At 48.3% G+C, this 144,179-nt stretch overlaps 1 protein-coding gene across 1 annotated transcript; it reads left to right on the top strand.

Annotated features, from left to right (window-relative positions):
• Positions 1-474: 474 nt before the first annotated feature.
• Positions 475-89,378, top strand: OTOG (otogelin). Its single transcript, XM_038568125.1, is given in 56 exon segments — positions 475-620; positions 789-849; positions 4,387-4,462; positions 5,340-5,432; positions 5,606-5,760; positions 7,985-8,103; positions 9,609-9,814; positions 10,667-10,797; positions 11,004-11,110; positions 11,525-11,634; positions 12,025-12,153; positions 13,005-13,113; positions 13,397-13,443; positions 13,891-14,036; positions 20,130-20,262; positions 21,410-21,587; positions 23,969-24,093; positions 25,002-25,214; positions 26,583-26,775; positions 28,309-28,383; positions 28,633-28,676; positions 30,147-30,300; positions 39,659-39,766; positions 40,141-40,279; positions 41,884-42,018; positions 42,296-42,442; positions 42,779-42,898; positions 44,709-44,825; positions 45,505-45,661; positions 48,696-48,722; positions 51,187-51,354; positions 53,960-54,238; positions 56,116-56,233; positions 56,949-57,024; positions 57,026-57,029; positions 57,520-59,330; positions 60,123-60,291; positions 60,601-60,746; positions 61,330-61,419; positions 71,466-71,649; positions 74,513-74,733; positions 74,944-75,082; positions 76,897-77,091; positions 77,299-77,514; positions 78,100-78,204; positions 78,333-78,440; positions 78,861-78,962; positions 80,449-80,547; positions 81,715-81,755; positions 82,716-82,791; positions 82,898-83,076; positions 83,765-83,869; positions 84,058-84,177; positions 85,337-85,382; positions 87,745-87,824; positions 87,909-89,378. Coding segments are annotated over 56 exon segments (8,778 nt in total). The 3' UTR covers positions 88,110-89,378.
• Positions 89,379-144,179: the final 54,801 nt, after the last annotated feature.

A 144,179-nucleotide genomic window follows, 5' to 3' on the forward strand; every position in this document is an offset into this window, starting at 1 on the left:
GGACTCGGCCGGCCGGCCGTGCGCTCCCGCTTCGCAGCTTCCGCGCGCCCCATGGGGTCCCCGGGCCTGGGCGCGCCCTCGCCGGCGCTCTGCCTGCTGCTGGCCTGCGTCTGGCTGCCCCGGGGTGAGCCGGCGGCCGGTCCCTGCGGGTGCCATCTCTCGGTGCCAGGGCAGTGGGCTGGAGGGGGCCGCGGGGTAGGGGGAACGGTGACGGGAGGTTCTAGACAGGGAGGAAAAGGAGGTTTGCGGGGAGGGCAGGGGAGAGGGGAGAGGGAGAGGGGCGCCAAGGAAAAAGAGGCCAGAGACAGCCGGGAGAAGGGAGTCCCAAGCTAGGCAGGATGGAAGGCACCCAGGGTGGCGAGCTGGAGGGAACAGGGGCACAGAGTAGGGGGAGAGTGGGAGACCCTTGTTGGAGAGGTCACCAGAGAGGGAAACGGATTGAAATCTGTAGGGAGAGAGAATGAGGGGGTGAAGATGCATCCTAGAAGATCCAGGACAGGAGGTGGGAGACCCAAGAAAGGGAGGCCTGGCTTGACTGGAAAGCAATCCCCCTTCCCAGGCTTAGCACCCACACCCCAGGGCAACGCAGAGCTGCAGCCTGACCCAGCCCAGGATCCCAGGTGAGTAGGTGCAAGCTTGTGGCTGCCCCACCCATGACTCCCATCTTTATTTCTGGTGTGGATGATCCCAGCGTTTTAGCACAGAGGGTGGGCTGTCCTTGGGGGTGGTGGGGAAGGCATGGCTCATTCTTATTCCCTCACTCACCTTAGGCTTGTTTCTCATCCTAGCCACAGACAGCAGGAGGTGTCCCTTGCCATAAAGGATGCTACAACAGTGATGGGAAGCCAGGTAAGAGGAGGCCTGGGGAAGGGGGGCTTCACTGGGCAGGGGCTTATTTCTGTCTGGGACCGGGGCTGACAGGGAGCTCTATAGGTTGCAGGAAGGTTGTCTCTGCAGTTATTTGGAAGGGGGACAGTGTCCCTAGTATATGTCTGAAGTATGCAAATTCATGATACACTTCTATTCCCACTTACCTAATCTCTTGGGACCCTGCCTGTAGTTGGTTCAGTTTGTTTTTGTTTTATTTCATTTGGGGAGGAGGGCACTAAGATGCAATCTGGACATAGCTGAACTCTCCCCCACCCTGGGGTGAAAGCACAAAGGTGAGGGTTTAGGCGAGTGGAGTTCCCTCTTACTGGCCTGATCTGGGAAGGTATGAAACCGGTAAGATGCCCCACTCCATACCTTGAGCAGTGCTCCAGCTAGTGTGCCTTGAGAGGGAAAGACAAGAACTGGGCCACTCGGTGGGGTTTGTGAGGACGAGCTCACATTGTGTGGATGGGAAGGAGAACCGCAAACTATTAATCTCTTGAGTCTGTACCGTTGCCCTCCCACCCTCCTGGCATTCTCCCTTCTTTCAGGAGAGGTAATAGTTTATTTTCTCACTTTGCCAAATTTCTTTGGTCTCTGGGTCAAGTGACTCATGTACTCTTTCCAATCCTGTCCTGTACTTGTCTATTCTACAAACATAGACGTGTTATAAATCTGGCCTGCCCACAGCTAGATCCATAGAGCATCTAGAACCTCAACTCATGCACCCTGGCCCTAGAGATCAGCCCTTGTGCCAGTGGGTTGGGGACTATCACCTGTAATAGAAAACAATGTGCTCCCAAATACCTGCCCTTTGGAAATAGGTATGAAGACCCCAAGGCAGGAAGAGGACATGCTTATTCTGTAAGGGGTGGATTATCCAGGCTATTTATTTTTTGTTTGCCCACTTAGCCAGGCCACAAGTTTTAGAATCACACTCAGATGTAGTTTGAATTGAAAGATAATATTGTTATTCTTTTTTTAATTAATTAATTTGAGAGATAAGGTGAGGGAGGGGCAGAGGGAGAGGGAGAGAGAGAAGCAGACAGCCCAAAGTGGGGCTCGATCTCACAACCCTGAGATCATGATCTGAGCCAAAATCAAGAGTCAGATGCTTAACTGACTGAGCCACCTAGGCACCCTCTTATTCTTTTTCTATGTGATGAAATCAAGGTAGGTGGGTGACCTGCTGGGGTCCCCAGGAAGCAAGTGAAACGAGGACTCCTGGTGGAGCCAGCTTGCTGCCCCACAACATAAATGCCCCCCAGGACTCCAGGAATCCCTGAGTTTTAGTGGAGAAAATAATCCTTACCCAAGCACCTCATTCCCCTAGCAGGCTTCCTTCCTCGCTGGATTTTAGAGTAGGCCTCTCTCCCTTTACCTTCGGGAAGCATCTGGACCAGACAACCCCAGTGGGTTTCTCACATTACTCCTCAGAGCAAATAAGGGGTTGGAGTGGCCTTCCTTTAAAGCCACTGGAGTGGGTGTGGGGAAATGAGGTCATTAGCTAGAAAGTGAACCTGGGGATCCTTCGAGGGCTTCTGCCTTGAATAACCTCAGTGGTGAGGGTCGGGGGTCCCAGACCAGCAGCCAATTGACCTTCATTTCAGAGCTGCCACATTCCTATAAAGCACAGCCGTTGTCCAGAGAATCCATGGTATAGGCCAGGGTGGGAGGGTAAAAGCAATGTTATTTACCTCAATTTAACTGAAAGTTAGCATTCCCTTTAATTATGACTATAGGCTACAGACCACAATACAGCAGTAGCAGTGTCTGTGACTGTCACCAGTAGAAATCACAGACACAGTGATAGCACCTTACACTTGTCATTTCCAGATCTCATTTATACTCACTGCTACAAAACTCTGGCAGTGATAAGACTTGCTGCTAGATCTTGCTATTTAATGTAGTCGAAATATTACGAAGCCACACATTTTTATAAAATAAAACATTTTCATGACTATATTGCAATATAATCCATGTCTTTGTCATCCTGTGTTTTATGTGTTTACCAACATTATTCTTAGAATGGGTCAATAGGCTTCACTAGATTGTCAGAGAGGTTCTTGGCATCAAAATGTCTAAGAACTTTTGATCTATACTGAAGACAAATCATTTGAGCAGGATTTAAAGATTTCTCCAGAAAACGGCCTTGGCTCTGCAACCCTATCTTGCCCTCATTAACACTGATCTCAGAAGCCACATCTGAGGTGGGGGTGAGGAGTGGAGAGACACAAAGACACAAAAAGGTTTCATTAAGAGCTCTTTGGGGCCTACGGGATGTGAGGTGATCAGTTTTTCCCATGGTCTCTGAGGCCCCGTGAGATCGATTACCACCAGGGTGGGAAGCCCGACTCCTGGGCTCAGGCTGGGTGTGCAGGGTAAGGAGAGCCGGGGAGGACTCAGGAACCAGGGGCCAAAGGGGCACAAGAACACTGAAACCTGGCCCAGGAGGGGCCGATGACTTCCCATGGGTCAGTAGGACAGTGCAAAGGGGGGCAGTGACTGCCCAGGGTTGAGTGGAGAGACTGGCAAAGACCCCTGGAGGTTGGGCTCCAGGGACCAAGGGTTCTGGGTATTCTCCATGTTCCAAGTCCTTTGCCTGAGGCTGGGGATTCAGCCCGAGGCTGTGGAGATGACAGAGAGGAAGGAGGACACGTGAGACTGAGAAGCACAGTGTGTCGGTGCCTTGTTGGCCCTGTGAACATGCACACGGGCTCCCTGAGGGCAGAGACTTTGTCCCCTTCACACGGGGAAGCTGTACACAGGAGGGGGCTGAGGCGCTTAGAGGGGAGGAGCTTACTGGGACCCCAGTCCCAGTGGTATGAGCCACCTCAGACTAGGGTCCCGAGAGCTCAGGCATCCAAGTCAGCTAGCTCCGTGCTGACTGACCACCCCTGATGTTCAGAACAGTTCCAGTTTCAGATGGTTTCTATCCAGAGAGTCCACATGGTGGGATTTCTGGTCTGGAAGATAGGATTTCTCGCCTCGCTTTGCCTGTGTCCTCCTCAGATTTATGGTATCAGGGAGAGTCCTGGCGTGGAGCCGAGTTCTGAGGACTGTGGGTGGTGACCCGTGAGGAAGGTTGGGGTAGGCGATGGCATGAGATGTTCCCCAGCCTTGGGGCGAGGGGCTGCCTTTGTTTCTTAGGTCTGCCTCGTGTGGTTTCCGAGGTATTTGTTCTCCCGACAAGGGGGTTTTGTGTTGGGTTTTGTGAGGGCATGAAAGTGTACTAGAGAGGGAAGGAGGCAGGGAGGCTGGGGGATATGGGAGCACAGAGGGGAGGGAATGTGTTCAGGCCACCGAGATGCCACTCTGGAGGGTTAAAAACCAGCCTTCACTCCTCTAGGGCAGGTCTGAAATGCTCCTGGACCTCTCAGAGGTGGGCCTGGGGAGGGAGAGTGGCTGGAGGACGGAGGTGTGGGGGGCCTCCTTCCTCTGGGCGATGGACAGGGAGGGCCACGACCTTTAGGAAGTCCTTCCCTGACCATGTTCTCTTCCTTCTGTCTTTAAAAGGAGGCTGAAGTCCTGGACTCCTTGGCCATGTCTTCCTGGGAAAGGCGGCTCCATCGGGCCAAATGTGCACCATCTTGTAAGTGGCCCCCCTCCCTGTGGCCCATGGCAGGCCAGGCTTCCCTCAGGGCCTCCTGTGATCTCTCTGCCCTGCAAAGGGTCTCTTCCCACCTTCCCCAGTCCCAGCCTCCAACTCTGCTTTCCTGTCTCCTGCCTGGCTGAGGAGGGCTTCCTCTCCAGTGTCCTGTTCTTATGACCATGGCCCCATGGCTTTTCCCTCTCACACTTTCTGATGCCAGTGTGATTGGGCTTCCTTGCTTAGTGGTTGTTTCCCCCTCTTCTTCACCCTGTGTCCGCGGCCTCTCCCCTTACCCTGTGCTGTGTCCGTGGCCCCTTCTCTTGTGCCATGGCTCCTTCCCTCACCATACTCTGCTTCACTTTGTCTTCTCATGCTCTGTGGCCTGTCTCCCGTATTCCAAACATGAGGCATCTCCCCCTTCCCTGGGTCGTGCTTAAGCCTCTTCCCCTGAGCTTAGGGAACAGTGAGGAAGAGAGGTACCTGAAGATCTCTGAGCAGTCTCCCCACTCACCCTACGTGCTCCATATTCAGTCTGCCTGCCTTGTGTGGCAGCCACGAACTTTCAGTGCAAGGAGCTGAAGGCCCAGGTGGGGTTGGCCTGGGGGGCACTCGAGGCATACTGAGGACAGGTACTCTGAGCCCCCACGCTGCCTGCCTGTCAGGGAGGGAGCCAGGCAGCTGGGTCTGAGGCACCCTACCAATGCCCCCACTAGGGCTAGCTCCTGAGAAATGTTGGGGCTACCTGTGGGTGGGGATCTGAGTTCCATGTAGCTCTGGAAGGGCTGAGTCTGGTGCCCTGGCATGAGGGAGGTGCTGTATCAATGGGTCCTGCCCATCTTGGTTCAGTGGGGAGGTACCTTCTGTGTCTCCCCTGCAGACTTGTTCTCCTGCTTCAACGGGGGCGAATGTGTGTACCCAGCCTTCTGTGACTGCAGACGCTTCAATGCCACCGGGCCACGCTGCCAGATGGGTGAGTCTGAGCTCTATTCCACCCCGGGGGTGGGCTGTGGGTACAGGGAAAGCTTGTGAGCCTAAGGCCTGGGAGACCCAGGCTGGGGAGGGGGCACAGGTCAGGGGCCCTGCTAGGAGCTGGCTTGGTGCCCACTGCAGCTGCATGGACAGGCTCTCTTTCCTCTGGCACAGTGTATAACGCCGGCCCTGAGCGGGACAGCATCTGCCGGGCTTGGGGACAGCACCATGTGGAGACGTTTGACGGTCTCTACTACTACCTCTCTGGGAAGGGCAGCTACACCCTGGTGGGACAGCATGAGCCTGAGGGCCAGACTTTCTCAGTCCAGGTGAGGCCTTTCCTGCCCTGCCTCTCTAGGAAGGTTCCACTAGGCTCTGGAGGTCGTCCTGGCCAGGGCTTTGCTGGTCACAGTTAGACAGTCTACACCTGGGAGGAGCTGGGGGCTCCATGGTTCCCTCTCACCCACTCACTCCTGGTTGCCCCTGGCCAGTTACCGATTTAGTCACTCATCATTAAGTATTAGGTACATACTTGTTCTCTCCCTGGCACAAGGCTTGGCGGTGGCCTTGTGGACAGTAACACAGATGTAGTCTCTGTCCTTGTGGAGCTTACAGACTAATGGGGGAAACAGACATCAAATCGAATGAATCAAGTGCAACTGAACGCACTTCAGAGGAGAAATACCAAATGTTAGAAAAGCATGCGATGGAAACCTAACCTTGCTTATTGGTAAGAAGGATGATCAGGGAAGACTTCCGTGAGGAAGTGACATTTAAGTTGAGATCTGAAGAATGAATTGGAGTTAGCCAAGTGGAGGGTCACAGGTCTGAGGGCTGGACATGAGAACATTCCAGGTAAAGGGAATTTGGGTGCTGAGGACCTGAGATAACAAAGAGCACTGTGCCTCTGAGGAAATGATAGAGGTCCTGGACGACTCCGTTCAGGGTTACCTCTTCTAAGAAGCCCTCCTGGATGCGCAGACCTCCTAAGTTGGCTCAGGGGCTCCTCTCTGTGTAACCAAAGTTCTGCATTGGTGCATTGTCAGTGCATTTCTCTTACAAAGGTCTGTTTCCAGGTTGGTCTTCTCTACCATATAGAAGCTTTCCAGGCAGGGACCGTGTCTTTTCATTCGGTGTTCCCAGGACCCAGATTAGCGCTCAGAAAACGTTTGTCCTGTATACGAACACATGTGTGAGACTGTCAGGTGGATCTGATTTCCATGCTTACCCCATGTGTGGTGCGGGGTGTCTGCTTCAGGCACTGGTCGGTACACCTCCGTCCGGAGAAAAGTCAGCCTGGGAGCCGGCTCTGCTGAGGAGCACCTTGGTTAGGGCAGAGTTAGGGCCAGAGGCTTGGGAGTTTGGGGAGATCCTCGTGGTCATTGTCACTCCTCTGCCAGCAGGCATGCCCCTCTGTCTCCGGCACAGCTCTGCCGCGGGGCCGCCCTAGGGGCCATGCCTGGATGGCATGCCCTCTCTGCCTCGGCGCATCACACATCAGAGTTTTTTTATGACTGTCATTTTGTGACAGATACAATTACTTAGACTAACGGGGTGCAACGCATTCATGGAGTCTGAAATAAACTTAATGAGTTAGAACTAGCAACCCTGCCAAAAGAACGAAAGAAGGGGGGAGGAAGGGAGGGAAGGTGCGAGGGAGGGAGGAAGAAAGAAAAGAGAAAAAACCCCAAAGAGAATAGAATATATAATGTGGATGCATCACACATTAATAGGGGTAAATACTATTTTGTAAAATTTTTGTTTTGTTTATATATGTATATATTTATATTTCTTACTGTGGGTCATGATCCAAAGCTTGACAAGTTTAGAGTGTGGGGTGGCTTTCACAAGCCCCACTTTCAGCTGGAGTGACCCCAGCCTGCTTAGACACATTGAATGGTAATCTAGTGGAAGGGTTTCTACACCAGGAAGAGAAACATTTCAGGCTTTTCCCTAAGCCTCAGTTCTCCTCCCTCTCTTGGGTCTTAGGGCTTTGAGGTATGGGTTCCATCTGAGGAGGGGGCAGAGGAGATGTGCATGTGACAGGCGGCACAGGAGTGACACAGGTCACATGTGCTTGTGTGTGCAAGGAAGGCCTAGACCGCACCTGTCCGGGTCATGGTTAGTGTGTGCACTGTGAATATATGAGGGGTGTGTGTGTGTGTGTGTGTGTGTGTGTGTGTGTTCTGTGTGTCAGACGGTGTGAGTGAAGATCTTGGCTTTTAATTTGATAAGATAACCTGGGTTGCAAAAAAAAAAAAAAAATACAAAAATAGGGAGACAGCACCATGTACTGGAAAGAGCCCTGAAATTTAGCCTGAGTCCTGGGTTGGAATCCTGGCTGTGTGCGTGTGTTGACCTTCATCACTTCACCTCTCTGAGTATCACCTGCCTCCTCCGGGAAATGCAGATAATCAGAGCTCTGTCCTCCTGCGGGGTTGTGGGGACTGGGAGACATCACAGAGGAAGGGTGCTTGGCACACAGAAGGTAGGTGATGAGCATTAAGCGGAAGCTCCATGGGGTGTCACTGGCCTCTAAACCCCCTCCATCAGGTGCACAACGACCCGCAGTGCGGCTCCTCCCCCTACACCTGCTCCAGGTCCGTCAGCCTCTTCTTTGCGGGTGAGCAGGAGATCCGTCTGGCCAAGGAGGTCACCCTCGGAGGCGTGAGGTAACTATGACACCAGCTCTGAGCTCTCCTGCCCCCTGACACTGGTGGTGAGGGATGGTGAGCATCTTCCTTCTATAGCCTAAAGAAAACTGTTTTCTGGGGGCAAACCGAAGAGTTTCCACCATCAGGGCAGGAACATACTGGCTGGCCAGCGGGGTTTCCCAGCAGCTGGGTGTGTGGAACGATGAGTCCCTCGAGATTTTCTGAGACTCTGAGGGCCCTGTGCATTTCCAGGCAGTGGGTATTCATGCCAACAGCAGAATTTTTGAGATAGAGTATAGCACGGAAAGCATGCTTAAGTTTTTTTCTTTCACAATTTCGAGGGAACCTTCTTGAGTGGATCATACACAGTTCAAGCCTCCTCAGAGGAGACCTTGAACTCATTGTCACCTTTTCTGATTGCAAAGGGTCATTTCAATGTCACTTACCTTGTTGGGACATCTGGCAGCAGAGGAATGAGGACTCTGCCCCCACACCACATGGCCCAGACTGTGGTTCTTCTGAAGTCTTTCTTGTGTCTTGTCTTCACTGTCCTTTCCCTCCCTTGCTGTCTGCTGTCCCTTCATGCTGCTGCTGGGTTGCGGGAAGGAGTCTTCCTGCAAGGACCCTTCTCTTGGTCTCATTTCCTGCTTCCAATCTGGAAACTGGGTAACCACACTTTCTGGGGCTCAGGGTAACATTGAAAGCCCAAGGGCTTTTCCTGTGAAGAAAAGACTGGTATATGGATCTTCGGGTTCCAGTTTTGGCTGGTTAGACCCTGTTTTTGTTTTTCTTTCCTGACTTTGAAGTGGATTAAAAGTTGCCAGATTCCATACTGGCTAGGAAAGCCTATCCCAGTAAAACTGGGAATGTGGTCGGGATTGCTATGGGCCTGCATCCTTTCTTCCTCTCCTGGTTTTCTTTATCCCTCAGCTTTTTTCCTCTTCCTACCCCTTTCTTGCTTGCCACCAAAAAAACCAAATCACATAAATGTCTGTTTATACCATTTCTCCCATCCAGGAGAAATGAGCTGACAGCTTCAGATACTCTAAGATTTATCCTGCCGGGGAAATTGCGATTTTATTTTTCTTTTAATTTTTTAAAAAAGATTTATTTATGAGAGACACACAGAGAGGCAGAAACACAGGCAGAGGGAGAAGCAGGCTTCTTGCAGGGAGCCTGATACAGGACTTGATCCCAGGACCCTGGGATTATGATCTGAGCCAAAGGCAGATGCTCTATTCAACGGAGCCACCCAGGTGCCCCAGAAATTGCAATTTTAAAAGCAAGTTTTAAACTCTGAAGACAAAAGAATCCCTCTCTAATGGTGGACTTCAGATACCCAGAAAGTCAGGGGGAGGGAAAGCGGGGGCCTTAGATCCCATGCTACCGGTGGCATGTGGATGAGGCAGGTGCTGGGTACATGATGGGTCCTGCAGGTAGGGGACGCGGCAGGTCCTTTGGTGAAGGGATTGGATGAGTGTAGGTGGTGTAAACGGCCTGAAGCTCTGGGCTGCACCCTGCAGGGTCCAACTGCCCCATGTGATGGGGAACGTGCGTCTGCAGCGGCTTGCTGGCTACGTCCTTGTGCGGCATCAGTCAGCCTTCACACTGGCCTGGGATGGCGCTTCTGCTGTCTACATCAAGATGAGCCCGGAGTTCCTGGGCTGGACTCATGGGCTGTGTGGGAACAACAATGCCGACCCCCAGGATGATTTGGTGACCAGCTATGGTGAGGTGTAGGGCAAGTGGCCTCTGTGGGGTGTGGGTGGAGGTGGGGGATGGGTCAGGCTGGGTGGGTGGGAGAGACCTTGGGTGGAACCCTGGGATCATGGTACTAAAGACCCTTTGGGATGCCTGGGGCCCCTTCCTACAAAGTGTGTGGCCTCAGGCATGTTCTTAACCCCTCAACCTCAGTTTTCTTGTCTGTAAAATGGTCCTAATGAGAACTCCTACTACGGTTGTGTGAGGATCTAAAGGGCACTTTGCTGGGTGGGATTGATCCTGCAAGATGAGTATGTGTCAGGGGTAGGGAGCAGAAAGCCAGAGAGAGCCAGGAAGAGAAAAGGCTCCATGGGACCTGAAGATACCTAAGGAGGAGTGGTAAAGTAAGAGTGAAGGTAGCAGGGCCAAATCATGGCGACTCTGGCTGGAAGGAGGGAAGTGACACCTTTGAGCACCCACAACATACTGAACACTTAACATACAGTCTTTGCAGTAATCTCATGGGGGGGGAAGTTATTTGCCCTATTTCACATATGAGAGAACTGAGGCTCAGAGAAATGCAGGAGCTTGTCCATGCTCACATTCTAGTTGTCTCTGGATTGCATGGTGTTGCCTCCCCCAGTTTGGAGCAGTAGGGAGCTACTACAGGTTCTCGAGCATTCTTGCCTATTATCACCAGCTTTTTCAGGAGAGTGGCTCCGTTGGGAAATGCAGACTGAATGCGAGCTGGGAGGCTGGATTCTTCGACTCCTTGCCCACCTTTGGCATCTCTCAGGCTCCACCTGCCCTCCCTTACTTAGAGCCTTCCACGGCCCCCTCCCCGCCATCCACCTGTGGTCATGCTAGTTCTCCCCTCCAGGGAAGCTGACGGACGATGTGGCTGAGTTTGTGCACAGCTGGCAGGAGCAGGCCCCCAACCAGCCTCCGAGGCCTACAACTTCCTCCCTGCCTCGCCCACCGTGTCTGCAGCAGAGCGCGGGAACCATGCAGGTCTGGGCCTCAGGCAGAGTGCCTCCCCCCACCCCTCCTAGTGTCTGTCCACCTCCTAGAAAAAGTCTGTGCACCACCTCTTTTCTCCCCATCTTTCTCCTTCTCTCTCTTGAGCTCAAATTGGGGTTCTGCGTGGGGGCTGGTGAAGTCAGAGGGCTGTGAGTGGCTTTGCAGCCCCCAGCTCTGTCTTGTGGCCCTTTGCCCAGGGCGTGTACGACCGGTGCGAGGCACTGCTGAGGCCCCCCTTTGATGCCTGCCACGCCTACGTCAGCCCTCTGCCCTTCACAGCCAGCTGCACCAGTGATCTCTGCCAGTGAGTAGCCAGCCAGGCGTGGAGCTGCCGCTGGGCTGTGGGGAGACCTGTCCCGGTGCTGCGGGGGTGGCGGGGAGGGGGCTCAGCACGTGGGCCACGGGGGCTGCTAATCCCAGGCCCTGACAGATATGCTTCCCAAAGCTCGGAAATTCTTATCTTCATAGGTGGACAGGGCTTCCCTATTCTCTGAAGCCCAGATATAGGGACTGACACCCTCAGGGTCACACTAGTCAATGGCAATGGTGGGACTAGAACCCAGGTGTCCTGCCTCCATCTGTATACAGATACCTTCCCGGTTTCTCTTTCCTAGCTGTGTGACAAGGAGGGGTGCCCTGCACCCTGGAAGTGTCTAGAGGGTACGGGAGGGCAGGTGGCGGAGTGGGCTCTGGCGTGACGCTTGGTTTCCCTGCACAGGTCAGTGGGCGACGAAGCCACCTGGTGCCGGGCGCTGGCGGAGTACGCCCGAGCGTGCGCCCAGGCGGGGCGGCCCCTGCAGGACTGGAGGACCCAGCTCCGGCAGTGCGGTGGGTGCATCTGCTGGTGGGCAGGGACGGGTTCAGACAAGCTCTGGCTTGGGGTGTGGGTGGCACCCTCGGGCTCAGCTCAATGTCCTGTCCTGCTTAGGCCCATAGTTGTCGGCGCTGTAAGGCCTGAGGCCCCATCCTCGTGTGACCGAGGAGCCAACGGGCTCAGAGTGGAGGGACTGGCCTGCGGCCACAGAGCAGGCTAAGCGTGGTTCTCCGAGCCTCCCAGGCTCTCGCCTACTTTCTGGTCACCCAGGGTTCCCGCTGGGACTAGGGGAACAGGAAGATCACAGCCCTCACTCCCCCGACCCCAAGGCCTGGAAAAGGGGTTGGGTCTGTCCTGGCAGAGCTGGGGCCTGACTCCCCCCTTCCCCGTGCCCCCCCTCCCAGCTGTGCACTGCAAGGAGGCGGCCTTTACCTACAATGAGTGCATCGCCTGCTGCCCCGCCTCCTGCCAGTCCCGGGCATCCTGTGTGGACAGCGAGATCGCCTGTGTGGACGGCTGCTACTGCCCCGACGGTATGCCAGGGGCAGAGCGGGTGCCTGGCCGTGTCCTCCTGGGCTGGCACGGAGGAGCATGATCAGGGGCCCCAAGGGTGCCTATCTGCGCAATGAGGGGAGAAGGAACACACAACTCGGGAGGGAATAAATGAATGGCTGGCTTCAGGGAGGTGGGGGTGGGGGTGGCACTGCGGCTCTTGAGAAGTTCATCAGGGTGTTTCATGTTATTGGGACTGAGCTTTTTAAGGTGTGTAGACAAGGACGAGTCATTCATTCATTCATTCTTCATTCATTTCTTCATTGATCATGTATGAATTTGCTTAAACACTCATCCACGTTTTTTAGGGGGATATAAATTTGCAGCATATCTGTAGTGTGCAGGCCATGGCTAGGCAGGGATTGAGATAAAAATATATAGAGATACAGTCATGGACTCTAGGGGTCACAATCTGGTTGCAGTGACGTTTATTTATGGCTCCCGTCTAAGGCATAAAGCAGTGAGGACCCACTCAGGGGTTCAGACAAGAAGAGACATAGGAATTCAGTGAGGGGAGAGATTGTCAGGGAAGGCTTCCCGGAAGAGGTGTACCTAAGCTGGTTCTAGATGCAGTGACAGGCTTCTGAGAGGTGGAGAAGACAAGTTGGTCAGTATGCAGGTTGCTTGGGGTGGGCAGTTCTCAGAGCAAATGTCTGGAGGTGAGATTATTTGTCCAGAGATCTGGCCTGAGCCAAGGATTTATGCAGGAGAAGGCTTGAAAGTGGGCTCAGTGGTAAAAGCTTGGATGAGGGATCTTATGGCCCCGGGGAGCCATAAACGGTCTGTGAATAGGAGTGGAGGTGAGTTAAGTGGGCCTTTGCTGTCACCCTAGGGCTGATCTTTGAGGACGGGGACTGCGTGGCACCAGCTGAGTGTCCCTGTGAGTTCCATGGGACCCTGTACCCGACTGGCTCTGTGGTGAAAGAAGACTGCAACGCCTGGTCTGTGTCCACAGCTGGGGGGTGGGGCAGTGGTGATTTCCAGGGTTTTCCAACAGGGCTGCCCATCTGGGGTCTGGGAGCCCTGGTGACATGGGGGCACTCAGCATCTTTAAATCTCAGGAGATCTCATTAGATCTAACCCTTGGAGGTGGAGGTCTCTACCACCCACTTTAGAGATGGGAAGACTGAGGGCTGGGGGCAGCAGCTCTGTGGACCCTGCAGTCCTCCAGCATCTCCCCTAGGCCTGGAGAAGTGAGCCCTGCCTCCTCGGTCTCTGTTTCAGCACATGCACTGCAGGCAAGTGGGTGTGCAGCACATCTGTTTGCCCAGGTATGTCTGACTCTACTCCCTTCCTCCAGTCTCACAGCTTTGGGGGCAGGTAAGTTCTGGGGGCCAGGCCTGCAGTTCCCAGCTTGACCCTCTTTGATTCCTCAGAGCCACTTTGCCTGGTTAAGGGATTGTTCCAGCCTCTGTCAGGGAGGCCTTTTGTGGGGGCAGATCTAAGGACCTTCCTGAGCTTGGGGGCCTTGCACGGAGACTGGCCTCCTGGCAGGGGGAGATGCCGAGGGCAGGGCTGTATCTCCCTTCAGACAGGCTGGTGAGGGCAGGGCTGCTTCTCCCCAGCGACCAGTGTCGAAAGGGGGGGCCAGGGCTCCAAACACCGCCCGAACTCCTGAGGACAGGGTGCTGTCCCTTCCTCATGCTCGGGGCCCGCAGGGCAGAGGCAGTCCCCGTGGGGCAGCTCCCATATGTCAGCCACCTTTCTCTGCCCCTCAGCCGAGTGTTCAGTGACTGGTGACATCCATTTCACGACCTTTGACGGCCGGCGGTACACCTTCCCTGCCACGTGTCAGTACATCCTGGCCAAGAGCCGCTCCTCGGGCACCTTCACAGTGACGCTACAGAATGCCCCTTGTGGCCTGGTAAGGGCTGGGCACCCTCAGGCCCACTCCAGCCAGCCGCTTCTGCTCTCTGCCTCCTCGGGAGGCTGAGGGACTTCGGGCAGGGTCCCAGGGCTTCCACGGCCCACTCATCCTGATGTCTATTCTTTCTGGGCCGAGCCAGGGGATAGGAGACTAGGTTCTGTCTCTAGAAGATCTGCTAGCTGAGAGGCACTTCCCCTTTTCTGGGCCTGAGTGTTTTTTTTTTTTTTTTTTAATCTCTAAAATGGGTCTAATTCAATTTAATCTTATCTGCTTCCTTGGATTGTACGTTCAACATCCCTATGTTTATTTGCTCACTCATTTATTCATTCAGCAAATACTGAACATCTGTTTGTGCCGGAAGCTATGTTGGGATCTCGGAGACTGGGATGGATTAGATCTGGCTCTGCCCTCCTGGGCCTTGCAGTTTGGTAGGTGAGGCAGAGAAGTACCCCCATAATCCACTATGTTATAGGAGTTGTGACAACGTGGACATTACAGGGTAGGTCCCTGTGGAGGAGCTTTTCCTTGTTGTTATTCAAGAGGTCAGGTGGGAGGAGGGGTGATCTGGAAAGACTTCCTAGAGGAGGGGACCCCTGAGCTGTGTCAGCTGCTTAGGAACGTAACTGAGAAAATCGCCAACTCACATATCTGAGGTAGTTGTGAGTTTGTCTGTCTCTCCGTGACTGCATTTTCCCTGAGTTGACCATACAGAGCTGACCCCATAAGCCTTGGTCTGGGCTACACTCAGCTCCTTCCTGCTCAGTAGAGCAGGGGTTCACACCCCTAGTCTGGGCAGCCACCCCCAACCCCCCTTCCCTGCCTGCCTTGTCCTCCCCCGCTGATGTCAGGTGTGAGCAGACATCACTTAGAGGTCCCCTCCCTGGCCCTGGGGACCCAGGCTGGGCTGTGGACAAGGGAGACGGCTGTGCTTTCTTCCTTTTGAGGCCTGAGTGATCCCCTCCTCTTTCTCTACCAGAGAATGGCCTGGATTTGCCCTTGGCTGCTCTCTGAATCAGAACACTTGTCCTCAAAAGCCTGGGGGCTCCCATGACATCCTGAGGGAGGCAAAAGAAAAGGCAAGCAGACAGACACCACCCAGTGTAACTCCTTCCCATTTACAAAGTTCTAGAGTCTTAGAATACCTGGGGCCATGAGACCCTGGAGGTCCCTTACCAACCCTTTCTCTACCACATTCTAGATGGTGGCCAGCCAGCCTTGGCCTGAGGTAACCTGCTTCACTGCTCAACAGTGCCTCTTGATAGTACTTTCCTTTTACCATGAGCCAGGTCTCCTCCTTGTGACTTCATCCATGCTGATGAACAGTAAGCTAGTCTTCTGCTGGCTCTGTGCAGGGCACAGTGAGGATTACACAAATGAGTCAGACCCTGATCCTAGCCACCAGGAGCTCGCAGCCTGATGAGGGAGTCACTCATGTCCTCAGGACAGGTGCTTCATGGTGAGATACAAGAGCAGTGCTATCAGAGGGGAGTTCTGTGGAGGAAGAAATATTCCTACAGGTCAGAAGAAAGGATCAGGGAGAGCCTCATGGCAGAGGTGGCATTTGGGCTGAATGACCTAAAGTGGGCCTAAAAAGATAAATAGAAATAGGATATATATGTTTGAGGATGGGGAGAAAAGGCAATCCAGGAGGATTAGATCATATGAAAGAAAGCAATGAGGTTGGAATGTTCTAGAAAACATTAAGGCCGATGCAGAAGGACTTGGCAACTGGCTGGTAAAGTGGGCAGGGTGTGTGGGAGAGAAGAAGGAAGAGTCAAAGATGAAGCCATGACTTCAGTCCTGGGTGAACACAAGGGGGTAGGGTGAAGATGTTAATAAAAAGGATGATGATGATAAAGTATTTGCACAGTACTTTTTACTTTGACTAATCACTTTTGCATGGGACCTCTAGTTTAAGGCTCAAAATACCCCATGTAGTAATCATTATTATTCTCTCCACTTAAAATATGATAAGACAAGCCTATAGAGGCTTGGGGTGTTCCTGATAACCCCCAGCCAGCGGGAGGGGGAGCTGAGCCAGACCCAAGGCTGGAAGTCCGGAAAGCTTGTCACAGCCTCTTTATACACCTACCCCAATATCTGGGCAGTGTTTACAGCCTTTGAAATATTTTTCAAGTAGACCTTTCTCATAGTAGTTTTAGATTTTATAGAAAAAATGCAAAGATAGTACATAGAGTTCCCATAAATCCCACACCTAATTTGTACTATCATTAACATTATACATTAGTATGGTACATTTGTTACACATAATGAACCAATGTTGGTACATTAACTAAAATCTGCACTTTACTCATATTTCCTTATTTTTTTTTTTTAGCCTAATATCTTTTTTCTCCATTCCAACATACCACATTGCATTTAGTCATCATGTCTCCTAGGCTCTTCTGGCTGTTGCAGTTTCTTTCTTCTTTTCTTTAGTGTGTATGTGGTTTTTTGTTGGTTTTGGTTTTTTGAGAGAGGGAGAAGAGAGAATCGTAAGCAGGCTCCATGCCCAGTGTGGAGCCTCACTCGGGGCTTGATCTCACCACCCAGAGATCATGACCTGAGCTGAAATCAAGAGTCAGATACTTAACCAGCTGAGCCACCCAGGAACCCCCTTGTTACAGTTTCTAAGACTTTATGATGATCTTGAAAGTTCTGAGGAGTGCTGGTCAGATATTTTGTAGAATGCCCCTCTACTGGAATTTGTGTGATGTTTTTCTCATGGTTAGAGTGGTTTTATGAATTTTGGGAGGAAGATAAGAGGTAAATTGCTATTTTCATCACATCTTATCAAGGGTACATATACCAACATGGTTTATCACTGTTGAGGTTGACCTTGGTCATCGGGCTGAGGTAGTGTTTGTCACATTCTCCATGTAGAGTTAGCCTTCTTTTCTCCCCTTGCCATACTGTTCTCTTTGGAAGGAAGTCTCTACGCTCTGCCCATACTTGGCGAATGGAAAGTTATGCTCCCTCTGCTTGAAGGCAGAGATTCTACATACATTATTTGGAATTTTTCTGCACAGGAGACTTGTCTTCTTTCCCCCTCACATATTTTCTTTCAGTCATTTATGTATGTCAGCATGGATCCAGGGATATTTATTTTATATTTTGGGTAAGAATCCAATACTTTTTTATTTTGTTACTCAAGACTTTTTCTAACTTGACCATTGGGCAGTCTTACAGTTGGCTCTGGAGTCTCTTTGACATAGCCCCATCAGTGTGTGTGTGTGTCTGAGTGTGTGTGTGTCAATGTGTATACCGCCTTACTTTATGGTCCTACAAGATGCACCAGGCTCTTGCTGTATATTTCCTGTTGCATTCCTAGAGTCAGCCATTTCAGAAAAAATACTATCAGATGCTCTGGGCTCTTTTTATTGGAGAACGGTATTAGACAGCAAGATCTGGGGTACTAGGTGTGCACCATTGCTACTGGGGTATCACTTCTTTTAGACCCTCTTAGCCTACAGATAAAGGAAATAATATGTATAACTTATGAATATCCTCGTATAACCAATGTATATATACGTATCTATAGATAATCTATCAATAGCTCTGTATATCTTTATGCGCTAAAGTTCATATTGATGTGCCAACTCTAATCTATTACCATGTGGGTCATTGTAGCCTCCCCCCTTGCTTATCTATAAATGCCCACGCTGACTGTGAGAAATCTGGCTTCCACATCCATCATCCATTTATCTAATTGTTCAATTCCAGTATACATGTATAGAAGTATCGGAATTATTAACCCATATCCATGGGAAAGAACTTTATCAACTAGAGTGCAGTACTTATACACAGTTCCATTTGCCTTTAGTCTTACAAACTCCACTTATTTCCAAAGTTACTTAAGTCAACACCTTTCCCTGCACCCCTCTTTCAGTGAGGTTGTTTGATATATTTGTAATACAGTTAGATTCTTTTGTCATAGTCTACATTCCATTCTGGGATCCTTTGAACTCCTACCTGATTTAAAAAAAATGTACACATTAGGGTTCACTCTTTATGCTGTAATGTTCTCTGGGCTTTGACAAATACAACCTCCAAAGTATTCCAGGCACGTTTTCTTACCTGTATCAAACGAGGCAAGACCAACTATTGTGGTATTTCTCTATTCCTGAAGGAGAGAACTGAGGTGTGGATAAGTTCAATGAGGTCTTTAAGGTCTCAGCTTTCAGTGACATCAAGGCCTGAGCCTAAGACTTTGACTAAAGCATTGCAGTCTTTCTTCCTGCACCAATGACAGGTCCAGAGGGGGACAGGGGATGAGTGGGTCTGGCAAACAAGGTAATGTTTCAGATACAATGGTTTTGAGCTGTTTCAGGGATTTTTATGTCTCCTTGGGAATGAGCTTAGAAGAAAGGTCATAGCTTGTTGCACAAAGCCTTTCTGAAAAGTTTCAAGCTCTAATCCTTGCCTCATTCTGCTGTTTGATTATATCACTTTCAGATTATACTTTCTCTGGCTGTCTTTGGACTGAGGATAAAGTCCAAAAATTTTACAAAGCTCTGCCTAAGCTGGCCCCTGCCTATCTTTTTTTTTTTTTTTTCTTTAAGATTTGGTTTATTCAGGGATCCCTGGGTGGCGCAGCGGTTTAGCGCCTGCCTTTGGCCCAGGGCGCGATCCTGGAGACCCGGGATCGAATCCCACGTCGGGCTCCCGGTGCATGGAGCCTGCTTCTCCCTCTGCCTGTGTCTCTGCCTCTCTCTCTCTCTGTGACTATCATAAATAAATAAAAAATTAAAAAAAAAAAAAAAAAAGAAACCAAGTTCTTTAAAAAAAAAAAAAAAAAGATTTGGTTTATTCATTCATGAGAGACACACAGAGAGAGGCAGAGACACAGGCAGAGGGAGAAGCAGGCTCCTTGCAGGGAGCCTAATGTGGGACTTGATCCCAGCCTGAGCCAAAGGCAGGCGCTCCACCACTGAGCCACCCAGGTGCCCCTACCCTGCCTACCTCTTGAACGTTATCTTAAACCACTTTGCTCAGTGGCCTCTGGCCCTCTGATCTTCTTTTATGTGCTTGGATGCATTAAATGCCTTCCTGTGTCAGGGAATTTTGTACAAGCTGTTCTTTATACCTGGATGTCCCCCTCCTTGCCTTCTCTCTTCTCCCAGCTACCTTCTATGGACCCTTCAGATCTCAGCTCAACGGTCACATTTTCCTGGGTGTTAGCCTTCTGATCTGCATAATAGGGTTATTAGTAAGACTTACTAAATATGATTGCTATGAGAATTAAGTGAGTAAATAAGTGTAAAAAGATTAGAACAGTACCTGAACGTAGTAACTTCATATTAAAAGTAACTGTTATCATAATAAATCTAACATTATTAAAAGTTTTGTTATGATTTTTACATTACCATTATCTTTCCTGAGAATGGCCTTTCCTACCTCTGCAGACTAAGTCTTGTTCCTTCACTACATGGTTTCCTAGTCACCCCACCCTACACCTTTTTGCAGCACTCATCCCAATAATAATTTAAAAGCTGATTTTGTGATTGTTTAAATGTCTGTGTCCCACACATATATGTACTCCCCATGAGTATATCACTCCATCACTGTATGGTTGTGTTGATGTCTTCTCATGGGAGGAAGTATGAATGGGCCTGATGCATACTACCCATTTTAGAGATGAGAACCTGAGGCCCAGATAGTATTTGTTCATTTCTTGCCTGCCTATGAGTGGAGCTCAGTACTCTGCAGGAAAGTGCTATATAAATACCTATACAGGGATGAAATTGAAGTCTTATATTGTACTTGAGTGGGGAGGCCAGTGTTTTTGAGGCTAGACTCTGGGCCATCCAGGGGGTCTAGCTCTGCTCTGTGTCATGAATAGCCTAAGAGTTGGCTCTCTCTTTATTTGCATTATCCCAGCTCTGCCACTAACCTTCTCCAATCTGAGCTTCTGCCTTCCCATTCCCAGACGAGGGCATTTGGTTAGAGGACTCCTAATGTCCTTTGGGGGCTCTGTCTCAGCCTGCTCCTGGCCTCAAGCTGCACTAGAATCCCTGCTCCTGGGGACTCTGTGGGGACCAGTAGGACAGACAGACTAACTGTGCCCCATCTGACTTTCTCTTTCTCCAGAACCAAGATGGAGTCTGTGTCCAGTCAGTGTCAGTGATCCTGCATCAGGACCCTCGGAGGCAGGTGACCCTGACCCAAGCGGGGGATGTCCTTCTGTTTGACCAGTACAAGGTCACCCCACCCTACACAGATGGTACGGCTTTGATGGACGAGAGCTAGCTGGGAGTTGGCTGCCCAGGCCTCTTCTTCTAAGCACTGCCCCTGGCCAAAGGCACTGCCACATGGGCAAGAGCTCACGTTCTCTAATACTGGGTGGATCAGGCCAGAGGGGTACCTTGGTCCCAGGAATGTGGACTCGGGACTCGTCAGATGGTCTTTGTCCCATCCCAACATGACAATAGGCTTTACAGCAGTATGATGGCTTCTCCTAACATAAGGATATGAATGGGGCTGTTTTCCATCCCTATTTTATTATTTTTAAAGATTTTGTTTGAGAGAAGAGAGAGTATGGGGGGGGGGAGGGAGAGGGGGAGGGAGAGGGAGAGGCAGACTCCCCGCTGAGCAGGGGGCCCTACACAGGGCTAGATCCCAGGACCCCGAGATCATTACCTGAGCTGAAGGTGAACCGCTTAACTGAGCCACCCAGGCCCTGCTATTTGTTTCTTATTTACTTACTATCCTGTCTGAATCCACAAGGGATCTGTGGTAGCTTGTAGGAAGCACATCTAACAAAAATGACAAAACTGTTAAGAAATAAAATAGCACCAGAGAAAATTATAAAGCCCCCCCCCCCAAAAAAAGAAAAGAAAAAAAGAATAAGGGTTCAAGAACAAGAAGAGTGGGGATGCAGGGGGAGGGGGGGTGTAAAGAGACCAAATAAATGCAAGCCACAAAAGGTGAAAAATTCACTACAATTAAAAAATTGAAAAAAAAAATTGGAAATAGCTACAATTGAATCTAAAACCACATCGTGAGCTTCCTGGTGGCCATTGTGGAAAACGAAACAAAACAAAAAAAGGGTAGTTAACAGAATTCTCCTTTGCTACAGAAGGAAGTTATTATCAGTTTCTTATGGAGGAAAAACTTTTAATTGGCATTTCATACTTAAAAAAAAAAAAGAGAGAGAGAAAAATTCTCAGCCGGGGTTGCCCTGGCAACAGGATTTCCTCAAGGCGCCCCAAGCCAACCGCTCCCTTGGGAGGGCTTCGGCGGGTGTGGACCAGGCTGGCGGGGCACGGGGTCAGGGGTCAGAGGTCGGCGAGGCTCTGCGGGCAGCGTGGGGGGGGGGGGGCGGACGTGGGCACAACTTCCCACCTCCCTACCGCGGTTCTGTTGCCCAGACGCCTTTGAGATCCGGAGGCTGTCGTCCACGTCCCTGCGGGTGAGGACCAACGTGGGCGTGCGGGTGCTCTACGACCGCCAAGGGCTGCGGCTCTACCTGCAGGTGGACCAGCGATGGGCGGACGACACCGTGGGCCTCTGCGGCACCTTCAACGGCAACACGCAGGACGACTTCCTGTACGTGCCCCTGCCCCGGAAGCAGAAGGCGGGGGGTGGGCCCCTGAAGGCCCAGCGAGGCGCTCCCCCTTGAGCGGCCTCCGTGACGGGGCCACGCATGCGCCGTTGATCACTTATGCCTCGGCCTTTACACTGAAGCGTGTTTCTCCGAGGCGGTGCCTCAGGGTCTCCCCGGTGCGGAGGACTCGCCCGAGGAGCCCGTGGAGATGCCGACTCCTCGCCTCTACGTCTCCGGGGTCTCCTGGTTTGGGGCCCGAGGATCCTGGTTTTAATGAGTGAGCGCTGCGATCCTAGTGCGAGAGATCTACGGCTCGTGCCGTGAGAAGGGCGGTGCTACAGTGAGGTCCTGAAGTTGGTAGGCCTCGGGCTGGATTGGATTTGGTTCACGCGTTTCCTTGTTTTAATTGACTGGGAACACACCTTTTTTTTTTTTTTTTTTTTTTAAGATTTTATTTATTTATTCATGAGAGACACAGGCAGAGGGAGAAGCAGGCTCCACGCAGGGAGCCCGACGCGGGCCTCGATCCCGGGTCTCCAAGGTCACGCCCTGGGCCACGGCGGCGCTAAACCGCTGGGCCACCCGGGCTGCCCTGGGAACACCTTTAGATGAGCTGAGCGTAGGCCTCCAGTGAGCCATTGATGCCCAAACTCCTGCTTTCTATACTCCCCCCCCCAAAAAAAAAAAGTTGGGGTGGTAGGTGGTTTCACTCATTGATTCAGTCTCAGATCGGTTGAATTAAACCCATTTCAGGAAACAGTGGTTGCAGGTGTATTCTCACAGCTAGGCTTATGGTTCAAGTAATCAGGTATTAAATAAAAGACATTTCTATGGAAATGAAAGAACACCGATGATTATGAATTGGATTAAATGTTAAGCCCGTGCCTGAGTTCTAAGGGCAGCCAGTTGGGAAGATTTCTGGATGTCAGACTTTAAGCATCTTCACAGAGAGTGAGGGCAGCTTGAGGGAATCTGACAGATGTTCCCGGTTTGTAGTTCAGATGTTTCCGGGGATCTTGTGAGTAGCCCAGAGAGCAACAGGCACACACAGATCGTCTATGAATTTGTTATTACGGTGATTTCTTTACCTCAGGTTATTGATATTTAGGGCGCCTGGGTGGCTCAGTCAGTTAAGCGTCCGCCTTCAGCTCCGGGCGTGATCTCAGGGTCCTGGGATCCAGCTCCGCATCGGGCTCCCTGCTCAGTGGGCCGGTCTAACCCATAGATCTTTCCTGCCTGGTGCATGAGGGTTGCACCATGTGAGCCTCCCCACCTTCAGGGGAAGGCTGTTTCCCGAGGCCTGACCAAGAATCGAGAGAAAGCCTGTCTGGGTGTGGATACGGTTTAGGGACTTGGGAGGGGACGAGAGTCAGACTTTCCAGAAAGGGGAATCAAGGGTTGACCTTGAAGGTTAGAGGTTCTGGCTGCTTTTTCAAGTTACATGCATTAGGTGATGCAGAAGTAAAAAGGAGAGGCTTTCTTCAGCCAGAGAGGACATTCTTCAGATTCTTTCGGAAAAACAAGAATAAGAAGAAACGAAGAGCTTTTAAATGCATGCACATTAAAAAAAAAAAAAAGTAGCATTCTACTCTGTCTTGCTTGGCGGGGTGGACGTGAGGGCAACTGGCCAGCCTGGTGGAGACAGCCCCTTGCTTAGTGGGTGGGCGACTTGCAGCTCTCCCCAATGGGAGCTCTGGGCAGAGAAGTTGCTGTGCTCGCACTGCTCAGGAGCGCAAGGGTAGCGTGCTGAGCGCGGCAGCACCTGTCCCAGCCCTGCGCCTTAGGGTCTCTGCGGCCTGCCGTCTTGGAGACTGGTGATGTCCAGGAGGCATGCTTTCCCCCTTTCCTTCCTTTATTACCACTCGCATGACTATTTCCTGGCTAGAGGGGAAGGTTAGGCAAAGGAACTTGCAGGAGCTGCTCATGGAGAAGGAAAGAGGAAGGTTTAATCCGGGGAAGTTTGGTTCACGGCGTCCCTGTTTCTGTCCGACATGAAGAGCTGGGAGTAGGTGGTGAACATAGGGTAGGAGGTGGCCCCCAGCCACGTTTGAGCCCCTTTGGAGCCTGTTAGATAGCCTGTTAAATGTGACGTGTGTGCGCATGTGTATACATCCATAATCGTCTGTGTTTGTATGTGACGGTGTAGACTCCCTTGGCTGTCTGCATGTCTGGCATATATTTGTGCTCTGCATATGTCTGTGTGTGTGGTGAGGGTGCGTGTGAGTGGTGTTTGTAGGTCTGTGTGGCATGCGTGTCTCTGAGTGTGTGGGCTCATGCTTGGTCTGTGTGTGTATATGTGAGTAGACACTTATTTGGGCGTATGCTCTACGTCCACCTGAGTACACATGGCACGTGTGTGAGTGTGGCTATGCCGTGACTGCAGGTCCCCGGTGGGTGTGCCCGAGAGCACCCCACAGCTCTTTGGCAACTCCTGGAAAACACTGTCTGCCTGCTCCCCACTGGTCTCCGGCTCCCCGCTGGACCCCTGTGATGTGCACTTGCAAGCAGGTGAGTAGGGAGTGGGGGGGACTGGAGAGGAGTGAGATGGGAACTCTGGGCCTGAGGAGGCTGGGCAGGGGGGGCAGAAGTGATAAGGGCAGGTGGGGGAGCTGCAGAGAGGGGACTTTTGTTCCCTCCCAGTAAGGGCTGGGCACACTGGGAGCTTCAGGCCCTACCGCTGCTGCATAGACGCGGATGGGTGCTGGCTCTCCCATCTCAGGGTGAAAGCCTAAGCCCTCACGGTGGCCCCACTAGGCCCTGCACTCTGCCTGTCCCCCGGGCCCCCCACTCTGCTGCAGCCACCCGCCTCTTGCTGTTCCTCCTCCACAGCCAGGTCTGCTCTCTGCTCCAGGCCTTTAGACTTGCCCTTCCCTCCACCTGGAATGCTCTTCCCTCACTAAACACCGGCCATACTCCCTCACCTCTTCAACTTGTAGTTCACACTTCCTGTCGCCACAGACATGCCTTCCTGACCTTGTTTAAAATTGCAGTTGCCCTGCCCACGCCTCCTTCAATGCCCATCTGCCTTCCCACCTTTCTCTCCCTCTGAGGCCTTCCCCTTCCCCTTCGCCCTGTAAGTTGTGCAGTCTCTGGACCACAGCGTAAGCAGGAGTTTTGTTCACTCCTCCCAGCATGTGGATTCATATCCCGTGCAAGGTGGACCATGTTGCATGAATGTGCTACACACACACATACACACACTCGCCCTCGGCCTCGCCCTCGCCCTCCTTTAGTCATTTACCCCCATGCCCATGGCCTACTATACACACACACACCCTCCCATCCACCTTCTCATGCCAACCACCCTGACTGTGAGGTGGGGCGCGGAGAGGTAGGAGAGGCCCCAGGAAGAGGCTGGGGCCCGGGGCACCAGGCAGACCAGCTCCCTGCTCCCCACCCCTGCTCTTCCCATCCAGCCTCCTTTGCAGTGCAGTCCTGCAGCGTGCTCACCGGGGAGCTGTTTGCGCCCTGCTCCGCGTACCTGAGCCCCGTGCCCTACTTTGAGCAGTGCCGCCAGGATGCCTGCCGCTGCGGGCAGCCCTGCCTGTGTGCCACACTGGCCCACTATGCTCACCTGTGCCGGCGCCATGGGCTCCCCGTTGACTTCCGTGCCCACGTGCCTGCCTGTGGTGAGTGCCCCACACAGGTGCCCCCACAGGAGGGCGGCCCGAGGAGCCTGAGCTCCAGACCCATGTGTTCACCTGCCCCTCTGCCACCTGCCACCCCCCACCCCACCCCTCTTCCATGCTGTCCATCCCCTTGGCCACCCAGGCCTGCCACTCAGGACATGTGACACTGGCCGCTTCTCTGTTACCCTCACCTCCAGCCCATCTCCCAAGTCCTGCCAGGCCTGTCAATTGGAGATTGAAATCCACCCACTTGTCACCACCTCCACTGCCACCACCCGGGGCTGGGGCTTCCCAGTAGGCCTTCCTGCAGCCCGAGCAAGCCTTCTCGAGATCACTGGCTCCCATTGCCCTCAGTGCACATATGCCTCAATGGGCATGAGCTGGCCCTTGCTCACCCTCCCACACCTGGGCCACAGTCCTCCCCATGTCTCAGTTGTCTCTGTGCCCCCAGCCCTAGCACAAGCCCCACTCACAGTGAGCTCTTAGCACATGTTTGTTGAAGAAATGAAAAGAGTCTGTCTTGGGAGCCAAGAGATCTGAGGTCTGTGCCAGCCCTGCAGGTAACTGCTGTGTGCCCCTGGCAAGGCCCTGCCACTCTCTGAACCAGAGTTTCTCCAGAGGCGACTAGACAGGACCAGTGGTTTGTAACCCTGGCTGCACATTGGACTCACCATAGGAGCTTTTAAAGAAAAATGCACATATCTGTGCTACGTTCAGTATCGATGAAAAGAACATATCTGGCAATGGGGGTCGGCATCAACATTTTTAAATGGAGACTGATGTGTAGACTGGGTGAGAACAACAGCTTGACAGTCTGGCTCTGGCAGGTACAGGAGACCCTGAGGGAGTGGGATGCTGGCCAGATGAGGAGAGTAGCCTTGAATCTTTGGACAGAGGGCCCTAAGAGGCTGCTAAATGGGCCACATTGATCTTCACAGCCCACGTGTGTTATAGTTGTGGAAGTGAGAGGGACAGAAGTGTGTGGAATACCCACCTGTGCCTGTGCCTGTGCCTGTGTCTATGTGTAGGTGATGGATGGGTGTAGGACTGTCAGTGAGTGGTGACCTCTGCCCTCCCCAAGTATCACTACCTAAGAGGAACACCCTGCGGAGAAAAAGAAATACCAATGGCAGGGTCCAGGCTGAGCTCTAGAAGGGGACCCAGCCCTGCCACTGTGCCATTGTAGTGGGAGGAAGTGGGACTCTGCAGTCAGACCTGGGTTCAAATCCCATGTCTGACCTTGATCCGCTCTGTGACCTTGAACAAAGTTCTTCTCTGGTTCTCAGTTCTCATCAGGATGATGACCCCACCCCCACACAATTGTGGGGAGGAGGGAGACAAAGCACACGGTTTCATTTCCCACTACAGCACTGTCCTGTGAGGCCACCAAGGAGTATAGCCCCTGTGTGGCCCTGTGTGGACAAACCTGCCAGGACCTGGCCGGCCCTGTGACCTGTGGGGCTGGTGGCAGCAGTGACCTCAGTGGGGATGAGTGTGTAGAAGGCTGTACCTGCCCGCCGGACACCTATCTGGATACCCAGGCTGACCTCTGTGTTCCTAGGTGAGTGGGCTAGCTTGACCTCTGTCAGGGAGTGGGAGGGGGGAAGCTGAGGAGGGCATCTGAGGCTGGGGAGGCTGACTGCATTTCTCATGTCCCTGCTTCATCTCATAGTCATAGGGCAGAGCTTGTTGGGTGGCTGGGTGGGTGGGTTTTCTCCCTTGGACCCCTCCCTCCAGGCCTTTTTCCTCAGCCCCAGCTCTTTAGACCACTCCAGCCTGGCTGCCCCATGAGACAGAATAACAAGCCCACAGAAACAGCCTCTCTCCCTTCATCTCCTCTTTCCTTTCACAAATATTTATTGACCACCTCGTATGTTCTAGACAATTCTAGACCCTGGAAATTCAGCAGCAGACAAAACAGAATCCTGCCCTCATGGAGCTCACATTCTTGTGCCAGGACAGATTAATAAAAAAACAGACACTTAAAGGGTCTGGTGGTAACAAGCTACAAACAGGTGGGAGGGGTTACTGTTGTGTCGCATGGGGTGAGTACAGGAGGAAGGCCTTTCTGCTGAGGTGACGTGAGCAAAGATGGGGTGAAGTGAGGGAAGAGTGCTCTAGGCCAAGGGAACAACTAGCTCTGAGGCTGGTTGAGGCGTGTCCTTAGTGTGATTGGAGGCAGGGGTGGGAGGTGGTGACCTCACAGGATCCCAGGGCTGACTGGCAAAGCCCTTGGTCCCCTCTTGGCCTGCTTCTCCTCTAGAATGGTGTCACATTCCACTGAGAGGTGGGGGCTGGAGAGGGGCTCCTGTAGGGGGTATATCGTAATCACTCAGAGACCTTTCCAAACTATAGGATCCTCTTTTGAGATCCCCACCCCTGGCGGTTGAGTATTGCCAACAAAAGGGCCTCTGAGGTTTATATGGGGGGAGGGGTTGGAGAGGGAGAAGGTGGCTGAGAAGCACAGGGGTTGGATGAGTTCAGACATCCCTTCCAGCCTTCAGTTAGTTTGCTCCAAGGCCTGTCCTTTGCCAGGACTGGCAGGGGCCATGGAAGATGTGTGAGGAGGATACTGTCTTTGGCCTCAGCTGACCTACAAAGAGGAGCCAAAAGAGAGCATAAGGGACCCTGTGAGGAATAGATGAGATGACATATTTGGAGGGCCTAGCCTGGTGTTCAGAATGTTTAACAATCGGTATGGTGTGGGCACTGAGCGATCAGAACAAATGCTGGGTGTGAATGAGCAGGAGGAGAATACCCTTCCTGCATCTGTCCCTCTCACCAGCCCGGGCTCAGGAAGCGTGGCCCTGTTCTTGTCACCTCTCTTTTCCCTGGCCCCAGGGAGGTTGGCTTCGGGTGGACAGAGACCAGAGAGGCTATCTTTGTTCTGGCTCGCTGGATGGCCCTGACCTCGGTTCCTGGTGCCAGTCTGGCTTCCCCACTCCCTGGAGATGTGTCACCTGTCACAGCAGATGCCATTTCTCATCTCTGTGCCCTTATACCCCTGGCTGCTGAGGGCTGGGGTCCCCATCCTCGGCAGTCCCTAACCTGGCTCCTGAGTCGGCTCACTTTTCTCTGGTCCTGGGTTTTACAGGAACCAGTGCTCCTGCCACTTTCAAGGAATGGACTATCCCCCTGGAGACAGCGACATCCCATCTCTGGGCCACTGGTGAGCTCCCTAGATAGCAGCGTCAGTGTCCTCTCTTTAAATGGAAGTTGCTGACTGAAGAAAATACAGCCGAGCAGATCTTTCCACAAAGCAGTGCTCACCCTCCGCCTCTGTGCAGTGGGCCAGGGACAGAGAGGGGATACATGTCTGAGCCCTGCAGGGGCCCGAGCACAGCAGCTTACAGTCTGTGGCTCTGCAGTGACTGAGTCAGCTAATCCCAGTGCGCCCCCACTCCCCCTCTCTCTGCAGCCACTGTAAAGATGGAGTCATGAGCTGCGATAGCAGAGCCCCAGGTAAGGTGGAAGGGGACGGGTTCTCCTGGGGGCTCCTCCACAGTAGTGGGGTTATGGAGAGGAGAGTGGGGAGCTTGAAGATAGACCAGGACGGAGAGAGCCCAGCCACGTCTTGCCTCACACTGAGCCTCCTGTATTCCTTGCCGCCTTGGGAGAGGCTCCAGTTTGGAGGGCGGCATCCAGAAATCCTGGCCCAACCTCAGCCCCACGCTAGCGGCTGTCCCTCCTGCTTCTCAAGAAGGAGAGGCTGAGACTCTGTCTTCATCAGGGGCAGCCAGCGGGGCTGTTTGGACAGTCCCTCGACCTCCCACGGGGCCTGGGTTTCCCGATCTGAGCTGTCACTCATCTGCTAAGGCTGACTCTGTGCCCAGCCATGTGGTAGACTTGGGGGCACAGAGCTGGGGAGGACAGCCTGGGCCTTTGAGACCGTCCCAGACAATAGAGGTGGGGGTAAGGGTAGCATGGTGGTGGGGCAGCCTGTGAAGGAGGTGGAGATGGTAGAGAGGGCACTGGAGCAGGAGGGCAGGGAGCAGTGAGGATGGGGATTGGCACAGAGGGGTCAGAGAATACTCATATGGCAGGTGGCAAAGAACAGGGCTTCCAGAGTCTGGCAGCCCTGGGTTCAAATCTTGCCTAGTGCTTGCAGGCTGTTCAGCCCTGGGTAACTCACTTCACCTCTCTGAGCCTTCGCTTCCTCTTTTGCATATATGGCCTGGAATTCTGTGTTTTCTTTTTGTTGCTTTTGGCTTCAGACTGCTTCCTCTTTGGGACTTTTACCTCATCTCCTGTGCCTATTCGTTTCTCTCTGCGCCATCCCAAGCTGGGCTTGAAACTCACCTCCTTTTTATTGATTTCCCTAAAAAAGATCACTTACACGAGGTGTAAGCATGCACAGCTGACTTGATTGAAGGCTCAGAGAGAGGGGGGGGTTTATATCACAGAAACATAGGTAATGGGAAATTGACTTTCCTGTTGTTAAAAGTCCTCTGGCCATGCTGCATCACAATCCTCTTTCTGGCTCATCTCCTGGTCTCTTTGGAGGTACTTCTCTCGCCTTATTATGGCTTTGAAAGCAGAAGTCCCTTCTTTCCATTGTATGGGAAATGGGGGATGCTAATACCTCACAGAGTTGTTGCAGGATCCAGTATGATAACGCATGTGAAGTGCCTGGAGCAGTATCTGGTGGAGAGGACGTGATACCCTTGGTACTGGTAGTGTGGTGCTTGTCCTGTGTGTCAGCACACAGCCCTCCCTCCCTCTATGATGTGCATCTGGGAACCCAAGGAATGCCTCTGAAAGCATCATCGCCCCATCTCTCCCTGCACCGTCCAGCTGTTGGGTCGCTAGGTCTCCCTGGCCACCCCTGCCACCCAGGAGCTCCCCTCCCCTCACCTGACACTAGGGCCTGGTGTCTCAAACATCCTGCTGAGCATCCAGGCTCCTCCCAGCAGCCACCGTCTTCTCTTCCAGCCATCAGCTGCCCGGCGGGCCAGGTCTTCGTGAACTGCAGTGACCTGCACGCCGACCCCAGCCTGAGCAGAGAGAGGACATGTGAGCAGCAGCTGCTGAACCTGAGCGTGCCAGCTCATGGCCCCTGTCTCTCGGGCTGTGCCTGTCCCCAGGGGTGAGTATCCATATTGCCTGGTCCCCCTCTCCAGGAGGCTGGCAGAGCCAGGGGCCACGAGACAGAGGGAGGGGCAAGGAATTCCTCACTTGGCCACGCAGGAGGGATGGCTGTGTGATCATGTAAGGGCCAGCACAGAATCTGAGAAAGAACAGTGGTGTGGGGACCCAGCCTGGAAGTGGATCCTTCTTGGCTCTGCTTCTTGCTGTGGTGTGACCTTGGATGATGAAAAGGCCTAGCCTGTCTGAGGCTCTGTTTTTCATCTGTACAGTGGGAATGATAATAACGCCTACCACTTCAGCATGTTGTCATGAGGAGTACAGGCATTGCTGAAGTGGAAGCACTGAATGGGGTGTGTGGCACGCTCCAGAGGAGTGGGTTGAAGCCCATGAGAGAAAAGCCATGTTTCACCCCTCTGCCCCTTTCTCTACGAAGGCCTGACCAGAGCCCTCAGGTGGAGGGCTGGTGCCCCTGTAATACTCCAAAAAGAAAGGCCCCACCCAGTGGAAATAGTCTCCCACCCAGGTGTCTGAGACACCACACAAGCTGAGTTTTGTGGGCGTGCCTCGTGGGCTGCAGGGCTGGCATCCTTCTTCACCAGTGCTTGTTCCTGATTCTGGTCTCACTTCAGGTGTGGGCCAAGAAGTTCGCTGCCTGATTCAATGACTTGGCAGCCCAGGGTTGTCCTTCAGCTGGGGCAGAGCTTGGTGGTCAGCTGGGAGTTCTGGCCAGGCCTGGCAGTCAAGGGAAGTGAGGGGGTGGGGGGATCAAGCTGGTAAGACGAGGGAATAGTCAGTTCCGGCTTTACTATTTATAAGACAACTTGCTTTTATCACCTCCTTCAATCTCAGAGCCTCTTTGGGAGGAAGGAAGGAAGGATCATTACTCTCCTTTTGCAGATGAAGAAACTGAGGCGAAGGGCAGGGTGGAGAGAAGTGGTTGGTCCAGGAGCCGTGACTCAAACCCAACTTTGCTTACTCCGGATCCTGCCCTTTGGCCAGAGCATGCCAGCTCTGTGAGGCCGGGGGTCTGGTCCCCCATACAGAGGTCATATTGTGGGCTAGGAGCCACCCCTTCCCAGGCAAAGGCATCCACAAGAGACCCCTGTGAGGTCTCAAAAGCCTCCTTTTGAGGATCCTTGCCACAGGATCCTTGCCACCACTTAAGTGGCAGGGTGTGGACGATACTTGCTGCCACATAGGCCCCAGAGGAGCTTATGAGGAATGTCTGTCATTGAAGGCCCCTTGCGTCACTCTCCTTGTGTGTACAAGCCTGCCTCTCTGAGGACAGGGAGAGCCATTGCCTCTGGGGTCAGGAACTGAGGGTTGCTCACTGCCACCTGTGATGACAAGGCCACAGAGGCCAGGTGGAACTGAGAGCTGGGCCAGTGACCCATCCTGTGACTTCCCTGAACATGTTTTCATCTGTACAATGAGGGCTGCTGACTCCCTCCCAGAGGGGCTCGGGAATGAAGGATTCAGTGAGAGTGCTCTCATGACAGTGCTTTGTGGTCTCAAACTATACTCCTCAAACATTAATGTGCATGCGCATGCACCATCAGGGATTTGAGCCTGATTCAGGAAGGCCTGGGCAGGGGGGACCTGTAACTCTGCATTTCTAGCAAGCTCCCAGGAGATCCCAATACTGCTGGTCTGGCCACTACAATTTGAATAGCAGGGTTCTAGAACATTATCCACCATTAAGAATTAGCTTAACTCAGATAAAAAAGCCAGAGTGGTATTCCCTTTTCAATCCCCAGGTTAACAAAGGGATGGATAGAATGTGAAGATTTCTAATGGGCTGGGTAACCTGTGACAAGTTACACGGCCACCTGGGCATCCGTTTTCTTGTCCGTAAGCTGCGACTGGTTGTTTGTTGGCTGAGTCTGAGCAGGGCAGCACCGGAATCCTCTTCCTCTGTTCTTGGCCTTTTAAAGTTCAGTTCAGGTCCTGAAGCTGTATTGAGAACATGGACAGTCCAGAGTCCTGGGGGGAGGGGGGAGGTCCCCCCAGCTCAGTCACCTGAATATTTGTCACTGACTAGGTGACATCAGACAAGTCACTTTTCCTGAGCCTAGGTGTCCTCGTCTGTGAATTGAGGATAGTAATCCCACCTTGCAGGGCTCTTGCGAAATTTGAATGAGGCAGTGGCTGCAAGGAGCCAGGCACTGTGTAGTAAGTGCTCCCTAAGACTTGTGTTCTTCCCTTTCTTAATACCGAACACTATCCAATACTGAATTTCTTAATACTGAATACTTAATACTTAACACTGAACCCTTAATACTGAATGCCATATTAATACTGAATTCCCTTTCTTAATCTTAATACTGAATATTTAATACTGAACTGGGGTATTTGCCACAGTGGCTCGCATGCTGTGTCAAATGCCCTATGAGGAGCTTACACACATTCTGTAGGGGTTTGTCAAAGGGAAACTATTAGAGCCTCAACTTGTAAAGAAAGGACAAGGATTTCCTGCCATTCTGGAATATCCCCTTGGGAGCTGGGGTAGGGCTTCCAAAGATGCCTAAGTATTATCCTAACCATCCCTGCCTGGGACCCTCTGGGACCCTGGGCCCCATATCCCTCTCCATTTATAAGAATCTCTGGGTGCCATGTATTGTTCCAAAGGACCCCGAGCCACTACAGAGCCACTAGGGCTGTTTGTGCCACTTCAGATTTCTTTGCATCTGGCTGCCAAGCCAAGGGTCCTGGGGCCACTAAGCAGTATATAGTACAGTGGTTGTAAGCACAGACTCTGGAGTTAGGCTTGCATCTTGATTCCACCACTTACTAGGTGAGTTAGTTAACTTCCTTGAGTCTTAGTTTCCTCATTTGTAAAGTAACACAGAGTAAGTGCTCTATGTGAGCAGACAAGCATTGTTTTCCTCATTTGGATGTCATACATTTGCAGATGTCTTCTGAGGATCCCTTAATAGGTAAGGAGAAGGTGCTCCGCAGGATGAGAGCACCTTGAGGACAGAGGACAGAGCTTCTCTCTGTTTTGGACACACAGCAGTACTCAAGAACAGGCAGGTCTGCATCGGGCCAGGGAAGGAGCAAGGAATGAATGGTGGGCAGCAGGAAAGATCCCTCGGGAGGTGGCAAGAGGCAAGGCCTGGGCTGAAGGTGGAAGGCATGAGCCAGCCTACTGTTGGTGTCTGATGTAATTATGGGTAGAGGAGGGACAAGCAACCAATATTTATTGTGTATCAGGCGCTAGGCAGTGTGCCCAGGTCTGTAATGAAATTCTCATAATGACCTTGGGAGGAAGGCATCATTACCCCTGTTTTACGCACAAAAAAACAGGCTTAGGAAGGTTAAGTGGCTTCAGGGAAAACAATGGATTAAACACATGCTTTTTTTTCCCCTCTGCTTCCTCCCACAATGAAATACTGGTAATGGAGGGGAAAAACACACACACACACACCAAACCTATAAGTCCCCAGGGACAAAGAGAACGGGCATGGGAAAGAGAGTAGCATAAGATGGGTCAATAGTTTTTGAGAAACAAACAAGAGTGGATGTGTGGAAACTGACCTTGCAGAGCAGCAGTTGACAGCTGATGCTTGCAGAGGAGGAGGCCGAGGAGAAACAGCCTAGGTTGTGTTGACAGCTTCAGGGTCAGGAGGCCCCAGGCATCTCTGAAGGTGGGGTAGTGGGGGGAGACAGGAGGATATCCCATGCAGGGCCATGTCAACCCCCCCAGGCCTCCTCCCTCATGTCACACAACTGCCCTAACCCCATGCCACAGGAGAAAGGTGGTAAAAGTTTCTGCTGGAACCAGATCAGAGACTTTGATCTCAGGAGCCCCAGGAGGGATGAGATGCAGAGTAAAAACAGGGAGATTAAATGAAAGTCTAGTGGACCCCAGTCCGCTTCTCCAGCTTGGTTTCCACAATAATGGCATTGAAGCTTCTGCCTCCCAGGCTGGAGATGAAGAGGGTTCTTCTCTTGAAAATGGGCTGGGCCAAGAGAAAAAAAATTCACGGAAACTGACATTTTAGGGGTTCTTCCAACCAGATGGTGGCTCCCCTTAATTATGCAGCTTCTAGTCAACTTTTGGTGCCTCACTGCTATTTTTCTCTTAATTCTTTTAAAGTGAGGCATAATTTATAAACAGTAAGATGTGTAGATTCTAATCATATAGTTTGCTAAGTTATGACAAATTTAAATATTCACGTATAGTACCAGTGGTAGGTACTCATTGTCATATTTCATTATTGTTTTAATTTATAATTTTAACTGGTAATTTTACCTAATGACAGTGGGTACTTTTTCATGTGGGTTTTTTTTTTTTTTTGGCCATTTGTTTTAATTTTTTTTAAGATTTTATTTATTCATGAGAGACACGGTGTGCAGAAACATAGGCAGAGGGAGGAGAAGCAGGCTCCATGCAGGAAGCCTGATGTGGGACTCGATCCCAGGACTCCGGGATCATGCCCTAAGCCGAAGGCAGACGCTCAACTACTGAGCCACTCAGGCGTCCCTTTTTTGGCCATTTGTATATCTTCCTTTGTGAAGTGTCCATTCAAGTCTTTTGCCCATATCTTATTTGGCTGACTATTTTCTTTAAATTGAGTTGTAGTTCTTTCCTTATCAAATATATACATTGTAAATATTTTCTCCCTGTCTGTGGTTTGCCTATTTATTTACTTAATATATTTTAATATATCTAAAAACTTCTGATAAGCAGTTTTACATTTTGATTATGTCTAATCTATCATTTTCCCCTTTATGATCAGTGCTCTCCCTCTCCTTAGTAATTGCACCTCCAAGGCCATAAAGACATTCTCTGATGTCTTCCTCTGGTAGCTTTATAATTTTAGCTTTTACATTTGGCTCTATAATCTATCTGAAATGATTCTATATTATAAAATGGAGTCAAATTTCATTTCATTTTTTTCCTGATGGATCTCCTGTGGTTCTAGCCCCATTTTAATAAAAGGCTTTTTCTCTCCCTATTGAATTACTTTGGTCTCTTTGTTAAAAAAAATAAATTGACTGTATAAATGTGGATCTATTTCAGGACTCTATTCTGGACCATTAATCTCTTTGTTTGTCTGTAGTCCAGTATCATACTGTCTTGATTTCTGAAGCTTTATAGTAAGTCTTGAAATCAGAAAGTGATAGGGATCCAACTTTGTTCTTTTTCAGGATTTTTTGGGCACTTCTAGGTCTTTGCTTTTCCATGTGAACTTAGGGAATTTCTACAGAAGAGCCTCTGGGATTTTTATTGGTTTTGTGTTGAATCTAGAAGTCAGTTGGCAAGAGTTGACATCACACTAGTGAGTCCTCCAATGCACAAATATGGCATTATTCCATTTGTTGGGTCTTCTTTAATTTCTCTCATCAGTGTTTCATACATTTCATAGAAAGACTTTGCACATGTCATTGAACTTATTAATAGGTATTTTATTTCTTTGCTGTCCATTCCATCTAGGTTGTCAAATTTATTGGCTTTACATCATCAAAGTATTCCTTTACTTTGCTTTTGATATCTGTAGGATCTGCAGTGATGTTCTCTCTTTTCTCCTGATATTGGTAATTTGAACTTTTTCTTACTAGCCAGTCTAAGCAGGGGGTTGTCAATTTTATTGATGTTTTCGAAGACCCTACTCTGGTTTCATTGATTTTTTTCCCTACTGTTTTCTGTTTCACTGATTTCTGCTCTATTTTCTTCTTACTACTTACTTTAGATTTAATTAGATTTTATATTCCTAGTTCAGATCTTTTATTGTAACCCTTTGTTATTTTTAATGTAAGTATTTAAAGCTATAAATTTTTTCTGTAAGCACACTTTGGCTCACTACAAATTTTGATACAATGTGTTTTCATTATCTTTGTTGTAATCTTTTCTAATTTCCTTTATGATTTCTGCTTTGACCTATGAGTTATTTAGAAATGTTACTAAATTTTGAAATATTTGGAGTTTTTCCTATACTTGTTTGTTCGTGATTTACTTATTTTAAAGATTTGTTTATTTTAGAGAGAAGGCACAAGCAGGAGGGGCAGAAGGAGGGGGAGAGAGAATCTCAAGCAGACTCTGTGTGCAAAGCCCAACATGGAGCTTGATCCCATGATCCTGAGATCATGACCTGAGCTGAAACCAAGAGCTGGATGCTTAACCAACTGCACCATCCAGGCACCCCATTCCTGATTTCTAATTTAATTTCACCATGATCCTAGAATATAGGATTTCAGACCTTTGAAATGTATTGAGTTTTTATTGTCCAGAGTATAGTTGTCTGGGTAAACCTCCCATGAATGCTTAAAAATAATGTGCATTTTGCTGCTACTGTATAGTGTCAAGAGCACTCTATGAAAAGTGCACACACGGGTTGTGTCTTCCCACAGTGTCAGCTTTATTCAGTCATAAAGCAAGGTGAACACGATCATAAAGGAGGTTCGGGATTCCAAACTCAATGACATTTCACCATGTGATTAACTTGGCTTCTTACGTGTAACACAAAGCAAAGCACAAGACAAGCCACACAACAAATGAGATAGAATGGGGGGTAGGACATTAACAAACCAAACGTGAAGTCAGTCTGTGAGCGCACGGTCGAGATGCGGCCTTGGTCCAGTCCAGGTTAGCTCCCAGCACTTATTGCTTATCATGTTCAAGCAGCGGGTGAAGGATCTCTGTTCTGTTCAGCGACCTATCATACAGAACCTTCGGCAGCATCTGCCTTTTTGGAAGTGGTCAGGCATAAGGGAGTCCGTATCTGAGGAGTTTGACAGTTTGTGGCAAAAATCCTCCCTTTTAAAAGGGATTTAATCAGTCTTGGGCCTTCATAGATGGACGTCCTCTGTTTCTGCTGGCTGTCAGTTCTGAGGGTGACATCGGCTGGTGCTGGCCTCAGTCTGCCAGGCCCTTAGCTGCTCTTGTCACTGTTGGACACGGGCCACTGCTTGACATGAGTGACTCCATCTTGTTCTCTACAGAAGAGTTTTTAAATAGTTAAGTCAAGAGCATTGTCAGAGTGGGTCAGATCTGGATCTTTGAAAAGTTTTCATTCTTTCTATCATTAATGGAATGTTGAGATCTTGAACTATGATCGTGGATTTGTTTCTTATTCCTTTTAGTTTCTGTGAGTTTTTGCTTCTGTTTTTAAGCTCTGTTACTTTGTGCATGCCCATTTGGGATTGTTATATTCTCTTGATAAATGGACTCTTGTTGTCATGAACTCTCTCTCCTATTTCTGTTAATGCTACTTGGCTTGAAGTTTACTTTGTCTCATGTTATTAAAGCCACTCCATCTTTCTTAGAACAGCTGTTTGCATGGTATTTTTTCCTATAATTTTACTTTTAACTTACCTGTGCCTTTATATTTCAGTTGTGTCTTCTGTTAACAGGATGCAGTTGGGTCTTGCTTTTTTTAGCCAATGTTACAGTTTATCCCTTTTATTTATTTTATTTTTTTAAAGATTTTATTTATTTATTTTGAGAGAGAGAGAGAGAGAGAAACAGGGATAGCGACTGAGATAGCATAGTGGGGAGGAGAGGGAGAAGCAGGCTCCCTCTCAACAGGGCTTGATCCCAGGACTCTGGGATCATGACCTGAGCTGAAGGCAGTCACTCAACTGACTGAGCCACCCTGGCGCCCCTAGTTTCTTCCTTTTCATTGAAGAGTTTATACATTTGGATTTAATGTAATTAGATGGGGTTTAATACTATCATCTTGTTATTTGTTTGTCCTATTGGTTTTTTTTTTTTTTTTTGGTCTTTTCTGCCTTTTGGGGGCCTAAGTATTTTTTAATATTCTATTTTATTTACTTTATTTACTTTTTATTTTTTTTTATTTTTAAAGATTTCTATTTATTTACCCATGAGAGACACACACACACAGAGAGGCAGAGATAGGCAGAGGGAGAAGCAGGCTCCCTGCAGGGAGCCCGACGGAGGACTTGATCCCAGGTCTCCAGGATCATGCCCTGGGCTGAAGGTGGCACTAAACCACTGAGCCACCCAGGCTGCCCCTTTATTTCATTTTTAGTGATATATCTTGGCATTTTTATTTTTGTGGTTTTTCTAGGGATTACAATATGTATCTTCCATTTATCAGTCTACTATGAATTATTATTTTACCACTTTCTGAAGAATACTTGTACCAGCATACTTTCACTTACTTATTCCTTGTCCTTTGTGATATTATTGTTGTACATTTTAATTCTACATATTTTTTTATTTTTTTTAAAGATTTTATTTATTTATTCATGACAGACACACAGAGAGAGGAAGAGACATAGGCAGAGGAAGAAGCAGACTCACCTCAGGGATCCTGATGCGGGACTTGATCCCTGAACCCCAGGATCACACCCTGAGCTGAAAGCCGAGCTTAACCACTGAGCCGTCCATGCATCCCTAATTCTACATATTTTATAAACCTCACAATTCATTGATGTTAACCTTGCTCTAAGTGTTCAAGTTATCTCTTAAAGAAATTAAGCAACAATTTCTAGAATTATTTATCAACATATTTTCTATTTTTAGAGCTCTTCATTCCTTCATGTGAATCTGAGTTTGTCTTCCTGAAAAACTTCCTTTAACGTTTCTTTTTTTTTTAAGATTTATTTATTTATGATAGACAGAGAGAGAGAGAGAGAGAGGCAGAGACACAGGAGGAGGGAGAAGCAGGCTCCATGCCGGGAGCCTGATGTGGGACTCGATCCCGGGACTCCAGGATCGCACCCTGGACCAAAGGCAGGCACTAAACTGCTGAGCCACCCAGGGATCCCCATTTTTTTTTTTAATAGGGAGAGTGCATGTGAGCAGGGTCAGGGAAGGGAAGGGGGAGAAGGGGAGAGAGAATCTTAAGCAGGCTCTGTGTCCAGTGTGGAGCCCAACAAGGGGCTTGATCTCAGGACCTGGAGATCATGACCTTAGCTGAAATCAAGAGTCGGACACCTAACCAACTGAATCACCCAGGCGCCCCTAACATTTCTTTTTAATGCAGGTCTACTGGTTGCTCCATAAGCAACTCGGGTAGGGGGGCAAATGCCCATGTTCATCATCTGTTCATTAATATATAGCTAGTGGCTAAGGGACAACTGGCATCCAGCCTGGCTGTGGGAGATGGGGCTGGTATAGCTGAGCCTTGCTTCCTGATAAATGGCAGAGGTTCCAAGGTAGGCCAAGTCTGTCTTCGAATTTTCCAGTTACTAAGTTACCTCTGAGCCCTACTCTGAGGGCTACTCTGAGCCCTACTCTGAGGATGGTAGGTGGGTACATGGTCAGTTTCTTCTGGGTAAATGCTGAGAGCTGTCCTACAGTATCCCTGTGGATGCAGGTCCTCCATAGATGGCAGGTATGGGAAGGGTGCTTTCCTAATCACCTGCTTGCTGTGTCCCTACAGCTTACTCAGACATGGGGATGCATGTTTCCTGCCAGAAGATTGCCCATGTACTTGGAAAGGGAAGGAATATTTCCCTGGGGACCAGGTCATGTCTCCCTGCCATACCTGGTAAGTACCTGGAGGTACCATTCAGGCTCTACTTTTTGCTGGGGATGAGGATGGATATGAGAAGCATGAACGTGAGCACAGACTAGCATTCCCCTTTCCAGCATGTTCGTGCCCGTATTATGTGTTTGTGTGTCACACAGGGATGTGTGTATATATACAAGTGTATGCATAGGTAGATATTTGGGGGATGCCTTATAAATGTTTACACGAATGTGATTTTGTGACCTCCAGGCTACTGTTGGAGGTTGATGGTGTTTGTGACCCCCTAGCCCAAAGGGCACATAGTGGGTGCTCTATAGGCCATGGCTCTGCTGGGGATATTCAGAGTATGTGGGAGTGTGCCCTGTGAGCTGGTCTGGGCACCTGTGTTTCAGTGTGTGCCAGCAGGGCTCGTTCCAGTGCTCTCTCCACCCCTGTGCTTCCACCTGTACGGCCTATGGTGACCGGCATTACCGCACATTTGATGGGCTCCCATTTGACTTCGTGGGGACATGCAAAGTGCACCTGGTCAAGGTGAGTGCCTGGATGTGTCTGCCCAGCTGGCTGTATGGGGACCCAGGGCGGCTGAAGCTGAGGACCTGTCAGGCATGATGATGTTCCAGACTCTAGTCTGATGCATAATTGGGTGGGTGGAAGGATCTAAGCTATCTAGAGCCTGAAAGAAGTGCTGAGGAGCAGGCTCCACTAGACAGAGCTCGCAGTCACATAATATCCCACTGCCTGTCCACTCACCAGTATAGCCTTGTCCCACGGAGTCCCAATGGTTCTCCTGTCTGTAATAAGAACTAATGTTTTTTTGAGCTTTTATTGTGTGCCTGGTGGTCTGCTGAGCCAATTTCATGGATTATTTCACTTAATTCTCACAGCAACCTTATGAAGTAGAGTTTATTGACCTCACATTATAGATGCAACAACTTAAGGCTTAGAGAAGTTAGGTGTCTTGCCCAAGGTCACACCACCAGGCAGTGGCAGAACTGCTGTCAGGGTTTGAACCAAGAAATCGGACGGGAAATTTGGTGTGCTAAAGCTGTCAGCTCCTGTGAAGGAAAAGGGATGGTGATGTGGGGTGGGAGGCATAGTATAGGCAGGATCCTCTCCAGGAGGAGAAAAAGGATACCAAGAGGGCAGGTGGGAGAGTGTCAGAGACACGCCCAGGGGACCTGGATTTTGCTACAGGCCTATCTCATTATATAATAGTAAGAGTAATAATAATGATGAACCTTTTATGGAATGAGTCCCATCTATGGGGCAGGCATCGTATGGGGGTCTTTCACATAATTTCTGTAACCCGAAGACACAGATAATTGACCCTATTTTAACTATTAAATTTCAAAGGTAATGTGTGATCTTCACTGACATTTAAAACAACGTAGAAACATATATTAAAAATAAATATTTCCCTTCACAGCTCTTCTGTTCCCATTCACTGCTCACAACAGTTAGGTGTGAATCCTGCAAGGTCATCTTCCATGATACAGATACACGCACGCACACACATGCACTTTGTTTATATGGTTAGGATTCTATAATTTGTTTTATTCGCTTAATACTATATACCTTAGTCTTTATACAATCAGTACATGCTGCTTTCTTCTTTCTGTAAAATTCTGCAGAGAGGACATTCTCTAGTTTGTTTTATTATCCACCCCCCCTTTGCCAGACGCTTCGGTTGTTGCTGAAATTTAAATGCTCAGTGAATACTTTTGTGAATGTATCTCTAGATTCTTTGAAGTGAAATTGCTATAAAAAGTTGTATACACATAAAATGTTATCCAGTGCTTGCGATTTGCCCTCTAGAAAGGCTTACACTACCATCACCATGTATCTAAGACAGTGCCCCCTGTCAGCACAAGTCATCCCTATTATACATCCATCTATTCATCCATTCATCCATCCTCCATCCAGTATTTTTTGGAGAGTGACTACATGCACTAGGTACTAGGCCCCCAACAATGAAATTGAGCTTCAGAGAGCTGAAGTTGCCCAAAGTCACACAGCTAATAGGAAGTATAAGTGGATTGAAAAGCACCTCAGAGTTCATGTCCCACTACCTCTGTGCCTGGCAGCAGTCTCTTTTCTCCCCCTGGCTTTACTGAACTAACTTATTTTCTCCTCAGAGCACTTCGGATTTCAGTTTCTCTGTGATTGTAGAGAATGTAGACTGCTACAGCTCTGGCATCATCTGTAGGAAGTTTATTTCCATCAACGTTGGAAACTCACTGCTTATCTTTGATGACGACTCAGGAAGTCCTGTAAGGCCTGGTTCTGGTTCAGGCTGTACAGAGAGTTTGTATGTTAACAGGGGCTGGAGGGGGAGGGGGAAGAGGGCTGAGGACCCAGTTCCTTGGAGAAGGGCCAGATTCCTTGGAGCTATTGAGTCAGCAGCCCAGATTGAACTCCTTGGTCAGAGTCAGGAGCATAGAAGTCAGTGTCAGGATGTGAGGGGGGTGTGAGTTCCTGGGGCTGGGCAGCTGACCCTGGTGTTGGAGGACACTCAGGCCTCAGGAATGCCCATCGCTGTCCCTCTAGAGTCCTGAGAGCTTCCTGGATGAGAAGCAGGAGGTCCACACGTGGCAAGCAGGGTTTTTCACGCTGGTTCATTTCCCAAGGGAGCACATCACCCTCTTGTGGGACCAGAGAACCACAGTGCACATCCAGGCTGGGCCACAGTGGCAGGTACTTGCCTGAGCAGTGACCCTGCCAGGGCCCTGTACTCCTGCCTGGGGCTGATCCAGGCCACTGGGCATCCTCGCACGAGCTGTACCCTCACCAAGGAGCCTGGAGTACCATGCCTCCTGTCCTGTCTGCCCCCATCCCACTCTGTGCCTTTCTCCTCTGACTCCTCTCCTATCCTCTTTATACTGTGACTCCAGAAATTGCTTCTGAGTCAATGACAGACTCCTGGGGTCATGGCAACTCCTCTGCCAGTGGTTGGTCATTCTGGGTGTCCCTGGGTTTTGGGAGATGGCTGAGGCCCCCAAGTTGTGACTGCGATGTCCTCTCTTCCTCCAGGGCCAGCTGGCGGGACTCTGTGGGAACTTTGACTTAAAAACCATCAATGAGATGAGGACTCCGGAGAATTTAGAGCTAACTAACCCCCAGGAGTTTGGCGGCAGCTGGGCTGCAGTTGAGGTAAAGCCTCCCTCGGCTGGCTTGCTCCCTCACTCAAGTGGGCCCTGGCCAGCACTGGGGGTACCTGGCCCCAGGTCAGAGGTACTGGTGTGAGACTGTTCCTGCCATTGTTCTCTCAGCCTCTGACCTGGCGTCCTCAGCCTTAGACTTTGTCCTGTGGCCTGAGGACATACCACCCCTCTCACAAATCAGGCTGCACATGTGCCCTGGGTCAAGCCCTCGTGGGAGAGTGGGGGCTGAAGAGGACATGAAGTTTTTGTCCTAGGAGAAATGACCACCTACCTACTAGGGAAGATAAGGCTTGTTGAAACATGACCATCTGGACCATCTCTGTGCCCCCAGTGCCTGCACTAGGTCTGGTCCAGAGGAGAGTCCAAGAGAGACCCATGTGGGCTGAGGCAATCAGAGAAGACTTCCTGAAGGAGGTGGGAGTAGACTGGTGTTTAAAGGATAGGCCGTGTTTGGAAAGATGAATGTGTCAAAGAGAAGGCCTCTGAGAAGGAGGACAGCTTCAGCAGAGGCAGAAATGAGGAGGGTGTCACTGCTTATCTTTGATGCTGGGTTTTGGGAGATGGCTGAGGCCCCCAAGTTGTGAGCTATGGCAGGTGAGACAGCACTGAATGAATTGAGAGCCGGAGACTGAGGTTCTTGTCTTGGGTCATCCAGTGACTTGCTGGGCGACCTTGAGTAAGCTCCTTCTCTCTGTGGTCCTCTGTGAAGAAGCTGTGCCAGGAGAGGGACAGTGAATGGATTTAATCTCTAGTAACAACTCTGATCTGTCAGAAGAGGCAGCCTGGGAAGCTGTGCTGAGAAATGTCTAAGACTTGTGTCAGGCTCAGCTAGAAGGAGAACTGTGATTGATTAGTTATGTCTGCTATGGGGGCAGCATCAGGGAGTAGTGATGTGAGGGTTACATATTTGCCTTTCCTGGGCTGAGTCATCTTGGGTCCCTCATTCTCTGTTGAGGAGTAGACCAATGATGAGCTTATGTAGACTGGGCGCATGGGACAGTCATGGCTTGAAGCCCCGTGTAATCCTCAGATAGACAGGGCTGCTCTTGCAGCCTCAGAAGAGTGTGCTCTCGCCTACCCCCATTTTAGAGAAGCAGAGAGGATGACTAACCTTTACTGCTCTCCTCGTCTGCTTCCTTTCTGCTGTTCCTCTCTCTATAATCCCGTTGGCATATCCTGGGGGGCTCTGGCGAGCATGCAGGACTGATAAAGGAGGCTCAGCAGACATTGGGGCAGTCTGTATTAGCTATTAGTCATGGATTCTCTGCTTGGGGTATCGCAGGCTCAACCAAGGTGTCAGCCAGGGCTGGGCTCTCATCTGGAGCTTCAACTGGGGAGGTATCTCCTTCCCCACCTACTTGGGTGTTTGTCAGCAGCATTCAGTTCCTTGCAACCATAGAACTGAGAACGTCAGTGTTTTTTGCTAACTGTTGGCCGGAGAGGACCCTCAGCTCCTAGAGACCACTCTCCATTCCTACCATGTGAGACCCCCCCCTGCATGGCTGCTTGCTTCCTCAACAGCCAGCAGGGGAGAGACTCCAGGGAGATGGATCTGCCATCCATGTAGCATAAAAATGCAATCACATACACATAGCTGTATCTATGGGATCACCTTTGCCTTCTTTTGTGAGTTTGAAGCAAGTTGTAGGCCCTTCCCACATGCTAGGGGCAGGGATTATACAGGGATTTGAACCTCAGGAGTTGGGGGAAGTAGGGGCCACTCCAAGAGTCTGTCCACCCCACCAGGCAACAGGCATTGTGGGCGTAAAGAGATCAACAGCCCTGCCTTTGCCTCTCAGTGCCCAGACACCCTTGACCCCTGGGACACGTGTGTCCTGAATCCTCTCCGGGAACCATTTGCCAGAAAAGAGTGCAGCATCCTGCTCAGTGAGGTGTTTGAGACCTGCCACCCTGTGGTGAGTGGACCCCAGCCTCCGCCCTCCTGAGCCCCTCCCCACCTTCCTGGGATCCTTCTGTTCTTAGACCGCAACTGCTCCCCTGCCCGTGCCTGGGAGAGGCACCTCAGGTCTAGAAAGCAGATCCACCTCTGCCAATCCCCTGCCTCCAGCCTGCTCAGATGAGCCCATCCTGTTTCCCCAGATGACCCAGGACAGTCAGCCAGACAAACAGCTTCCATGCCTTTTCTAAACCGACCTCAGTCTGGCTTTTCCTCCTGATGAGGAAGTTCTCCTCAACTGTGGCATCGGCCTGCTGCTGGTTCTGCCCTCAGTGGAGACAGAGGGGGGCTGGCGCTTAGCTCTGCATGGCACCCCCAGGGCCTCGAGGGCTCTGTCGGCCTGGCCCTGGCGGGGAGTTCCTGCCCCCCCCTCCACCTCCTTCTGTTTCTCACCCACACCCTTTGCCTCTGGATCCAGTAGCATAGGGGAGGAAGGGGAGAGCTTGGTTCTCAGAGGTCAGGTCTGCCTGGACCATGGAGTTGATTCCGTCTGAGCCGGCCACCTCTCACCCCACCCTGGCAGCTCACTCACTCTGGCCTGTGGTCCTTTCATGTTTATGCTGCTCCCTGATGCTAGGGGGCGTCAGCTGAGAAGCCGAAGGGCTAACCTTCAGGAGCCTTCCTCTGATCTCCCCCAGGTTGATGTCACTTGGTTTTACTCAAACTGCTTGACGGACACGTGTGGCTGCAGCCGGGGCGGTGACTGTGAGTGTTTCTGTGCCAGCGTGTCTGCCTATGCCCACCAGTGCTGCCAGCATGGGGTGGCTGTGGACTGGCGGACCCCACGCCTCTGCCGTGAGTATCCAGACCAGTTGTGCAAGGTGGGGAGTGGGAGCCCCTCTGTGGGCAGGCCTGTGGGCTGCCCTCGCTCTGACCAGCATTTATCGAGTACTTAGTATGTGCCAGGCCCCAACCGGTTTGCCCAAATCTTTCATTGAATTCTTAAAATAATACCCTGTGAAACAGGAGTTTATTTCTGTTTTATGATTGGGAAACAGGTTAGACAGAGAGGGAGATAAGTACCACGCTCGAGGCCACACAGCTTAGTGGTGGAGTCAAGGCTCAACGTCAGATGGCCTGGCTGCAAACCTGTGCTCTTAGCCACTTTACCAGAGGAGTCAAGAGCCCAGACCTTTCAGACCCACAGCTGCCATTTAAAAGCTGCGTGGCCTCCAACAAGTCACCCAGCCTTCGGGGCTGTTTTCTCATCTGAAAAGTAGGAATAGACCTGCCCCACCAGGTATATTGTGAGGATCAAAAGGGATAGTGAATTAAAAGCCCTGTGTCAGCTAAGACACACAGGCCCCATCAGAGGCAGCACAAGACATCGGTTTATTTTTTTTTTAATTTTTTTTTAATTTTAATTTTTTAAAATTTTATTTATGATAGTCACACACAGAGAGAGAGAGAGAGAGGCAGAGACATAGGCAGAGGGAGAAGCAGGCTCCATGCACCAGGAGCCCTGATGTGGGATTCGATCCCGGGTCTCCAGGATCGCGCCCTGGGCCAAAGGCAGGCGCCAAACCGCTGTGCCACCCAGGGATCCCAAGACATCAGTTTATATGGAGCAGTGGTGGTCTGCATATGCTTTGGGTTGCAAGCCCCATCCAGTAAAAATATTTCTTTATTTTTTTTTTTTTTTTGTTTTTTTTTTTTTCAAGCATGCATGCATACACATACATAGATACATATACATACATATATATATACACATACACACATATTAGTATTAGTGTAACTGTATCATAAAGGAAATACAAAATTAAATATTAAAAATGAAATAAAATATATAGAAAGTTATATTACTAATTAACTTATTGTTTATTATTTGTTCCGGCACACCGATGATCTCCCTGGTGCAAGCATGCCTCGCCTTGGGGGGCAGTGGTTATGACACAGGCTCTGGGACCAGACTATCTGGGTTCAGGCCCTAGCCCCAACCCAGCAGGGTGACCTGGGGCATGTTCTTCACACTCTTATACTTCAGGGTTAGGAGAACTGTACCTACCTTGCAGGGTGCTGTGAGATTTCAATGAGTGAGCACATGTAAAGCACTTGGCACAGTGCTCTATGCTCTTGCTTGAGGTTGCTGTCGTTTCTTGTGGGGACACAGGTGCTGGCATGTCCTGAGCCCTGAGAGCCCCAGGCAGGCTGACCCTAGGAAGAAGATAGAGCAGTATCTGCCTCTGGCCTCCCTTTCCTCCACCCTGTTTCCTCTAAGACCCTTCCAGTCCAGATGCTCTATGGTCATGCTCTGTGGCCCTCCCTCTGTTTCTCAGATAAGATTCCTTCATGAAGGAGAAGGGAGCGCAGATTTACCGAGGATCTGCCGCATATCAGGCCCTGTGCTTTCTGTGTATTAGCTCATTAATATTCAGGACTAGGAACACCTCACCTAGGACACAAGATTTAAGGGAGCACCAAAAACTCAATAGTGGAGATAGATCACATTTTAAGGTAACATTTTTTAAAAGTCAAACTTAATGCAAAAATATCTTTGGCTTTGATGAACAGAATATCAAAGTTTTAGGTAATGACAGGATCAATGGTATTGATTTTCCCTTTTGCTTCAGGATCCAGTGTGGCTCGGCGCTATCATCGATCCTGTCCTTATTTTAAATTTTTGATATTTTGTTCACCATAGATATTTTGCATTAATTTAAAAAATTAAAACAGTGTATTAAAATATTATATATCTTAATTGTTGGGATTTTTGATGCCTCCTTACATTTTGCACACAAGGTGGATTCTTATTTACTCTAGCCCAGGACTCACAAAACTGTGGGGTAGATGCAACCGGTGGTCCCATATTATAGAAAAGGGCACTGAATTTCAGAGAGGTTGGTAACTTGCCCCAGTATACACAGTTGAAGAGTGAAAGAGATGGAGTTTGAACTCAGGTCTGTGAGTTCAGGGCTACCTCCCACTGACCCTGGTGGTACACACTTGATACCAGAGACTCCAAGATCTAAATTTAGAATTCATTTGAGTCAGCAAATGAAGAGAAGTGATCACTTTCCCATAGCCACATGGTGGGTCAATCTCAGTGCTTGTGTTCTTTCTAGAGGTCAGCGCCAAATGCAAAGAGATAGTGTTGATCATGGTATTTGGGTATGGGGTGGAGTTGGTGGCTGTGTTTAGACCATGCCTATGAGTGAGGGAGGATCCTCCTCAGCCTTTATCTGTGGTCTGCCCACTGGCTCCTGGTGGTCTTGCTTCTGGCTCTAGGTGCCCCTGCCAAGTACCTAGTTTGCCCCAGTTTGAAAGAATCCATGGCTGAGGCGCCTGGGCATCAGGCTGCGGTGCTGGGCCAGACCACTAGAGGGTGCACTGAGCACACACTTGGAGGAGCTTGTCACCTCCTGCTGGAGAATACACCCAGAGGCCTGAAAGAGCCTTGGGTCCTGGAGCTCCTGGTTCCCTTACACCCAAGGTTCTTGAAATACCAGCTTCTACCTTGTGCTTGCATTCTCCAGGACCTGCTATAACATTTGTGATTGGAGTTTCTGCTCCTTGACTCTAACCTTGCCCTTTGGAGCCACACAAAATGCACCATCCTGTCCAACATCCATTCACTCATTCACCCATTCACTTTCATTCACTCGATACATGCTGAGTGCCTACTCCAGGCCAGGCTTTGAGCTTTGTGCTGGGGGCACAGAGAGGAGCTACAGTATCTCCTACACCTTAAGATATCCGAATCAAATGACCATGCCTAAATCTTGGAGTTTGGGAGGCAGGCCAGTTCTGGGACAGCTGGGATGCTAGGGGCCTTGGCTCTGCCCATCTGTCCCAGGCTTCTCAAGAAGTCTTGTTCTCTCTCTTTCAGCATATGACTGTGACTTCTTTAACAAAGGTAAGCCCATCCTCCCCAAGTGGAAGCCTGGGGGGCTGAGATACTGCTAGCCCTGCCTTGATGCCATAACAGCATCGACCATCCTAAGACGCTGCTGGCCCTGGAAGAGCTGTGACATGGTGCAAGGAGGGATCCCACCATGCAGAGAGGACCCACACAGTGCAGAGGCCAGGGATGCCCCAGAACTCTGTCTTTAGAAGCTCCTGCAGCACCTCTGTAGAATCTAGGCCAGGCCAGCTTCTTGGGAGTTGTTTTTACCCAGGGCAGCTTCACCAGGAAGTAAAAACCCCATTTGCACCTAAAAACTCTAGCTCATTAGGCTCATGGAATATTGTCTTAAATCTCCTGAACTTTTGAGTGGCAAAGGCAAATGCAAGCTGCTCTTTCTTCGGATGGCTGGGGCAAAACCTATAGCTTGGCTCAGCCTGTCAGATTCATCTTCAAATTTAGCCAAAGTCACAGGGTACCAGGATATGCTCCAACTTCTGCATTAGCTAGGGTGAAAGCACAGGTCACGACTAAAGACCTGAGGGAGGCTAATGTCCAGCGTTAGAGCTCATTATTCATTTTAATCACTAGGGTCATAGGCAATAGGGTGGGAAGTCAGATCTTGGCAGAATTAGATGCTCATCAGGTCCTTGGTACCATTCACCTTTGACTTCTGAGCCCTGCTCCCCATCCCCTTCCAGGTACCATGCCAGGAGCAGGCCTTTGTGCGTTTAGGCCCAAGGCTTTGTTCTTAGTTACCTGCATTATCAGATTTGGGGTTGAGGATTGTCCCACCAGCAGAGAGTATAGCAGGTGAAATATAGTGGGGGACAGACTAGAGGCCTGGATGCCAGTTAGGGGGTCTGCAAGATGAGAGCTGGACCAGGGTGAAGCATGATAATTTGGTGACTACAGACCCTCCAAAATGTTAGCCCCTAGGGACTACTGATGGCCAAGGGCTTCCTCCTGGCTATGAGGAAGCTTTCCTTATAGGAATGAATCTGTAACAGGAGAAGCGCAGTTGCTGGGACAGGCAAGGTCTCTCTGACATCAGGCAAGACATTTCAGCAAGACAGCTCTGAGCAGAGTTTTCTCCCTTCTGTGGCATTTTGGGTGGCAGTAACTGGCAAAGGACAAGCTGTTTCTAGCATCCTCCACCTACTCATCCACCTACCCATCCATTCCTTGCTCTGTCTTCTACCAACATTTTCTCTGGTCCGGGCCCTTGCTGGGTGCTGGGGAATCAGTGGTCAAGAGGCCTGTCACAGGGGTGTGCTGGAGCTGGCTCACCCTGGCTCTCTAGCCATCGTGTGGTCCTAACTCCACATCCATTTGGTAGTTTGAAACTGGCCACTGCCATGCACATTCATACCATGGGAATCCACCAGCGCTTCAAACTGGGGTTTTGTTTGTTTGTTTGAGAGTTTGTTATGCATTTACCTAGCATAGCGTTGCCTGTTTCCCATCTGGTTAGGGGGACAGATGTCGGTCCACCATCGAGATCCTCATCATAAGAGCTGTGATCAGTGCGTGCCATGCTCCAAGGGCTGGTGGAGTGCAGAGGAGGAGGGATGACGTTTGTGTGTGGCGGGAGAGGGTGCAGGGAGAAGCTTCGCCAAGGAGGTGACATTTGAGCTGGGCCCCAAAGGTTGAGTAGGCGTTTGCCAGGCACAAAACAGGGAGGACTAGTCTGAGTGGGCGGACAGCATGAGGAGAGGCATGAGGTGGAACACAGCATGGCTCTTTCAAGGAAGAGCCAGAGAAGTTCAAGGGTGTGGGGAGGTAGGTGGGGTTCGGGGCATCCAGGGTCCCTGGATTCAAGTTGGGCTCTTGGGTTCCATTGTGAGGGACAATGGGGAGCCATGGATGAGTCCCAGCAGCGAGTGTGGCTAGAAAGGTGACTCAGGCACCTGTGGGCAGGAAACACTGGAGGCCGGAGGCACACCAGGGGCAGGGAGGTTGGCTATAAGGCACCCATGACTCTCTGTAACCTATACCAACAACTAGGAACCCAAGAGACACAAAAATGATACATTTGAGAGAAGTAAGTAAACACTAACGTTGAGCCAGAGACTTCCAGCTTCCATCCCTCAGGGCTTGGGTGGACAGAGACTAGGTCCGATGTTGAGTCTCAGAGGACTCACTACCCCAAATAGAGTAGTGGCTGTGGGACAGGCCCAAGGAGAGACATTCGCTGAGGTGAAGGTGGGGGTGGAACAGATATCTCCCATGGGTGGCCCCGTGCCCAGGTTTCCTGTGAAATTGTTCAGATGCTGTGCAGAGAGTCAGTCCCTTCCCATCAGGGCCTGACAGCCTGGAGTACATGTCCCTTCTTGTGGAATCAAGCTCCCTGGGGCCTGGGGTGAGCAAGGTGGCTGAGAGTAGCTCTCTAGCCTCTGTTCCCCACCGCTGGCAGGATGGGAGGTGGGCAGAGATGCATGGGGGCAGGCCTCACGATTGGGCCCCTTCTCTCCAGCACTAGGTAAGGGTCCCTACCAACTGGCCAGTGTGGCAGCTGGCAGTGCCCTGGTAGCCAGCAAGGCAGCAGGTGGTGCCATAGTCCTAGTGAGCACAGAGGACGTGGCTCCAGGGGACGTTGTGAACTTCCTGCTGACAGCTGCCCTATACAAGGCCAAGGCTCACGGTAAGGCCTACCTGCAGCACCACCCCAGCCCTTGGGGGAGGGAGGCAGTTGCCAGAGGAGGGGAGGATGCTGAGGCCCTAAGCAATCTGCAGTAGCTGGAGAAAAGTGGAGCTCCAAAAGATGCCCCTCTCCCCGCTGAGACAGGCTTCTGGGTCAGCCTGTCAGTCTCTTCAAAGAGACACCTTCCATTTTCTCCCTGGAAAAAGCAGGGAGGCCAAGGTCTGGATGTACTTTTGTACCTTGCTTTATACCATTGCTGTGTTCTGGGCAAGCCTGGTGGCAACAACTGCTCCTTCCTCTCCCTCTCCTCCTCTGCTCCTTCCTGCCCCCTCTTCCCTCTCCCCCTCCTCTTCTCTCCCTCCCTCCACCTTCATCCATCTCTTCCTGCTTCTCCTCCTCCTCTTCTTCCTCCTCCCCTCCACTCCATTTTTGAGACTGGAGAGACTAAGTGCCCTAGGGGAGCTGGCTGAGGTGCTGACTCCAACGGGGCTTCCTTCTGTGACTGAAGGAGCAGGTCGGGTTATGATCCTGGGTTCTGGGCTGGCATGTCACACAAAACTGGGACACGCCTGGAACCAGCCACAGCCTCCTGGGTCTCAGACAGTCTGCAGACCAGACTGGCTTCACTGTAGTGTCCTCCCTTTAGAGTTCAGTAGTGCTTAAGGGGCAGCGGGGCCCTTGCCTGGTGCAGACGGACGCCTGGATGTAAGTTTTGCTAGGCCCTGGGCCAGCCAAGGCGTCAGTTCAACCAGTGCTAGGGAGTCTTTTCTGTGGCTATTTGTGTGTGTCCCAGTGTGCCACTGTGTGCCACTGTGATCGGTGTTTCTACCCCCACATCCCACTGGCCCCATCTGGTCAGTGTCTCCCTAACTGCAGGGATGCGGCCCAGCCCAGCATCAACTGGAACCATGACCCAAGACTTCTCAGAGAGTTCATCCTAGCCTAAGAAATTAAGTTCTCAGATTCTCCGGGTCTGCAGTTTACCTAGTTATGAGGACCTCTCCCCACCCCTGCATCCCTCCCCTGCTGCCCCCTCCCCTCCCTCCCTTTCATGGAGCCTTATTCCCAGGCCAGGCACAGAGCTAAGCACTGAGGCATCAGGCATGGAAGAGACACATCCCCATCCACTGGAAGTCCACGGTCCCATCCAGGAGACAGAAGTGATATATATGATCATGATACAATTGGGCCTGCTCCTGGATCCCATCCTTGGGGCAGACTGTGCAGAGGTTAAGGTTCTGGACTCTAGCCTGCCTGGTCTCCCCATCCTGCCTCCCGCTTCCACCGGTAGTGCAACTCTGGGCCTTACTTTCCTCCTCTGTAACATGGGAATAGCAAGATCATCCCCTGCTAACCTATTAAAGATTTTACTTGTTTATGATGTTTATCTTCCTCCCCCTTGAATGTAAGCTCCATCAGAGCAGGGATTTGGGTCCTTTTGTTTCCCATTGTGCCTGCAACAGCGCTTGGCACATCATGGGGGCTCAGAAAACGTGAGCTGCTGAATGAATGAATTGGCCACTTCCTAGGGCTCTCTTGGAATTTAATAAACCAGCAGGTAGAGGGCTTGCTTAGCATCGTGTCTGGCACATAGTAAGTCCTTGATAAATAACATTTACTGTTATTACTGTCAATAACGAATCCTTCTTCTGGTTGCCTCCTGTCTCCTCATAGCTGCTCAGGGAGGTGTGACAGGGCCACATGGGCTGGGAGGGAAGACACACCAAGCCCCGTGCTAGGCCTTCACCTGCGCCATATTGGTTTGCCCCTCACGACAACTCAGGCACATTAAGTCACTTGCACACAACATGGCCAGTCGTGGCGGGCAGGACTCTTGGACACCTGCTTGTGGATTTGGAGGCTCACAAAATCTGCAGGGTCCCCATGCAGGAAGTTATCCACCTGGCAACGAGCCCCACTTTCTAGAACTGGGCCTTTGTGGACACAGGAGAGAGGACAGTGGAGACCAGTTGTAGGGCTCAGGGCAAGCCCCTTCCCCTCTTGGGGTCACTGTCTTCCCATCTGTGGGGCTGGACTCAACATCCTTTCAGTCTGCTGGCTCTGACCCTCTGGGATTCTGTGTGGAGCAGGACCAAGCTGGGGTCCCTGAAACCTGTCCATTCAGCAAACCTGTCTGCCCAGTGTGTCCGATAGAACATGACTCCTCCAAGGCGGCCGTTTCTGTCATTCTGTTCACTGCTGTATCCCTAGCATCTTGAATTCCTCCTGGCACACAGAGGGTCCTCAAAATGCTTACAGGGGGGAAGAAAAGAGGGATGGATGGAGGGAGGGAGAGTGGGAGGGAGGGAGGGAGGGATGGAGAAAGGAAGGAAAGAGGGAGGAGGGAAGGGAGGTGGGAGGGAGACACCTCCCCGAGGTTTGGCAGCTGGCAGCTTCTCTAACCTTCCACTTCTCTCAGGGAGAGGTGGTGTGTGCAGAGGGGCAGCCAGCAGGCAGAAGGAGGTGGGCAGGCACGGAGGAGCAGGGCTCAGCTAACCCACGGGGCGTGTTGCTGCCCTGAGTCATGGAGTGCAGATGCATGCCAGGCTCTGCCCCTCACCTGGACCCCTCTCGGCGCTCCCCTCATCCACCTGGCTCTTTACAGACCCGGATGTGGTGTCCCTGGAGGCAGCAGACAGACCCAACTTCTTCCTCCATGTCACAGCCAATGGGTCTCTGGAGCTGGCTAAGTGGCAGGGCAGCGTTGCCTTCCACCACCATGCCTCCTTCTCACTGCACCGGGGGACATGGCAGGCAGGCCTAGTGGCCCTGGAGTCACTGGCCGAGCCTGGGTCCTTCCTTTGCGTGTCGGGCCCCACGCTGGTCCTGCGGCTGTATGAGCACACGGAGGCCTTCCGCCGGGGCACGTTCTTCCGCCTTCTGGGTAGGTGTCCACCCTGCCATCACCCTCAGCCCCTCCTCAGACAGCCCTTCCTGCCCTCTCCCATCACATCCTTCCAGTTGCCCTCAAGAAGCAGAATTCCCACTGTCCTGGTACAGGGAGGCCACCTTTGGGTACTGCCCTGACCTCCATGGCGGTGGCCTAGGGTGCAGTGGGGCCTGGGGCCCAGCCAGCTGCCCGGGTCCTGCCTCCACCCACGGGCCAATTACATGGTCTAAAAATAGGACAGGCTTTGTGGGAGCAAGGTAAGAAGTGCTCCTGGCCCCAGCTTGCATAGCCCACTGGCTCAGGTTTCTTGCTGATGGGGACACATGCCTGCCCTGTGAGCTCAAAGACCGCTCCCTGGGGCACCAGGCTGAGGAGGCAGCGGTCTCCCTCTGCCCTCCATCCTGAGCAGCAATGGAGCAACTGCACGCCCCTTCCAGCTAAGGCCGGGGCGGGGGGGGGGCGGCGGTTCCTGGACTTTGCCATCCCACTGCCAGGTGGGTCTGCCCCCAAGACCTTGCTCTCTGCTTATACCCTGCAGGAAGGGATCACAATTTCTCCAGCACTCCAGGGAGGCCCCTGTGCCTCGTGCATGGGCACACGTATGTCTGTGCCTGTGGGGGCGCTTTGTGCTGCATGAATGGATCCATTTACATGTGTGCATAAATATATCTCCAACCAGCCCCTTCATTTATCACCTCCCCCACAAACCAGGCCTGGGCCAGCTCATTCTTACATTCAGTGGTCATCTATAGAGTCCGCCAATGAACGGATTCATCACTGGCTATAATGGCAAGACTTGTGTCCCTTTCTGGAAGACACTGAGGCAGAGTCGAATGAAGCCTTGGGTTCAAATCCTCACCCTAGTCCTTGGCACTCGGAGGAGCGCTGCCCACCGTCCAGCTCTGTACAGTGGGGCTGTTTGCCTCACGGGATTATTGTGAGGACGGATTGCATCTCACAGGCTTGGCTTGTAGTAGGTCCTCTCCAAATGTAAATTCTCAGCTCTTGTCTCAAGTTATCCTAGAAAAGCAGGTTTCTTCACAGTCATCAGCAAGTGTGGGGATAGAGGCGTCAGGTGGGGCTGCTCCCTCTGGCCTGTTGCGGAGCCCACGTACGTTCCCTGCTCAGGCCGTGGTTTCCGAGACTGGCCACTTGTGCTAAGATGGTCTGGGGTCTTGTCTGCCTCCACATCCCCCATTGTCTGCTTTCTCTGAGGATTCCTCATCTGTCAGGGCACTGGCCACAGGACCTTTTTTGAGGAAATCTCTCCTGGGACAGTTTAAGTTTCCCCACATCGTCTGTGCCTCAGTTTCCTTATCCATAAGGACAGGGATAATGATAGTCCTGCATCATAGGATTATTGTGAGCATTAAGAAGGAAATACTTGCGAAGATGTTGAAAGTTGTGTTCGGTGCTGTTTAGGAGTTGGCTGTTGTGTTTGTTATTATTATTACTAGCCACCAAGGGTGTAGGACCAGCCTGGCCTACCAATGTCCCAGAGGAGCAGGGTGACAGGGCAACCTTATGGAGAGGATCAGGGGTCCCCACCTTCTCTTTGGCAGCTGACTGCTCTGTAGCCACCCACCCTGGGGTTCTTGGCCCTACTCCGAGTCTCCATAGCCCCATCCCAAGGGTCCCCCAGGCACCAACCCCAACTCACAGGGGTACAGTTTTCCCTTAGGTTGGCTTTTATTTTATATTATATGTTATCATTTTACTTGATTTTTCTTTACTTTTCCTGCATGTGTCCATTTGTCTCTTCTGTGGAGCAGGGCGGGGATGGGCTGAGCTAGGATGACCTCTGTGTCCTGTCACCTGACCCTGAGCTGGTACCCAGTCTCACTCAGTCTCGGGACGGGTCACCTTTCCAGATGCCAAGCCCTCAGGGGCTGCCTACCCCATCTGTGAGTGGCGCTACGATGCTTGCACCAGCCCCTGCTTCCAAACCTGCCGGGACCCACAGGCAGCTAGCTGCCGGGACGTGCCAAGGTGAGGGGGCATGGAGTCGCGGTGTGTACATTAGTGGATTTGAGCACACACATGTGTAAGTGGGTGTGTGGTTTGCAGGCATAGGCATGAGCATGTACTGAGGTGTGTGTGTGTGCTCACACCTACTTGTGAACACATGTTTTGTGGGTGTGTGTGTGTATGCAGATGTGTGTACCAGAATGAACCTGACTTATGTGGATGGGCACATATGAATATTGATTTGTGTATGATGATGTGCATATAGTTGGGCCCTGTGTGTATTTGTGTGGGCATACCAGTGTCCATGGGCTGCACACAGCTGGGCATATGTGCACGTGTGTGAGCTGCATGTGTCAGGGTGTTGATGCAGCTGCTGTGTGTGCAGGAAGGTATACACTGATGTTTTGAGCATCTGGATGTATATGTACCTGTGTGAATGTTTTTGAGTCTTGCAGGTGTGACAGCGTACCTAAATGCTGACACATAGGAGCATGTGTGTGTGCATGCACAAGTATGTGCATAACCAGACCTCGTTCATGTTTCCCTCTTGGTCTGAGGAGCAGGAGTGTGCAAAAGCATGTAACATGCACGTTTGGGTATATGTGCTCCTGTATAAGCATCTCTGGAGGTTCATGTGACATGTGTCATAAGGAGGGATGAAGCTGTGCTCAATCCAAGTGAAAGATGATCACCCCCATATTTCAGACTACTAACTGGCCCCCTGCTCTGTCCTCAGGGTAGAAGGCTGTGTGCCTGCATGTCCCACCCCCAAGGTCCTGGACGAAGTCACACAGAGATGTGTCTACTTGGAAGGACTGTGAGTGGCCAAGACTTCTCATCCCTCCCTCAGATTCCTCTAAATCTCCAAGGTCTCCTTCACCAATCATTCCCCAGGTCCCTGGAGAAACAGGGCCAACAGAGGAGCTTCTGGAGGAGACCTTTAGAGCAGGCAGGGACCTCATCCAGTTCGTTCTTCCTATTAAACAGAATAACGTGAGGCCCAGATTGGGGGAAGGGACTGGCTTGGGGCCAGGTGGCAGGAACCCAGTACAGGCAAAGGTAGACCTGAGGTCCGTTGGCTCTGAGCTCAGGCTTTGAGGGCAGGGTCCAGACCTGCTGAGCCATCCAGTACCACAGGACAGAGGCCCCGGGGTGGGTCAGGCAGCCTGGCTGGCCATTGGAAGCTGCCTTCCCCAGGCTCACCTCGGGTGCTCGCTCAGGAGCCTCTACTTCACAGCCCTGCCTGGTGAAGACCCCCTGGGGCGGGCAGCAGACACCCACTGTTTGAGCTCCTCTCTCTGCCCCAGGCGTGGAGCCCGTGGATTTGGTTCGCACAGAGGAGTCTCTTGGCAACGAGACTCTGCCTCCCAGTCAAGAGCTGCCCACTCTCAGTGGCAAGGAGCTGCAGTTTCCGCAGGAAGCTCCTGGGGCACCCTCCCACAGGCCACGGCTCACTCCAGCTGCCCCGCTCACCACAGCCCTGAACCCACCCGTGGCAGCTACTGAGGGGCCAGGGCTGACTCCAGGCCCTACCCAGGCCACGCTGTGGCAGCCGCTGGGGGTCACTGCATCCAACCTCCCTGCCCACCCCACAGAGCCCCCAGCCAGTAAGAGAGTGACTGCCAGCCACCTGGCCACCCCCTTTACCCCAGAGTCCTCATCCCTGGCCCTTCCGCAGCAGACACTCACACCTAGCATGGGGTCAGGTGCTGTGAAGACGACTAGGGTGACCGTGACCTTTGCAGGGATCCCCAACATCACAGTATCCTCCCGGTCAGCCCCTGCACCTCGCTTCCCACTCATGACCAAAGCTGTGACAGTACCAGGCCCTGGCTCCTTGCCTATGAAGACCACCCCCCTCCAGCCCTTCCCAAGCCTGGAGTTGCCTGCAAGTTCCTCCTCCAGGCCTGTGGCTTCCCCTGCAGTGACCTCCAGGCTTCCCACTTCCTTGGGATCCCACAAGGCTTTGCTGACAACTGCAGTCACAAAGGCCAAGAGCAGGACAGGGATGCCCCAGCCCATACAGGCCCAGAGCGTTTCCAGTCCCAGCGGCCCCCTAGCCGAGGGTAGAACAACAGCAGAACAGGTTCCTGTCAGCGCTCTGGCTACCAAGAGACGGGAGCTGGGAGGCAGCTCACCCACACCCACAGAGAGGCAGCCTGGGCCCCCCCAGCCCACGGGCATACCAGCATCCTCACTTCCAAGACCCGTCCCCACTGCCCCACTCCACCCCACCCACCAAACCACCAGAGCCACCAGGCCCCCAGCTCTGCCCCCAGGGACCACAGCTGCCACCAGCCAGTCCACAGTTGCACATGGGCTGGGGGTCACACCCTTTGTGTCCCTGGACTCAACTCGGCCACCACAACTCCTCTCTGGCCTGCCTCTCGATACCAGCCTGCCCTTGGCCAAGGTGGGCACCTCGGCCCCAGTGGCCACACGTGGGTCCAAGGGTTCCATCATCACCCTTCCACTCCATCAGCAGGCCGCATCTCCCACTGTGGCCACGACTGCACCTACTCAGACACTCAGCTCAGCTCTGCCTCTCATCCCTGCTGTCGTGGCCCAGGTAGACCTACCCAGTCACGTACCCCCTCAGGCAGCGGGCACGGCACCAGGCCTGCTTCCGGGAGCCACACTGCCAGCCTCTGGAGTCATGGCCATGGCCGGGGGGGCAGCCTCCACACTATCTGCTGCCCCACAGAAGAGCACCACGGAGAAGATGGCCATCCTGTCCAAGCAAGTGTCCCTGCCCTCCTGGATATATGGCCCTGCCCAGGGTACGCCCACAGAACTCACACCTGCTGTGGCCCACACTCTTGCTACCTTGGCACCTGAGGCTGGTGGCCCCTGGGCTGTCACAGTGCCACTGGCACCCACATCCTACCCCTTGAGTCGTGTCTCAGCCAGGACCGCCTCCCGAGAGAGCTCACTTGTTCTGCTCCCTCAGCTGGCCGAGGCCCATGGGACCTCGGCTGGGCCTCAGCTCCCAGCAGAGCTGGGGGCAGAGGCCACCACCAAGCAGTCTGGACGCTCAGCCCCAGCCCAGAGCATCGCAGCGAGTTCGGCTGTGACCGTGACAGCCATCACTGAGGACGATACATCTGCTACCTGTGTCGTGAGTGACTTGTCAGCCCACCTCTGTGTGGTCCCTCCATGCCCCTCTCTCCCCAGCCACATGGCTGGGTCACCATCCTGGAGTCACATTCCTCATGGTCTGTGGCAGCTTCTCCTTCACCAGCCGCCAGGCTGCAGGATGGGGGTTCAGTCACCCCCCTCACCTTTGCCCTACACTCTGGAGCCTGACAAATTCTCCAGGCTGCTCTGGGCCCCTGATGTCATAGCAACCTCATCGTTCCCCTAGGGCTGATTGGATGACTTAGTATGACAACACGAGTGTGCTGGTGTGTGTATGTTTGTGTCCGTAGAGCCATGTGGGCCTATGTGTGCATAGTTTACGTGTGTGAGACTCAGGGTGAGCAGTCATATATCTTTGTGTGTGTGATAGATTGTGTCATAAGACTGTATGTGCTTTTGTAAGAAAGATAAAGAGGTTGTGTGTGCACACGTGCACGCATGGGTATGCTCAGGTTTCTCTGCGTCTGAGCTAGTGCGTCTGTACCCCTGTGTATCTGGAGCTCTCCACAAGGGCTGGGCAGATACGCAGAAGTCTCTGGGAGTCAGGCCCCTGACCCCAATCTCATGCTCAGCCCTTCCCCAGGTTCCAGTGGCATGTTGGGTGGGTGGAGGGTGAGGACCCCACTCCCTGGTTGTCTTGCTGCTGGGTCCCCCTGCCCTGCTCTGACCGACAGTGGAAAGGATCTTATGCCCTTAGGTTTGAGACAGGGAGTAGTGAGTGGCTGCTGCCCTGGGCTGGGTACTCATGCTGTCCCTCCACCCTGTGTCCTAGCCAATCGCTGAACAGGACTGCGTCCGTCACATCTGCCTGGAGGGCCAGCTGATCCGAGTGAATCAGTCCCAGCACTGTCCCCAGGGTGCCACACCCCCTCGCTGTGGGGTCCTGGGCCTCGCAGTGAGGGTGGGCGGCGATCGCTGCTGCCCCCTCTGGGAATGTGCCTGTGAGTCCTGGGGTCTACTAGGTCCTCCCCAAGCATGACCTCAGCCCCTTACCTGTCTGCTGCTTGGCGTCAGGGTGACTCTGACCTGAATGTATTCTCTAATGGGATCTCTTGTCTCAGTGTGACCCCTGACCTGGCAGGTCCCCTACTCTTGCAACCTCATCTCTATGATGCCTGCTCTGAGTGACTCTCCAGCCCCCAGGACCTCCGAATCACCCAGGAAAAGGCCAAGGTGCCTACCCTCTGTTCCTGGGTAGCCCTGGCCCCAGAAGCATCTGTTTAGTCTTCTCTTCCCTGTCCCTCCCCCAGGCCGATGCTCAATCTTCCCTGATCTAAGCTTCGTGACCTTCGATGGGAGCCACGTAGCCCTGTTCAAGGAGGCTATCTACATCCTCACCCAGAGCCCCAGCGAAATGGTCACCGTCCATGTCCTTGACTGCAAAAGCGCCAACCTGGTGACTGCCCCTTGCTCCCTTTCCTGCTGGGGCCTCAGGATTTGACTAGGTTTGGAGGGAGATTGAGTAGTGAATTGGGTTTTGAGGGGTGCCAGCGGCGAGGACAGAGGCAGAAGCCCCTAGTAGCTCCTTCTGTCAGGGGTTTCCTGGAATGGATATGGGGAGAAACGGTGAGTGGAGCGCACTGCCTCCTGGCCCTCCCTGGGCCCTGCACCATTCTCAGCTTGTCCCAGCTGCGTAGGCCCAGGTGGGAGGCTCCAAGTGCAGAGGAGCTGGGATACCCCTCAGGGGTATGGCCTGTGGCCAAGGATGCTGGCTGCAGAGAATCACCTCCTAGGATATCCTCATGAGCCAGGTGGAAGGAGGCAGGGTTTTTTGGTTTGTTTTTGCTCCTGGGCTTACAGGCAGTCAGGTAGAACCAGAAATGTTCCATGGGATTCTGTGCAGCATCTGCACGGCTCTGACGAGTGCCTCTGGTGTGTTGAGAGGGGGTGGCAGGGAAAGTGTGCTCACAGTGGCTCCCCAGGAGGAGGAGGCAACAGGACTGGGCTCTGAGCTGATGAGGTTTGGGCTCTCTCTGTAGGGGCACCTGAACTGGCCCCCGTTCTGTCTGGTGATGCTGAATGTGACTCACCTGACCCATCAGGTCACCATTGACCGTTTCAGCCGGAAGGTGAGTGCCTCAAAAGCCAGTTCTTCCTAGGGCTGCAATCAGGCAAGGAGCAAGGCATCCAGGGTTGGAGAGGTCTTGAGGCTAATTCATGACTGGGGGCAAGGGTGGGGAGGGACCCTTTTAAAGAAGAATAGTGCAAAAGTGGATATATTTGTAAGTGATTTTAATTAAACCATTTGTGGCCACTCTAATGTCAGAGGAGGACAGGTACCAGGAGGAATATTGTGAATGAGGAGAAGTTAGAATGGCAAGGGACAGTGACCTCAAATGATTGTGGTTAAAATATCTACTTCTGCAGTCTTTATAAAAATATATGCCCATTGACACATTTCTAGAGCCCCTTCCAAGAAGGGGGCTGTATAAGTGAGGAGCCCTGATTTTAAGCTTCAGGAGTTTTACATTAAGCCCACCTCTGCCAATGAGGCTGGTGTCCAACTGCACCCCACCCTGTGTGGTACCCTCCTGGGGGTCTGCTTTGCTCCTCCCAGCAGGTGAGTAACAGGGGCTGATTCATCTCCTCCTCTGGTCCGAAAGTCCTGACTCTCCCCACCCATTCCTGAGCCAACACCTGCAGCCCCTCCTGTTGGCATGTGCCCTTGAATGCCAAACATAGGGCCACCACACCCCATGGAACTCTCGGGAACAGGGGCTTTGGGGAGTGGGTTTTCCATGAGATAGAAGCTTATACAAAGAACTCCCTGGGTTTCATCCATTAGGTTTTTTAATTTTTCCATTAAAAATATTTAAGGTATAACTTACCTACAGTAAAATTCACCGTTGTTAGTGTACAATTCTACAAGTTTTAACAAACACCCACAGTCCTGTAACCACCACCACAGTCGTGATAGAGAACAGCTCCATCACCCTTAATTGTTGCCCTGTGCCATTTTGTTGTCAACTCCTCTCCCACCTCTGACAACCACTGTTCCTGTCCGTATAGTTTTGCCTCTTCCAGAATGTCATACACATGGAATCAGAGTATTTAGTAAGATTCATTCACATTGTGTGTATCAGGAGTTCATTGATTTTTCTTCCTGAGGAGTATTCCGTTGTAATGATGTACACTGTTTATTTATCTCCATTCATCAATTGAAAGACATTTGGGTTGTTTCCAGTTTGGGGTGATAACAAATAAAGCTGCAATAAGCATTTACATAAAGGTTTTTTTTTTTATTGAAGTATAGTTAACATACAATGTTACATTAGTTGCCTGTGTACAGCAGTGATTCAACATTTCCGTACATTACTCAGTGCTCATCACTATAATTGCAGACACCACTTATCACCATATGTTATTGCAATCTTATTGATTGTTTTCCTGCTGCACTTTTCATTTTCATGACATATATTTTATAACTTGGAGTTTGAACCCCTTAATTCCCTTTTTTTTTAAAATTTTTATTTATTTTATGATAGTCACACAGAGAAAGAGAGAGAGAGCAGAGACACAGGCAGAGGGAGAAGCAGGCTCCATGCATCAGGAGCCCGATGTGGGATTCGATCCCAGGTCTCCAGGATCGCGCCCTAGGTCAAAGGCAGGTGTCAAACCGCTGCGCCACCCAGGGATCCCCCCTTAATTCCCTTTATCTATTTCATCATTTCCCCATCCCTTCCTCCCCTCTGGCAACCACCAGTTTGTTCTCTGTAGTTAAGTCTGGTTTTTGGTCGGTTGGTTGGCTCTTTTCTTCTTTCCTTCTTTCCTTCCTTCCTCCATTCCTTCCTTCATTCGTTTTGTTTTTTTTTTTAGATTCCACATGTAAGTGAAATCATGGGCCACTTGCCTTTCTCTGTTTGACTTATTTCACAAAGCACAATACCTTCTAGGGCCCATCCATGTTGCCACAAATGGCAAAAGCTCATTCTTTTTTATGGTCAAGTAATATTTGTGTGTGTGTGTGTGTGTGTGTGTGTGTGTACAAAAGATGTATCTCTTTTTTATCCATTCATCTATGGATGGACACTTGGGTTGTTTCCATATCTTGGCTATTATAACCAATGCTGCTATAAACATAGGGGTGCCTATATCCCTTTGAATTAGTGTTTTTGTTTTCTTTGGGTGAATACCCACTAGTGGAATTACTAGATCATATAGTATTTCTATTTTTAATTTCTAAAGAAACTTCTATACTGTGTCCCACAGTGGCTGCACCAATTTATATTCCCAAGCAGTTCACAACAGTTTTTTTTTTTCCACATCTTCACGAATACTTATTATTTCTTGCTTTTTTTTATTCTAGCCATTCTGACTGGTGTCAGGTTCTCTCTTGTGGTTTTCACTTGCATTTTCCTGATGACTAGTGATTTTGAGTACCTTTTCATGTGTCTGTTGGCCACCTGTATGTCTCCTTGGGAAAAACATTCAGATCCTCTGCCCATTTTTTAGTTTTTTTTGTTTGTTTGTTTGTTTGTTTGTTTTTTGGTGTTGAGTTTTAAGTCATTCTAACAGATATGTAATAAGATCTTACCGTGGTTTTAATTTGCACCTCCCTAATTGCTGATAATATTGAACATATTTTCCTGGGTTTGTTTTCCATGGTATACCCTCTTTGATGACATGTCTGTTCAAATCTTTTGCACATTTTAAAGATTATAATGTGTTTTATTGAGTTTGAGAATTTTTTGTATGTTTTGGATACAGGTCCTTATCAGATATAAGTATTATCTCCCTTGCCTGGGTAGCTCATCGGTTTAGCGCCACCTTCGGCCCAGGGTGTGATCCTGGAGTCCCGGGATCAAGTCTACATCAGGCTCCCTGCATGGAGCCTGCTTCTCCTTCTGCCTGTGTCTCTGCCCCCCCCCCCCCTCTCTGTCTCTCATGAATAAATAAAATCTTTTAAAAAAATTATTATCTCCCAGTCTGTGACATGTTTTTTCAATCACCTACAAGTGTCTTTCAAAGGGCAGAAGTTTTTAATTTTGGTAGAGTCCAAATATCAGTTCTTTCTTTTTTCTTTTCTTTTTTTTTTTTTAAGATTTTATTTATTTATTCATGATAGTCACACAGAGAGAGAGAGAGAGGCAGAGACACAGGCAGAGGGAGAAGCAGGCTCCATGCAGGGAGCCCGATGTGGGATTCGATCCCGGGTCTCCAGGATCACGCCCTGGGCCAAAGGCAGGCGCCAAACCTCTGTGCCACCCAGGGATCCCAGTTCTTTCTTTTTTGGATCATGATTTTGGTATTCTATCTAATAGACCTTTGCCTGATGCAAGGTCTCAAAGATTTTCTCTTACATTTTCTTCTAGCAGTTTAATAGTTTCAGGTATTACTTTTAAGTGTATATTGTACTTTAAGTTAATTTTTATAAATAGTATGATATATGGGTCAAGATTCTTTTTTCTTTTGCATATGGATGTTCTGGCATCATTTGTTAAAAAAGACTATCCTGCCTCAATTGACTCGTCTTTGCACTTTTGTCAAAAATCAGCTGACCATTAATGCTTGGGTTTACTTCTGGACTTTTAATATCTGTCTTTTCACCAGTGCCATAGGATCTTGATAACTGTTACTTTTTTTTTTTTTTTTTTTTTATTTATTTATGATAGTCACACAGAGAGAGAGAGAGAGAGGCAGAGACATATAGGCAGAGGGAGAAGCAGGCTCCATGCACCGGGAGCCCGACGTGGGATTCGATCCCAGGTCTCCAGGATCGCGCCCTGGGCCAAAGGCAGGCGCTAAACCGCTGCGCCACCCAGGGATCCCGATAACTGTTACTTTTTATTAAAATTTCATTAAAATCAGGTTGTATGAGTCTTCTAACTTCCTTTTCAAAATTATGTTGGCAATTTTAATTCTTTTATATTTCCATATAAATTTAAAATAAGCTTATTGATTTCTATAGAAAACCTTGCTGGGATTTTGATTGGAATTACATTAAATATATAATTATTTAGGGGGAGAATTACAACGTGAACATTAGTGAGCTTTCTAAGCCATGAACACAATATATCTTTTTATTTAAATCTTCTTTGATTTTTTTTCATTGGTGTTTTGTAGTTTTCATTGTAAGATCTTACACGTTTTGTTAGATTTATCTCTAAAAATTTCATATTTCTGATCCTATTGTAAATGATTCTTTTCTTTTTATTTCATTTTCTGATCTCATATTGCTAATATATACAAATACAATTTTTTTTGCATTTTTTAAAAAAAATGCCATTAGGTTTTTCATTCAGCTGATTGTGTGTACACATGAGTTTTGCATATTGACCTCTTATCTTACAACTTGCTAAACTCACTTATTAGTTCTTGTAAATTCTTCCAGTTTTTCTGCATAGTTGTTTATATCTTTCCTAAATAGAGACAGCTTTGCTTCTTCCTTTCCAATGAGTATTCATTTTATTTATTGTTCTTACCTACTGCACTGGTTAGGGCCTCTAATATGATGTTGAGGGAGTGAGCGCCAATATCCTTGTCTTGTATCTGATCTTAGGGAGAGGGCATCCAGTCTTTCACTATAAAGCAGGAAGTTTTTATAGATATCCTTTATCAGGTGATGAAAGTTTCTTCTATTTGTAATTTGCTGAGAGTTTTTATTACTATGAAAGATGTTAATTTTGTCAGAACTTTTTTCTGCATCTACTAGAATAATCATATTGTTCTTTTTCTTTAGACTTTTCACCCAAAATTACAGTTTTGGGTTTACTTAAAAAGGGAAAGATTTTCAAATTTTTAAAAAATAAATAGCTTATGAAGAATAGTAGTTCTATTTAGAGATCATTTTTTAAAGATTTATTTATTTGAGAGAGAGGTGGAGAAAGGACAGAGAGAAAGAGAGAGAAACCTTCAAGTAGACTCCCTGCTGAGCCCGGAGCCCTATGCCGGGCTCAATAAGAGGCTCAATTCCAGGACCCTGAGATCACAACCTGAGCTAAAATCAAGAGCTGGATGCTTAACCAATTGAGCCACCCCGGTGACCCATTAAACTCATCATATACTCTTGCTATCCTTTTAATGTCTGTAGGATCTGTATCCATGTACTCTATCTCATTCCTAATATTAGTAATTTGTGTCTTTTCTTTTTCCTGACCAGTCTGCCTAGAGGTTTGTCAAATGTTTTTTTCCTTAAAGAATGTTTTTATTGTTTTTTTCTGTTTTCTATTTTATCAATTTTTCCCCTTATCTTTGTTATTTTATTGCTTCTGATTCCTTTGGGTTGAATTTACTCTCCTTCTTCTAGTTTATTAAGGTGATAGCTTAGTTCACTGATTTGAGACCTTTCTGCTTTATCTAATATAAGCATCTAGTGCTATTATTTTATCTTTAGACACTGATTTAGCAGCATCTTAAAAACTTGATACACTGTGTTTTCAGTTTCATTAAGTTTAAAATAGTTTAAAATTTTCCTTTGGATTTTTATTTGACCCATGAGTTATTTACAAGTGTTTTTCTTTAGTCTCCAAATATTTTGTGATTTTTCCAGCTGTCTTTCTGTTACTGATTTCTAACTTAATTTCACTGTGTTCAGAGAACATATTTTATCTAACATTGATCCTTTTATATTTAGTGAGACTTCTTTTATGTGTCAGAATATACTCTATCTTATACATGTGTATTCTCATGTTGAGTGGAGTGTTCTGTGAATGTCAGGTCAAGTTCACTGAGAGTGTTGTTCATGCCTTCTAAATCCATATTCATTTCCTACTTGTTCTATCAATCATTGAGAGAGAAGTTTTTGGAATTTCTGAGTATAATTGCTGATTTGTCCATTTTTCCTTGGAGTTTTATCGTTTTTTTTTTTTTCAGATTTTTGAAATTGTTATTTGATGTATAACATTTAGGATTGTTATGCCCTCTTGTTGAATTAACTCCTTTATCAGTGTGAAATGGCGTTTTTATCCTGGTAAAAGTCTTTGTTCTGAATTCTGCTTTGTCTGATTCATCTATAATAGTGATTCCAGTTTTATTTTGATTAGTGACAGCATGTATACCCAATGAATATATCTAAGAGAAATCTTCTTCCATCCCTTTTCTTTTAACCTATTTGTGTCTTTTTACTTAAAGCAGGGTTTTGTAGGGAAGGAATAGTTGGCTCTTCCTTTTCTCTTATCCAATCTGCCAATCTCTGCCTTTTAATTGGGAGATGTTTGGACCATTTACACTTAATTTGGTCATCAATATGATTAGATTTGTATATAACATAATGTTGGCATTTGTTTTCTATTTGTCCCATCTGCTTTTCATTCTGCTCCCTTTCCTCTTTTTCTGCCTTATTCTGGGTTATTTTTAATGATTGCATTTTATCTTCTCTGTTGGATTATTATCTGTACATTTTACTCTACATTTGTTATAAACTCCACAATACATCATTATGGTTTTTCCTTAAGCAGTCAATTATCTTCTAACATGGTTTTTAAAATAAGAAAAGTTTATATTATCCACATCTTTATCATTCCTGGTGTCCTTTATTTCTTTGTGTAGATCTGGATTTCCATCTGGATATCACTTTCTTCTGTCTGAAGGACTTCCATTAACATTCTTATAGTGCAAATCTGCTGGTATCTGCAAAAGTTTTTTTTAAGATTTTATTTATGTATTTATTTGAGAGAGAGAAAGAGTGAGAGAGAGAGGAGCAGGGTGGGGGAGCGGGAGAGGAAAAGAATTTCAAGCAGACTCTGCACTGAGTGCCAAGCCTCATGTGGTGGCTTGATCCCACAACCCTGAGATCATGACCTGAACCAAAAATGAAAGTTGGATACTTAGTGGACTGACCAACGCAGGTGCCCCTGAAAAAGTTTTTATGTCACCTTCATTTTTAAAGATATTTTAACTGAGTTTAGAATTATATGTTAATTTTTCTTTCATCACTTTAAAGATTTTGCTCCACTATCTTTTCTTTTTAAATTGAGATAAATTGACCTAACATAAAATTAATCATTAATCTCCCTAGCCCTGACAACTACAGATATGCATTCTGTCTATAGATTTGCTTATTTCTAGATATCTCATATAAATGGAGTCTGCAATATGTGAATTTTATGTCTGGCTTCTTTCATTTAGCATGTTTCTGAGGTTCATCCATGTTATAGCATCTACCAGGTTTTTTTTCATTTTTTTTTATGGCTGAATAATATTCCATTGTGTGTGTGTGTGTGTGTGTGTGTGTGTGTGTGTGTATATACACACACAACAGTTGTTTATCTGTGCATTTATTGCTGGCCATTTGGGCCATTTCCACCTGTTGACTATTGTGTATAGTGCTGCTATAAATTTCTACTGTCTTTCACTTTGTTTATTTCCACAACGATATCATCTATCATTCTGATCTTTGTTTCCCTACTTTTTTTTTTTTTTTTTTTTTTTACTGTTTTTACAATTTTCCTTCTATCATTGTTTTTAAGCAGTTTGGTTAAGACATGCTTGGTAATTCATTTCTCTTTCAGAGACTCTAATTACACATATATTAGGCCAGTTAAAGTTGTCCCACAGATCACTTATGCTTTATTCATCTTTTTTTGGTCTTTTTTTTCTTTCTGTGTTCCATTTTAGATAGCCTCTATTGCCCTATTTTTAAGTTCATTCATATTTTCATCTATGGTGTGTAATCATCATCTATTAATCCCATTCAGTATAGTTTTCATCTCAGATATTAATTGTACTTTTTCATCTCTAGAAGTTTGATTTGGGTCTGTTGGTATCTTCCACATCTTGCCCTAAAAATTTTGTTTTCCATTACTGTTTGAAAATATTGAATATAGTTTCAATGATTGCTTTTTATACCCCTGACTATTAATTTTATCATATTTTTTATTTCTGGGTCAATTCTAACTGATTTTTCCCACTTCATTATGGGCTGTACTTTCCTGCTGCTTTGGGTTACTGACAATTTTTTTTGGATTGCAGACATTGGGTTTTGCCTTGTTGGATACTGAATATCCTTTTCTTTTTCAGTTTTGTACTAGTTATACTACTTGGAAGCAATTCAATCCATCTGAGGCTTGCTTTGTTGAGTGGAGCCCATGTAGTTTTATCCTAAGTGATTTTATTCTATATTTTTTCTTCTAAGTAGTGATTCCTCACTACTGAAGCAGTAGCCTTCTCATACCCTACCCTATGCCCTATGTATTTGCACTATAACTGGTGGTGTTTCTAACTATTCCCAGCCAGGCATAAGTCCTAGGAATTTGTCTGTTCTTTATTTATTTATTTATTTATTTATTTATTTATTTATTTATTTATTTATTTTTTAAGATTTTATTTATTCATGAGAGAGAGAATCGGAGACACAGGCAGAGGGAGAAGCAGGCTCCCTGCAGGGAGCCCGATGTGGGACTCGATCCCAGGTCTCCAGGATCATGCCCTGGGCCAAAGGCAGGTGCTCAACTGCTGAGCCCCCCCAGGGATCTCCCCTGTCTGTTCCTTTTAGGTGATTGTTTTCCTGGACTCAAGTAGCTTTCCCACCTGCATACACTGGTCAGTATTCATACACAGGGTCAGGATAGGATGAGAGAGGGATTGTCTACAGAACTTCTGAGCATGTGCATTCTCTCTCTCTCTCTCTCTCTCCCTCCCTCTTTTTTTTTCTCTCCCCAGCTCTCTTCCCTTCAGCATCTTGCTCTGCAAACTCCAGCTATCATGCCCTCCATGAACTCCCAACTCTTGTTCATAAACTCAGAGAGCCCACCGGGCTCTGCCTGGGTTCCTTCTTCCTTTCTACACCATGGCCTAGAGACTTCCTCTAAGCAATAACTGGGTAATCATAAGGCTCTCCTCATTTGTTTCCCCTTTCTCAGGGATCATTCTCTTATGCTGCCAACTGTTCAATGTCTGAAAACTATTGTTTCATGTAACTTGTCAGGTTTTAAAAAATATTTTATTTATTTTTTCATGAGAGGCAGAGAGAGAGAGAGAGAGAGAGAGGCAGAGACACAGGCAGAGGGAGAAGCAGGCTCCATGCAGGGAGTCCGACGTGGGACTCGATCCTGGGACTCTAGGATCACGCCCTGGGCCAAAGGCAGGCACTAAACTGCTGGGCCACCGGGGCTGCCCAATTTGTTAGGTTTTTTGATTGTTTAAGGCAAGAGGGAATATCCAGTCCTTATTACTCCATCTTGGTCAGAAGCTAAAGCCCTACTCTTTAGTTTTGAATATTTGTCCTTTGTCATTATTTGAACATAGGGTTCTGTGAACACAGATGAAGAACCCTGGGCTTCAGAGGAGTGTTCATTCCCAGAGCTAAGAGATGATTCCAGGTTCATGAAGCCCCAGCCCCTCTCTGCACAGCTAGGAAGGCTCAGGCTGAAAGACCAGGGATTTCCCAAGGTCAAAGTTTTCCAACACAGAGGTTCCTGTCCTGGATAATTTACAAAGCAATTAATAAAACAGTGATTCTTGTAGGAGAGGGAGGTATGAAGTCATTATAAATATTTTAAGATTCTAGTCTTTTCATCTCCTACTTCTACAAAGTAAAACTAATAATCCATAGTGCATATAAATTTAACCTTGTCAATATGTAGCAGAGGTTGTAGCTTTGAATTTAAAGAGTTTGAGAGAGTTAGGGTGTATTGCATATTTAACAAACATTGATTGAGACCCCAATTTATGTCAGGCCCTAAGGCAGGTGCTGGGGATTCAAAGGTGGATCAGTAAGAGTCTCTGCCCTTAAGAAATTCAGAGTCCATCTGGTGCCTCAATGAGGGGACAAACAGATTCCACCCTAATGGTCAGCAGAGAGATGAGGAGGTCCCAGAGAAGGGGTGCCCATGCCAGAGGCTGGAGGATATAGGAAAAATCTCCCAGAAGAAATGATCTGGGCAGAATCAGGAAAGAAGAGAGTGATTAGGAGGTCTCAAAGTGTGTGTTTGCTTGGGCACAGGGATATAGCCTGCCTCTCACTGTTGTATTTTATGTTTCATCATTTTGTGCTCATAAACATGGTTTCAGAATTCTTTGATGCCACCTTGAACAGTGTCTCAGTCATATGTATCTGAAACAGAGCCTGTCACATAGCTTGATACTGTTTGTTGGATAAATGGATGGATGGATGAATGGACGGACAGACAGATGGACAGACAAGCTGTGCTCACATTGAATACCCTCCCCCCACAAGGTGACTGTGGACTCACAGCCTGTCTGGCCTCCTGTGAGCAGACATGGATTCAGAATTGAGGACACAGGCCACATGTACGTGATCCGGACACCATCACACACCCAGATCCAGTGGCTCCACAGCTCAGGACTCATGATCCTGGAGGCCAGCAAAACCAGCGAGGCCCAGGGCCGTGGCCTGTGCGGTGAGGTGGGACCCAGCTGGGGGAGAGGGGATGCTTTTTGGGCCCACGTCGGCCCCCAGACACAGGCTCCCCTGTGTGAAGCCAGGGAAAGGTGGAACAGAGGGCCAGGCCAGAGGTGGCACCAGCAGAGCTGCCAGGGCAGAGAGACTTAATGTTGTATGTTCTGGGGCTGAAGCTGCCAGCAGGGAGATGGCGCAGGACTCTGGCCTCCGCCAGTTGTCACTTTAACTGGGATTGTCTGTCAGCTTCCCTGATAGTTTCCTAATACCAGATAATCCTTCCTGTCTGCATATGCCTGGGCACTTCACAAAACACTTCCACACTCTGATCTCACTTATTGCAGGTCATCCACACAACAACCCTAAGAGATGACCATTGAACTACAGAAGAAAGTGGGCTCAGAGAGGTTAAGTGGCTTGCCTAAGCTCACACAGCAGAACTGCCACAACACATAGAACTAGAGCTCTTCAGACCACAGCATGACTGCAGAGCATGCCCTAAGGGACTGAATGTCTTTGGATAAGGAAAGGGTACAAGGGGAGTCTGAGTGTGGACTGCTGCTCCCCCACAGAGCAACCATGACAGACGGACATCATGATGATGATGGAAGACATAGGAACACACACACTCACACCCTCACATGCCCTTCCTCCATAAACCTGCACCATTTTGGTCATTGACACTCATACTCCTGTATGCAGAATGCCCTCTACACGTGAACTGACACGTGTAAGTCTGCTCCCTGCTCATTCTTTCATTTACTTACCATCACAGGACAGATAGTCGGCAAAACAGGCAAAAATCTGTTTTATGAAACTATTTGTACTGACTTACTGTTAGAAAAATCTCTCTTTATACACACACACACATGCATGCACACACACACCCAGCACTGCCACTACTCTACCATCTTCTTCTCACCATTTCTTCCTTCTACTGTTTATGCCTGGCAAGGAATGCTGTGCTCAGCAGTAATATTCTTCCGAGGATACCTTGTGACACCCTTCGGTGACTCAAGGCCAAGACCAAAAACGCAACCACTGGGACCATCAATAAAATCTGAAGGTTTTGTAGTAGATCATGCTTTATATTCATGAAACTGGTGGCTAGAGGTGTCAGAGCAGAAGTCAGCTAATTTATCTCTATTTTATCTAAACTAGCACTTAGAGTCCCTGGCACCCTACTGGGCAACTAGGGGGACTACTGAGAGAGTAAAAAAATGAGTCTAAAGAAAAATGAACCTTTGCACTCAGAGCAAGGACAACCCTGCAAACCAAAACCCGTCCTCCAGAACTGGGAAGGTCATGGAGGGGGGCATCTGAGGGGCTGTGGAAGGAAGGACTTCTGACAAAGCGTTTTAGGCAGAGGGAGCAGCATAAGAAGGTCAAGGGCAGGGAAGTGTGTATTTGGAGCCTAGAGCATGAGAGATGAAGCTGGAAGTTAAAGTCATTTTAGAAGCTGTGACAGAGAAACTTCAGCCCCACCCCATTTCAGTGCCTTGCAACACGACGGAGGTTTATTTCTGGCACCCGTAAATTCCCATGTGGAGACTCCTTCCATCTCATGGCTCTGCCATCCTCAACACAAGCTTCCAACTCCACTGCAGGAAAAAGAATCAAGAAGCGTTTATGGACCGGGCCTGGTAGTGATGGCCCTTGCCTTCACTCCCCCAGCCCTAGGAGAGCCTGGAAAAACAGGCTAGCCAACTGCCTGGGAAGAAGAGGAAACAGGTGTTACATTTAGCTAGCAATCTCTGCTAAAGCAGATTTTTGGAGAGTAACTTTTAATTTTCACATAATGTCAAAATAGTATAAAGAACTCCCATGTACTTTTTTTTAAATTTTTATTTATTTATGATAGTCACACAGAGAGAGAGAGAGAGAGGCAGAGTCACAAGGCAGAGGGAGAAGCAGGCTCCATGCACCGGGAGCCCGACGTGGGATTCGATCCCGGGTCTCCAGGATCGCGCCCTGGGCCAAAGGCAGGCACCAAACCACTGCGCCACCCAGGGGTCCCCCCATGTACTTTTTTACTCAGATTTACCAAGTGTTCATATTTTGCCCCATTTGCTTTTCCTACCTCGGTATGTATAAAACACACACGTAGGTAGACATACATACACATGATTTATATACATGCACTTTTCTGTTGTGTATGTATACATATATACACATGTGATTTATATATATGCACTTTTCTGTTATGCATTTTATATATATGTATATATATGCATTTTAAAAAAGATTTTTATTTATTCACAAGAGAGAGAGAGGCAGAGACACAGGCAGAGGGAGAAGCAGGCTCCATGCAGGGAACCTGATGTGGGACTCGATCCTGGGTCTCCAGGATCATTCCCTGGGCCAAAGGCAGGCTATAAACCGCTGAGCCACCCAGGGATCCCCTATATGCATTTTTTTAAAGATTTTATTTATTTATTCATGAGAGACACACAGAGAGAGGCAGAGACATAGGCAGAGGGAGAAGCAGGCTCCCAACAGGGAGCCCGGTGCAAAACTCGACTCCAGGACCCCGGGATCACGACCTGAGCCAAAGGCAGACACTCAACCACTGAGCCACCCAGGGGTCCCTATATGTGCATTTTTCTGAGCAATTTTAAAGTATGTTTGAGACCTTGTATCCCTCTATCCCTAAATACGTTGCTGTGTGTCTCTGAAGAATGATGACGTCTTCGTACACAGCGGGGTTTCTTAGCTTCTCTGGGCTTAATTTCTCTCAACTATAAAACGAGGATAATGTAATACCAGCCTCAAAGAACTGTTGTAAGAAATATGCAAAATAACACCTGGGGACCTGGGTATGGTGGCGATCATTATGGCTATTGGGATCATCTGCCCCTTTCCAGGTATCTGTGATGGGGATGCAGCCAATGACCTCACCCTGAAGGATGGTTCTGTGGTGGGTGAGGCCCAGGACCCTGCTCCCTTTCTGGACAGCTGGCAGGTGCCCAGCTCCCTGACCTCAGTGGGCCAGACCCGCTTCCGCCCGGACAGCTGTGCCACAGCTGACTGCTCGCCCTGCCTCCGCATGGTATCCAACCGCACCTTCAGCGCCTGCCACCGCTTTGTATGTACAACTGGGTCCAGCATGGGGGAGCCTCCTAGGCTGGGAACAGCAGCACCAACCTGCAGAGGGCAGCTCCCCAGAGGTGTTGAACTTGGGACCAGATTAGAAGTCTTCAGAAGCTCATTGTTGCCCCTGGGCAGGGCTGGGAGAAACTGGGCCCTGGGATGTGGGGAATCAGGGTAAGGGGTACTGTCTGATACACATGCCCAGGTGCCCCCAGAGTCGTTCTGTGAGCTGTGGATCCGGGACACCAAGTACGTGCAGCAGCCCTGCGTGGCTCTGACGGTGTACGTGGCCATGTGCCACAAGTTCCACGTGTGCATCGAGTGGCGGCGCTCTGACTACTGCCGTGAGTCAGGGGCCTGAGGGGGAGTGGGGAGGATGGGGGTGTCCTCCATTGCTTCTGTTGCTCTCACCCCGTTAACCATTCATTTGTTCGTTGATACAAATAATTTGAGAAATATTTTATAAACAAATCCATAAGCCAATGAATAAATTAAATTTATTTTTATTATCATTTATATTAATATGTCAAATGAATATTATCTGTTTATTATCTAATTTATCTGAATCCCCTTGCCTCATCTGTAAGATGAGGACAGTAATACTAGCTCCCTCTAGGGTCGTTTTGAAGGTGATATGAGGTAATGTGTGCAGAGTGCCTCACGTAGGCCCCCCACATGGTTCCCATCCAGGAAGTGTTAGTTCCTTTCTCTTAATTCTTGGTCCTCTTTCTCTTCTTTCAGCACCTCCCTGAGAATAGAGGTGAAATCCACCCTTTCCCCACCCCCTTAGGTTTGCAAAGGGTGGACTAGAGTAGTTTGATTTATAAATGTGGACATATCCAGATAGGCTGGAAGCAGCTCACAGGAAGACTATGCCCAGAATATGACAGTTGAAAGACGAAAAAACAGTCATTAGAGTAGTGTTCTTCAAACTATGGGTATGAAATCAACTTTGGGGATTAACACCACATTTAAAATATGCAATAGAGGGATCCCTGGGTGGCGCAGCGGTTTAGCGCCTGCCTTTGGCCCAGGGTGCGATCCTGGAGACCCGGGATCGAATCCCATGTCGGGCTCCCGGTGCATGGAGCCTGCTTCTCCCTCTGCCTGTGTCTCTGCCTCTCTCCTTCTCTCTCTGTGTGACTATCATAAATAAATAAAAAAATTTAAAAAAAAATGCAATAGAATAGGGAATGCTAGTGTGTACTGTACTTGTACTGCAGAATGATTAAATATTGTTTTGTGAAAAATTTGTTTCGATAGGTCAGTAATTCTCAAAAAGAAAAGGTAAAAAATATATACATATCTGTAATTCCCAATCCCCATTATCCTTTATTTTTTTTATAAATTTTTATTTATTTATGATAGTCACACACACACACACACACACACAGAGAGGCAGAGATACAGGCAGAGGGAGAAGCAGACTCCATGCACCGGGAGCCCGACGTGGGATTTGATCCCGGGTCTCCAGGATCGCACCCTGGGCCAAAGGCAGGCGCCACACTGCTGCGCCACCCAGAGATCCCCCCATTATCCTTTAAAATCACCAGGGAACTTCAAAAAGTATTAATGCTGGGCCTCACAATAAGAGATTCCAGTCCAGTTGCTCTGGGGTGGGATCCTGGGCAAGGGTATTTCAAAGCTTCCAAATGATTCTTCTGTAAGGACCACGGGTTGAGGTTTGAGGACCACTGTTCTACATGCATGTGTGTATTGGACCACAATGTAAAATGTACTTTTTACAGTCAAGAAAATTTGAAAATGCTGATCTAGAGCAAGGGTTTGGCAAATATTTCCTGTAAAGGGCCAGATAGTAAATAACGGAGGCTTCTCAGGCTATATGGTCTCTGTTACTCAACTCTGCCCTTGGAGTGCAAAAGCAGCCAGATACAATAGGTGTGGCTATTGGTGTGACTGTTTCAATAAAACTTTATTTGCAAAAAAGCAAAAACAAAAAACCCCACTTTATTTGCAAAAATAGGTAGGAAGCTAGATTTGGCCACAGGTTGTACTTTGCTGACTCCTGATCTAGGTAAGGGAGGCAGTGACGCCAAACGGCTTTGCCCTCTCTGTGGAGGCACTGATGATGCTCTGAGACCCCTCCTCACTCTGCTTGGGATCTGAGCCAGGTCTGGTGCCTGCTGTGCCCTTGCAGCCTTCCTGTGCTCCAGCGACTCCATATACCAGGCCTGTGTGGCAGCCTGTGAGCCCCCTGAGACGTGCCAGGATGGGCTGCTGGGCCCACTGGACCCAGAGCAGTGCCAGGTGCTGGGCGAGGGCTGCGTCTGCTCTGAGGGCACCATCTTGCACCGGCGCCACTCAGCGCTCTGCATCCCTGAGGAGAAGTGTGGTGGGTTCCTCCCCTACCAGGGTGGGGCCCTCCAAAGCTGACCTCACCCTCGGGTCTCCTCATCCCACCTGCTACCCATGGACCCATCTGCATCCCTCCAGGTCTGCTTTGGGGATGGGCAGTGTCCCAGGGAGGGTCAAGTCTGGGACAGTCTGGGTGTCCCCACTTGCCTCAGTCCCTTGTGCCCTGCCGTGTCCCCCGCCGCAGCCTGCACAGACAGCGCGGGGGTGCCTCGGGCTCTGGGGGAGACCTGGAACAGCTCCCTGAGCGGATGCTGTCAGCACCTGTGCCAGGCTCCTAACACCATCGTCCCAGTGGACTTGGACTGCCCGGGGCCCCGCCCTCCTCAGACCTGCCCACGTTTCGGGGAGGTGGCCCTACTCCTGCCCACTGAGGATCCCTGCTGCCTGGGGACCGTTTGTGGTAAGTCCCATGCTTCACTTCCCTCCACCTCAGCTATAAGATGGCTAAGAGGCTCCACGTCTGCCTACTGACCCTGTCGGATAGGACAAGGCTGGGGAAAATGAAAGTGTCTTGGGGAGGCATGTTGTAAAGAGTGGAGAACCCCTCCTAGGGGGGCTGGAGCCACCCTCATGAATCAGTGTGGGGGATGGCTTCAAGGCACAGGCTGAGGACTCTTCCTCCACCACTTTGCAGGCTCATAACCTCAGCAGGTCCTTTACTATCTTTTGTGCCTTAGTTGATACTACTATAGCACCAGGCTGATCATAGTCTCCACTCTCTGGGTTGTTGTAAGAATCTAGAAGTTAATACTGATCCAGGGCAGCAGCTGGCACATGGCCCATCTCGATGAATATTAAGTATTAATGCTCTTCTGTTGAGCCCTGGACCTTCTGTGTGACCCTCAGAGGACCCTTCCAGGAACATGGGTCCTGGGGGCGCTGGAGGGAGAAATGAGGACAAGCGCTTCTAGGTGCTGGGCAGTACTGGAGGTGAGGGAGGGGAGTCCCAGCCTCCAAGTGACAGGCCCCGTGGCCCCTGGGCCAGTGTGTAACCAGACTCTGTGTGAGGGCCTCGCCCCTACCTGCCGCCCAGGCCACCGACTCCTCACCCACTTCCAGGAGGACTCGTGCTGCCCCAGCTACAGCTGTGGTGAGAGGTCCCGAGGCGGGGAACACAGGGGTGGGGGAGCCCTGGGGACTGGGGCAGAGCCAGGGTGGAGGCCCAGGCATGGCCAGACAGGGTCTGCCCCCAGCACTGAGACTCTGTCTTTTCTCTAGAGTGTGACCCAGACCTGTGTGAGGCAGAGCTGGTCCCCAGCTGCCGCCAGGACCAGATCCTGATCGCGGGCCGCCTGGGGGATTCGTGCTGTACCTCCTACTTCTGCGGTGAGGGGACGCACCATCGGATGTCGGTGTGCACGGCTGGATCCCAGCCATCTCCTTCCTCGCCCTTGCCTTGGGTGTCTGGGAGGACAGGGTAGGGGTCTCCAGGGGGACTGGGCACAGGATAAGGGTGAGATTCCTCAGAACAAAGTGAAGGAGGAAAAGGAAAGCAACCCAGGCTTCACCCCTTTCACAACTAAGCAGGAGGAAATTGGTGTTTGTTTGGTGTAAGACTTCAGGTAGACAAGAGGGATCTAGATACTGCTTTAGGACAAGCTCCACGAAGCCACAGAAGACTATTTGAGTCCAGCTCCTGTCACAGCTGGGTTTTAGGTCACCCCCCAGCCCAGCAACCTGCTCTGTACCAAGACCCTGTGAGGGGGGCTGCCTGTGACAGCTGTGGCCCCTCTCACCCCACCTCAGCCTGTGGCGACTGTCCAGACCCGATCCCCGAGTGTCAGGAAGGAGAGGCGCTCACCGTGGACAGGAACACCACGGAGCTCTGCTGCCCTCTGTACCAGTGCGGTGAGTACAGAAGCTGGACATGAAGCAGGGAATGAGGACTGTGAGTCAGTGCTAGGAGGGCTGGGATGGCCTCAACCCACGCCTACCTCTGGCCCTGCAGAGCACCCCTGGAGGGGACAGGGAACCTCTTCCTGAAGCCCCAAGCCATCCATGTCACAGCCTGCACCCCCACACCATCCAGCTCCCACCGCCTGGCCCAGCCTCCTCCGGTGAGGCCTCCTTCGTCACGGCTTAGGCTGCACCATGCTTCAGAGCTCACTACCTGGGGGTTCCCTGTTGCTCCCTGTTGAGCTCCCATAGATCCTGAGGGAAGACATTGTGAAAGGGACCTGGTGGCACATAGATGTCCCTGGCGTCCCTTCCACTTAGGTGCCCTTGTCCCACCCAGGATTTTCCTGGTTTGTCCAACCCAGCACCACACATACACATTTTGCCTCTTAAATATCTTTTAGCCTAGCATAGGTGCCTTTTTCTACATGACACAAAATTACAGGGTTTGGGCTGTGGTCCCGCGGAAAGCCCCACTTTCTGGATTGATCCATTGCTTCCTCTTAGAACTGCTTACCTTGCTCCCCCATTCCCGGTGCTTCCTGTAAAGCAGAATTCAGATCCCAAGAGTTGGTGGATTCGAGGTACAAGTGTGCGGCTCAACAGACACAAGCCTCACAGTACCTCACATCATGCTAACGCTCGCCCTGGATGAGGGCGGTGACTGATCCCTCCATCTTACATTTACGTTTTTCCTCCATCAACCAGAAAATAACCCATTACTTTGACACCTTACAAAGGTCCTTCTCCCCCTCCACCTCATCATTTTTTGAAACATCCATCGATAATCCTTAACCCATGCCAATATGTATATATATTTTTAGTGAATCAGATAAGTCTTACAGTTTTCAGAACCTCACCTTCTGCGCTGTCCCTTCGTGCGTACCCTCCCCACCACAAAGTTGTGCCCGGGGGTCCCTCGCTCCTTGCCTTGTTCTCTCAATAAATGAGAATGGCTGAGGAACACCAAACTAAGAGGGACGGCCTGAAGACTAGGAAAAAGGGAAGCATGTGGCCTCAGGTTCAGGATGGGCTATGATTGGAGGGTTGCCACCTGGTGGGAAGAGCAGTGTTCTCTAGAGGGAAACCTTCCCGGCAATGGAGCTTGTGCCCGTCACAGGCTCCCATCTGACCACGACTCTCCGGGTGACACAGAATCCGGGGGAGGAAAGGCCCAGCTGAGTGACTTTAAGGTTCTGACATTGTCATATAGCTAATGCCTCCTCAGAGTGGAACTGAGGCCTCCAGAAGTAGTTCTACGGGGAGGCTCCAGGGACCCAGACTTCTTCCCTGGACCCCAGCCCTGGAGAGGGTGTCTAAGGACATCATGGGGACTCCAGGGGGAGCCGGGAGGAACCCCCCCTCTTTAGCCAGTGTTGCGTTTCTGGGGATTTCTGCTCCAAGGTGCCTGCAACTGTCTTGCCTCCCTCCCTGACAGTGTGTGAGAGTTTCCGCTGTCCCCAAGTGCAGTGTGGCACGGGCACTGCCCTGGTGGAGGTCTGGAGCCCAGACCGCTGCTGCCCCTACAAGTCCTGTGGTAAGTCCCTGGATGGGGGGTGCCCCTGCCCAAAGGCAGAAGATCCAGGGCCCCTGTGCAGAGGGGGCAGGGGAGGAATGGGGCCCACACGGTCAACCTGCTCAGATTCATTCCAGCCCTCCAGAATCATCAGGTCAAAGCCACCCAAATTGCCTTCCTCCCCTGGCACCTGATCTCTGGGAGCTTAGCATTCTTACACTTTTTTCTCCCCAGGATGAAAGAAGGAAAAAAATCAAGTTCCTTGTTCCCAAAAGGTTTTTCCATCGAAAACAAACAAAAAAAGGTCTTTATTGCAGCTGTCTGTTAGTAAACATGATCTTTGTTAAAATTTACCCTGCACCCCTTTGGGAGCCTCAGTGATCAATAATGAACGCCAGTGAGCTTTGTATGAAAATGTTATTTAAAAAGAGTTGAGAAACTCTTTTGCATTTACTTCACTTGTCTTTTTCCTGCCCTACAATGTCAACTTCAGGAGGGCAGACATTTTTTAGTCTGTTTTATTCACTGCTTTGTCCCCAGAGCACAGAAAAACCTCAGCCTAGAGTAGGCGCTTAAAACTATTTGCTGCATGAGTGAGTGTGACCCAGGAGGGTGTCTCCCAGCCTCTCTGACCTTGCGCTCTCCTCGCCCTGAGCTAGAGGGGTGTTCCAGGCTGCTAGTGCTACCACAGCAGCTGGCTCCCCTGCAGCTTTGAACAGGGCCCACCCCTGGCAGGAGGCTTGGAGCAGCAAAGCCAAACCCACGGGAATATATATTTGGGAAAGAGAGATGCTCAGAAGGTCCACCCTTGCCATGTTCACTCCTGGAGAGGCCCCACATCTGCTCCAGAAAGGGCTCTCAGGAGGGCGGGGCAGGATGAAGGCCGGATGGCAAAGGGGCCCCTGTGGTTGGCCTCTCTGCCTGTTTAGCCTCACTGCCTCTGCAGTGGAGCTTAGAACTAGGACCCACCACTGCCCCCGCCCACCTGCCCTACCAGGGGAGCTGCAGCCCACAGGCCGGGCTAGGCTGGGAGGGGAGGCTGAGATTTGGACTTCTTACCCCCACGGGAGGCTCCACCCTGACTGGGCCAGAGGAGGGGCTGCTTAGGAGTGAGCCTCGTGGGGGCCCAGGGAGGCTTCCACCTGGACATCTCTGGTGACATGGGTCCCGGCCACTCCTGTTTTTCAGAATGTGACTGTGACACAATCCCGGTGCCCCGGTGCCACCTGGTATGGAGACCCTGCTTCTTCCCAATCTCTGTGATCTGCCTACCCCTTTCTTTTCCACTCTATCCCATCCCCTGGAGAGCCTGTTCCTTTCACGTAGTGCAAAGAGCCTTGGTTTGCAAGTCCGCGTCCTTGTCCTAAGCTCTGCTTTCTGAGTACAGTGTCCTCATATATAAAGTGGGTGTGCTTATGCTTCAGCATTGTGGTGAGCAAGTACAAGCATGGTGGCGGTGGGGATGATGGTGGCGGTGGGGACGGGGAAGTTGCTGATGGTGGTGATGCTACAATGGCAGCTGATGTTTCCTGAGAGCTAACTGTCAGGAACGTTCCTAGGCCTTTTACGTATATTGTCAAATTAATTCTCATGACAGCCCAATGAGATTCCATGATGATCTCAGCTATACAAACAAGGAACCTAAGGTTAAGGTCATGAAGCTAGTAAATCAGAGTCAGGATTAGAACCCAGGAAATCGGACCCCAGAGACCATGCCTTTTGCCACCGGGCTGCACAGTCCCTGAAGGAAGGGAAAACACTTCAAGAAATATGAAGTTATGTTTAAAGTTTTCTTCACCATTTTCTGGATTATATATATTCTCCTCACCCCCTACCCCCGAGCACACATTTCCTCTCCTTTTCTCCCCCTCCCATCCCTCCTCTTCTCCCTTCAACTGGTGAAGGAGGAAGGGAAATGATATGAGCCACGCAGGGTTCTTGGCTGGCAGCCACACAACGGTCCCTCGTTGAGGTGGGAGAGGATGCTGGGGTGGGGTCCTTGGTGGGGAAGCCACGCTGGGAATTTCTCCCTCGGCTGGGGAGCCCCAAGAGCCCCCAGGCCTGCCAGTCCCCTCCCCACCCACCCCAGGGAGGCAACTGACGAGGACAAGGGCCTGGGTGGCAGGCTGCTCCCACGGGCGGGCTGGGCTTCCCCACCCCGGGGTGCTGACCGCCCTTGCCCCGCTCAGTGGGAGAAGTCCCAGCTGGACGAGGAGTTCCTGCACAGCGTGGAGAACGTGTGTGGCTGCGCCAGATACGAGTGTGGTGAGTGGGGAAGGGAAGCCGAGGGGTAGAGCCGGTGAGGGCCAGCCGGCGGGACGGCTGCAGGCCGGGCCCTGGGTGACTGTTGCCATCCCGCCCGGCCATCCAGTGAGGGCCCCCGTGTGCCTGAGCCGCGAGCTGGGGGTCATGCTGCCGGGCCAGACGGTGGTGGAGCTCTCTGCAGACGGCGTGTGCCACACCTCCCGCTGCACTGACGTGCTGGACCCCCTGACCAGCTTCTACCAAATCAACACCACCTCCGTGCTGTGTGACATCCGCTGTGAGGCGGTAGGTCGGGGCAGGGGCGGGGGGCCGGCCTGGGGCCCGGGTGACCGGGTGACCCCCGGTGCTCCAGAAATCAGGGCCTCAAGCCTTCTAGATGAGTCTGGAGTGAAGAGTAGGCGCAGGGGTGGGGGCCTCTCAGAGAGGCCTACGGCAAGTGCTGAGCCAGGCGGCGGCAGGGGAGGGGGGGGGGACAGCAGCGGCACTCTCCGGGTGGCTTCAGTGTGTGTGTTTGGGTTGCTACCCCTGGTGAGCACTGCTGCAGGCCCCGCATCTAGGGTAGCGACCGGCTTCTAGTAAAAGCCAACCGGGGTGGGATTAGAATAATTCCCATTCGTCAAATGAGAAAACTGAGGTTTAGGGAGGTCCAGTCATTTGTCCAAATCCCCCAGGGACTGGGACTCACCTTGAGGCCCATCTGGAACCAGAACGAGCACCGTTAATCAGCAGCAATGCTGTCTCTGAAGGGGGTGGCAGTGCTCCTTGGCCACTGGGGCTGAGTCTAGGGATTGCTGTGAAGGAGGCTTGAAGTAGACGTCAGGGTGACCTTCCTGCCTGAGACGAGGGGCTGGGAGCTCCCTTTCCCAGGGGGCCTTCCAGGGCTTTGGGCTCAGCGACCTCAGACAGCAGGAGAGCCAGGAGGGTGGAGGTGGGCACCTGGCTGAGGCCCATCTCATCCTGCCCTGCCCTGCAGAACCAGGAGTACGAGCACCCACGGGACCTGGCAGCCTGCTGCGGCTCCTGCAGGAATGTGTCCTGCCTCTTCACTTTCCCCAACGGCACCACCTCCCTGTTCCTGGTAGGCAGCCCCCTATCTACCCACCTGGGAAGGTGTGCCAGGAGGCCACCAGGGCTCAGGGCGAGACACGGACAGGGTCCCAGGCCCTGCCAGGTCCTGGGCTGCACCTTGTGTTTGGAGTTGGGCCCTATCAGTCCCCTCAGGCCCTCTGGCCGCAAGTCCCCCTTGCCCACCTCTGTGCCCTCCAGCCTGGGGCATCTTGGATCGCAGACTGTGCCCGCCATCACTGCAGCAGCACTCCCCTGGGCGCCGTGCTGGTCCGCTCACCCATCAGCTGCCCCCCGCTCAACGAGACCGAGTGTGCCAAGGTCAGTGCCAGCCTGCTGCCCCCACGGCATGGCCTGGAGCCAGGGATATGGGCCGTCTTACTAGTGGGGGGAGTGTGGGGGGCGGGAGGGGGGTCCTGTGTACAGAGGTGAGGGAGGAGGGGTTCCCTGGCGTCTGCACCTGCCCTGCCACCCCAGCTCCTCATCTCGCCATGCATTCCTGCTCTGACCACATCACACCCTGTAGCCTCACACATCATGCGGCTGCACACAGATGCATACAAACATACATCCTCACGTGTTCTAAGCACACTCACATGCACACCAACACAGGCAGTCGATCACTCACACACACCACACATTGCATGGAAACGTGAACACCTCAGCCTGCCAGAGCATGTACCACACACCGTCACACATCAGGGCACACACACCGCACAGATGCTCGGTTCAGTCCTGGGATGGTCTAATGGCATTGCCACTAACCCATCCAGCACCAGCAGGGGCAGCTGTCACTGTGGGCAGACCTCAAGGAAAAGGATTTCTGGAAGGTTGGCTTGTTGAATTATGGAAGTTCCTTGGACATTCAAAGATTTCTGATCTTACCTAGAAAACAAATAGATACGCTCCCAGTCATACACACAATACACACATGTATATGCTCATAAAATCACACACAAATACACACACACACACACGCTTATTCACAAAGAACTATCATTGTTTTATCCATTTCATAAAGGAGGAGGAGGGCTATGAGGGATAATTGCCCCCATTTTCAAGGTGGGACAGAGCCCAGACCACTGACCCAAATGGGCCAGCTCCTACATCCCTTCCCTCCCTGACCCTCCATGCAGGAAGCACTAGTGAGGGTGCAGGGTGGGGCATGAGGGAAGCTGCCAGGGAAAGATGGGGGGCCCTGCACCACCTTAACCCAGCCTCCAGTCTTACTGGGGCCACGGGCAGCCTCAGTGCCAGGGTCCTTACCAGTCAGGTTAGCCCCTGTGGCTCTCCTGTGGCCAGCCTTGGGGCCCCTTCTCCCTCTGGCCAGGGCCTGATGGACAGCAGCGCCTGGCGCTCCTCTCCCGGGGCGTCACGGGAGGAAAGGGGTCCCTCCTTGCACTCTTTCTGCCTCTTGCTCAGATCTTGGCTCCTGGCCTGGGATGTGCTCTCCCACTCACCTCCCCTCCTCTCCCTCTAGGTGGGGGGCTCAGTGGTCCCTTCCTTGGAAGGATGCTGCAGGACATGTGAGTGAGCGTGGTGGAGGCCGAGGGGTGAAGAGGGACACTCTTCTATGCTCGGGGGACAGGGTATCACGTCAGGGCTCAAGAGGGCCAGATTCCTGGCCTGGAACCTCCAGTGGTGGTCCTTTGGGGATTATTGGATGAAGGGATCACACCCCCGCCCCTCCACGGGGCTCATGGCACCGGCAGAGATGCAGGTGGGCAGAGACCATGCTCATGTCCCTATTCCAACAAAAGGCATCTGCTTCTTGATGGAGACGGGACTTTGGGCTGTGGAGTCCAGGAGGCCAGTGATTCACCAGCTGCTCTGCCTCCTTCGGCCTCTGCCAAGACCCGCAGCCCCCCAGGCCCCCAGGTGAATCCTCCCTATGGTCAGGAGCCCTGTCTTGCAGGTGCCTCCTGGGTGGGATTCACACCCACCGGATCCCTCAGTCTGAGCGAATGAGCTGTGCGTCTGTCCTCACACCTGCCCTCCGGAGCCTGCAGCCCCAAACACAGAGGCATGCACGTTCCCGTCAGCTTTAGGACCGTTGCCTACATGCCTCCCCTCCCCCTCGGGTCCTCAGACTGCCCTTCAGAGAAATGTAGCATTTGGGATCCTTTTGCGTCCACCTCACATACCACAAGGAAGCTGGGCTCAGTGCCTCACTGGCTGATCTCTGACCCACAACCCATGTTCTCTGAATATTCCACGTGCTCCCATGTGACCTGCGACCCGTGTCCCTCTCCCCAGGTTCCCCGGGGACCCTGTTTCCTGTGGTCCCCGTTAGCCCCGCCTCTCCTCCACGGGTTAGTGTCCACTGCCACCCAGGTACTCCTCTCGGAAGCCCACAGGACTGGAGGCGTGCAGCCGCAATGCTGTTCCCGACAGTGTCCCTTCTGCTACGGGGGTGGGGGAGGGGAGGGCGGCCCCGCTGCCTGCCTCTGGCGAAGGCCCTTTGGGCCAGCAGTGCATGCTGGATAGCGAGCCTCATCCCCTGGGCTTGCGTGGGATTGCTTCGGCGGTGCCCGCTCTCCTGGAGCCCACCAGTGCCCAGCGCTGCCACCGCTTTGCTCTCACTGGTCGCTCAGCTGGTCTCGGTCCAGGACCCCAAGGGCCATGGCCCGGACAGCCCTTGGTCCTCTTGCCTCCTAGAAGCAGAGGGGGAGGACAAAGGGAACGTACCTTGGCCAGGAGTCCTCTAGCCGGTGCAGTGGGAAACCCACTGTGGTGAGGCCCAGAGGCCCGAAGGAAGGATCCCACCCCACTTCCGGGGTGACGGAGGGAGTCTGTGCATCAGGCAAATGTTTGTTGAGCATCGGTACACCAGGCCCTGTTTGAGGCACTGTAGACACAGCCTAAATAAGGCTGACATTTTAGTGGGAGAGACAGAATAATACGTGAAACATATGACAAGACAGATGCATCTGGGTTTATGGGGATTGAAACTTGTACAATTTGGGGAGTCCTCATTAAGGAAAAGAATACAAACGTACAAATCCTGTGCCAGGGTGTGAAACAGAATATTTAATTAGAATGGGAAAAGACCCCACAACAAGTTGTGGGAGGGGCTGTTCAGAAGGAGGCACAAAGGTTCCCCAGCGTAATTACAGGTACCCGACACGATGGAGATGATGGTAGATGCTGGCGGTGCCCTGGATAGAAATGAGGCGAGGGAGCCCTCAGGGAGGCAGCTTGGGTGGAGGGAGGGAGCTGTAGTTTCAGGAGAGGTGTGGGAAAGGCCTGGGGAGGACACCTGTGAGCCTGTGAGGCCTGGGGTGGCTCTGAGATTGCTTGTCCATCTGTGGGAAGCACGCCCGGCCCAGGAAGCTGCGTGCCGTTGTGCTGTTTTCCATCCCAGTGTGAGGACCCGAGAGCCTGTCAGATGGATAGGGACCCCCGGCGAGCCTGCTGTGTGCCAGCATGTGCTAGAGACGGGGTTGCCGTGCACTCAGGAGATTGCAGATTCCTTATCCTAGACGCCCTCTCAGAGTCAGAATGCAGAAGCCCAGAGAAGGGTGGGGATATGGCCAGGGGCAGGGGCAGGGGTTAGGGACGGGCCCTGGGGCTGGGGCTGGGGCAGGGAGGCAGCCTGCCTGGCATCCAAATCCTCCTCTTCCATGGCCCAGAGCCCCCCCACCCCCGAGGCCATCCAGACCTCATAGCCTGTCTCCCCCACCCCCACCACCCCTGCGTCTTTCCAGGGCACTGAGTTAAAAGGCTTTCTCCCTGCTACGAGGGGCTCTAATGCATGGACGCTAACACTGGCAGGAGGCCCTCGAGCATGACACTAACCGCCCAGATCCACCGGCCTGTCCTGCTGCCCCCTCCCTGCCCCTGCAAGCGCTGGTCGGCCACGGCTGCCTCACCCACCTGTCCCCCCAGGTAAAGAGGACGGGCGTTCCTGCAAGAAGGTGACCATCCGGATGACCATCCGGAAGAATGAATGCAGGAGCAACACCCCTGTGAGTGGCGCCCTCGAGGCGGTGGGAGAGGGGCTTTGCCAGGGTGGGCATCACGGTCTGCCTCCCCGGCCTGCCTGTCTCCAGGTGAACCTAGTGTCCTGCGATGGGAGATGCCCGTCCGCCAGCATCTACAACTATAACATCAACACCTACGCCCGCTTCTGCAAGTGCTGCCGGGAGGTGGGCCTGCAGCGGCGCTCTGTGCAGCTCTTCTGTGCCACCAACGCCACCTGGGTGCCCTACATAGTGCAGGAGCCCACCGACTGTGCCTGCCAGTGGTCCTGAGACCCGGGGGCCGGGGCTGGCTGGAGCTCCTGAGCCACCCCACCTTCTGCTCCCAGCTGGCCCAGGGTGCCGGGGCAGGGGCCCCGGGGGACAGTACAGGTGTGGGGAGCTGTACGGGCAAAACGTGCGATGACAGGCAGAGGCACAGCAGGTGACTAGAAAGGGCCCACCTGGGCTGGGGGCTCAGGGAACTCCACTCTGTACTTGGCCAAGGTCTGGAATGGGCCCCAGGGCAGGGGCAGGAGCCCCCGCACATCTGTGATTCTGGCTGCAGGTGGAAGGGGTGAGTGCTTTCCTGAGAAGCCAGGACCAGAGCTAGACCGAAGGCCACGTGCATGGCTGGGATGTGGCGGCCCGTTCTTTTTTGGCCCTTTCTACCTTGGGAGAAGCATCAGACACAGTAAAAGGAGGGGGCACGTTCATAGCAACACACAGGCCTTGCATGTAGCTGCTCAGGAGGACTTTCCAGAAGCAAAGAGGGTGGGTTCTCACGTCCAGATCTTCTCACCAGTGTCTGTGAGGTCAGGCCCAGAGACTGGGGAGTGGGTTCAGCGACCTTCAAGTCCCCTGTAGGCCCAAGAGGGATGCCCTGGTATTCTGTTGTTGACATTGGGGTTCAGGAAAGGATTTAGAACAAGCCTATGCCTGCTCCATGCACGTCCCCCACACCTGTCTTCCCAGTGGGTGAGGTGGCTCTCCTGAGGTGGTGGCAGGAGCCTCCAAGGGCCCTTGCTTATTTAATTGTACCTTCAGCCCAGAGGGCAATGCCTGGCTTTGCCATGTGCCTCTTCTCCAAGGACATAGCAGAGTTGATCTCTGGAGGGGCCAGAGAGTGAGGTTTGTGACTCAGCCAATTCCCAGGTCTCTGTTCCGTAGGACTGTTTAGCCAGAGAGCATCTGTCAGTGGGAAATGCAGGCCCTACACACGTACAACTGGTCTCCCAGCATTTGTCAGAGCCTTGTCTCTGAACTGGAGTATCCTGCTTAAAGCCAGGGCTAGGGTCCCCTTCACACCCCCACTCTGCAAGTCACCTCCCTGGGTCACTTTGTGGGGCTGGGCCCAAAGGGCACAGACATGAGCTCATTCAGGCCCCAGCACTACCCTGACAGGTCTGGGACTGTGTGGCTGCCCTAGTGGGGAGCCTAGGGTTGGGGTTAGAGGCCTGTGCCAGGATGGTCCCAGCTGTTCCCGCAGCCTCTGTTCTTGTGTCTGTACTCTGGTTCTATATGGAATAAACCACAGAAAGACATCAGGCCTCTGAGCATCTCTGAGGATGTCAGGTCTGCTTTGAATCTGAAAGGATTTCAGCTGTGAAGACAAGACCCTATTTTATGGCTATAGAGGTCACTCCAACTTCTCCTGCCCACCCCCCTCAGTGGCTGCCCCGACAGGCTCCTGAGGGAAGGGTGGAGGGACAGGATGAGATCTTGGGGAGCTGGGGATCTAGGACCCCGACCCCGGTGGGGGCCTCAGTTTGGAAAGGCGGCCTCAGGCTTTCAGATGACTGTTCTTCAACTACTTGTCCCTAATGACCCAGCTTTGCTGACGTGGCCCTCCTGGGCTGCAGCTGGCAGCAGCTCCCCATTGTCCGCCCCACCCCCACCACATACTCCCAGGGGGCCTCGCTTCTGGTGATCACACCCATCGCTAGAACCACAGCCCTCCTCACCTGCACTTCCATCTAGGCACCCCCTCCTGCCTGTTCCTCCTGGAGGCCAACCTCCCACCCCAACCCTCTGGCCAAACATCCCAATCCTGTTCCCCCAGCTGTGTCCTGGGAAACTTTAAGACTCAGATACTTCAGTGAAAGATTAATAAGAAACAAATCGTCAGCCAGCACCATACCCCTGTGCAATGGAGAAGACAGGAGATGGTGAGGAATTTAAACCTTGATCAGTGCTGCCCAGTTGCCTTCAAAAAGCCAGTAGCCCCAGTGTTGATATCAGCGTTCATTAAAACAATTTGGAGATGGCGATTTACCTCAAAATACATATACCCTTTGACGAAGGTCTCTTATTTCTAGGCTGCTGTGGTAGGCTCCAGGACGGTCTCCCAAATATGTCCCCATATTCATGCCAGGAACCTCTGTGTGACTTGACCTAGTAAAAGGGATTCTGCAAATGGGATTAAGACTCTTGAGGTGGAGAGGTGGTCCTGGATTACCCAGGGGGGCCCAATGTCATCCCAAGTCCTCTGAAGAGCGGGGCAGGAGAGTCAGAGTCAGAGGAGATGAGGTGACCGATGCTGAGGTTGAAATGATGTCCTTTGTGGTTGGAGGCAGGGGCCACTGGCCAAAGGATGTGGGCGACCTCTAGACGCTGAGAGAGGCAAGGAAGGGATTCTCCCCTGGAGCCTCCAGAGAGAACACAGGAGTGCCCACACCTTTATTTTAACCCAGCAAAACTGATTTAAGACTTCTGAGGTCTGGGACCCTAAGAGAATAAATCTGTGTCATCTAAGCCATTGAGCTTGTGGTAATTTGTCACCGCAGCTATAGAAAACGAATACGGCATCTAAAGAAGTAATTCATCCAAGGAGGCAGGTACCCGACTGTGTATCATAGCATCGTCTTAGGTTGTTTTTTTTTTTTTTTTTTTTAACCTAGTAACCACTTTCCATGCCTATCAATAGGGAATGATTAGATCACCCGGTAGAGCCACGCTATTGAAGATTATGGAGCTGTTTCCTCTACTGACCCATCTCCTTCATGCACCTATGCAGGGACACACCCACACCCCCACACCCCCAGTCTCATTCCCTTGAAGGGGTTTCAGGACTGAGGAGGGCCCTCCCTGGCTGGCTGGGCCAGCTGGTTCAATGGCAACATTGGTCTCAGAGCATCCTGTCTGGTTCTGAGGGTCCCAAAGACTGTCACTGTGTACGGGATGATGAAATGATGACTCCAGAATTGACTCAAGGCTCAAGGGTCTTGGCATCTCCTCATCGCCACTCTCTTTGTATCACTTAAAGCTTGAAGGAACCCCCGAGGCCACACACCAGACAGGTGAGGAAACAGAAACCCAGGATGGAGGCCTCAGATTGCTGGTAGCTGCACTGGGCGGCTGCCCAGCCTGCGGCCCCCTGTGACGTCTTTGCAAACACGAGGGGTTTTGAGCTCCAGAACCATCCCATTTGCCGTGCTTGGGCTCAAGTTCCCGCCCCGATTTTCTGGGCTTAATCTTCTTCCTGTGGAAATCAATAAGGACATTGTGATGGAATGATTCACGTTCAAGGTCAGGCCAGAGCAAATTGGAGGCGACATGCTGATTTTACCGCCCTCCTGGAGTGGAGAGCCAATCCTGCTCGCAGACCCCTTAACCCTTTCCTCACCACTCCCAGCAGCTGACCCAGGCTGGAGCTGGCCGGGGGCCCTTGGCCCCTGGTGTGGCCCTGGCTTTTATATCCCCACCGACCATATGACCACACGGCCTTGGAGCCTCACACGTGGCCCCTGGTGATTTGGGGAAGGCAGAGGGCAATCACAGCCCTGAACCAAACAGGAACAACCTCAAGTGGAAGGTCAGATGCTACTTTTATAAGTTCATGGGCCACATCCCACCCTGGGAAATCTTCCTCTTGGAATCAGAGCTTTCCCCACTTCCAAGGCTCTCTTCAGAGCTCTAGGTCCCCTCTTCCCTGCTCTCCTGGGCTGTCCCACCTGGGGAGGTGGAGGCAAGAGGGATTGAGTTCCTCATTTTTTTAATGCACAGCAAGTCAGATCTTTTCTGTGGCTCAAGCACAATAGAAGTGTATTTCTCCTATAAAAAACAAAAGCAGGTGTTTCTGAGCAGCTGGAACCTTGCATCCAAAATAATTCAGAGACCCTGGCTCCTCTGTCTAGAGGGACTACGTCTTTCAGCACAGGCCTGGCAAAGGCGCCTTGCTCCCCTGCATCAAGCCAGCTCCAGGAGCGCCCAGAGCACGCCCAGAGCTTGGGGAAACGGGAGTGCAGGGGGCTCGCTCTCTGCCACTCCTCCCAGTGGCCAGAACCTGTGTAGGTGGCCACAGCAAACCGCGAGGGAGGCTGGGAGATGTAGTCCAGCTGTGTGCCCAGGAGGAAGAAGAGCTGGGTCCGGAAGATGTCTTCTTAGGGAGGAGGGAGAGATAGTGGGGACGGTTCTGAGGAGTTGGGCTGAGTAGGATAGAAGAGAGATAGGGCGTGAGGGCAAGGGAAGGTTTATCTGTTCCCTGGTTTGAGGACGGCAGTGACTTGACCTATATCCTGGGAGAAGCCAGTGGAGAGAGAAGGGTTTTGCTGGGTGAGAGATCAGGGTCTCTGAGGGCCGTTGGCTGGCATGGGGAGGAACGGTGACAGACAAGGGCACCTTTGGCTGGGTAGACCCTGACTTAGTTCTTTATTCATCCTGGGCACCCCGGTATCTAACATAGCGCGCTGAAAACTGAGTATGAACAGGCCTTAAGCACCAAAGTGAGGAGCCTGGGCAGCAAAAAGTTAAAAGACTATAGGGGTGGGCAGATCCAGGGAGCCAGGTGCCCCCCAACATACTGTGGCAGTGCCAGTTAATCCCTTGCAGCAGGCAGGAGGCCTGCACAGCTGTCTCTCCCAAGCTGCAACTGCACACCCGCCCGGCCCCTGGCCCAGAGGTCCGGGCAGCCCAGGCTCGGGGGAGGAGAAGGAGAGAGGTAGGCAACATGGTGGGTAGCCGGCCCAGCCGCTGCACGCTTGGGGAACTCGTTCTCCAGGGCTGAGCCCTTCTGTGGGCTTGCCACTCAGCCCCCACTTGCCACGAGGATCTACTTCGCTCTGGGCCAGTGTCCTCTCCAGTCAGCTAAAGGCAAAGTGTGTCCCCGCTTCTCCCATACCAGGTCCATTCCTGCCTCTGCACCTTTGCCTGGGCCTTTGCCCCATCTCGAATGCTCTTTGCTCTTTTCCTCCCTCTCGCTGGGCAACTCCAGCCCAGTCTTCAGACCAACCTTGAGCTGCAAAACCCCAGCCCACAGGCTCCTTCTCTTGGGTCAGTAGCCCCCCACGGCCCTGGCTTCTGCTTGTCCGGGGCGTCACATGCCCGTGTGGCTCTATGCTCGGCTCAGGGAAGGGGGATGCAGGCCCAGCCTTAGCATTCAGTCATTATTTAGCCACATTTCATTCACAACAGATGGAGAAGGAAGCTAAGCCTCAGAGAGGTTAAGCAACTGCATAGCTGGAGAGTGGGGGACACAGGACTTGAGCCCAGAGTCCACACTCATACTCTCCATCTCACTGGGAAAAACATGAAGCAGACTGCTGGGTGCCTAATAGTTGCCATTCCAGGCCCCTTCCTCCAAGAAGCCAGAGACGACAGTGGAAAGAATATTCTAGTCTCTCTTTGGCCAGTTACCATAGGATGTTGGCAAATGTCAAGCCTCAGTCCTCCATTGTGAGGAGGGGCGACAGGTTCTGCATGCTAGGGTTGGCATGAGCGTCAAGTGAGATCATGGATGGGAACAGGCCAGACAAGTTGCACAGTCTGCCACCCTGTGTGAAGCTGCCTGGCTGAGCCAGGAGATCCCGGCCCAAGCCGGGCACAGTGCAGGAGAAAAGCTGGAGCAAAGAGCCCAACAGAGCCCCAGCCCTCCCTCCCCGCGGGAGCTCTGGGGCTCACCACTGAGCCTTCACCTGGGCTGTGCCCGGCCAGCGTGCATCCTGCCTCTGTTATCTGAGCTAAATCACTGTTTATAAACGGCCGGAGCTGAGGGAGCAGGGTGCTCTGAGGGAAGAGCCTGGGTGACGGGGTCCAGCCCTGTTTCTGAACAGCAGTGTGATCTATCCTCTCCAAATCCCAATGTCCTCACCACCAAAATGGAAATGAGAGTCTGGCAAAATGATGGTGACAAGGTTTAGCGGTAAAGCCCCTGGCCCACCATAGGCATTTAATGAATGAAGCTATTGTTGCCACTGCGGACAGGAGTGACCTAAGGGTCATCGTCTTCAAACTCCACATCTCCAGGAGCAGAAACTGACCCTTAGAGAGGGACGGTGACTTACCCAAGGTCTCAATGCAAAGTGAGCAATGGCAGAGCCAACACCAGACTCCAAACCCAGTGCTCCTTCCATTGCAAACTCAAGGGAGCTTTCTCTGACTTCCAAACCATGTAGGGTCTCCTTGCCCTGGCCTCACAGCCTTCACCTTCTGAGTCACCCACCGGGCCTTCCAAGACTTCTGTCTCTTTCTAAGATAGGAGCCTCTTGCTCCTGCCCCAGCTCCCCAACAGTAGCTATTACAAGGCTGGCTCCTCCGCAAGGTGTTCAGACCCAGCCAGGGAGGTTCTTGGGGTTCCGGGAATGTTCCAGGGATGGATTCCCTAGATGGAGGGGAGCTAGAAGTGAGAGAGGGAAGGGTTAAAGTGAGGCAGCTGGAGCGGGCAGCCTGCAGACGGCCCAGCCCAGCACTGGGAGGCCTGCCCCACTCCATTCCTTTGCAGATCAGTTACACCCAGCTGTCTTCCTCCCCACCGCCAGTGCCCCTCGGATTAGGCGGGAAAGGATCCCCGGCCTGCAGCCTGCACACGGCCCGTGGGGAACAGCGCCTGCAGCCCACGCCTCCACGACAGCTGCTGAGTGTCAGGCGAGAACATAGATCAGCAGGGTCCTGGCAGAGGTGCCCCCAGCCCAGGCCCTGCCCCCAACATGTGCAGGAGGGGCCGCCTGGCGAGAAAGGGGGTCTGTAAGGGATTTGGGAGGTACAGGGGAGGGACTGCTCCCAAAAATACCTCCTCTGCCCATATGTCACTGGGCCTCAAATTCTACCCTTAGACATCTTGGAAACTTCAGGTCTTTCAAAGACACCAATTAAAAACTACATTTCCCAGAGCAGCTGGCATTCCTATGTACTGTTTGATGGGAATGTCTTCATAAAATTAATCAGAATTTTATTTTACTTTTACAAAGAATACATGAAGTCCCTCAAAAATATCTATCCGTTGGGGCACCTGGATGGCTCGGCCAGTGGAGCATCCATCTTTTGATCTCAGGTCTTGATCTCAGAACTGTGAGTTCAAGCTCCACATCAGGCGTGAAGCCTACTTAAAAAAAAAAGTCTATGCCTTTGTCTTAGTGTTCCACTGAGAACTTTAACTTAAGATGAATTTAACATAAATAGTTGATAATATGGAGAAAATGTTGTGGGCTATGGTTTCAAGATAAAAAGACTAATGTCATAAAAACTCTCAAAAAACTAAAAACAAGCCATATGATACGACAAAGAAAATTTAAAACTAGAAAATATCTGTGTTTGTAATGAAAAACATGAAACAGTTCCATCTATAGGTCAGATATATGAAATTTCTGGAAGCTATCAAGCAAATGGGAAACAGCACAGTGTATAGGTTGGACAGACTTTCTGGGTTCTAATCCTGATTTCTTCACTCAGCAGTGAGTGAAGAAACCTTGGCAAGTTACTGAACATCTCTGAACTTCAGTTTCCTCAACTGTGAGATCAAAATAATAATTATAATAGTGATGAGGATTATGTAAAGATTAGAAGAGATCTTGTGGGGGAACATCCTTGTGATCCCACCATCAGAGGAACTAATATCACCACTGAATGAATGGCTATGGTTGTCTCCCCCATCACTCACCTACACAGCTGCTGAGGAACCCCACACAGTAGCAATTCATATTAATGTCTACTTTTATTATAAATATTATCAATTAAAACTTTCTAGCTATTTGAAAATGATGGACAACTCCAAAATGATATCCAAGTTGAGATGGCAGAGGGAATATCAGTGAAATACCATCAATTCAAGAAACAGGAAGGACATGAAGAGCATTCTAATTAACATTCCCAGGATGATTTGTGAGGATTTTTAAGTATCTATAAAATAAGAGGCTTGTGGGGCACCTAGGTGGTTCGGTGGTTGAGCATCTGCCTTTGGCTCAGGTCGTGATCCTGGGATCCTGGGATTGAGTCCCACATCAGGCTCTCCGCATGGAACCTGCTTCTCCCTCTGCCTGTGTCTTTGCCTCTCTATGTGTGTCTCTCATGAGTAAATACAATATTTTTTAAAAACTAAAAATAAGTAAAATAGGAGGCTTTTATATAAAAACAAAATTAGAAAACAGAAGAGTTTTGTTTTGACCTTATAATAGAGTATCCTACAATTGTAGACCTACCATGCAGCTATAAACAATTAGAAAATTGGACAAAATACATGAGATTTCTGTTTTCAGACATTGAACAACAGGCAATGTAGGGCTAGGATTCCTAAGAGGAAATAAAATAAGTGCAATGAATCTTACTAGAAAACTCCCAACTTTTTGCTTATAGGCATTTTCTGGAATAAGACACAGACATGGGGTAGCCCCAGGAGAGGGTGGTGGTCTCATTGAGTTGAAGAGACATAGATCAAAGCAGGAAGTCTGAGACAAATGGGATTTGTGTGTGGCAGAGTATCAGAGTAGAGAGAGCTATGTAGAGAAAGAGCTCCAGAAATCTGGATAGATTATCTGTTGCTGAATGCTAAAGTACACATGTGTAGGGTAGAAATCCATAAGGGTGGGCAAGGAACTATTGGCCAGTTGTAAACTGAGTAATTCCTGGAGCTTATACAAGCATAAGAGACATTCAAGTTCTTACCACCCAGGGAGGAAAGACCTCACTGAACGTCCAAGGCATTTAATTGAGCCTCCAGAAAGGGTCACACCTTAGAAATAGGACTAAACTAGCCCTAGAGTAAATCCTACCCTAAGCCTGCTCTAATTAAGTTTGAAACAAGTTTGAAATTGACCATGCTGATATTCAAGTAACTTAACTATAAGATATAACTCTAAATATTCTTCAGATGAAAAAAATCCAGATGCTCAACAATGGAATTATAATGTTCAGAGTCAATTAAAAAAATTACTAGACATGCAAGGAACCTGGCAAATGTGACTTATAACAAGGAGAAAAATCAGTCAATAGAAACAGACATAGAAATGATAAAGGTGATATTAGCAGACAAGGACTTTAAAATAGCTATTACAAATATGCTCAAGAGTGTAGAGAAAAATATTAACATAGAAAGAAATGAAAGATATTTTGACAAAGAAAATGGAACTTCTAGAGATGAAAACATAAAGTTTTAAATGAAAGTAGGGGGATCCCTGGGTGGCGCAGCGGTTTAGCGCCTGCCTTTGGCCCGGGGCGCGGTCCTGGAGACCCGGGATCGAATCCCATGTCGGGCTCCCGGTGCATGGAGCCTCCTTCTCCCTCTGCCTATGTCTCTGCCTCTCTCTCTCTCTCTCTCTGTGTGACTATCATAAATAAATAAAAATTTAAAAAAAAGTTTAAATGAAAGTAGGAGTAACAACAGATTAGAGACTTCAGAAAAAAAGACCAATGAATTTGAAGACATAAGAGAAACTATCCAGAAGGAATTACAGAGTGAAAAAAAAGACTAAAAAAAAAAAATAGGGCCCCAGTGAGCTGTAACATAATATGAAGAGATCTAAAATCCATGTAATTTAAGGACCAGAAGGAGAGAAGGAAAAGAAGAAAGCACTTTAAGAAATAATGGCTGAATTCAGAATATATAGAGAATTCCTCAACTCAACAACAAAAAAACTTTTTCAAAGGGCAAATAATCTAGGTATTTCTCCAAAGAACATACACAAATGGCCAATAGGCACAAGAAAAGATGCATGAATCATTAACCATTAGGGAAAAGAAAATCAAAACACATTGAGACATACTCCATAGTCATTAGGATGGGTATTATTAAAAAAAAAAAAAGTAACAGGTATTGGTGAGGATGTAGAGAAGCCTGAACCCTCGTGTACTGCTGGTGGGCATGTAAAATGGTACAACTACCATGGAAAAAATACGGACATTTCTCAAAAAATTAAAAATAGAATTGCCATATGATTTAGAAATTCTACTCCTGGATATATATTCAAAAGACTTGAAAGCAAGGTCATAAACAGATATTTGCATACTCATGTTTATAGGAGCATTATTTACATTAACCAAAATGCAGGAGCAACCCAAGTGTCCACTGATGGATGAATGGATAAACAATGTTTTATATACAATGGAATATTATTCAGCCTTAAAAAGGAAGAAAATTTTAATACATGCTTCCTCATGAATGAACCTTAAAGACATTAGGCTAAGTGAAATATCCATAACAAAAAGGACAAATACTGTATGATTCCACTTATATGAGATGCGTAGAGTAACTTACCCTCATGGTCAGCCAATGAATTGCACAGAGGTTATGCTTAAACATGTCAAAACCCACAAGTCTCCATACTCTGCCTCTCAATCTGTATGTTGGTTAATGATGCACTCAAATTTGCAGTCATGAGACTGACATAGGGTAACATATAAAATCAAAGAAATAGAATTGAAATCTCAGAAATAAACCCATACATTAGTGGTCAATTAATTTTTGTCAAGGGTGCCAAGACAAATCAATGGGAATAGAATAGTTTTAAACAAGTGGTACCGGGATAACTGAATATCTAAATGAAAAACAGTGAAACTGGACCTGTGCCTTATACCATACACAAAAATTAATCTCGAATGATTACAGACCTAAACATAAGAGGTAAACAATAAGACTCTCAGAAGAAAATATAGGATAAATTTGCATGACCTTGGATTAAATAAAACCTTGGATTAAATAAAGCCAAAAGCTCAAGTGATGGGGGAAAAAATAGATTCTTTGAATTTCACCAAAATGAAAACTTTTATGTTAGGGTTCAAAAGTTAATATGGAAAAAGTAAAAAGACAACTCACAGATGGGAAGAATATTTGCAAGTCTAATGTCTAATAAGAGACTTGTGTCCATAATATATAAAGAATTCATAAATCAATAGTAAACAACAGTAATAAATAAACCCAAATAATCCAGTTTTTAAAATGGGCAAAGAAAAAAAAAATAAAATGGGCAAAGGATCTGAATAGAAGAATCTGAATCTCCAAAGAAGATGTGCAAATGTTCAATAAGCACACCAAAACATGATCAACATCATTAGCCATCAGGATATGCACATAAAATACACAGGAGATATCACTTATATATCCACTAGAATGGCTATAATCAAAAAGCCACATAATAACAAGTGTTGGAGAGGATGAAGAAAAATTGAAACCCTCATGCATTGCTGATGGGAATATAAAATGATACAACTTTTGGAAAACAGCCTGGTAGTTTCTCAAAATATTAATCATAGGGTTTCCATATGATTCAGCAATTTTACTCCTAGGTATAAACACAAGAGAACAAAAATATATGTCATACAAAAAAATGTATACCAGAAAGTCAGCAATGATATAGATCACTTGAAAAACATTCTTAACCAACTAGACCTAAATGACACATAGAATACTCCACTCAACAGCAAAATAAACTTTTCAAACTCAAATGGGTCATTCCCCAGAATAGACAATATGTTATATTATTAAATGAGTCTCACTAAATTTAAAAGAAATGCAGTCATACAAAATATGTTCCCCAATCACCATGGATTTAAGTCAGAAATCAACCAAAGGAAGAAATCTAGAAAATCTCCAAATATATGGAAATTAAACAACATATTTCTACATAAAATACAGAAAAATCTCAAGTGAAATTGAAAATACCTTGAACTAAATGAAAATGAAAACATATTAAAAATGTAGGATGCAGCTAAAGTCCTTAAAAGAAAAAGTATAGCTTTAAATACATATTAAAAAGGAAGAAAGAGAGACGCCTGGGTTGCTCAGCAATTGAGCGTTTGTCTTCAGCTTAAGGCATGATCCCAGGGTCCTGGGATCGAGTTCCATATCGGGCTCCCATAGGGAGCCTGCTTTTCCTTCTGCCTATGTCTCTGCCTCTTTTTGTGTCTCTGATGAATAAATAAATAGAATCTTTAAAAAAATACAATAATATAAAATGAAAAGGAAGATTCAAAATCAATAATTTTAAGTTTTCACCTCAGAAGGCCAAAAAATAAAGCCTGAATCAAATTCCAAGCAAGCAGAAGGATGTTAATAATAAAAATCAGAACAGAAACTGATGAAATAGAAAAAAGAAAAACAATAGCAAAGATAAAGCCAGAAATTAATTCTTTGAAGAGATCAGCAAAACTGACAAACTTTTAGCCAGACTGACCAAGAATAGGGGAGAACACACAAATTACCCAAATCAGGAATGAATGAAAGAGAGGATATCACAAAAATCCTACAGAATTATAAGGGAATATTATGAATAACTTTATGCCAAAAATCTAAGCAAATAAAGTGAAAAAATTCTGAAGAAGATATAAACTATCAAAACTGACTTAAGAATAGAAAATACATTAAATTGTGTATCAAGTAAAAAACTGAATTTATAATTAAAATTCATCCCACAAAGGAAATCGTTAAGATGGAAATTTCCCCTAAGTTAATCTATATATTCATTGAAATCCTCATCAAAATCCCAGCAAGCTTGTTTTGTAGAAAGTAACAAACTGGTGCTAAAATGTATATAGAAATATAAAGGACCTAGAATATCCAAAACAATCTGGAAAAGCACAAAGCTAGAGAACTTACACTACCTTTATTCATAACTTACTGTAAAGCTACAGACAAGACTATGTGGTATGAACCTAAGGATATACAGACAGATGAATGGATTACAATAGGGAGTCCAGATATATAACCACACAATAGTAAGAAGTCAAAAAACCCAACTAGAACATAAGCAAAATTTGAGCTGACGCCTCACCAAATAAGATATATGATGGTAAATAAGTATATAAAAAGTTTCCCAATATCATTAGTTATTAGAGAAATCGAATTTAAAACCATAATAAGGGATCCCTGGGTGGCGCAGCGGTTTGGCGCCTGCCTTTGGCCCGGGTCGCGATCCTGGAGACCTAGGATCGAATCCCACGTTGGGTTCCCGGTGCATGGAGCCTGCTTCTCCCTCTGCCTGTGTCTCTGCCTCTCTGTCTCTCTCTGTGTGACTATCATGAATAAATAAATAAAATCTTTAAAAAAAAAAAAAAAAAAAAAACCATAATAAGATAACACTATTATATCCTCTAGACTGTCTACTCCTAAAAGACTGACCCATCAAGTTTTGAGAATGTAGATAAATGGGATCCTCATACATTGATGGTGAGAATGCAAAACAGTACAGTCACTTTAGAAATCAGTGTGAGTTACTTAAAAAGTTAAATATACACTTCTGTAGGACCCAGAAAGTCTATCCTTAGATAACAAGGGAAATGAAAACTTATGTACCCTAAAGACTGTATACAAAAGTTCATAATAGCATTATACATAATGGCTCCAAACCATTTCAATGGCTCCAAACCAGTAACACAAATGTTCATCAACAGATGAATTAATAAACTAAATATGATATGCACATATAATGGACTGCTACCCAAGAATAAAAGAAAGAAATGAACTATTGATACATACAAAAATATGGATGAGCCTGAAAAAAAGTGCAAAGTATGAAATGCCAAATCCATAAAACTATATATTGTATGATTCCATTTATATGAAATTTCTAGAAAAGTAAAAAATGTAGAGACAGAAATCAGAACCATGCTTGGAATGGGAGTGGAGTTGACTGTAAATGCACAAGAGAGACCTTTAAGGTCGTGAAAGTATTTAAAAACCGATTGTATTAATGATTCGCAACTGTGTAAATTTACTAAAATTCATGGAAACTTACAATGGGCAAATTTTATATTGTGTAAATTATATCTCAGTGAAGATTTCTTTTTAAACTCACTGTTTAAAACAAAAAATAACAATATTTCTAATGGTAAATTATATAAATAAAAGTATAATATATGATAAATAACACAATAGATAGAATAGAATTTAACTGTTGTAATTTTGCATAATATACTGTTGTCTATTATATATAAAATGGTATAACATTTTTGAAGTCAAAATGTCATGTGATAAAGATAAATTAAGTATGCTTATTCTAAATCATTTTAAAATAACTAAAACAAAAGTTGTAGCTAATATAATAGTGGTAGAGATAAACTGAAACAAAAAATATAATTAATTAAAAAAAAGACAGGAGACAAGAAAAATAAGAAAAAAGAGGCAGGATAATAGAATAAATACAAAACAAATAAGCAGATAATAGATTAGAACTGTTATATTATTACATCAAATTATTACGTAATATTAAAAATGGTCTCAACAATCTAATAAAAAAGATTGAAGAGACTTTTCTTAAATGACTCAATTATAATGCCTACAAGAAATACTTTTTAAAAAAGATTTTATCTATTTATGTCAGAGAGAGAGACAGAGACAGCCCAGGTAAGAGAGCATGAGCAGGGGGAGGGGTAGAGGGTGAGGGAGAAGCAGACTGCCAGCTGAGCAGGGGAGCCTGCTCAGGACCCTGAGATCATGACCTGAGCCTAAAGCAGATGCTTAATCAACTGAGCCAGCCAGGCACCCCAGAAACACTTCAAATATACAGAGACTTGTAGGTTAAAAAGGAAGAGGATAGAAAAAGAAACTTTATGTAAACATTAGTCATAAGAGAGCTAAAGCAAATATATTAATTTCAGACAGAGTGGACTTTGGAGCAAGGAATATCATTAGAAGTTTTTAAAAGATCTTATTTATTTATTTGAGACAGAGAGAGAAACAGCACTAGTGGGGAGGAGAGGCAGAGAGAGAGGGAGAAGCAGACTGGCAGCTGAGCAGGGGAGCATCCCAGGACCCTGAGATCATGACCTGAGCCTAAAGCAGATGCTTAATCAACCAAGCCACCCAGGTGCCCCAGGAATATCACTAGAAGTTTTTATTTTTTATTTATTTTTTAAGATTTTATTTATTCATTCATGAAAGACAGAGAGAGAGAGAGAGAGAGAGAGAGAGGCAGAGACACAGGTAGAGGGAGCAGTAAGCTCCATGCAGGGAGGCTGACATGGGACTTGATCCCAGGATCCCACCCTGGGCTGAAGGCAGCGCTAAACCGCTGAGCCACCGGGGCTGCCAGCTAGAAGTTTTTTAAAAGAACATTTAATGATGAGTCAATTCATCAAGAAAACCTAATAATCAATAATTTGTATGCACTTAATAACAGAGCTCCAAAATATATAAAGCAAAAAATATATATAATTATAGTTGAAGATTTCAACACCTTCTATTAATGATACAAAGAACAAGTAGACAGAAAATCAGTAAGGCTTTATAATAGATTTGAACAATAGTATCAACAACTGGACTTAATTTACATTTATAAAGCACTCGACCCAAAAAGAGCAGAATACTCATTCTTTTCAAGTGGACATGGAATATTTGCAAAGACAAACCATACTCTGAGCCTTAAAACAAGACTAAATAAATTTAAAAGAATACTAACATAAAAAGCATTTTCTCTTAACACAATGGAATTGTTAGAAATAATTAACAAAAAGAGTTTTCTGAAAAATCTCCAAATATCCAGAAACAAAACACTTCTAAATTATCCATGGGTCAAAGAAAACATTTTTTTAAATTAACAGTGATTGGAAGTTAAAACTTAAAACATCAAAATTTATGGGACATATCTAAAGCACTATGTAGAGGGAAAATTATAGCATTAATTGCCTACATTAAAAAAGAAGAAACAAAAAAAATAAAAAAATAAAAAAGAAGAAATACCTCAAATCTATCTTAATTCTCCTAAGAAACTAGAAAAAGAAAAGAAAAATTAAATTCAAGCTAAATGTAAGAAAAAAAACACATCCTTGTACCATCCTTATCAGGAGGCTTTGTGGGGAGGGGACAAAGTAAATGTAAGAATGGAAAAATAATAAAGTTGGATTGGATAAAATAGAAAACAATAGAGAATAAATAATAGAGGAAAGGCGTTAAAATGAAAGTCTTGTTTTTTAGAGAAGCTTAATAAAATTGATATACCTCTAGCCTAATTAATCCAGAAAAGACAGAGGAATAAATTATCAATATCAGTATTTAATAAAGAGGCATCAATACGGATCCTATGGACACCAAAGATAATGAAATACCATTATGAACAACTGAATTCCCATAAATTTAACAATGCAGATGAAATATAAAAATGAAACTAAAAAGAAAAATAAACTCACAATTACAGTTGGAGACACCAGGACTCTTCCCTCAGTAATAGATACAATAAGTAGACAGCAAATCAGTAAAAAGATATAGAATCTGAATAATACTACTAATCGAACTGACCAACTGGCATTTAAAGAAAACTCCACCCACCAACAGCAGAGTACACATTCTTCTCAAGTGTACATGAAGCATTCATCAAAAAAGAATATATTCTGGGTCATTAATCAAACCTCAAGAAATTGTTTTAAAAATTAAAATTATATAAAGTATGTTCCCATGCCAAACAGAATTAAATTATAAATTACTAACAAAGATGTCTGGGAAAAGCACAAGTATTTGTAATTTAAATGATGTATTTATTAATAACTCACTGGTCAAAGAGGGAGTTGCAAGAGAAATTAGAAAATATTTTGAATCGAATGAAAATTAAAATGCAACATATTACAATTAGTGGGGTGCATATAAGTACAATGCAGACAAATATTTATAGCATTAAATGCTTATGTTTGAATAGAAGGGAGACTCTGAATCAATTATCTAAGTTTTCACCTAAAAAAACAACAACAAAGGAAGAGTAAACTAAATCCAAACCAAGTAGAAGGAGAAAGATAATAAAGATAAGAGCAAAGATCAATGGAATTTAAAAGAAAAATGTTACAGAGAAAAATCAATAAATCCAAAGTGGTTCTTTGCCAAGATCAAAAAAATTGATAAACTTCTAGCCAGTCAGATTAAGAAAAAGGAGAGATTATACAAATTATCAATATCAGGAATGAATAAAAGGAGATTACTACAGACCTTACAGACACTAAAGAAGAATAAGATATTATTGTGAAAACATAATTCTGATAAATTTTAATAACTTTAAAAATGGAAAAAATTTTGAACATATCAACTACCAAATATTAAGAAGAATTAGACAATCTGAATAACACCATACTATTAAAGAAATGCAATTAGTAATTAAAAACTTTCCAACAAGGAAAACTCCAGGATCAGATGGCTTCACTGGAAAATACCACCAAATATTAAGGAAGAAATAATACCAATTATATGCAAGCTCTTCCAGATAATTAAAGAGGAAGGAATACTTCCCAATTCATTTTATATGGCCAGTATTACCCTGACACTGAAATCAGAAAAAGTCATTATGAGAAAAACAAACTACAGACCAACATTCCTCATGAATTAGATGCCAAATTTTTAAGAAAATAAAAATCTAGCAATATAGAAAAAAATAGTATATCATGACCAAGTGGGGCTTATACAAGGTATGCAAAGTTCAACATCTGAAAACCAACCTAACAGAGGAAATCACTATCAACAAATGAATAGGAACAGACATAATATGATCTCAATAAATGCAGAAAAAACTTTAGGCAAAATTCAATATTTATTCATGAGAAAAACTTTCAGAAAACTAAGATTAGAAGGAAATTTCCTCAATCCAATAAAGGGCACCTGAGAAAAATTCTCAAGGTGGTATCCAACTCAGTGATGAAAGATTAAATACTGTCCCCCTAAATTTGAGAACAAAGATAGGGTATCTTTTCTCATCACTTCTTTTTTTTAAATTATTTATTTATTTGTTTGTTTGTTTGTTTGAGGGAGAGAGTGAGCGAGTAAGAGAGAGCACAACCTGGGTGAGGGGCACAGGGAGAAGCAGACTCCCCACTGAGCAGGGAGCCTCATGTGGGACTCCTCCTAGAACTCCTGGATCATGACCTGAGCCGAAGGCACACGCTTCACTGACTGAGCCACCCAGGCGCCCCCTTTTCTCATCACTTCTACTCAACATTGTTCTGTAAGTTCTATTGAATGAAGTAAGGCAAGAAAAAGAAACAAAAGGTATACAGATTGGCAAAGAAAAAAAATAAAACTCTCTCATTCCCAGATGACATAATTGTCTAGTTAGAAAATCCCAATCAACAAAGAATCAGGAAACAAGTGAATTTAGCATGTTTGTAGGATACAAGATCAATACAACACCAACAAAGAACTTGAAGTTACAGTTTCAAACAGGTACCGTTTCAGTTGGGCTGCTCTAAAGTACAGCGTGGTGACTATACTTAATAATATTGTATTGCATATCTGAAAGTGGCTAAGAGGGTATATCTTAAAAGTTCTCATCACAAGAAAAAAAATCTGTAGTATGGTGATGGATTTTTTTTTGATGGATGTTATTGTGATTATTTAGAAGTACACGCAAATATCAAATCATTATGTCCTACACCTGAAACTAATATAATGTTACATGTCAATTGCATCCCAATAGAAAACATAAAATCATCTGATGTAACAAAAATGAATAAAAATTTGTCTCTATTCTTGCTACCTCTTTCTATGGGCCCTTAGATCTCTTTTCACACTCTGCTGTAGGTAAGCAAATGCTCACACCCTGTCTCTGCTTGGAGGGCCCTGTATCTCCTTAGATTTCACTGCTTGGTTACCCTGACACCTCTGCCATCTGACAGGTTATTAGTTATTAGTTGTACGAGGAAGTAGGGATCACGGGGAGCCCTCTTGGAACCTTGGCTACTGCGGACAGTTCAAGAAATGATATGGTTTTGCCATTTATCCAGCTTGTTCTTTTTGTTACTGTAGGAACAATGAGCAAAGCTCTTTCCAGCTTCCTATATCCCAGACATGTTAGAAGTCTTAAGGCTCCCTATACTTTAACTTCCATCTTACGCTTTTCACCTCTTTGTCTAATTGCATTGTATTTTGAGAGAATTCCTTGGCACTATTGTTTAGTTCACTGATTCTGTCTTCAGCATGTTCATTGAAGCTTTCCATTCTTTTTTCCCCTAACAATCTGGGTTTTATTCCTGAGAAAAATTGAGGAGTTTTTTTTTTTTTTAAACTGTTTTAGTACAGTATATAGAATGCATGCTCTTGGTAACTGCTGTTGGTCCAGGGATGACCCAAAGTTGCCCGAAAAGACTCAAGAGATCTACTCCATGGCTGGGGAGAGACTATTTTCCTCTTTCCCATTAAACTGAATAAAACGGGAAAAATCTCCCTTTCTACTGGCAGCTATCTTACAACTAGAAAGCAGCCACCTTATAACACAAAGTAAGGCAAAGCTGAGAAACAGAAGACCCTGAATCCTTGATGACACGCTGAATCAACCAGTCCTGAGACCCTCTTTATCTCTGACCTTCTTGTTATGTGAGTTAATAAATGCTTTTATTGTTGGATCCAGTTTGAGCTGGGTTTTCTGTTACATGTCACCAAATCCAGCCTTTACCCATATAATGTCTTCCTTATTAAATGAATCCCCCCTTCATGCAAACAGAAAGAGACTAACATAGGCAAGAATCTAATAAGAATTGGCTCTCATTAACCTTATCTTTTTATCCTTAGCCACTTATCCTCCCCTCATACCCTCTTACAAACTGGTCCTTGACTTTGTCGCCCAGCCACTCCTCATTGCCAATCTTGGGAGCCCGGATCTGTCACAAAACACTTTCAGGACAATCCTGGTCCCTAGTGACTATGACTCCAAGTTAGCCCTTCACATATGATCAGTGAAGTTGCAGGATCCCATGGTAGGCAGACCCATAAGTGAGAGCCTCACTGCCAGGTTCTCATCCTGGCCCTGTGTGATCACTCTTCTCTTCTTGGTCCTGAAGTATCCATCCACATACAACTGAGCTGGACTATATGTCTCAAGACCTCTCCTAGCTCTGACATTCCAGGATTTCTAGACTCTGAGATACATTGAACTCTATCCTGGTTAGTCCAGTGTCCCATTTTGCATTTGGCACACATCCATTCCACACTGATCTCTTGTACTATATGGCAAACATGAAGGGAAGAAGATAGAAAATCGAGTTCCCAAAAGTCCTGGCTCATGGTCCATTTTCAGGCAGGTGATAATAGGCGAGTCTTTGTTGGAACTCATTTCCTGATAGGTTAAGAGAGTTGTCCCTCATCTATAGAGACACCCAGGGGAGAAGTAGAAGTGCCAGGAGATGGTCCCTGTCCTAGGGAGGCAGGACAAGAAGAGAAAAGATTGGGGTAAAGGACAGACACTTGGTGGGAAATGGGAGAGAAAGGAGAGACCCCAAGGAGCCAGAGTTGGTCACTCAAGAGATCTCTGTTCTCTCCCCCTTGCTTGGGAACTCTGTTGACCATTTCCTCCTCCAGCCCCTTCCCACCAGCTACACCAGTATCCCCTCCCTCCCCATCCCAAGCCTTGCTCCAATTTCAAAGCTTTCTCTGGCCCCAGCTGGGTTGGGAAACCAAGGAAGGGAGAAGGCATGATTTTTAGTCCTGTTTTGGGGAGGGGGTGTAAAGAAAGGGCTGGTGGAAGACAGAAAAGAAGTAGAGCCTTTTGAAATGAAAGCCGGGCCAAGCTCATCAGAGATTAATGTAGGAAAAGCCCCACTTGTGTGATGGGACCCAGATGGTGGGCAGACTTGCAGAGGCTGCTGACAGATCCTGATGGTCCACAGCCTGCCTTCCACTTCTCATCCTCATCTTGGAGAAAAGGATGCAGGCCCAATCCCTTGGGAAATTTGAGGCTGCCCCAGGGCTGCCTCCAGACCAGGTGGGAAGCCAGAGCTCTAACCCAGTGGCTTCTTACTCCAAGTAAGAAGAGTGCACATGCCTACAGACACACACACACACACACACACACACACACACACACAGAGGGAGAGAAAGGGAGAGAGAACAGACAGATGACCCTGGCCCTTTCCCATGGAAGAAAGATCCCAATGCAGACTGTGACCTTGTTCAGTAGCTGGAAGTTGGTGGAAACAGTGCTGTGCCCACCATCACAGCTTCAAACCCTCCCTCAACCTCCCCCCATATCCAGTCACTGCCCTATTTCTTTCCTTCTCTTTCTAGCCATGTTCCTCAAAAGAGTTGACTCCCTTCACTGTCCTCTGCTTGCCCACTTAACTCCCCAACTCCTTGCATGGTGGAGTCCAGTCTCCTCACCGCAGAGACACTATCCTGTTCCCACCACTTCCATGCTAAATTTAAGACCCGTCACATCCCATTCCTCGACTGTCCAGACCTCCCAGAATTTCAAGACAGATTAGCAGCTGCCTCCTTCTCAAACCTCTTGCTCCATCCAGAGGAGCTTTCCTGGTCTCCTCTGACTGCACTTTGCTTTCTTCATTCACTGGCTTTTCTTCATTTGCCTTTCCATGACTTCCTGTCCCTTCCTTAAAGGTAGACTCCTCCGTCTTCTCTCAGCACGCGCTCCTGACATATGTCTTCTCCTCCCAAGTCTTTAAACAGCAACTCTAGGCTGACGAGGTCCAAAGCAATGTTGCCAGCCTCACTCTCTTCCTGAGCCCCTGATTTATCCCCCATCTGCCTCCTGACTGCCCATCCTAGACAGCTAAAACCCAACACAGCCCTTAACTTCCCACCAACTTCTTCCCCTCCTGAGCTTCCCTTCTCAGGAGAAGTGTCACATCTACACGGTTGCCAGTCAGGAACCTGAGACTCACAACCCACCTCACCCACATCCACTCAGCTCACAGAGTGCTGATTCTACTTCCTAAATAGCCCTGGGACAAGGCTTCTCTCCGATCTCAGTAACCTCCATGGCTTCCATGCCTCTTCCTCTCTCTTCTGGAAGATTGCAGGGGAGGAGTAGAAGTGCCAGGAGATATTCTCTGTCCCAGGGATGTAGGACATCTGATCATCTGACATGATCATAAAAAAATGACTCTCTCTTCTCTGGGCTCTCCTGGCATCCTTCTAGTGACTCTAATGCAGCATGTACATCAGCTTCTACTTCATTCCTTAGGCTTCTTCTTCCTTGGATAGAGTGTGAGCTCCTTGGGGGCAGAAAGAGTGTCTATGTGACCTTCACAAAGCCATTCCTTAGGCCAGGACATAATGTGTGATCGAAATATTTAATGTTTGACTAAATGATCCTATATCAAGTACTGTGGCTGCTTCCTGAAACCAAGTCAACACTACATTTCTCTGTGCTAAATCTAGGATCCTGAGGACCCGTGTGGCTGCCTCCAGATGGAGCATAAAGTGGAGCAATTATTTCCAAACTGGGTGTTTTCACTGGCATAAGCAATACTGTGGTAAACATCTTTGGGCATAAAGCTATTTCTGTATTTTTGAGTCTGCCCTTGAGACAAATAAGGAAAAGCAGCGATCACACTACCTGGTTCTTCTCTCAAAAAGGATAAGCCCTGAGAGCATGGTGAAACTTTTCTGCAGCATCTCTGGGAATGTACCCTGGAATTTACCACAAACTAGGGGTTATTGGTGTCACATTTCATTAATAAGTTACAGAATATGAACGCCAAGACTTGGGGACATTGTGGTTAAGACTCTAAGGCTCAGAGAAGGGAAGCAGCTCATCTAAGATTGTCCACGTAGATGAACTGCTGAGTCAAGCCCAAATATGAGGGTTCCCTGATTGCCACACCTTTCTCTGCCCGTGTCCCATGCCTGCTTTGGAAACACATGCGCTTAACATGTTCCCCGGGGGTGGTGGGGGATGCTGGAGATGGTCTCAGAAGAGAGCAGAGAGTCTGACAAAAGCAGAAGACTTAAGAATGAGAAGCAACCGGTTCCCCTAGGAGGCAGACCTTCCAAACATGCTCCATTCCCCTGGCCTCACAAGGACACTGGTTTAGGAGCTTCCCAAAGGAGATTGGAAAAGTAGAGAGGAAGCAGGAACTGAGGCACTCAAGTTCGATGTCACAATGGTATTATTATCTGCATCTCACACATTTGGAAACAGAGAAGGCTCAAAGAAGTCAATCAACTCATTCAAAGCCACACAATAAAGACTCAAATGCAAATCTGCCAGATTACAAAGCCCATAGGGTTAGCTCAATGACAGAAGTTTCCCCACTGTGAGCCAGGTCTCTCAGGCCAGGTCTCTGTTGAGCAACTCTGGTCTTAAATTTCATTCCTTAGGCTTCTTCTTCCTTGGATAAGCTTCCTTGTGAGCTCCTTGGGGGCAGAAAGAGTGTCTATGTCACCTTCACAAAGCTATTCCTGAGCAAGTTTTGAGTCCAGAGCTCCCATCTCTCACAAAGAGTTGTTGTGAAGAATAAAATAGATCTATATGAACAGACACATAGACACATATCCATGGATACCTGGTTTGGAGCAAAGACGTCACTACAGTGCAACAGAGAAATAATGATCTTTCCAATAAATGGGTCAATTGCATATCCACAGAGAAAAAAATAACTGTGTTGGCCCCCATCTCACTTTATACATAAAAATCAATTCCATTTGGATGACAAATCTAAATGTGAAAAGTAAGACACCAAAGCTTTTAAAGCAAAATATAGAACATGACTTTGAAATAGGTGTAAGTTTTTTAAATAGAACATAAAAAGCACTAATCAAAAGGGGAGTTTTTAAATAAGTTAGACCATATTAGGATTAAGAATGTCTATTCATCAGAAGTGCAATTAAGAGACTAGAAAAGAAACACATGAAAACAATGAGAAGGCAAGCTACAGACCGGGAGGAAATATTTGCAAAAAAGACATATCTGATAAAGGACTGTTACCAAAATATACAAAGAACTCTTAAAACTCAACAACATGAAAATGAACAATTCAAATATTCAGATCTGAATGGAAACCTCACCAAAGATAAAGAGAGAGCAAGTAAGCATATGAAAGGATGCTCAGTATATCATATGCCATTAGGGGGTTACAAATTAAAACAATAGTAAGATGCTACTACCTACCGTTAGAATGTTCAAAACCCCAAACACTGAAAACACCAAATGCTGGGAAGGGTGTGGCACAACAAGGACTCTCAGTCCTTGTAATAGGAATGCACGATGGTACAGCCACTTTGGAAGACAGTTTGGTGGTTTCTTACAAAACTAAAAAAAAAAAAAAAAAAAAAAAATATATATATATATATATATATATATATATATATATATAGGTTTTATTTGTTTGTTTAGAGAGAGAGAGAGAGACCACATGCCCATGAGAAGGGGGAGGTGCAGAGGGAGAGAGAGAATTTCAAGCAGATTCCCCGTGAGCACAGAGCCTGACACGGGAGGCTCATCACCCTGAGATCCTGACCTGAGCCGAAATCAAGAGTTGGACACTTAACCAACTGAGCCACCCAGGAGCCCCAAAACTGAACATATTCTTACCATACAATCCAGCAATGACACTTCTTGGTATTTACTACAATTAGTTGAAAACATATGTCTACACCAAAAAACTACACATGGGTATTTATAGAAGCCTATTCATTCACCAAAAAATGTTGGAAGCAACCAAGATGCCCATCAGTAGCTGAATGGATAAATAAACTGTGGGACATCCAGATAGTGGAATATTACTCAGCACTAAAAAAAAAGATATGTGCTGTCCAGCCATGACAAGACACGGGAAAACCTTAAATGTATATTACTATGCGAAAGAAGCCAATCTTTAAAGGCCACATACTGTATGGACCTTCTGGAAAAGGCAAAACTATGGAGACAATAGCAAGATTAGTGGTGACCAAGCGGTCAGGGGAAGGGAGGAATGAATAGAGTACATGGATTTTTAGGGAAGTGAAACTATTGTCTATACTATCCTGGTGGACATGTCACTATACATTTTTTCCAAATCCACAGAAAATACATCAAGAGTGAACCCTAATGGGAGCTATGGGCTTTGGAGGATAGCAATGTGTCAATATAAGTTCATCGATTGTAACAAATGTAGCACTCTGCTACAGGATGTTGATAAAGGGGAGACTGGGTGGGTGTGGGGGCACTAGGTATATAGCAACTCTGTTCTTTCCATTCAGGTTTTCTGAGAACCCAAAACTCCTCTAAAAAGTAAAGTTTTTATTTAAAAAACAACAACAACAGAGTGAGTGACGAGAATGCAATGCATATATCCAACAAAGCACCTATATCCACACTCCTACAAATCAACAAGAAGGGAAAAAAAGACCATGCAATTTTTAAAAAGGGCAAAAGACTTGAATAGGCGCTTCTCAAAAATAACATCCAAGTGGTAAATAAATGTATAAAGTGGTGCTTAACCTCGCCAATCAACAGGGAAATGCAAAGTCAAGTCACCACACACCACATGCATACCACTGCATAGCTAAAAGGAAGAAGACAGAAATTACCAGGATTTGGTAAGGATGTGGAAACCAGGACTCAGAACTGATAATGGGAAAGTAAATTGGTAGAACTGTTTTAGAAAAAAAAAAAAAAGAACTGCTTTAGAAAATTGACTTGCTGTACGTATCAAAGATAAGCATGCACGGAAGACCCAGCAATCCCCCCTCAGCCTATATCCTGCAGAAATGCTTACATATTATTTACTAGAATGTTCATAACAGCACCATTCATAACAGACAAGCATTGAAACTACCAAAATATCCACCAATGGTAGAAGAGAAAATAGTTGTAGGATACCAACACAATGGAATACAACGAGAATAAACAAATTACAACTACACACAGCAACAATAATAAATCTTGCAAACATACTGCTCAATGAAAGAAGCCAGGAATAAAACTACATCATATGATTCCATTTAGATAAAGCTCAAGACCAGGTAAAACTCTTCATACTGATGGAACATTTCTGTATCCTGATTATAGCAGTGATTACATGAATCTATATATGTGATAAAACTTCATAGAATGATATTCCCCTCCAAAAAAACAAAACAAAACAAAACAAAACAAAAACAAGTGCATGTAAAAACTAGCAAGAGCTGGATAATACCTATAACTAAGTTACTATTATTGTACCTACGTCAATTTCCTGGTTTCAATACTGTACTATGGTTCTGTATCACCAGGGGAAGTTGGGTAAAAGGTATGCAAGCACTCTCTGTACAATTTTAGCAACTTGTTGTGAGTCTAAGATTATTTCAAAATAAAAAACTCTTTAAAGGCAGACTAAATTCATGTTGCTAGAAGTCAGAATAGCAGTTATCCTTGGGAGGGTCAGAAGTAATTAGGAGAGGACATTGGAGGCCTCTGGAGTGCTATCATGGACTGTTTCTCAGTTTGGGGGCTAAATACACAGGTATGCTCATCTTAGAAAAAATTTTATGAAAATCAAGCTGCACACTTATGTATATTTGTCTCTTTGTACATTATTCTTCAACAACAACAAAAAATGGTTGTTGTTTTTTTTAAGACCGTGATTTATTCATAAGAGCTTGGCTCAGTGTCCAGCATATTTTAAGGGCTTAGGAAGAGCATTTCTTTATCTGTGGCTCTCTCCTACCTTACCCTCCTATGAGGTTCTCTTCACATGTTGTCTTCACTGCCCTGGTCAGCACATTTCCTAAAGGAGGAGCCTTGGCCGACTATAAGGGTAGGCTTTCCCGGCAGATATTTTGGTAATAACAAGACCTTCTGGCAGGAAAAATAGACCCCAGTGTGAAATCTAACATGGTTACTCTCAGCAATGAGCATAAAAAAAAATTAAAAAGGCTTATTGTAATTTCTAGGCACAAAACTTTACTAATAATCAATAATGTTATTGGTTTATTAGTTAAAACAAAAGTACACTTCACTGAAAAAAATCCTGAAAATATTAAACAATTCTTGACAATATAACAATCAAAAATACTCTGTTCTTATGAAGAATTTTATGCAAATCACAAAAGGTACACTGAGTTTGCAATGCCTGGGCGGTGTTCCAGCTATTTGAGACTTACTGATAAACCGTGCTACGCTTAGTTACTGAAAGTAACTGAATTAGTTTTGATTTGGAGGAAGAACATTTTGCCAAAGTCAGAAATGATAGAAATTGTTCAAACCGTAGCACATGCTACAGGAAAGCAGGCACTTAAGTTGTAATACTTCATAGGAAGCACCCCAGAAAATTCAGTCTTAATTTTCCACCAGGTTGGCATTTAATGATTTTACATAAAGCAGCACCAATAATGTTTCTGAAGGGTCACTTGAGAATTGCTTTTACACTTTTGGTGTGTCTGCCACACTGGATTTTTCACCCATTTTAATTTTTTTAGAGTAAGATATGCAGACAAAGCCAGTAGTTGTACTTTGCCTCTGAAATCTGGGTCTCGATAGGCAGTTAGTGTATCAATTACAGGATGAAAAATGATGAACTATAATCCTTTCCCGTAAAGAATCTGCAGATCAGAAAACCATCATACGCTCCAGAGCAGATGACACAAAAATGTTTAAACTATTATCCTTTCATCCGAGAGAGTTTTACAACGCAGGAAATGTGATTTAAAGCAGTTGGTTTCACATTGCCGTTTAGGACACAATGCCACTGGCCACTGTATACTTTTGTAAGTGGATTACACTATATGCATTACAATTCAGACGTGCAAAGAAATATGCTTTTCTTCATTGTTCCCTAAATATTTTTTTTTATCCTGTTTCAAAGTCTCTAAAAGAAAGGTGGGGGGAAATTACACTCCAGCTCTTCTTGTAAGATCACCTCTCACTCTCTGAGTGAACTCACTCTGCTGTAGCTTCTCAGCCCTTCCAGGGGCTCTCTGCACACCCCTCCCTCTCTGCTCCCTGAGTATTACAGGAGGAGGATGGGGACCTCAAGTCTGAGCCATATGGCTTCTGCTCCTCTGGGGGAAGGGGAGCTAGCTCAACCCCTTTGGGCAGGAGCCTCTGTCCTCCCTTACCCTGTGGAGGCATCTGTGGCTGGATATCTTGCAGTGTTCTCGGGACAGGCGGACCCCTTGGCCATTGCCTTCTGGGAGATGGCCTCCCACCCTGCTGCTGGCCTCTTGCTCCAGCTGCCACCCCTGGAAACTCAGATACAACTCCCACCTGGGCCCTCAGCTTTGAGCTGCCTACTTATTCCCTCTTGTCATGAGAATCCTCCCACCTCTGTGCAATGGGGGCAGGGTCCCTGCACCTCCACTGCAGGGCAACATTCAGCAAACCTCCCAATTCTCAATTCTCAGCCACCTCCATTTACCATATTCTGGATCTCTCTCATAACACCCAAAGACTGCTTCAGGCTACCAGATGCTTCTGGATCTCTCCCATAGCACCCAAAGACTGCTTCAGGCTACCAGTCTAGACACCTCTTGCAGCATGAAGGTGGGACTGGAAGAAAATGCAGCAACAGCTTGACTGCTTGCAGTATTTTCCAAAACTTGTTGGGGATGAGTGTTCCTATTGGGGTATCTTACCTGGCCCCTGTATCCCTGGGCTAAGGCAGCACCCTGATCTTATCTCATCCGTTCCTTTCCTGTCTGATTGGGCTTTCTCTTTGATCATCTCCTCCTCTTTTTCCACTCCAGCCCCACGGCCCAAAGGTTGAGGCAAAAACGCTGTAGGGCACAAACCCAAACCACTTAGAACAGAAAATATATATCAGCAGGTATAAAAAACATTTTTTTTTGATCCCTGACACACGATTCTGACAAAGATTTCTATATACTTTCAATAACAAGCAGCCAAGTCTCAAAGGCAGCGAGCACCGACACAGCTGTTTATCCTTGCCAGTGTTGACACAAACTTCCAGATTCTTCTGGCAAAGGGCAGGCAATGACCAGTTTTCATAGGGCTTTCCGACAGACTGCCAGATATATGTATATTATTTTTGCATAGGAAAATAATCCAGGCATAGTAGAGCTTAATCCTAAGATTTTAGAGTAATAAATGCAGGTGAAACGTTCTTTGACAAAATAAAGTCTAAATTCCAAAAGCTGAATTTGACCAATACAGCAATTTCTTGTGTCCTCTGTTTAACCCACTGATGTTTTAATTTTTATCAATACAACGTATCTTGTTCTTGTAACTGTTTAACCAACTAAAGACTAGGAGAATGACTACTGAGTGTTACTGAGCAACCACAGGGAATTGTAGTGATGCAGTAGCACAAAGATGCTCAGTAATACACCTGAGATCTTCCTTCTTCTGTCATAAATGTTGCACCTCGTGCTACTGTAGTTGTGTGTTCAAATCCAGATCCTTTATACAATATTTGAATCCTAGAAGTGTGCATTTCTTTCTTTGCTAATGATTTTATGCTCATTTTTAACTGCTATCGCATATTTAATAGCCACAACCATACTCTTGCCACCTCTGACTCACGTAGGTCTCTCAGAGTCACTGGTCTTAATGTAACATTCTTCATCCTCCTCCTGCCCCTCCTGGGTGTCTAACTCACACTGGAAACCTCTGAGGCACATCTCTTGAGGGACAGGCCCCAGGAGGACCAGACACTGGGGGTTTCCTTCACCCAGGAAGAGAAAAACTGCATCCATGATGCACTCACTGCATGCTGCTGGTCTCTGGACTGAATCCTCAGCCACCAGGGCTGGGTCTTTATGGTTCTGCAAGTTCCGTTCCCTCCAAACACGCAACAGAAATAGCTAACATTTATTGGGAACTTACGTGCCACATGCTTTACATCCAGGATCTCATTTCATCCCCTCGACAAGTCTTTGAGGTACGTACTACTATCCCTGTTTTATAGCTGAAGGAAATGAGGCTCGGAGAAGTTAAGTAATCCAATCGAAATCACACAGCTAGCAAACAATCTAACTCCAAGTGCTCTTCATTATCACAGTTAGACGTACAGAAGCTAAAGAGCCCTGTCTGCAGTTATAAAGCTAATGAGTGGCTGGGCTGGGATTTAAATCTCAATCTTACCCATGACCGAGCCTTTGTTCTTCACCCTACACGACAGGGAAGAGGCACGAAGCATGGATATTTAAGCATGTATATTTAATTTGTGCTATGAGAACAGCATAAAATCAGATGATCAAGAGATGGAACTAGCCTTCAAATGTAAATTGGATGTGAGGTGTGCAAGAGCAGTCTCCTTTCAGCGGACTGGCTGGTGGGAGTCCCCAAATAATACAAAGAACAAGATTTTGGAGAGTACAGTGGGCTTGACCAGTGATCAGCAGCATGCTCATGTTGTGAGGCGTGGGTACTAGAAGAGGCCAATCAGTAACTGTGAAAAGGGGATTATTCCATTGAACTGGCTGATAAGAAGTCGCAGCTAGACCTGAACCTCTGGGTTGGGGGCGGGGGGGGGCAGTCCTTGCTCCTTGGAGAGGTAGTCTGACTTCCTGATGTCGGATGGCTTCTGTGGCCTCTGCCTGGCATCAGGGTTCCAGGAAACAGGTCGGAGGCCTTCCCCGCCAGGACTGCCAGGGCTCCCTCACTCATAGATGAGCCATGAGGTCAACCGTTTTTGTGACTCACCTCGTGAAAATGAGGCGGCAGTGTCAGGCCTTACTGTTTCTCTGTAAGCATTTAAATTGATTTTTCCAGCTGGTTAAGTGCTCCCCCTTTGTTTTTATACAGAGGCTTAGGATGTGGCTGGATATCAGCTCCAAAGATATTACCAGGTAAAACAACCCCCCACCCTACCCCCCATGTGAGACCCGTGCTCTGTGACTAATGAAACTGGCTCATTGACACCGTGGTCAGGTAGTACCAACCTGAGACAGCCCCACTGGTGACAGCCTAGGAAAGCCACCACCAAGGGCTGAGGGATGGCCCTAACTAGAGACAGGGACAGCTCCATCCAGCAATACCCCATTAAGTGATGACCCCACAAATTCAAAAGGTCACATATCTCTCCTGGCTCCCATAAGCCATATGATGCCTCCCCATGGGTCAGAGACCTCAGGAGCTCCAAAAATTCTACAGGTAGAGAATCTCCAGGGAAGGAAAGGAGGTCCTGGCTGCTGTGTCCCTTGGAGTTTCTTCTCTGTTCAAAGTTGCTTGCTATTCTGCCATACTGGGTCCCCCCACACATACACACCTGCAGAGCTACTTCCAATTCACACAACCTTCCGGGCACAGGCACACTGTCTTGGTTTGGGTCACCCTGAAAGCAGAGTCCTCGGCAAGAATTTAATGGAAGTGGTCTACTCAGGAGGTGGCTTGAAGACACAGACGTGCAGGTAGGAAGAGTGAACCAGGGGAATAGGAAATGCCAAGACAAGGGCATGCTTCCTTGCATAGGGGGCTCAATTGTCCTGGAACCTCTGAGAAGTGTACAGATGCCTCCCAGAAATAGCCACTTGACAGATGATAGCTGAACTAGTCTTCCATTGTTTGCCTCCCTCACTGGTTGAAAATTGTTTCTGGGGAAGTTGACTCCCCTGTGCTTCAAGGCAGCGTCTGCAAGCTCTGATCAAGCTCCTACCGCATGGAGGAGAAACCTGAATCAAAATTCAGAAACTGGCCCTGCTTGAGGTAGGACATTGAGCGTGAGTCTGAGCTCATGTAGGACTGTCCCCTGGGGCTGGGACTAAAATCAGATGTGGTCCAGGGGCTTGTGGTGCAGACACCACAGGCTACACGTGCTCACTGCAACCTTCCTAAACAATTTTATGAACCCTGAGAGAGGGTAACAAGGAAATAAACTCAAACGGAGCAAGAAATGTGAACCAGCGTACCTCACCCAAACTGAAGGATATAATGTTGCATACTTCCACCCAAAAGGTATTGGAGAAAAATGTACTGGCTTCTAAATCCTACAAGTTGGGTTCAAATCCTGGCCCTGTCACTATGTAAGTTATTAACCTTAGGTATGCCACCTGGCTGATCTTAGGCTCAGTTTTCTCAAGTATGTAATAAGGTTAAAAATACTTACTTTGTAAAGCAGTGGTGTGCAGGGCCCTTGGAACATAGTAAGCGCTTTCTCAGCATATGGTACCTCTTATTAAAGGACTGGGACATTTTTCCTCAGCTCCAGACTCTGAGCTGTCGCTGAGGGAAGGGAGCCATTTACCTTCTCTAGACAAGAGCTGCCTGACATCCTGACACTTTGAAAGCCAAGACTAGATAGTCATATGGCCCCTGGTGTCCTCACCCTCAGACCCTTAACAGAGCCTCTTCTTGTCCTAAATACTTGGTCTAAACCATTTAGGAAGTACAAGAGAAGCAGGTCTGAGTAAGATTGGTAAAATCCAGGTATTCTTTAAAAAATGGAATAACGTGAGAAAGATCCATCCTTGAAGAAACATCTTGATTTTTCCCTTGACCAATGAAGACAAAAATGCAAGCTTTCTTCTACAAAATTTCCCATTTCGTAGTCTGGGTTTCCATACGTTTAGGCAAAGCAATACCTTTAGGTGGACATTACAGTAAGCAAACTCAGATCCCAGAAGCGAGTGTTCCTATGTGTCAAATCCAACCATTTCTGTTCCTCAGTTGTGCTAACAAGTGGTATGATGTCTATAAAAGATATTTTAAACTTATTTATTGCCCTTATTTCAATTGCTCCCAAACTTTCATTCCTGCTATTCCTCAAATTTCCAACTTCAAATGATCTAAAATTTGTCTTATTTTATCTGAGTTAAAAGGATCATGCGCTTTAGTTCAAAAACTTCCTTCCCCTGATATTCTCTGCCTTGGGAATCTAGGACTGGATAGGAACCCCCAAATCACACCCCATCACCCATACTATAGTTCTACAGAACTTCTCCAGAAGAAGTTGGGGAAAAGCTAGGAGTAGAGGGATCAGAGTTCTGTTGGAGGCTCTGCAATGAACAGGCTGTGTGGCCTCGGGAAGGTCCCTCACCTCTCTGGGCCCCAGTTTCCTGTTCTTTAAGGTGAGGGGCTGAGACCAGAGGTGCTCTGAGAATCAGTGGTTGTGATCCTTAGGGGCTTAGGCAGAGGTCCCTGGATAGCTGGGATTTTCTGAACCCCGCCATGGCGTCCCTGGCCTGGCTAGGAGCTCCCGCAGGGCAGGATCACATTGCCCCAGATTCCAGGACTGGCTGCAGCACAGACCCAGGATCGGGTGACAGATCCATCCAGCCTGGACCGGCTCAACCTCTCAGCTACAGTCGCAGCCATGGGGGCTGGAAAACCAGAGCTAATGCAAGCCAGCTGGAGGCTAGGACAAGATTGATGAAGGACAGGGAGAGGATTTGGCCAGGGGGCTGGGCTGGGGGGTAGAGCATAATTAGTCCTGCCTGCTTCCCAGGGGCCCCCAAGCTTACTAAACCTCATTAATTGGGAACCCCCAGTGGGGAATTCCTGCTCATGACCCAGAGAAGGAAGGGCCAGTTAGGAGTTAATTAGTAGTGAAAGTGCCAATCGGGGAGTGTTCAAACTATTAAATGACTGAGCACCTGTTTACCTACAAACAACTGATATGTCAATTATCTCGCCATCAAAGCAGGTCCCCTAAGATAGCGATTACCAACCTCGGGTGATCCTCAAGGTCACCTAGGAACCTTGTTAAGCATCAGTTCCCAATGCAGTGATCCTGATTGATTGGTCAGGGGTGAGAACTGCTGCCCTAAACAGTCTACTAGCACAGGATCTCATGGCCCAACCTCAGTGGCTACATGTATCAGCAAGCAAGAAATCTACACCCAACATCTACTACCACCATTACTCTTTCTGTAATTTATTTAGCATTTACTGTGCACCAAGAATAATGCTTGGCTTTTAATCTTCATAACAGCTATTTTTGGTAGGTGTTATTGTCCCTTATCTACAGAAGATGAGGTAATTGAATTCAAAGGGGAAAAAATCTTACTAGAATAATAGTAGGTAGCAGAGATTATATTTGATCCCCGATATTCTGACTCCAGAGCTCAAATGTTCACCGCAACTTTTTTAATGATCCTGGAAACCTCTCCTCTCCTTTCATTGATTAAGACAATACCTTGGGCTTTTAGGGATAGTCATAGTTCTATGCAAGATATTGCCCATTATACACATGGGAAAACCAAGTCCCCAGAAGAAGGCATTAACTGATTCAGAGTCCAGGTTTATGGCTTCCATGCCTGGGATATTTTCCATTAGCCAGTTACAGACTGGAGGGAGGGAGAGGGGCCTCCAGTGCTAAATGTCAACATGGTTGTCCTGGCATTCAAGAGCCAAAGCGATTTAGTTACAAGCACTGGGCTCTAATCACAGCCACACCACCGACCCCAAGTGTGATCTGGGCAAGGCACTGAACTTCTGTGGGTCTCAGTTTCCCCATCTGCCAAATGGGAAAGCAGCAATTTGATTTGCCTCTGCTTTAGAAGGAACAAGTGAATGGACAAGTGAGAGAAGAAAGTGCTGTAATGATGTAAGGTATTGCTCCAATTGCTCCAACTGATGTGGGGCAGCCTTGACTTTAGAGAGCCTCATGCACAACTGTGTGGCTACTTCAGGCTTGATAAGATGGTCCTTTAGGCCCCAGGCCTCAGAGCTAGTCTTCCCCACCCTGGGTTACAGGAAGATAAAGAAAAACACTTCCTAGTTTTCTCTAGGAAACTGGCAAGGTGGTTGACCAGATGGCTCCCGGGCTTTCCTGTGTGACTCCCATATTTGATTTTATTGGTTGGTCAAGGTTTGCAGCCCTACCCCTCAGACCAAGGGTGGCTTTCCCCAGAGCAAACCTCACCTAAGGGCCACATCCAGATGCTTGCCTTGTTCCCTTCCGGCCTTGGTGGAGGCATGAGCCTCCCCCACCTCCTGTTCACTCCTCGCTCCTCGGCCGCCAGCCCAGCAGCTGTTGCCTCAGATCAGTGTGGACCATCTAATCCTCTCTCCAGAGCCCTGGCCCCCTCCTCAGGCAGTAAATTAAGGAGGATGTAAGAACAGAGGGCACCAGCGTCAGCAGAGCGGCATCCAAAACATCCTCCCCCACCCTGCGCCTGAGTCATAGGGCCCTGAATTGGCCCCCTTTCTGCCTGGGGAGAGGGAAGAGGAGGCAGGGAGAACCAGGCCTGAGGGAAGAAGGAAGTAAGAATCTAGAGGAGGGGACACCAGCATCATGCAGCGCATGGAGCCTAGGCATCAGCTTCTTTATCATGTCCTGACCCCTTTATCCCATCCCTTTCACATGCCACACCCACTCTGACCAACGTGTGTCCATCCCTAAGAAGGGCAGAGAGTAGTTAGCTGACAAGACCTCAAGGGAACACCTCACTCCAGGACACAGCCCAAGTCGCTGTGTCGAGGGGCTATCCGACATCTTTGGCAGCTGTCCTACCCCAAGAGCATAATCTACAGGATTGACCTTAAAAATTCTATTACTCTCTGACTTAAAAACACAATCCAGTACTCCCTACGCAGATAATGTCTGGAAGTCTACACCAAGAGCTTCCAAATCTAACACCAATCTACCAACAAACTGAAAATGGAAAAAAGAAAAAAAGGGAGAATGATGGACAAATAAAAGTGGTATGGCATCTACTGTATGATGTAGAAAGAAGAGCAATGTAGGGGTGCTGCCCTGCTTTTCAGAGATGGCCCCTGGGAGGAGCGGCTGGTGAATAATGCAGTGGCTTCTGACACAGTGATCAGAGTAGAGTGATAAACTTGAGATTTTAAGTCAGCGAAGTCAACACTACCTTTTAGACTTCCCTGGGACATAGTAGGATGAGACTTATCCCTCAGAAACAGGATGGAAATGGTTCATGTGCATGAGGAAAATGGGTCTGTTCAGAGGGAAGACAAACAATCCTATATGTCAAAAACATCCATGTTTGTATTTCAGTCTTGCTTTAAGTACCATTATATGCAGATGACTATCAACTTTCTTTCTTTCTTTTTTTTTTTTTTTTACTTTGAAAAGCTAAACTGGGTTATTTATTTATTTATTTATTTATTTTTTATTTGACTTTCAACTTTCTATCTTCAGCCAATATCTTGCAAATAAACTCCAAATTCTTAAATCTATCAGTCTGCTTGATGTCATCACTTGGATATCCAACTGAGTCCTCAAATGTAACCTATCCAAACCTGAATTCCCGATCTCCCACAAACTTGCTCTACATACAGCCTGTCCCACCTAAGCTTATGGCAACTCCATCATTCACATGGCTCAGGGCAAAACTGCGACACTGTCTTTGAGTCTTCTCTTTGTTTGCCCTCTCCACTCCCATATCCAATCTGTCATGAGATCCCAGGGGCTCTACTTTCAAATACTATATCAAAAAGCTGACTACTACTTAGTCCCTCCACTGTTAGCACTGGGAACCCAACTACAGTTGTCTTCCACCTGATTCCTGCCAAAGCTTTTGTATGAGTCCCCTTGCCTCTACCCTTTGCCTCATTGCACCTCCCCACCTCATCTGTTCTCAGCCTGGCCACTAGAGGAATCCTTTGAAAAATGCAAGTTAGGGGGTGCCTGGTTGGTTCAGTTGGTTAGGCTTCCGACTCTTGATTTCAGCTCAGGTCTGATCTCAGGGTCATGGGATTGAGCCCCATGATGGTCTCTGTGCTCAGCGTGGAATCTGCTTGAATTTCTCTCTCCCTCTCCTTCTGCACCTCCCCTTGCTTACACGTGCATTCTCTCTAAAATAAATAAATAAAATCTTTTTTAAAAAAATGCAAGTTAAGTCTCATTACTCTTCTGCTCAACTCTTCAAGGCTCCCATTTAATTCAGACTAAAAGCCAAAGCCCTGGCAATGCCCACAAGGCTTTAAGTGATCTTGTTCCATCAACCCTTGACCCTCATCTCCTGCTACTCTTTCCTTTGCTCTGCTCCAGGTACACTGACCATTTGCTGTTTCTTGAATCTGATGGATGTGCTTCTGCTTAGAACTTTTGTTGTAATTGTTCCTTCTGCTTGGAGTGTTCTCCTGCTAGATATCTGCCATCGTCATCCCACATCACCTTCAAGTCTTTGCTTCGATCTCATCTTTTCAGCAAGATCTGCCCTGGTCATTGGACTGCAATCGAAGCTTCTGTCCTCCAGCATCCTGACCACCTTTACTCAAATCTTTTTCATTTTGTATAAGTAACACTAATACTCTTGGGGTACATAATTCACTTTCTTATTGTCTTTATGCTTGTTGGCCATCTCTCCCACCCAAAAGGTAATTGGTATTTTGTTCATTACTATAACCCAAATGCCTGGAATGGACTATGGCCTACACATAAGTGAATAAATGAGTACAGGTGGTAAAGGAGAAAGAAATGTCCCTTAAAGCTCTCTGGCTATATTATGGAAGTGAAGGCTAGTCTATTGAAACATGTCTTAATACTGGTCCAGAGATCCATTTAGGCAATGATGGGGTCCCCATTCATCTGGATGTCCTGCTACAAGGGCTTTGTGGCTAAAACTAATGTTGCACACACTGAGGTGCCAAACTTATGGCTGATCCAATCAAAATGGGCCCAAACTGGAAGCAGTTCACTTCTGATATTCTTCAGGTTCACTTCATGCCTGCTACTCTGACCTTGCCTTCATAACTGGGTAACTGTCCTGGTTCTTGATTTAGTCCAATCCCTTAACTTTCGATATCTGTCATCCCACCTATGATGGCCAGTCCTATAAGAGTGCCATTTAGAGACTTCTTTGGCCACTCAACTTAAATGGCTTATTTTGTCACCAACTTTTCCCCCACTTACATTTTGCTACCTGGCATGAGAAATCACCTGTATTAGCTTTCTTATAGTGCGTAACAAATGATCCCAAACTTATGGCTTAAGACAATACCCACTTAACATCAATTGCCATTAGAGAAATGCAAATTAAATCCACAATGAGATACACACTACAATGGTTTTAATTTAAAAAAATTTAAAAACAGATGTAAGAATTGTTGGCATGGATGTGGAGAAATTGAAATCACCATACATTGTAGGGGGAATGTAAATGGGTACATTCACTTTGGGAAATAATCTGGCCATTCCTCAAAAAGTTAAACATGGAGTTACCATGTGACCCAGAAATTCTAATCTTAGGTATTTATGCAAGAGAATTTAAAACATATGTCCAGACAGGGGTGCCTGGGTGGCTCAGTTGGTTAAGCATCTGACTTTTGATTTCAGCTCATGTCATGATCTCAGGGTCATGGGATCGAGCCCTGAGTTGGGTTTCATGCTCAGTGAGGAGCCTGCTTGAGATTCTCTCTCCCTCTCCTTCTGTCCCTCCTCCTACTCAGGTGTGCTCTCTCTCTCTCTCAAATAAATAAATAAAAAATTTAAAAAATGTCCACACAGAAATCTGTTTGCAAATATTCATTGCAACTCTATTCATAATAGCCAAAAAAGTAGAAACAATTCAAATGTCCATTGATTGATGGACAGATACAGATAATGTGTCAGATCCATAGAATGGGATATTATTTAGCCATAAAAAGGAACCCAAGTATGAATATATATTATAATTTTAATGAACTTTGAAAACATGCTAAGGCCTGACATAAAAGGCCACAAGCTGTATGATCCCATTTATATGAAATGTCCGGAATACGCAAACCCATACATACAAAAAGTAGGTTAATGATTGCCAGGGTCAGAAAGAAGTGGGGGATGGGGAGTGACTACTTACCGAATATAGGTGTGGGGGAGTGGTTGATCAAAATGTCCTGGAATTAGAATATGATGGCTCCACAGCCTTGTGAATATAGCAAAAAAAAAAAAAAAAAAAAAAAACAAAAAACATTGAATTCCACAGTTTAAAATACTCACTAATCAGTTCACTGTTCTATAGATCAGGAGTCTGTGTAGGCTTGGCTGGGTTCTAATCTCAAGGTTTTCTAAGACCAAAATCAAGCTGTCAATAGGAGGGTGGCATGGGACATTCTAAGAATCTGCTTCTCAAATCAACAATTTGTTGGCAGGATCTAGTTCTTGTGATTATAGGGCTGAGGTCCCTGTTCCTTGCTGGCTATCTCTCAACACCTTAAAGCTACTTGCATTTCTTCTCATACAATCCTCTGTCTTTAAGCTAGCAAATCAACTCGGTACATTGAGTCCTTCCTAAGCTTCAATCTCTCTGACTTCTTTTTCTACCACCATCATGAAAGAGTTCTTTGCTGGGATTACATTAGACCCCCTCAGATAATCACTTCTCTTTAGGGTCAACTGTCCCATATAACATAATCAGGGAAGTGGTGTTTTATCACATTTACAGTTTCCATGGATTTAGGTATAGAATCGTGGGAGCCATTCCTAGAAATTTGGCCCCTCCCGCAACTGATAATTATTTTTGGGTGGACTTACTAACAATTTTACCTCCCAGAAGGAGCATCTGTTCCATTCAGATGCTGAGGAATTCCATGAGTTATTACCCTCTTGTCTCCCTGGTTCTTAGCCCAGTCATGGCACACAGTGAATACTTGAGTGTTTGCTTACTGTCCCTACCCTGTGGTAGGTCCCTGTTCAGTTGGGAAGACAGGAAAGTTCCAGGAGCTTTAGCTGTGGGAAGTAAATACAAGTGCTAGGAGGAGCACATGCAGGTTGTAACATAGGGAATGGTTTCTTTGAAACTACTCCTGACCTGTTTAATGAAGAGAGAAATAGCCAAGTCATTTTAGAGCTTGTGATAGTCATAGAGGTTATCTGTGTGAGATAAAGCCCAAGCCTGTCCCCGTTTTTGGAAGGCAAATTTCAAAAAGTGGGAGGGAAGAAAGGCTCCCACAAGGAGATCTATTATTTAGGTAATATATTTTAAAAAATTTTTAATTGAAATAATTCCTATGAAGAAGAAAAGTTGAGGGGTGAAGTAGGGGGAGGGTAGTATCCAAGAACAATATAAAAAAATAGGACCTCTGCAGAGTTTCTTCTGATAACTGCTTTCATTCTTCCAACAAATATCCACTGAGGGCACTGTGCTGGGTGCTATAGCACAGGATGAAACTCAAGGGAAAATGCAGTATGCAGCCTCCAGAACAGCTCCCAATAATCCCTGCCTCCTGGCATAATGTAATCCCATCCCTTTGAATGTGAATATTAGCAGTAATGGGATGCCACTTCCAACATTAGGTTTTTAAAAGATGTGCCTTTGTTTGGGGTACATTCTCTCTCTCTCTCTCTCTCTCTCTCTCTCCCTTAGCTCACTTGCTCTGAGAGAAGCCAGCTGCCATGTTGTGGGTTGCCCCATGGGGAGGCCCACATGGCAAAGAACTAATGTCTCCAGCCAACAGCCAGTGGGGACCTGAGACCTGCCAACAGCCACATAAGTGAGCTGGACCTGGATCCTCCCCTAGTCACACAGCGAGATAACTGCAGCCCCAGCCAAGACCTTGATGACAGCCTATAAGGGACCCTGAGCCAGAGTCATAGCCAAGCTGCTCCTGGATTCCTGACCCAGAGAAATGGTGGGATCATAAAAATTTGTTGTTTTAAGGTGCTAAGTTTTGGGGTAATTTGTTATACAGCCAAAAAAAAAAAAACCTAATACAGGAAGGTTTATAATAGTGATGACAATATTTTATAATAGTTATAATGAAGAACATACCCAAGGGCACTTGGGTGACTCAGTGGTTGAGCTTCTGCCTTTGGCTCAGGTCGTGATCCTGGGATCCTAGGATGGAGTCCCACATCAGGTTCCCTGCAGGAAGCCTGCTTCTCCCTCTGCTTATGTTTTTGCCACTCTCTGTGTTTCTCATGAATAAATAAAGAAAATCTTAGAAAAAAAAAGAATATATCCAAATATACCTAGCACACACACACCTGAGAACAAACCACAGAGAGGGTTTGAGAGGAGGGAGTCAGAATGGGAAGGGACCCATGTGGAGTGAGACTTGGGCAATGCTAAAGGCAGAATATGGGATTTCTTGAGTTTTGTTTAGGACAAGAAGTAGAAAGAACAAAGGCTTCCTGTCTGTCAGGGCTGCGGGTGGCAGAGAACAGAACTCTCCAATTTCATTCTTCATCTACTGTCTCCAGTGAGGAGCAATGAACCTCAGGCTGCTTCACTCATTTCTCAGATGTTGTCAAAGAATGTCATCAGAATCAGGTGTGGTTGCGGCCGACTGGAGAAGATGCTGAAGGAGAGCATCTTCTTCCCAGAGCTCAGAGCTCTGCTTCTTCTCAGGCCCCAAGAAATCCCACACTTCAGGCCCAAGAACATGTGAAGTAAGACTGGTGAAGTGCTATCAGTGGTCCCTGGAGGAGTCTGGGGAGTAGGAGGGGTCAAGTTGTTGTAGGAGGCAGACATTGGCCTTATTTCCAGAAAGAAGGAGGTGGATCCTGAGACTCTGAAGGATCCTGATCTGGGGAGAGGGCCTAGAACAGATTCTGAAGGGATGATGTGTGACTCCAGCTCAGTCCAGAGTTCACTAAACAACTCAGGTCTAGGCTCATGTGCTTTCTTGTTTTGTTCTGTTTTTTTTTGTTGTTGTTGTTTGTTTTTGTTTTTGTTTTGTTTTTAAGATTTTATGAGAGAGACAGAGAGAGAGAGGCAGAGACACAGGCAGAGGGAGAAGCAGGATCCCTGCAGGGAGCCCGACATGGGACTTGATCCTGGGTCTCCAGGATCACGCCCTGAGCTGAAGGTGGCACTAAACTCCTGGGCCACAGGGCTGCCCTGCTTTCTTGGTTTTTAAATAGCAGAGAGGGAGCAATCATCACCAGGAGCCAAGTAATGCCGTAGAAATGGTGTATCTTGATTTCATCTCCTAATTGACAGCCTAATTCCTGTAGAAAGTGGAATAAAAATACTATGAGGATGACTTATAACCGTTTGAACAATTATGGCCAGAAATCATTGATTAAAAGAACATTATCAACTACAGGATGCCCAGGGGCCTCCCAAGCCCCCACCCCGTCCAGCTGGATAATTTTTTAAAAATTTTTATTTATTTATGATAGTCACAGAGAGAGAGAGAGAGAGAGGCAGAGACACAGGCAGAGGGAGAGGCAGGCTCCATGCACCAGAAGCCTGACATGGGACTCGATCCTGGATCTCCAGGATCGCGCCCTGGGCCAAAGGCAGGCGCCAAACCGCTGCGCCACCCAGGGATCCCTCATCCAGCTGGATAATAATATCATCAGTTAACCTGTATCCTGGATTTACATTTTCCTAGGAACTTTCTGCGGATTGTTTGCATTTGATTCTTCAAACAGTCCTATGAGATAGATACTTACCATCCATTCCATTTAACAGATGAAGAGCCTGGGGGGTAGGGAGGCTGACAAAATCACAGTTAGGGTATCACAAAGCCGGACCGGTGTCAGGTCCGCCCAGACTCAATGCCTTGTCTTTTCTATGTGGTCTCATTGGCACAGAGAAGGCCGTTCAATGTTCTCCTACCGGGGGAGAAGCAACTTGGCTCAGTTTGTAGGAGTTTGAAGCAGGCCCTGATGTGGGGCACGCGTACATGCCGCCCTGTATTAGTGCGTGTGCCCGTGTGAGCAGCGTGACTGTGATACTCGTGTGCCTGAGTGCTCTGAGCTAGGAAGTGGTTGGGAAGAGCTGAAGGGAAGGGGGCAGGGCGCTGCAGCCGGGATCATACAGGGGAGCAGCAGGAAGTTGGTCAGTGGGTCAGGCAGCCAGTCACCCGAGCAGGAGGGTGACAGGTGGGCAGGGCTGTCGGGGGTGACGAGCGGGCTCCCACCTGCTGGGGCTGTCCGTCAGCACCATCGCTGGCGGTGCCCGAGGCCAGGACCCCCAGCAGGCTAGTCCCAGAGGCGCGCTCTTCCAGGGAACATCCCAGGGTGCCAGAGACCCCCCACAGGCGGCCGCCAGCTCTGACCCAGACCTAAACACCCGATTCCACCCCGGCCTCTCCTACCCACCCCCACACCAGAGGCTAAAAGGCTTCCCCGCTGCGCAGACCCTGAGAGCTAAGTGATGGGATGAGATGGAGTGGGGACACGTGGCCAGCGGGTGGCCTCCCGCACTCATCTGTCGGCAGCATACAGATGACTGGAGCAACATGGCCTTGCTGATGTCGGGGATAAGGAAAGGCAAAAGGGCTCAGAGGTCATCTAAATCACGCGGCTTGAGTTTTCCGACAAGTAAAACCGAGGTTCAAAGAGGCCGCAGGATGCCCCCCTCCCCAGACCCTAGGACAGCCAGAGGATGGGACTGAAGTCGGGCCCCTCGGGAGGGAGGGAGGCCCCGCGAGCAGCCTGAGCAGGTGGAGGCCGTAAATACGGGAGGTGGGGGGCGGACGGGGACCTCTAGAAACCGGGGAGCGGAGGAGCCGGGCCCTGCGGGGCGGAGAGGGCAGCGCAGGTGAGGGCCGCGGGGTGAGGAGGCAGGGCCGGGCCGAGCGCGGGCGGGGGGCGCCGAGGTGGCAGGTGGGTGGCCCCGGGGCGGGTCTGGGCGGCGGCGCAGTCCCCGACGGAGACGGAGGTGGGGGCTGGGGGGGCCAAGCCCGCGGATGGCGCGGAGGGGTGCTAAGGGGCGCTCGGGGGTGCGAGCACCGGGGGCCGAGGGGGGGGTCGGGGTGCAGGGCCGAGCCCGCGGACGGCGCGGAGGGGTGCTAAGGGGCGCTCGGGGGTGGGAGCGCGGGGGGCCGGGGCCGGGGAGGCGGGGCGGGGGCGCGGACGGGAGGGCGCGGGGGTGGGTGCGGTGGGGGAGGCCCCGAGGCCGCGGACGGCGCGGAGGGGAGCTGAGGGGCGCTGGGGGTGGGAGCGCGGGGGGCCGGGGCGGGGCGGGGGAGGCGGGGCGGGGCGGGGCCGGGGCTCGGCGATGCGCGGCGCGTGGCCGGCCGCCCCCAGCTGTGGCGTCGCGGTGCCCGGGCTTAGCGGGCCAGGCCCGGGGATTAGGGGCAGTGGCCGCACCTGGTGGGGCGGCCGCAGGGCTAATGCTGTGTGACCGCGCGGCCCCGCCCGACAACTGGCTCCCGCCGCCGGGGCTGTGGGCTCGTGGGCCGCGCCGGCGTGTGCGCGGGTGTGCGGCGGCCGCGTGCGCTCGTGCCCCGCCCCGGAGGGTCCCCAGGGGGGCTGCTGCGGCCGCAGGGCGCCCCGCCCCGTGTCAGGGCTCTGGGGGTGGGGGAGGGGAGGGCCAGTTGGTTGTGTCACCTTGGGATGGTGTCGCTGGGGTCTGAGTCCCTGGGGGTGGCTGGGGACACCTCCAACAGGACAGTCCCCGTTATCACCTGACGTTGGCCGTGTGGCCGGTCACCGGAACGCGTACTTGTAAGACCGAGCGTCTCTGGACAAGACTGTCTGGGACACCTCCACACTTTGAGTAGTGCTTAGGGGGTATCCCTCTGTAGGTGGAGCCTTGGGGGCACAAGCCCCCCCAACAGGCTGCCTACTTCCCAGTGACAGTGTCTCAGCCACGTACCCTGCAGGACCCCAAATCTCTGGCGCTGAGTGGAGACAGTGGGAGGGGAGTTCAGGTCCCTGCTTCCTTCCTTCCCTAACCTTGGGCCTGTCCCCTCAAGAACCTCACCAACCCAAGCCCAGCTCAGGGCCCCCAGACTTGCTTTAAGAGGCATGTTTTCTCCAAAATAATTGGATCTGGACGAAGCTTGTGTTGGAATTGGGAGTTCTTATGCCATAGGTAAGCCTCTGGGCCCTCCTACCTGCCGTGCCTTCTGCCTGGAAAGAGGCTTCTCCCTTTCCTAGAGCACCGGAGCCACTCCGCCAGCCTTCCCCACTCCCACCCCACCCTGCGCTTCCCTCTCCTTGCAGAGACTTGGATCACACCTGGCTTGGGCTACTCCAATGTCATTTGCATCTCGGGGAGCTAGGAGCTCCCTGAGAACAGAGGCAGGTCTGGACACAGGGCAAGTGGCAGGCAACGCTCACTGAGTCCAGGCACCGGCCAGCAGAGCCAGGGACCCCGCCCTTGTCCACCAACAACTAGCAAAAGCCTGCTAGGGGCTGCAGTTGGAAGAGGTGGGAGGGTCTGACCAGCGCTGCCTCCACTCACTCCTCTGTGTCCACACATGCCCTGTCTCCTTCCAGGGAGAAACCACGCTGCCAGGAGCAGCCCTGCTCCCCCCCTCCACCCCCACCCCTCCCCAGGATCCCTAGCAGTGAGGAGCTGGGCTGAGCTGTCCTTACCCGCCCTCCTGGCCTCACCCTGGCCCTGCCTGGAGATGCCAGGGCACACAGCAGGTGCCTGGACAGACTCGGGGCTGGAGAGAGGGGCCGGCCACAGCAGGCCAGGCTCTGGCCACGAATAGGACTCAGAGAGAGACAACGTTCCAAAATCTTCCTCTTCCTCCTTCTCCTCACCCACTGCTTAGTATTGCTAATAATAACATTTTCCATTTACTGACTGCTTGTCGTCCGCCTTACACAGCGTTGGATGATGTGTTTGCATTATCTGCTTCATCCTAAATCAGTCTTGAAAGGTGGGTGTTATTCTCCCCATCTCTCCGATGAGGCAGTAGACATTCAGAGACGTTTATTTCTTCTCCAAGGTCACCTCACAAAGCCAGGCTAGATGCAGGACCAGGATTCTTTCCATGTCCATGTCTCCCAGGGCCACCCCAGATGTTGCTCTGTTCACCCTGGGTGGTGACTACGTTATACACCTGCCCCCCACATCGAGCAGGAGCTGTGGAATCCACGACCGTCCTGTCTTCTCAGTTGCCCCAGAGAAGGCATCGAGGAATGCGAATGGAATGACACTACCTCAGCTAGACGGTGCCCTGTCCCACTCTTCTGGATCCCCAGCACTTAGCCCAGGCTTGACCTCTAGTGGGTCCTTACATTTCCTCATCTGTAAAATGTGGCTAATAGCTAATACTATCTGGCCTCCAGGATTAAGGGGTTGTATGTAAAATGCCTGGCACAGGGCAGAGGCTGGCATTGGTCGTGGCACTTGTGGGGCTGTGAGTTTCCACAGGGCAGGCTTTCCTGGACATCCCATCTTCAAATCTAGGGCAGAGGCTGCAAGAGCACATCATCCTGCCCACATACCCTTCAGACCCCAGTACAGAGGGCACACAGACTGTGCCCCCTCCACCATGTGGAGAAACCCCCCTTTCAACAGCTACCCTGGAGCCACGATGCTTCTCCTCGTCCCTTCCTGGGTCTTCCCCCCCAAGAAACTGACAGTTAGGGCTTTGGGAATAGAGTCAGGTGGACAGGAAGTACCCAGGAGATCATCCCAAGGCAAACCTCTTTAGGAGTGAAATCCTACTCTGATAAGTTCTTGTGTGAACCTTGATATATAAAGCAGAAAGAGGTGCCATTTTGCTATTATAAATTAATTTCATTAGTTTAAATATGTAACTCTTATTGCTTATAAAGATTACTACTGTCCTCCACCACTATAACAGAGCCTGGCACATGGTACACACTCAATGAATAATGATTGACTGAATGGATAGTTAATCTGTGAAAAAAAAGTGATAGTGATAAATACAGACACGTGAAATGGGAGGATGAGGGTTGCATATGATAGTTGGAGAATCCTACTAGCCTGAAATTCTCATCCAGCATTTGTGGGATCCCTGCAGCATTTCTGAATGGCCCAGGACTCCACAGAAAACCATTTGAAAAGGACTGGTCTACACCAGTCCTTTTAATGAGTAAGGACCCTAGCTAAAGCCAGAGGGTCAGTGGGAAAAGCAGGCTAGAACCCAGGCCTCCTGACTCCCCATCCCAGGGCTCCCTCTCAGCCTCTCAACATGATGCATTCTGGGGCCCTAGGGTGGACTCTTCCTGTCATTTCACCCTGCCTGGGACAGCCCATGTGCCAGCAGCCCACCACTCTGCTCCAGGCACTTCCCGCCAGCCTCTGTCCTGGGCCTGAGCCAGGCAGGAGCCAGGCCCTTCCCACTCACTCAGGGCCAGGCTCTGTTCCTAATGTGTGTCATCCGGGGAAGGAAGGACCATTGCCCAAGACCCTTCTTGGAACCAAATGGAGTCCATTCTCAAAGGGTGCCAGATTAGCAGAACCTGTTGGGTAGGTGAGAAGTGGGGTGGGGGGATGAGACTAGCCATTGAGGACCTGGTCAGGGGAAGCATCCAGGAGTGCCCCAGATCGCAGGCCCCACAGCAGTTGGGGGCATTTATGGGCCTTCCTATAAACTTCTGAGAGGGTAACTTTATCCTGCTTCTTTCGGCCAAGTATCCTCCTCCAGCAGCTGGTCACAAAGCTGGTTAATCTCCCAGAGTGCTCAGCTTAAAACCCGTGACTCACAGCACAGCCAGTGTGGGGGAGGGGGCAGCTGCCTCCAAAACGTGGCGCCCAGAGTCAGCTGTTCCGGGGGCCTTCTCGGGTTTCTTCTAACTCAGGCCTGAGGTTTGGGGCCTTCCCTTCCCTCCTGGAGTCTTACTTCTCATTGACCCCTTGATATGAGCCATGGGAGCTTGAGGTCCGGGGAGAAGGGCCCTTCCAGCACCTTGGCTTTGGCCAAGATCTCAGGATGTCCCTGGGAATGACCAACTGGCATTGGCCCTCAAGGAAAGAATGAGGTTTTAAGTATAACTTTGGGTGGAGAGAGAGGGCAGCCCTGCAATTGGGGGAGGGGGTCCATTGCCCGGATAGATCTGGAAAAATCTTCCGTTAATCATGACCCCCTCACTGCAGAACTGCTGTCGCCTGACAGTGTGTGCCTTGAAGCACATGAAGAATGGCTGACGCAGGCTAGCAAAAAGTGACACAAATGTCAAGTGACCCCTGACCTGAGACAAGCAGAACAAACACAAGAACTTTAAGGGAAGAAAAGTGAAGCAATTCAGAGTAGTGTCCTTGGAGTTAGAGAGACTTGGGTTCAAGTTCCAATTCTTCCACTTGCTGGCTGCATGGCTTCTCTGAGCCTCAGCGACCTCAGCTGTAAAACATCTGTAGTACTGACCTTGGTGAGTTACCATGGGAATCAGATGAGATTTTGCCTCCTTAGTAGGTGGGAGCTATTATTGTTATGACTGTTGTCATCGTCATTATCACTCAAAAGACAGAAGAACCCATTTTCATTTTTTTGTTGAAGTAGGTACACAAGGTTACATTAGTTGCAAGTGTACAACACAATGATTCAATGATTCTATACCTTATGCTACCCTCATTGCAAGTGTACCTACAGTTTGTCACCATACGGCACTATTACAATATCATTGACTATAGTCCTCATGCTGTGCCTTCTATTCCCATGACTCATTCACTCCATAACTAGAAGCCTGTATTTCCCACTCCTCTTCACCCGTTTTGCCCATCCCCCTCAGCCCTCTCCCCTCTGCAACCACCAGTTTGTTCTCCATATTTATGGGTCTGGTTTTTGTTTGTTCATTTATTTCAGCTGAGTCCATTGTGTATGTGCCACATCCTCCTTACCCCTTCATCTATCAGTGGATCCTTAGGTTGCCTCCATGTCTTGGCTATTGGAAATAATGCTGCAATGAACATAGGATAGCAGGTATCTTTTCAAATTAGTGTTTTCATTTTCTTTGGTGAAATGCCTGGTGGTGGAATGACTGGATTGTGTGACGTTTCTACTGTTAACTTTTTGAGGAATCTCCATCTTTTTCCACAATGGTTGCCCCAATTTACATTCCCGCTGACAGCATGAACAGTTTCCTGGAGGAGAACCCATTGTCACTCGTCAGGGAGTGTGTCTGCGCAGCAGGAAGGAAGCTAACGGTTTGAAGGGCTTTCAGCGACTCCTCTCATTCGGTAGGAATCTATTCAGATGAACATAACTCTGTAAATGATGAGCAAGCATCTGCCAACAGTCACATTGTGCTTCTATGGCTGAAGACAAACCCAAGAAACAACAAGAGCGGATACATGATGAGCAAAGCATAAATCAAGCGTTGGCCTTCGCTGTTATATCTCCAGCAATTCTTAGTATCTTCTACTCTATCTGAAAAGTCCCAGAAACAGCCTGAGATTCCTGTGTGAGGAGGGACCAAGCACTTTTATAAGTTCCTATTAAGAGCCTATATAAAACACATCTAATCTTTGCAACAAGCCTATGAGGTTAAATGCACTATTAGCCCTCTGTGGTAGACTAATTATACTAATGGACCCAATTCTTTACTCCTCCTTGTGTCCATGCCCTTTGCCACATGACTTTGCAACTCTTCACATCAAGTGGCATATTTCTCTGCCCCTCAATTTTGAATTCAGTCATGTAACTTGTTGCGGCCCAAGGGGTGATATACGTGACTCAAGCAGAGGTTTGAAAAAGTGCTTGTGTGCTTCTGCTTGCATTTTTGTAGCACTGCTGTCACCGTGAAAACATGCCCAGGCTAGCCTGCTGGATAATGAGAGGCCCATGGAGAAGAGCTGAGTTGTCCCAGTTGCCCCACTCAAGGCTAGCCTGGAGCAGCCAAGAACCAGTCATCCACAATATGTGAGTGAGTCCAGCTGAGCCCAGAACAGCTGCCCACATGAGCCCAGGAGAACAGCCAGCCTCAATAGCCAATCTAAATAGCCAACCTCATATAACACAGTCATAAACTAAATAAATGCTTATTGTTTGGGTCCACTGAGTGTGGGGAAGGACCATTACATAGCATTATCGTAGCATGATACATAATAGACACACACCTTTTAAAAACAACAAGACTATTTTAAAAATATTTATTTATTTATTTATTTATTTATTTATTTATTTATTTATTTATTTAGAGCATGAACACAAGGGGGGCAGGAAGGGCGGAGGGAGACAGAAAAAACCTTGAGCAGACCCCAGGGGCTCATCTTCATAACCCTGAGATCATGACTCCGAGATCATGACCTGACCAAAATCAAGAGTCAGATACTTAACTGACTGAGCCACCCCAGGCACCCCTCAAATAGACTATTTTTTAGAACAGTTTCAGATTCACAGCAAAACTGGGCAGAATGTACAAATATTTCCTGTATATCACCTGTCCCCATATACACACAATCTCCCCCACTGTTGACATCCTGTGCTAGACTGGTACGTTTGTTACAATCTATGAACCTACATTGAAATATCACAATCACCCAAAGCCCATAGTGTACCTTAGGGTTCACTATTGATGATGCACATTCTATGAGTTTAGACACGTGTGTGATGAAATATATCCACCATTAAAGTATCATATAGAATAGTTCCACTGCTTTTAAAAAATCCTGTACTCTGCCTATTGATTCCTCCACACACACACCCCATAACTCCTGGTATCCACTTATCTTTTTACTGTCTCTGTAGTTTTGCCTTTTCTAAATGTCTTATATTTGGAATCATGCGGTATATGGCATTTTCAGATTGTCTTCTTTCACTTAGTAATATGCATTTAGGGTTCCTTGGGTCTTTTCATAGCTTGATAGTTTAATAATATTCCATTGCCTGGATATGCTGCAGTTTATTTATCCATTCATTGACTAAAGGACATCTTGGTTGCTTCCTAGTTGTGCTAAACCACTTTTTAGATGCGGAAATAAAAGTGCAGAGTGGTTAACTAGTCTGTCCAAAATCACAAAGCCGTAAGTGGCAGGTCTGGGACTCAAACATAAGTCTTATTTCAGAAGTTATGAACTTTCTATTCTTCGGTTGGAAGATCCCTATAAAACTATGTCCTTTCAGAGCTCACAGCTTTGGCCTATTCTGGTCCGGAGGCTCAGAATGCTCTTCCTTCCTTCTCTGTTCGTCTGTGTTTAACTCAAAGTCTGTCTCTGTGAGACCTTCCCCACTCCTCTCCTCCTCACTCCAGCCAAGGTATTCATTAGTCCTTTACCTCTGTCTCCACTTTAAGTTCCTTGCATTGAAGATCTTATGGAAATTCTTACTGAGGACCATTCTAAAGAAAGATCCCAAACTAAGATGTGAGCATTTCTAACCAGGTAGCTAAGAACTAATTATCTTAGAGCATATTATCTTAGGGGTTTGAGGGAGGATGTTTTTTGCGGGGGAACTATTGGAGCTATGAAGACTCCCCTTTGGGGTGGGAAATGTTTTCCCCTGTACCTCAAGTCAAGAGAGAGAGGATTTAAGGATATCATATGGGGATCCTATCACATCTCTCCTACAGTTTGGGGGACATAGCTGGTTGACTTCTGAGTCATGAATACCAAACCTGAAGAGTGAGAAGATGACCCAAATGACCTGGAGTTGCAGAGTAGGAGGCTGCTTTCCCATTGATATCTGGGCAAGGATTCATGAGTACTTTTGTGGATTATAGGTGGGCCATATAAGAAGGAGCCAGTATGGGGTGACTTAGAGATTGCCCTAGAGACCTTCTAGAGAACAGCGGGCCTCAGTAGGAGGAAACCAGAGGTAGACCATTGAACACCTAGAGTTGGAAGAGATCAGTGAAACAGAGTTGCAGGGAGGGGTCCCAGGCAACAAGAGTAGGAAGAATCACTGAAGAAAGCACCAGGATGGGAAGAGTAAGGTTTAAAATGCTTTCAAGCCTGGAAAGCACAGCTAACTAGAATATTGTAACTAAGTACATTCCTGCCCTGCCTGCCCTTCACCTCTTGCTGCTGTCCCTACAATGTGTAGCAAGTTTCATTGACTGCAGATGCCCTACCCAGAGCAGATGCAAGCTGGAGAGCAAGGGGGAGAAGTCTCTACTTTAGTCACATTTCAGAACAAGAGTTTTGATCATTGTAATCTGAACTGAGATTGTATTTGTGTTTGTTTTCTATTGCCCCGTAGCATGATGATCGTAGATAGAGGTTTGAAGCAACACCCACGAAGTAGCATTCGTTCTTCAGGTCAGAGGTATGGAGTGGCATGGTTGGGCTCTCTGTTCAGGGCCTCATGAGGCTGAAGTTAAGAAGTCAGTGGGCTGAGTTCTCATCTGGAGGCCCTGGAGAAAAATCAGCATTCATGCTCACTCAAATTTTGGGGAGAATCCAGTTCCTTATGGTCTTATGACTCAGTTCTGAATTTTCTTGGTGGCTTCTGCCTGGAGGTCACCCTCAGCTCCTAGAATTCTCTCTCAGGTCCTGTCTATGTGGCCAACTTATCATCAAGGCAACAACAGCATGTCAAATCCTTTTCATGCTTTGAATCTCTGACTTCCTTCTTTGTGACAAACTGGAGAAAATGCTCTGCTTTTAAACGGCTTGTGTGATTAGGTCAGGACCACCCAAATAATCCCTAAATCTTAAGGTCAACTGTGTCATGTAACATAACCTATTCATCGGAGTAAAACCACCAAATCCATAGTCCTGGTGATTATTAAGAATGTAGTACATGACAGATGGGGGAGGGGGAAAGAAATCTTGGGGGAGGGGAAGAAATCTTGGGGGACATTTTAGATTCTTCCACAGTTTACAACCCAAAATAATAGTAGAACTTTTCATTATCTTAAAGAGACCAGAGAAGTCGTGAGATGGCCTAACATTTCATCTAGGATCAGGAAAAGAGCTATTATGCTAAAGAGCAGGTTTAAAAGGATTGTGAGAGACCCCCTTCCCAACAAGAAAAATTGTTTCATGGCGACCTCCCACCACTCATTCTTGTTCAGTGCAAGCGTTGTCACGGCATCACCCCTCTCAAGTTAGCATTAATTCTATCTGCCTTCTGGGATCAGAAAATGTCTCAGCATTTGCCTTCCCCTCTCGAACTTTAACGATTTGAAGGAAAAGACCAAGGCTTGTTCATTTCTACATCTTCCAGAACTGGGCCCAGAGCAAAAGCTCATGGTTTGTTGAAAGGGTGTGTGAGTGAGTTAAGCAAATGGGAACTATTTGCAACCAGTAGTAAAACTGTGATTCCTTCTGGCACCTTCTCCTGAGAGCCATTAGAGGTAAGCCATTAAAGACCTGCCCTTAGGAAACATCTTTAATAGGATTATGCCTGCATCCTATGCCTTTGCTGATAGTTGCTCCCCATTAGGCCAAACTCGGTCTCCATCTTCAGGTAGGACAACAGAGAGGAAGGCCAAGCAGACCCTTCCCCTTGTTCTTCCCTTTTTCAGGCTGGACCTGTTAAATGGCAGCTGTAACTAATCTAGATGCCAGTGTGTGAGAGAGACAGGCTTAAAGGTTGGCAATGCAGAGACTGAAGGGTGTTGGACTTCTCTAACATTCGATAGATGGGCCTGACCATTGAGTTTGGGACAGGTGAGACCCTCAAATAGTGCTGTTTATTGAGTCCTTGCTGTGCTCCCAGCTCTGTGCTTTGGCTCCACTTTTCATGCATTCTCCTACTTCACATCCAGTACTTCAATTTTGTAAGCTAATATCTTCACTTGTTAGAGGTGGAAGCTGAGACTCAGAGAGATTGAGAGACTCAGAGCTGAGACTTAGAGAGAGACTTTGTGACTTGCCAAAGTCACATAGATAGTGGCAGAGTCAGGAGTATGACAGGGGGCAACGTGACTCCCAGAGTCCACAGGCTTACCCACATCCCTTACACTGCTTCCTTCCCTGTGCCTCTCACTTCTCATCTTCCCTAAAGGTTACCCCACTATCTCGACTTCCGTCTCAGGGTCCCTATGTGTTTGCCTGAGGGAGATCTGCCAACCTCTTGGCCCTTTGGCAAAATGAGGAGAACAATCCTTACTTAACCTTCTAGAAGTCATCTGAGCCCAACAAATGCTTCTTGCTTCCTTCACATAATTTCCACACTCAACCACATGCCTGACGCCTGGCATTTCCCAGCGCATATGGCATTACCAGACACATAATAGTATACATATTAATTAGGATACAGGTTAGGCTGCTGTAACAACAAAGACACCTAAAAATGCACTTCATTCCTTTCTTACATGACATTCCAGGAGCGGGTGATAGTCAAAGTATTGTATGGCAGCTTAACAGTACCAGAACCCAGGTTCATTCTGTCTTCTTGTTCTGTAATCGTCAATAAGCAACCACCATCACATGATCTAAGATGAGATATTAGTTTCCTCTTGCTGCTGAAACAACTTACCAAAACTGTGGTTTAAAACAACATACACACACACACACACACAAAATAAATAAATAAAAAATAAAACAACATACACTAATCTTGAGTACTGAGTAATGATAATGTACAAATTATTGAATCATTTCACACCAGAAATCAATATAACACTGTATGTTCCTCATACTTAAATTTAAAAAGATGAATAAAGAAAACATATACATATTATCTTACAATTATGGTAATCAGAAGTCTGAAGTGGGTCTTACACAGCTAAGATCAAGGAACTAGCAGACCAGTGCTCCTTCTAAGGGCTCTAGAGGAGAATTCTTTCCTTACTTTTTCCCAATTCTAGAAGCTACCTCTTCTTTGGCTCATGGCCCCATGGCTCTGACCACTATTTCTATAATCACATTTTCTTCTCTGACTCTGACTCTCCGGCCTCCCTCTTTGCCTTTAAGGACTCTTTTGATTACATTGGGCTCACCTACATAATCCAGGATAATCTCTCCATCAAGAGCCTTAACTTAATCAATCATATCTACAAAGTCCTTTATGCCACACCAAGGTAAGATAGCCATAGGTTCTAGAGATTAGGACATGGACATCTTTGGTGACCCATCATTCTCCCACTGATGGCTACTCCAGGCCCTGCCATTCACCCACATTCCAACTAATGAGCAGGAAGAAAGAAGAAAAGTTATAACCAAGAAGTTACGTGCAAATCATTTCCACTCATACCACATTGCCTAGAACTTACTCATACGGCTACAGCTAGCTACAAGGGAATCCGGAAAATGTGGCTTTCTGCTAGGTGATCTTATTGCCAGCTAAAAATTATATCAGTATGTTGAAAAACAAGAGTGAAAAAAACCCACAACTACATCATTGAGATGCAATTTAAAAAAAACAAAACACCTCCAGAGTGTAAGAACTCTGAAGGACGAACAACTCATTTTTTTTTTCAATAAATAAATTGCAAAGCAGAGAAATATGGAAGAGGAACTTTTATATGTGAAGGAACTTAAAAGACGGGTTAATGATCACAAAGTGTGGGCCCTATTTGGATCCTGATTCAAAAAAACAAGAATATTTATGAGATGATGGGAAATTTGATTACTGATTGAATATTTGATTGTATGAGGAATTACATACCATTAATTTTATTAGTATTCTAATGGTATTGTATTTATGTTAAGAAAAGTTGTGTGTTTGGGGATCCCTGGGTGGCTCAGCGGTTTGGCGCCTGTTTTCGACCCAGGGCGTGATCCCGGGATCGAGTCCCACATCGGACCCCCTGCATGGAGCCTGCTTCTCCCTCTGCCTGTGTCTCTGCCTCTCTCTCTGCATCTCTCATGAATAAATAAATAAAATCTTTTTTTAAAAGAGTTGTGTTTTAGAAATACACAATCAAATATACACACATGAAATGGTATAATGTCTGAAATTTGTTTTAAAATAATAGGAGGGGAGGAAGTACGTTAACAGGTCAGGTCAGGTTTAGACACCAGTTAGTGGCTGTCAGAGCTGGTAATGGGCTTCTTATACTATTGTGTCTATTCCTAATGTTTGGAATTCTTTACAATAAAGAGTGAAAAAGGAAGTTTGGCTGGGAAGGGAAGAAGGTGCAGGGGAGGGGCTGCATGGACAAGAACAAATTTGATGAGCCCAGCAAGGCCCCAAGACCAGATGGCTCTTTCTTTCCATGTTCTCCCCACTTTCCCTTCTTATCCCTAGTTCTTGGCCAAGCCTACGCTGAGCTCCCATCTCAAAATAGCAAAGGAGGGACCGTGAGACCCACAACCCCTGAGCCAGATGAGTCGGAGGACTTCTGTCAAGGTAGAGGTGGCTACCTCCTAACCATAGATAAACCAGATCAGCCCAGCCCCTGGTGACCTGCCATTTGCCTTCACCTGCCACAGTTGGGGATGTCCTTGCTTCAAGGGTATGAGGTAGGGCAGGTTCATCCTGGATATAAAGGGACCTCAAGAACCCATCAAGTCCATTCCCCTGTTTCCAAGGCTGGGCTTCCTAGAATCGGCTGGGGTGTAGAGCCAAGAGACCAACATTCCCATCCTATCACCTCCATAGCTAAGCTTAGGTGAGTCCTGGGCTTTGCTTAGAAGCCTGGGCCTCATATTTCTACACTATACAAAGAAGATCCATATTGTCCCTAGTGTTGGAGCAAGGAGGAGACACTGGCCACTGAGCTGTGGGTGCTGCTGGGCCTCAGCCTTCTCTGGGGATGCCTTCCACAAAGCTGCCTTCTCTGGCCTCTCCCAGCCCCCCTCCCTGGCCCTGCAGGCACCAGCCTCTCTGCATCTGTCATCAGTCAGCTCTGCTCCCCTTGGGCCAAGCTTTGTTTGGGGGCGACTGGCAGGCTGCCCGTGTGCACAGTGGAGGCAGTGGCACCTGCTGCTGCAAATACTGCACAGGCTTCAAGGTTACCCACCCTTCCAGCCACCTCACCGGGGCCCCCACTTCCAAGAGGTCCAGAGCCCAGAATAGCCAGGCCGGGCCCCCCAGTGTCCCAGCCCCACCCCACCCACAGCTTGCTTGCTCCTAGCTTCTATCCAGAAGGAGAACAAACAAGGCAAGAATAATCTCCAAGCTCCTACTGTGCACCATGAGACAGGCTCCGCACAAGTACGCCGCATGCCTTGGCATATTGAATCCTTACGATCCTCCAGAATAGGTGCTGGGACCAGTC

The sequence above is a fragment of the Canis lupus genome, chromosome 21 (genome assembly GCF_011100685.1).
Source record: "Canis lupus familiaris isolate Mischka breed German Shepherd chromosome 21, alternate assembly UU_Cfam_GSD_1.0, whole genome shotgun sequence".
Taxonomy (NCBI): Eukaryota; Metazoa; Chordata; class Mammalia; order Carnivora; family Canidae; genus Canis; species Canis lupus.